We start from the raw sequence: 144,179 nt of genomic DNA, 5'->3' as shown, positions 1-144,179 counted from the left end.
ATATGCAATGGAAGACATTTAAAGACTGCATGGATGAACTACAAAAATTGTTCATCCCAGTTTGGCAAAAGAATAAATCAGGGAAGGTAGTACATCCGTGGATAACAAGGGAAATCGGGGATAGTATCAAAGCGAAGGATGATGCGTACAAATTAGCCAGAAAAAGCAGCATACCGGAGGACTGGGAGAAATTCAGGGACCAGCAGAGGAGGACAAAGTGCTTAATTAGGAAAGGAAAATAGATTATGAAAGAAAACTGGCAGGGAACATAAAAACTGACTGCAAAAGTTTTTATAGATATGTGCAAAGAAAGAGATTAGTTAAAACAAATGTAGGTCCCTTGCAGTCAGAAACAGGTGAGTTGATCATGGGGAACAAGGATATGGTGGACCAATTGAATAACTACTTTGGTTCCATCTTCACTAAGGAAGACATAAATAATTTGCCGGAAATAGCAGGGGACCGCGGGTCAAAGGAGTTGGAAGAATTGAGTGAAATCCAGGTTAGCCGGGAAGTGGTGTTGGGTAAATTGAATGGATTAAAGGCCGATAAATCCCCAGGGCCAGATAGGCTGCATCCCAGAGTACTTAAGGAAGTAACTCCAGAAATAGTGGATGCATTAGTAATAATCTTTCAAAACTCTTTAGATTCTGGAGTAGTTCCTGAGGATTGGCGGGTAGCAAACGTAACCCCACTTTTTAAGAAGGGAGGGAGAGAGAAAACAGGAAATTACAGACCAGTTAGTCTAACATCGGTAGTGGGGAAACTGCTAGAGTCAGTTATTAAAGATGGGATAGCAGCACATTTGGAAAGTGGTGAAATCATTGAACAAAGTCAGCATGGATTTACGAAAGGTAAATCATGTCTGACGAATCTTATAGAATTTTTCGAGGATGTAACTAGTAGCGTGGATAGGGGAGAACCAGTGGATGTGGTGTATCTGGACTTCCAGAAGGCTTTTGACAAGGTCCCACATAAGAGATTAGTATACAAACTTAAAGTACATGGCATTGGGGGTTCAGTATTGATGTGGATAGAGAACTGGCTGGCAAACAGGAAGCAAAGAGTAGGTGTAAACGGGTCCTTTTCACAATGGCAGGCAGTGACTAGTGGGGTACTGCAAGGCTCAGTGCTGGGACCCCAGCTATTTACAATATATATTAATGATCTGGATGAGGGAATTGAAGGCAATATCTCCATGTTTGCGGATGACACTAAGCTGGGGGGCAGTGTTAGCTGTGAGGAGGATGCTAGGAGACTGCAAGGTGACTTGGATAGGCTGGGTGAGTGGGCAAATGTTTGGCAGATGCAGTATAATGTGGATAAATGTGAGGTTATCCATTTTGGTGGCAAAAACAGGAAAGCAGACTATTATCTAAATGGTGGCCGACTAGGAAAAGGGGAGATGCAGCGAGACCTGGGTGTCATGGTACACCAGTCATTGAAAGTAGGCATGCAGGTGCAGCAGGCAGTGAAGAAAGCGAATGGTATGTTAGCTTTCATAGCAAAAGGATTTGAGTATAGGAGCAGGGAGGTTCTACTGCAGTTGTACGGGGTCTTGGTGAGACCACACCTGGAGTATTGCGTACAGTTTTGGTCTCCAAATCTGAGGAAGGACATTATTGCCATAGAGGGAGTACAGAGAAGGTTCACCGGACTGATTCCTGGGATGTCAGGACTGTCTTATGAAGTAAGACTGGATAGACTTGGTTTATACTCTCTAGAATTTAGGAGATTGAGAGGGGATCTTATAGAAACTTACAAAATTCTTAAGGGGTTGGACAGGCTAGATGCAGGAAGATTGCTCCCGGTGTTGGGGAAGTCCAGGACAAGGCGTCACAGCTTAAGGATAAGGGGGAAATCCTTTAAAACCGAGATGAGAAGAACTTTTTTCACACAGAGAGTGGTGAATCTCTGGAACTCTCTGCCGCAGAGGGTAGTCGAAGCCAGTTCATTGGCTATATTTAAGAGGGAGTTAGATGTGGCCCTTGTGGCTAAGGGGATCAGAGGGTATGGAGAGAAGGCAGGTACGGGATACTGAGTTGGATGATCAGCCATGATCATATTGAATGGCGGTGCAGGCTCGAAGGGCCGAATGGCCTACTCCTGCACCTAATTTCTATGTTTCTATCCATGGATAACAAGGGAAATCAGGGATAGTATCAAAACAAAAGGTGAAGCATACAAATTAGCCAGAAAAAGGAGCCCACCAGAGGACTGGGAGAAATTCAGAGAAGGACAAAGGGCTTAATTAGGAAAGGGACAATAGATTATGAAAAAAAACTGGCAGGGAACATAAAAACTGACTGCAAAAGTTTTTATAGATATGTGAAGAGAAAAAGATTAGTTAAAACAAATGTAGGTCCCTTGCAGTCAGAAACAGGTGAATTGATCATGGGGAACAAGGACAAGGGAGACCAATTGAATAACTACTTTGGTTCTTCTAAAGGATCTAAAAATATAGTTTGAAATCTATGTGTATATTTCTTCATAAAGTCACATACCTGTATATATTTAAAAATGAAATAAAGCAATGAATATTAAGGCTGATTCACAAAAATTAATATCATACTTTTATAATAATATATTAAATAGAGAATCACCCTCAACAGAAGCATTAAGGGAAGATTGGGAACAAGAGCTAATGATAAAGATCTCGAAGGATAGATGGGAAAAGTATTTGATGAATACACATAACTGTTCTATTAATGCAAGACATAATTTAATTCAATTCAAATTATTACATAGACTATATTATTCAAAAACGAGGTTGAATAAATTTTATCCAAACGTCTCTCCCAGATGCGATAAATGTTTGTTTCAAAACGCTAATATAACACACTCATTTGTTGGATGTACAAAGTTGAATAAATTTTGGAGTGATATATTTGATATATTTACGAAGATTTTCAAGTCAAGAATAGAACCCAAAACGGAAGGGATTATATTTGGAATAATAGGAGAAGATACCAATTTAAATAAAGATCAAAATGTTTTTTTTAAATTATGGGTTAATAATTGGAAAGAAATTGATACTTAAATTTTGGAAAAATACAACCACACCAACTGTTAAAATGTGGATTAGGAATATGATGGACATAGCACGCCTTGAAGAAATGAGACTCCGACTAATAGATAAATATGACCAATTCTTAAGGAGTTGGTCTCCTTTCATTGACTTTTTGGAATCATGTGATGCAGCGGTACCGTAAGGATTGCTGATTTCAGTTCATGACGCGGATAGAGCTACATCTCCGAATACAGATTTGAAAAATTCTCTTTTAAGGGGCCTTCTCTTCTATTTCTACTTTCCACTTTCTCTCTTCCTTTTTTTTATTTTTTATATACACACTTCACGTTTTTCTACTCTCTATCATCTATTTTTCCACTTTTTCCCCTTTCTATTGTTTTCTTTTTCTTGTCCTGCTTACTTCCTTCTTATAACATAAAACTAGAGGTTGTACATAGAATGGATTACGGTATTACATAGTTGGCACCTAAAATTAGGTGCCACTGTACTGTTTTGTGCTGTATTAACTTCTAATAAAATAAACAAAAAAAAAAAAAAACACACAAAAAGAATAACTACTTTGGTTCTGTCTTCACTATGGAAGATTTAAATAATCTGCCGGAAATAGCAGGGGACCGGGGGTCAAATGAGATGGAGGAACTGAGTGAAATCCAGGTTAGTTGGGAAGTGGTGTTAGGTAAATTGAATGGATTAAAGGCCGATAAATCCCCAGGGCCAGATAAGCTGCATCCCAGAGTACTTAAGGAAGTAGCCCCAGAAATAGTGGATGTGGGAGGTTATGGAGTCTGATAGCCCTCCAGACGTCCACATCTGCACTAGGTGCGTCGAGATGGGCCTCCTAAGGGACCGTATTAGGAACCTGCAGCAGCAGCTAGATGACCTCCGTCTGGTCAGGGAGAGTGAGGAGGTCATAGAGAGGAGTTACAGAGAGGTGGTCACTCCAAGACCCTGGGAGACAAACAAGTGCGTCACGGTTTGGAGGGGCAGAGGCAGGGACTAGAGAGTACCCCAGTGGCTGTACACCTTGGCAATAAGTATTCCTGTTTGAGTACTTTGGGGGGAAGGGTAAGGAAAAGAAGAGGAGGGCAGTAGTATTAGGGGACTCTATAGTTAGGGGGTCAGACAGACGATTCTTTGGATGCAGTCGGGAGACCCGGATGGTAGTTTGCCTCCCTGGTGCCTGGGTCTGGGATGTGTCTGAATGTGTCCAAGATATCCTGAAATGGGAGCAAGAGGAGCCCGAGGTCGTGGTACATATAGGTACCAATGACATAGGTAGAAAAAGAGAAGAGGTCCTGAAAGGAGAATTTAGGGAGTCGGGAAGAGAGTTAAGGAAAAGGACCGCCAAGGTAACAATCTCAGGATTACTGCCTGTGCCACGCGACAGTGAAAGTAGGAATGGAGTGAAGTGGAGGATAAATGCGTGGCTGAAGGCAGAGCCGGCCTTAGGTGGTGCGGGGCCCAATTGGGAACAATGTTGGTGAACCCCAGATTCCCAGCCAAGGTGTGTCAGCCCAGTTATTTAGTATATACTAGACTAAGTGGGACCCATTGGGTCCCATGTTCACACGGGAGGGCTGGTCCCACGACACAATATTCCACTTCACCAATTCCAATATTGGTAGCCAGTGGGGGGGGGGGTTTCTGGAGAACTGGCATGGGTGTTGTTGGCTGCAGGGACTACTGGTCTCCAGAGGGCTAGTATGGACATTGTGGGCCAAATGGATTCTTGGGGTGGCAGCTCAGTCCCTCAAGCCTGATGTGCTCACTCACGGCTGGTGGGCTGGCAGTTGACTCATGATTATTCCTTGAAATTCCATTTCAAGCAGAGTGCAAGGCCACCAAATTCAAATCCATTTTCCTACCATTTCAAGCAGGGTGCAAGGTCAACAAATTCAAGTGCAGTTTCTTACCTCTTTGAGCATGGTGCAAGGCCACAAAATTCAAGTGCAGTTTCCAACCACTTGTAGCAGGGTGCAAGACTACCAAATTCAAGTGCAGTTTCATACCACTTCAAGCAAGGTGCAAGGCCACCAAATTCAGGCTCAGTTTCCTACCACTTCAAGCAGGGCACAAGGCCACCAAATTCAAGTGCAGTTTCCAACCACTTCAAGCAGGGTGCAAAGACTGCATCAAATTCAAGTGCAGTTTCATACCACTTCATGCAGGGTGCAAGGCCACTACATCCAAATGCAGTTTCATACCATTTCAAGCAGGGTGAAACCACCATAAAACCACACAAAACACCACACTCACAGTTCAGTAAACATTCGGCGTGTTCAGTTGATTCATAGCTCAGAGAGAGTTGTGACCTCTCCCTCCCCGTCATGCAGAGACTGAGCCACACCCACACTTCCGGGTTTTATAATCCCTCCCCCTTCCACCGGAAAAGGTGTGGCCTTCATGGCGTGATTGACAGGAGAGATTTCTCAACATTTTTTAAACACTAATAACAGTTTTATTTTTCATTGATGGGAAGAATCCTCTGCACCTGATCAGCGGAGGGGGACTGAGTAAGATGGGCAAAAATCACAGCCGTAAGTGGTAGTATTTTACCTAAAATCAATATAGTGCAAACAGGAAATTGTCAAGTTTAGACAAACAACCCTTTGCAGTGCCTTTTCACTTCAACCCAAAACCCGCCCATTTGCAGGCAGTGCATTTTCACTTCAACCCAAACAACCATTTGCAGTGCATTTTTACTTCAACCCAAACAACCCATTTGTAGTGCATTTTTTACTTCAACCCGAACAACCATTAGCAGTGAATTTGTACTTCAACCCAAACAACCATTTGCAGTGCATTTTTACTTCAACCCAAACAACCATTAGCAGTGCATTTTACTTCAACCCAAACAACCATTAGCAGTGCATTTTACTTCTACCCAAACAACCATTAGCAGTACATTTTTACTTCAACCCAAACAACCATTAGCAGTGTAATTTTTACTTCAACCCAATCAACCATTTGCAGTGCATTTTTACTTCAAACCAACCATATTTTCATTTTCAAAACACATTAAGGGCTCTCACGGTTGAGTAGACATGTGTTCAGTGTTATTCAGAGCTCAGAGAGACGTGACCCTCTGGCTTCCTCCATCTTGCAAAGACTGAGTGAGGCACACCACTTCCTGGTTTTATAGTCCATCCATCTCCCTCCAGCAGGGGCAGCAGAGAGAATGGCTAATTAAAAAAAAACATTAATATCTCTCTGAGTTTTCATCGATGGGAAAAATCCTCTGGTCCTGGAAGGCGGAGGGGGGCTCTGAGCGAGGTGACCAAAAATGATGGCCGTAGGTGGCGACGTTCTCTCAGATATTGCAGCACAGTGAGCCAAAAGCGGTCAAGATCAGACTTTTAGTAATATAGATTATGAAATTGTACATTAGGTGCTATGGATTATACACTGTGTGAATCTCTCCTGCTCTCTCCCGTTTGCCTGTCAGTAGCTCCACTGGCTTCCAACCTTTACCGTAGCTGCTAATTATGTGATTGGACACAATGTCCTTGGAGACAGTGGCTGATTGGACGGGAGGAGACCTATTTGTTGATTGGACGGGAGTTTTAAGGCAAGCTGGTTGGTGATTGGATGCAACCCCCTTAGAGACAGCGTTTGATTGGCCGCCAAATAAAATTGTCAAATCTAACAAAAATCGCTGGTCGGTGCGAACTCAGTGGACTGTCTGGTTGTATCTCCAAACTAATCTGGTTGTATCAACCAGACTACTGGTTGTATCTCCAAACTAAACAGTATAACATGCAGGTACATTCATTTAAAATTAAATTCAGTGATTATTTTACACAGTGAGAAATCATGTGAAGCTCAATATCTGACCAATTTCTGTTTAACACGTTTGGTCTGCGTGAGCATTTTTCTCTCCCAAAACAGTTCATATCTAGCAAACCGATCAATGAACCAGACAGCAGTTGGACGCAGTTCATAGAACCATAGACAATAGGTGCGGGAGTAGAGGCCATTCGATCCTTCGAGCTTGCACAGCCATTCAATATGATCATGGCTGATCGTCCAACTCGGTATCCTGTACCTGCCTTCTCTCCATACCCCCTGATCCCTTTAGCCACAAGGGCCACATCCAACTCCCTCTTAAATATAGCCAATGAACTGGCCTCAACTACCTTCTGTGGCAGAGAATTCCACAGATTCACCACTCTCTGTGTAAAAAACGTTTTTCTCATCTCAGTCCTAAAAGATTTCCCCTTTATCCTTAAACTGTGACCCCTTGTTCTGGACTTCCCCAACATCGGGAACAATCTTACAGCATCTAGCCTGTCCAACCCCTTAAGAATTTTGTAATTTTACTTCGGAGTCACGTGAGTGACTACGTGAAGAACCCTGCTTCCAGCGCATGCGTGTCATATCGCTACACGCATTGCACGAGTCAACAGGAGGGGGAGGATGTCCCCCAGTAACGGGAGAAGACAAAAGGGCCAGCAAAAGGCAGGTAAGGCACTCTGCATTTTTATTCACAGCAAAATGGACAGAGTAAAAAGGAAGCGGTCTGCTAAAAAGCTGCCCGAGAAACGCGTTGAAAACGTGGATGAAGGGCAGAGACAGCAGCCGTCGGCACTAGATGCCTCAGTTGAGGAATCAGCTGTGCCAGAAATCGTTCTGGCACCAATGAAATTTACTTCCCGGCCGGGAGGTAAAGTTCAACAGAAAACTCACCATATAGAAGAGCCCGACTTGGAGCAGCAGCGGGCGACCAGCCCATATCAATATCGGACCAGGGCTGAGCGGGTGCGGGAGACGGAACAAACCCGCTATGAGTGGCTGCATACGGAGCAGCCAGGAGAAACAGCTGACCGGGAACAGACGTGGACCCACAGACAGGACCGGTGTGGCCGGCGGCGGGACGAGGAAAGCCCGCAAACCAGCACCCGTGAGTACCGGGGACGGGAACAGCGGGGATGCAGGAAAGAGCAGCACACTGCTGAAAGGCTGCAGGAATGGGAGCAGCCAAAAATGGCAAGTGCAGCTCAACATAAAGACCGTCTAAAGGAGCTGCTGGAGGAGCTCCTTCACAGTGGCAGTCCCATGAATGTGGAGACTAGCCACAGTGGGCAGGCAAGCCCCATATGGGTACCCCGTGAGGGACCCCCTGAAATCTCAAACTCTTCGGAGGAGAGTGGGCAGGACCCTGATGGGCCAGACCCTGATCACACAGCTTCCCATGATCCTGAATCTGCAGAAAAAGATACACTGCTGGACATGGTGGCAGATTACTTCAAACCAAGTCAAACAGGGACAGACTTGGATTCCAGGATGGCAGCCAGTATTAATTATATGTCTGGCCATCAACTCCAACAACAAATATTCACAGAGACACTGGCCAGACATCTGCCACCTGGTAACTGTGATGCATTACAGGTCTCCAGTGTCAACCAATGCATTTGGAAGCATATGGGGAGGGACATCAGGAACCATGACCTCAAAATCCAGAAAGCCTTAAAGAGGCTTACGGCAGGGATCACAGCTTACACCCGCACCCTGGACAAAACAAAGCTAACTAAAGACCACCAAGACACACTAGCTCTGTTTTGTAATGTACAATATGAGCTGAATAGCATGCGGAAGGCTGCTATTCATCCAGCACTGGATCCCAAATATGCAACAATTTGCAAACAAAGAGCCATTAAAACCCCAACCCTTTTGTTTGGGCAAGACTTGTGCAAACAGGTCAAAAAACTGGACGAAGAAGCCAAGACACAGGGGCTCATCAAAGCCAGCGCAAAGGCTTATTTTGGATCACGGTACCAGCCACGTGGAAGACCGAAAAGTGTGGCTCATACCAGTGGCAGTGCCAGAACCCAATACAACCCGCAGCAGCCTTTTTTAGGGTATGGCCTGGGACGGCCACCCTGGAAGATGCGGAAGCCTCAACCTCCAGTACAACCTCGAATACGATCAATAAAAACAGAACCCCCCTTTTTCAAAAAACAAAGAAAATAATACAACCACCAGTAACCATGGAGGTAGGTGGGTGTGGTGCTTATGTAAAAAAGGGACCCACGACGGTGGGGGTGAGGTTGCAATACTACAGTTACGAATGGTGTAAAATCACTACAGACTCGTATACTCTAAGCAGTATTCAGGGTTATTTGATAGAATTTCTCATCCCAATAACCCCCCAGTACAACATACACCAGAAAGGCATTTCGTCCTTTCAAGAACCGAACAATCTAAAGCCCACATGGAGCTAAAACGATTGTATACAAAAGGTGTGATTGAGCATACTATTCATGAACAATTAGAATTTGTATCAAACATATTTATTAAAAATAAAAAAGATGGGGGTTGCAGGATTATCATTGACCTTTCAACCCTAAACACATTCGTTCAATATGTTCATTTTAAGATGGATACCTTTATCACTGCTAAAGAATTAGTGTCAGCTGGGTTCTATATGGCAAGCATTGACTTAAAAGATGCATACCATACAGTACCCATCAGAGGGGAACACAGACGGTATTTGAAATTTAACTGGATGGGGGAACTTTGACAATATAGAGCCTTACCAAATGGGCTAACATCAGCCCCCAGATTATTTACTAAAATTCTGAAACCAGCTTTGGCATTGTTACGTAAACAAAGCCATAGGGTGATGGCATATTTAAACGACATTTTTTTTGTTGGCACAACTTATGAATTTGCCCATCAAACAGTACTTGCCACAAAACAATTGTTTGAACAACTAGGGTTTATCATCCATCCAGTTAAGTCAATATGTTAGTAACTTTACCAATAGATAAAGCCGTAGCCCTACAGGAGGATTGCAGCGAGCTTCTTAACACCAACAGACCCTCCATTAGACGGGTAGCCCGGATAATTGGGAAGATTGTGGCTACATTCCCGGCCACACAATTTGGGCCATTACATTATCAAAATTTGCAAAGAGCAAAAATGAGAGCACTCAAATTTAACAAGGGTCATTTTGATAGGCCTATGGAGCTGCCTACGGAAGCTATAATTGAACTACAGTGGTGGGAACATAACATTAGGTATTGCTCCAACCCCATCATTATTGACAACCCGTCTATGGTATTGCAAACAGATGCCAGCGCCATTGGTTGGGGAGCCACTAATTCTGTTTCCAGTTGTGGAGGGAGGTGGAAGAAAGAAGAGGCAGTATTACTTAACACACGTGGTATTAATTACCTAGAGATGTTAGGGGCATTTTATGGCCTTAAGTCATATTGCTCAGCAATTAAGCACCAGCATGTACGATTACAAATTGATAATACCACCGCGGTGGCATATATTAATCACATGGGTGGAAATGTATATCGACATCTTGTGATCAATTGGCAAATTTAATTTGGCAATGGTGTATCCAAAGAAACATTTGGATATCGGCAACATACCTACCAGGTAAGCTAAATTCAGTGGCAGACACCAGGTCACGCAAATTTAACGAAAACACGGAATGGATGTTAAATAAAAATGTATTTGCTGAAATTACAGCAAAATATGGTAGACCAGATATTGATCTTTTTGCATCCAGGTTGAATCACCAATTACCAAGGTATGTGTCCTGGGAACCAGACCCTGGGGCAGAAGTTACAGATGCTTTCTCACTGCATTGGGGGAAATGTTTTTTTTATGCATTTCCTCCGTTCTGCCTCATCAATCGGGTACTAAGGAAAATTCAACAAGATTCGGCATCTGGAATTCTCATAGTACCCGATTGGCCTACTCAACCGTGGTATTCGGTCATACAGGGGATGGTGTTAGAACCATGTTCCCTTATTGGACATAGCCCGAATTTATTAATTCATCCAGTGACTGGGGGCAGTCACCCATGCCATAAGACTATGGATTTGTTGATTTGTAGAATCTGAAAGACCCACTACACGGCATGGGGCTGTCAGACAGGACGATGAATCTCATCACATCCGCACAAAGACTGTCAACACGGAAGCAGTACCTCGGACACATCTAGAAATGGGGCATATACTGCTTTGACAACAACCTAGACCAAAGGGCCAAGAACATTCCGGCCGTATTCGAATTTTTAACAAGCCTCAATTGTGATAAATGATTGGGCTACAGTGCCATCAATTGCCTCCAATTACCTATCGCAAGGAATGGAGCGGCACACGGTGGGAACACACCCCCTGGTAACACAACTTATGAGGGGCATATTCAATGCAAATCCCCCTAAAACCAGGTACTCCAAAATCTGGGATGTGGGTGTCGTTTTGAACATGCTGAGGAGCTGGTCTCCCATAACAGCATTATCACTTCGGAAACTGACCATGAAGATGGTTATGCTCATGGCGTTAGTTACCGCACAACGAGTCCAGTCATTAAGCAAACTGAGCCTGGACTCCTTGATCATCTCACCCGAGAAACTGGTGTTTGTCATACATGATTTAATAAAACAAAACAGACCAGGTTCATCGGGTCAAGTGATTGAATTTATGGCATATCCATATGACGAACGCCTGTGTATAGCAAGACATATCCAATTATACATGGAATATACTAAGAGCATTCGAGGTCAGGAAATGGCTTTGTTAATTTCTTACAAGAAACCGCACAAAAGGGTCATGACCCAAACTATCTCAAGGTGGCTCAAATGTGTCCTAAAGATGGCAGGAATAGACACTAATGTTTTTAAATCTCATTCCACCAGGGCTGCAGCAACATCCGCAGCAAAAATTCTGGAGGTGCCCACAGACCAAATCCTCAGAATGGCAGGATGGTCATCGGAAAGGACTTTCCAAAGGTTTTATAACAAACCAGTTTTGGAGCCATCATTGTTTTCGGAAAGCATTTTACGTTCAATAATATAATTTGCCCGAAAGGTTACAGGGCTATGATTTCAATTAATACATTTATTTTTCGTTATATAGATATATAGATATAGATATGCCATTTATTGTCACTATACATGTACAGTGAAACTGAAAGCTGCTCGTACTCAGTGCATACATACAATTTAGCACAAAAAATAAGAAACAGAAAAAAACAAAAAACAGAAGGGAGATGGGGGGGGGGACATATATACATATATCATATATACATATATACAGATGGAAGTCCGTGTTCGGCGGTGTAGTCAGTGCATGTGTGAATTTGAATTTATGGTAGATATAATTCTCGGAAAGCAACTATTCCTGAGTCTGTTTGTCCTGGATTTGATGCACCTATAGCGCCTTCCAGAGGGCAGCAGGTCGAACAGTCCAAACGCAGGATGGGAGCTGTCTTTGATGATCTTCTTTGCCCTGCTAAGGCAGCGGGAGGTGTAGATGTCCATCAGGGAGGGGAGAGGGCAGCCAATGATCCTCTGCGCTGTCCTGGTTACCCTCTGAAGCCTCTCCCTGTCTGCCATGGTGCAGCTGCCATACCATGCTGTAATGCAGTATGTCAGCAGGCTCTCGATGGACGAGCGGTAGAAGGTCAGCAGCATGTTAGAGTCCAGGTTGTGCTTCCTGAGGACCCTCAGGAAGTGCAGCCGCTGCTGAGCCTTCTTGATGAACGCTGTCGTGTTGTCCGTCCAGGAGATGTCAGCAGCGATATGGACACCGAGAAACCGGAAGGTGTTGACCCTCTCCACACACTCGCCGTTGATGTGTAGGGGGGCTAAGTCGGTGCTGTGCCTCCTGAAGTCGACAATGAGCTCTTTTGTTTTCCTGGTGTTCAGAGCCAGATTGTTTTCTGAGCACCAGGTTGTCAACTTCAGGACTTCCTCTCTGTAGGCTGCCTCGTCTCCCTTCGAAATAAGTCCGACCACAGTAGTGTCGTCAGCAAATTTGACGATGCGGTTGTTGTTGTGGGCCGGACTACAGTCGTAGGTGTAGAGACAGTATAAGAGGGGGCTTAGCACACAGCCCTGTGGGGAACCGGTACTCAACCTGCGAGTGGAGGAGAGGTGGGGGCCGAGTCTCACAGTCTGGGGCCGGTTGGTGAGGAAATCCTTTATCCAGGCACATGTGACAGTGGGGAGGCCGAGAGTGACCAGTTTACCTATGAGAATGTCCGGAATGATTGTATTAAAGGCTGAACTAAAATCCACAAAGAGCATCCGGACGTAGCTCTGCCCCTGCTCCAGATGGCTCAGCACAGAGTGGAGAGCTATGGTGATGGCGTCTTCTGTGGATCTGTTTTGGCGATAGGCGAATTGGTGGGGGTCGAGGTCTGGTGGTAGATAGTCCTTGATGTGCTGGAGGACCAACCTCTCGAAGCACTTCATGATTACCGGAGTGAGGGCCACAGGACGGTAGTCATTAAGGCTGGTGATGGTAGACTTCTTCGGCACAGGGACGATTGTGGCTGATTTTAGGCAGGACGGAATAACTGCCTGGGCCAGGGAGAGGTTGAAAATTCTGGTGAAGATGGCAGTGAGCTGGTGGGCGCACGCTTTGAGCACCTTACCAGGTACTCCATCTGGGCCGGTAGCCTTCTTGGGGTTCACTGCCAGGAGCACCCGTCTGACATCGTGCTCCGTTACAGTGAGTGGAGTAGTACAGGAGCTAGGTGAGGGTCGAAACAGGGCTGTAGCAGGTGAGTGCTGCTGTTGTGATGTTTCAAAGCGGGAGAAGAAGCAATTTAGCTTTTCTGCCAGCGGCGCACTCAGGTCTTCTGACTTTGTGGCACAGCCTCTGTAGTTGGTAATGTCTTGTATGAGTGTGAGTCTTGTATGAGTATGAATATCACACGTCTTTGTATGAGTGTGTTCAAAATTGCTAATGATACTCTCTCCCAATACCCAAGGCAGTTGTGAAGCATGGACTCGTTCCACGGCATGAGGTCACAGAGCTTTGAAATCTTCACGTAGTCACTCACGTGACTCCGAAGTAAAATAGTAAGATTAAACGAGAACTTACCAGTTTGAAGTTTGATCTGTATTTTATGAGGAGGAACGTTGAGGGAATACGTGCCCTCCGCTCCCACCCTCCTATGATCATATCAAAAACTGGTATCTCTTTGATAATCTTACTATGTTAGGTCATTATAGTTTCTGTGACCTCACACCGCTGCTTTGAAGAATGACACGCATGCGTTGGAAGCGGGGTTCTTCACGTATTCCCTCAACGTTCCTCCTCATAAAATACAGATCAAACTTCAAACTGGTAAGTTCTCGTTTAATCTTACTAGTTTCTATAAGATCCCCCCTCAATCTTCTATATTCTAGCGAGTACAAGCCGAGTCCATCCAGTCTTTCTTCATATGAAAGTCCTGACATCCCAGGAATCAGTCTGGTGAACCTTCTCTGTATGGCACGATTAGGAGCCCAAAACTGTACCAATACTCCAGGTGTGGTCTCACCAAGACCCTGTACAACTGCAGTAGAACCTCCCTGCTCCTATACTCAAATCCTTTTGTTATAAATGCTAACATACCATTCGCTTTCTTCACTGCCTGCTACACCTGCGTGCCTACTTTCAATGACTGGTGAAACATAGAAAATTAGGTGCAGGAGTAGGCCATTCGGCCTTTCGAGCCTGCACCGCCATTCAATATGATCATGGCTGATCATCCAACTCAGTATCCCGTACCTGCCTTCTCTCCATACCCCCTGATCCCCTTAGCCACAAGGGCCACATCTAACTCCCTCTTAATTATAGCCAATGAACTGGCCTCAACTACCCTCTGTGGCAGAGAGTTCCAGAGATTCACCACTCTCTGTGTGAAAAAAAAGTTCTTCTCATCTCGGTTTTAAAGGATTTCCCCCTTATCCTTAAGCTGTGACCCCTTGTCCTGGAGTTCCCTAACATCGGGAACAACCTTCCTGCATCTAGCCTGTCCAACCCCTTAAAAATTTTGCAAGTTTCTATAAGATCCCCTCTCAATCTCCTAAATTCTAGAGAGTATAAACCAAGTCTATCCAGATTTTCTTTCTTCATAAGACAGTCCTGACATCCCAGGAATCAGTCTGGGTGAACCGTCTCTGCACTCCCTCTATGGCAATAATGTCCTTCCTCAGATTTGGAGACCAAAACTGTACGCAATACTCCAGGTGTGGTCTCACCAAGACCCTGTACAACTGCAGTAGAACTTCCCTGCTCCTATACTCAAATCCTGCTGCACCTGCATGCCTACCTTCAATGACTGGTGTACCATGACGCCCAGGTCTTGTTGCATCTCCCTTTTTCCTAATCGGCCACAATTCAGATAAAAGTCTACTTTCCTGTTTTTGCCACCAAAGTGGATAACCTCACATTTATCCACATTATACTGCATCTGCCATGCAATTGCCCACTCACCCAGCCTATCCAAGTTACCTTGCAGCCTCCTAGTTTAGAGGGGTTTAAACGGTTTAGAGATGTTTAGAGGGCTTCAGATGGGTTCAGGTGTGTTTAGAGGAGAATAGGGGGGCTAGAGGTGTTCAGAGGGTCCCAGAGGGGTTTAGAGACGTTATAAGCCCCCCGTGAGAAATTGTAATTCTCTGAAATTGAAGATAGACATAAAGCTGGAGTAACTCAGCAGGACAGGCAGCGCAGCGACTCTGGAGAGAAGACCTTTCTTCAGACTCCTTCTTCAGACTGAACTGAACTCACGTCAGAGAGAGTACTTATGATTGTCTGAAGAAGGGTCTCGACCAGTAACGCAACCCTCTCCCCAGAGCCGCTGCCGTTCCGCTGAGCCACCTTCAACTTCAGAGCCAAACAAAAAACACAGAGTGCTGGAGGAACTCAGTGGGCAAGGCGGCTGCCTCACCCGCTGGGTTTCTCCAGCATTTTTGTCTACCGCAAAACGTCAATGATTCCGGGAATGCTGAGGTGATAGAGAGGGAGTGGGAGAGCTAGAGAGAGACGAGATGGGGAGCGGGAGAGAGAGCGCGAGAGAAAGAGGGAGGGAGGGAGAGAGCAAAAGGCAGAGAGACACAACGTGGGTCGGTAGGTGAATGACTAACCTGCACACCAGGAAGAAGCCCCTTCTCGCGGTCCGGGGCCCTCACTCATGATGGTGAGTTTAATGAAATTCTCAACGTGTCAGCGATCTACATTCCTCAATAAATGTAATTGTGTTTTAAACAAGTATTAATGACGCCTCGTTAATTTTATTCAAAGGAACACTTAATACTTGTTCAAAACACAATAACATTTACTGAGGAATGCGAATAGATGCAGATTGATGACATTGCATAACAAGGTGTTAACTACTTGCTGTTAAGAAGTGCTAACAGTACTAGTTAACAAATCGTTTGTGCCTGATGGCCGTGCAGCGGTTGTTATACATGTTCGTTTAAAAAAAATCCGGATGGCGAATTAAAAAAAATCTTTATTTAACAAAGAGAATTTGTATTTCCATACGAAATACGGAACATTAGTACAGGGCCCCGCTTAGGCGCGGGGCCCAATTGGGAACAATCGGTCAAATCGGCTTAAGGCCGGCCCTGGCTGAAGGACTGGTGCAGTGGGCAGGGATTCAAGTTTCTGGATCATTGGGACCTCTTTTGGGGAAGGTGTGACCTGTACAAAAAGGACGGGTTGCACTTGAACCTGAGGGGGACCTATATCCAGGCGGGGTGATTTGCAAAGGCTACTGGGGAGACTTTAAACTAGGAACGGTTGCGGGGAGGGACTCAAATAGAGAAAGCTAGTAGACAGTGTGTGAGGCAGAGAAGGGAAGCACTCAGACCCAACATGTAGGGGGGAAAGAAGAAAAAGATAATTAACAGAATAAGAGGTGGTGGGTTTCTTAAATGTTGGAGCAGCGAGACAGAGGGGTGTAAAATGAGGGTAGAAGCAATAGGTAGCAAAGTGAAAAGTAAAAGTGGCAGGCAGACAAATTCAGGGCTAAAATCAAAAAGGGCCACTTTTCAACATAATTGTATAAGGGGTATGAGTGTTGTAAAAACGAGCCTGAAGGCTTTGTGTCTCAATGCAAGGAGCAATCGTAATAAGGTGGATGAGTTGAATGTGCAGATAGCTATTAATGACTATGATATAGTTGGGATCACGGAGACATGGCTCCAGGGTGACCAAGGCTGGGAGCTGAACATCCAGGGATATTCAATATTCAGGAGGGATAGACAGAAAGGAAAAGGAGGTGGGGTAGCGTTGCTGGTTAGAGAGGAGATTAACGCAATAGAAAGGAAGGACATTAGCTTTGAGGATGTGGAATCAATATAGGTAGAACTGCGAAACACTAAGGGGCAGAAAACGCTGGTGGGTGTTGTGTACAGGCCACCTAACAGTAGTAGTGCAGTTGGGGATGGCATCAAACAGGAAATTAGAAATGCGTGCAACAAAAGTAAAACAGTTATAATGGGTGACTTCAATCTACATATAGATTGGGTGAATCAAATTGGCAGGGGTGCTGAGGAAGAGGATTTCTTGAAATGTATGTGGGATAGTTTTCTCAACCAACATGTAGATGAACCAACTAGAGAACAGGCTATTCTAGACTGGGTATTGAATAATGAGGAAGAGTTAGTTAGCAGTCTTGTTGTGCGTGGCCCCTTGGGCAAGAGTGACCATAATATTGTTGAGTTCTTCATTAGGATGGAGAGTGACATAATTAGTTCAGAAACAAGGGTTCTGAACTTAAAGAAAGATAACTTTGAGGGTATGAGACGTAAATTGGCCAAGATAGACTGGCAATTGACTCTTAAAGGGTTGATGGTGGATATGCAATGGAAGGCATTTAAAGGCTGCATGGATGAACTACAACAATTGTTCATCCCAGTTTGGCAAAATAAGAATAAATCAGGGAAGGTAGTGCATCCATGGATAACAAGGGAAATCAGGGATAGTATCAAAACAAACGATGAAGCATACAAATTAGCCAGAAAAAGCAACCTACCAGAGGATTGGGAAAAAATCACTGGGAGAGTCCAGCAGAGGAGGACAAAGGGCTTAATTAGGAAAGGGAAAATAGATTATGAAAGAAAACTAGCAGGGAACATAAAAACTGACTGCAAACATTTTTCTAGATATGTGAAGATAAAAAGATTAGTTAAAACAAATGTAGGTCCCTTGCAGTCAGAAACAGGTGAATTGATCATGGGAAACAAGGACATGGCAGACCAATTGAATAACTACTTTGGTTCTGTCTTCACTAAGGAAGGCTTAAATAATCTGCCGGAAATAGCAGGGGACCGGGGGTCAAATGAGATGCAGGAGTGAAATCCAGGTTAGCCGGGAAGTGGTATTAGGTAAATTGAATGGATTAAAGGCCGATAAATCCCCAGGTCCATCCAGAGTACTTAAGGAAGTAGCCCCAGAAATAGTGGATGCATTAGTGATAATTTTTCAAAACTCTTTAGATTCTGGAGTAGTTCCTGAGGATTCGTGGGTAGCTAATTTAACCCCACTTTTTAAAAAGGGAGGGAGAGAGAAAACGGGAAATTACAGACCAGTTAGTCTAACATCGGTAGTATGGAAACTGCTAGAGTCAGTTATTAAAGATGGGATAGCACCACATTTGGAAAGTGAAATCATAGGACAAAGTCAGCATGGATTTACGAAAGGTAAATCATGTCTGACGAATCTTATAGAATTTTTCGAGGATGTAACTAGTAGAGTGGATAAGGGAGAACCAGTGTTATATCTGGACTTTCAGAAGGCTTTCTACAAGGTCCCACATTAGAGATTTGTATGCAAACTTAAAGCACACGGTATTGGGGGTTTAGTATTAATGTGGATAGAGAACTGGCTAGCAGACAGGAAGCAAAGAGTAGGAGTAAACGGATCCTTTTCACAATGGCAGGCAGTGACTAGTGGGGTACCACAAGGCTCAGTGCTGGGACCCCAGCTGTTTACAATATATATTAATGATTTGGACGAGGGAATTGAATGCAACATCTCCAAGTTTGCGGATGACATGAAGCTGGGGAGCAGTGTTAGCTGTGAGGAGTATGCTAGGAGGCTGCAAGGTGACTTGGATAGGCTGGGTGAGTAGGCAAATGCATGGCAGATGCAGTATAATGTGGATAAATGTGAGGTTATCCACTTTGGTGGCAAAAACAGGAAAGTAGACTATCTGAATGGTGGCCGATTAGGAAAAGGGGAGATGCAATGAGACCTGGGTGTCATGGTAGACCAGTCATTGAAAGTAGGCATGCAGGTGCAGCAGGCAGTGAAGAAGGCAAATGGTATGTTAGCATTCATAGCAAAAGGATTTGAGTATAGGAGCAGGGAGGTTCTACTGCAGTTGTACTGGGTCTTGGTGAGATCACACCTGGAGTATTGCCTCCTAATCTGAGGAAGGACATTCTTGCCATAGAGGGAGTACAGAGAAGATTCACCAGACTGATGCCTGGGATGTCAGGACTTTCATATGAAGAAAGACTGGATAGACTCGGCTTGTACTCGCTAGAATTTAGAAGATTGAGGGGGAATCTTATCGAAACTTACAAAATTCTTAAGGGGTTGGACAGGCTAGATGCAGGAAGATTGTTCCCGATGTTGGGGATGTCCAGAACAAGGGGTCACACTTTAAGGATAAAGGGGAAATCTTTTAGGACTGAGATGAGAAAAACATTTTTTACTCAGTGAGTGGTGAATCTCTGGAATTCTCTGCCATAGAGGGTAGTTGAGGCCAGTTCATTGGCTATATTTAAGAGGGAGTTAGATGTGGCCCTTGCGGCTAAAGGAATCAGGGGGTATGGAGAGAAGGCAGGTACAGGATACTGAGTTGGATAATCAGCCATGATCATATTGAATGGTGGTACAGGCTCGAAGGGCCGAATGGCCTACTCCTGCACCTATTTTCTATGTTTCTATGTTACCCCACTAATCACTGCCTGCCATTCTGAAAGGGACCCGTTAATCCCTACTCTTTGTTTCCTGTCTGCCAACCAATTTTCTATCCATGTCAGCACTCTACCCCCAATACCATGTGCCCTAATTTTGCCCACTAATCTCCTATGTGAGACCTTATCAAATGCTTTCTGAAAGTCCAGGTACACTACATCCACTGGCTCTCCCTTGTACATTTTCCTAGTTACATCCTGAAAAAATTCCAGAAGATTAGTCATGCATGATTTTGTAAATCCATCCTGTTACTGCTATCCAAATGTGCGGCTATTTCATCTTTTATAATTGACTCCAGCATCTTCCCCATCACCGATGTCAGGCTAACTGGTCTATAATTCCCTGTTTTCTCTCTCCCACCTTTCTTAAAAAGTGGGATAACATTAGCTACCCTCCAATCCACAGGAACTGATCCTGAATCTATAGAACATTGGAAAATTATCACCAATGCATCAACGATTTCTAGAGCCACTTCCTTAAGTACCCTGGGATGCAGACCATCAGGCCCTGGGGATTTAGCAGCCTTCAATCCCATCAGTCTACCCAACACCATTTCCTGCCTAATGTAGATTTCCTTCAGTTCCTCTGTCGCCCTGTATCCTCTGGCCACTACTATTTCAGAAAGATTGTGTCCTCCTTAGTAAAGCCGAATCCAAAGTACCTCTTCATCTGCCATTTCCCTGTTCCCCATAATAAATTCACCTTTTTCGATCTTCAATGCCATACAGTGTCACCCAACGCAGCAAGTGAGGCCTTTTCCTGCTCCTGGCTGCAGTTGGAATTTAAAGATTTGCGGGAAGCGGCTGACATGAGCGAGGCTGGCAAGCGGCAGGAGAGAGGTGTTCAGACGGAGTGCACTGCTAGATGTGAGCGGGGAACTGAGGCCAGTTGTCCATTGTTGATTGGCTATTTCCTACTACCCAATTGTAGCGCTTGTTAGTAGTTGCTCTGCCCAATATGCATTTTATATTAGCAAGAGTTTGCCTATGCCATTCAGTATGAGTAGCTGCTAGGAACTGTTATGTCCTGCAGACTGATTCTGTAGGTACATTTAATGAACGAGTTGTATCCTAATTGACTCGACTCATTACATGGTGTCAGAGTGAGTCTTACCTACTCCGTTCACGTTTATTGGGTTTTTGTTAATTTGTTTATGTGCGCATTATCTCTATCATGGAAAACACGTCTCACCGTCCTAGTCCTATGATCTTTGACTTAGACATTGCTGAACGCTGGCGTCTTTTCTAGCGTGACTACACTCACTATGTTAGCATCGTTCATCGCAACGACCCTCCTGATGTGCTTGCTTCGGTATTACTGAGCTGGCCCAGAGGAAATGAATCATGCCGACAATTTCACATTTGAGCCTGCTGTTTTAGATGCAAATGGACAGGTCCTAGTGCCTGCAGAGATGATTGATAACCTTGCCGTCTTACTTGCAAAGTTCAGACAGTTGTGTGACCTGCCCTTGAACTACATTATTGAACGTACCAAGTTTTATGCTCGTATGCAACATATCGATGAACCAATTGAACGTTTTATCAGCGGCTTAAAACACATGACTGTACGCTGCCAGTTTCGTGATCTGTGCAATGAACTCATTCGTGACAAATTGTTGAAGGTATGCTTGATAGCACGTTATGGGATGAACTGCTCCATAACTACGACCTGCCCCTTAATCAAGCCGAGCATGCATGTCGGATTGCTGAGATAACATCTCACACTGGGTCTGTGACCTCCGGTCAGCATTCACAGGATAGTGTCAATCTTACAGACACCTCGTCTCGTAACAGCCGTTCCCAGCCCTCCCCAGCCTGACAGCAAATCTCTGCTGGTGCACGATGTCCTAATTGTAACAGTTTTCATGCTATGGGTCGACAGTTTTGTATTGCTTATGGTAAAACCTGTAATTTCTGCAAGAAATTAAACCACTTTGCGGGATGTTGCCGTTCCTGTGCGACTCAGTCCACCCCAAGGACAAGCCTGCACCTATACAACATGAGCTTGCTGATAAAGAATCCAAGACCCTGACTTGCCATTCCAACGCTCAGCTCTCTGAAAGGACAGATGACAGTTCAGCCATTCACTCTCTCCTCCCCTCGTCTAACGAGCAACTTGACCCTGAGGTAACCATGTTTGAATAACAGACCTGTGATCGCCAAAGTCGACACGGGCACAAAATGCAACGTCATCTCGTTATCAGAGTATTTAAAAGTTCGTAATGCTGAACGTATTGAAAAGGCCTTGGCCAAGCTTCGGGCCTACAGGGGAGATGTTCTACACCCACTTGGACAGACTAATTTTAAATGCACCATAGACAAGCAGCCCCATACCCTAAAGGTTTATATCGTCAAAGGGAATTCAGAGACTTTGCTCGGTATCAATGCATGCCATGATCTAGGCCTGGTATACTTTGGCCATGCTGTCCCATCAACTTTTTCTCGCTGAGGGACCCAATCAGCAAGTACTCAATACAAAAAACTGTTTAACAACGAGCTTGGCAAATTGCCCCTCAGATACCACATTATCGTTGATCCCAACGTCACTCCTGTGGTCCGAGCACCACATAGTGTTCCGCATGCCATGCGTGACAGAGTACACAATGAACTCAAGCGGATGGTCTCCATGGATGTTATTGCTGAAGTTACTGACCCATCTGACTGGGTTTCCACCATGGTGGTTGCAACGAAAAAAAACACGGAGGAGATCCGTATCTGCATAAACCCCAGAGACCTCAACACTGCTATCAAATGTCTGGTATACCCTATGCGAATAGTAGAGGAAGTTGCTGCTCACATAGGCAACGCATCAGTGTTCTCCGTTCTGGATGCCAAAAGCTCGTTTTGGCAGATTCCACTGGACCCAGACTCATCCAATCTTACTACATTCGGTACCCCCTTTGGCCGCTACAAATTCCTGAGAATGCCCTTTGGCATCAGCTCCGCCAGCGAATTTTTTCAGCGCACGATAGAACAATGTATCCATGCACCATCATTGTTGATGACATTCTCGTCTACGGACGCGACCAGGCTGAACATGATGCTAATCTGAAGAAAGTACTAGACCGTGCCAAACACATACAGCTCAAACTCAATCCCCTTAAGTGCAAGTTTCAAGTCCCGGAGGTTACCTACGTCGGACATGTTTTCACAAGTGATGGTCTCAGACCAGTCCCATCAAGGGCAGCTATCAATGAGATGCCGGTTCCTACTGACGTTGCGAGTATACAAAGGTTCCTTGTTTCCTTGGTCAACTATCTGGGGGAATTTATTCCCAACCTCAGCGACATATCTGCCCCCCTGCGGGAACTGACACACAGAGACGCTGCATGGTCCTGGTATCCGCAGCACCAAAGAGCTTTCGACACTCAAGTTGCAGCTGGCTAGCACACCTACCCTCGCCTAATTTGCTTTGGAGTTACCAGTGACACTCACCTGCGATGTGTCCCAGTACGGACTCGGCGCTGCTTGCCTGCAAACCACTACTGATGGCGACTGTAAGCCTGTTTCTTACGCCTCTCGTGCACTAACCGACACTGAACAATGTTACGCCCAGATCGAAAACAAATTGCTCGCAGTGGTTTTCGCCTGCACAAAATTTAAGGACTTTCTTTTTAGGAAGTCGGTGACTATAGAAACTGACCACCAGCCGCTGGTCACTATTTTGAATAAACCTAGTCACGCTGCCCCAGCCCGCCTACAACGGATGATGATGCAGCTGCAGCGGTTTAATTTCAACATTGTCTATAAGTGGCTGGCCGGATAAACAACACAGCACCCCGCTTGCGATCCGCCTATACTTCCTGGTTCGCGACAAACTGGTGTTATAGGACGGGATAATAGTCGAGGGCCACAAGGCAGTTGTCCCAGCCGTCCACAGGGGCCACCCCAGCGTGGAGGCCACCTTACATCGCGCACAGAGCATGTTTTTACTGGCCTGGTATGACCAAGTACATACGTGACAAAACTGAAGTCTGCTCCATCTGCAAAAGCCTGATGCCATACCAGCAGAAGCAGCCCTTACTGCCGCACTCGGTTCCTCCTCTACCGTGGTCCATGGTAGCCACCGACATATTCGAATGTCATGGGAAACACTATCTGGTTCTTGTCGGCTCTTATTTGGTCTGGTTTGACTTCGATCTACTCCAAACCATCACATCTGAAGCAGTTATCCAGAAATTGCAACGCCATTTCTCCGTGCACGGTTCCACTGCACGCCTTCTATCCGACAACGGCAGTCAGTTCACCAGCCAGCTTTTCAAAAACATTGCACAACGATGCGACTTTCAACATATCACCAGCATCCCTGAGTTCCCGCAGTCCAACGGACTCGCCGAACAAGCCGTCTGAAGCGCAAAACAACTAATGGAGCGTCCTTACCTTGCTAAATCTGACGTCTACCTGCACCTGCTCAATTGAAGGAACATTGCCAGGGTTCCCCAGCCCAACGTCTGATGTCTCGCCAAACCCATGCTGCCCTGCCTGTACCCCAGCAGCTTTTGCAGCCAAAGGTTCTCCACCAGCGGTCCAGAAACAATTACAATTTAAGTGCGACGCACAAAAAAGTTTTTTCGACAAATCCAGCAAGCCACTTAAACCTCTCTCCAGTGGACAGGTTGTTTGCCTCCAGACCAACAAGGGCTATGGCCGTCTGGGTCACATCCACAGCCCTGTCAAAGAACCACGCTCCTACCTGGTTAGAGCAGACAGGGCCATTTACAGACGCAACCGTCAACATCTTCCAGTGAAGGAACCGCGTCCTGCGGCTCCGCATCCAGAGGTTTCGCGTTTTGTATACCCTCCCACTACCGGGCCAGCTGCTCCCCTTTCAGAGACTGTGTCTCCCGCGGCCTCCCCACGGCATTCAGCGCCCAGCTCGCCTATTTCACCACCTTCACCCAGCGGGTCCCCTGTCACATCCTCGGTTCCCTCCCTGGTCACTTCACCGGTGAAAGGATGAGATGCGGTTTCGTACCGTACATGTGCCGAAGGGTCAGCAGGCCACCCATTAGATATGGTGATTTTGTGTAACTATACTTCCCCATATGCATTATTAACGTTCCGGCTCCTATATTGTTTAGCCACCATGTTTCCACGTATCTATGCTTTAATTTGTTTCTACAAGGAAAGATGTAGATTGGTTATTTCCTACTAACCAATTGTAGTGCTTGTTAGTAATTGCTCTGCCTATATGCGATTTATATTACCAAGAGCTTGCCTACGTATTTCAGTCAGAGTAGCTGCTAGTTAATGTAATGTCCTGCAGACCAACGCTGTAAGTGAACTTTAATAAACATGTGTTGTATCTTGACGTGTATTCGACTCGATACAACACCCCCCCAATTCCATTGACAGGTCGAATAGAAATGTCCCCAATCTCGTTGTTTTATTAATTGAACACATAGATGAACATCCTCAAGGAGTGGAATCCGATGGAAACTGATACAGATGCGATGTTTAAGAGCTTGTTGAAAGAAGGGGCATATTTTAAAGGAGTGACATAGATACTTTCAGGGGAATGTGTTAGGAGGAATGTATTTGTCTTTAGTTTTAGCTTGAACCAGGACATCTGAAGATTCAAAGTTTGATATAGTCATTGTGACTCCAACCAACCACGTAATGAATATCATCCATTCCGGAGGTTTTATTTTTCTGATACCGTTTTAACTTCACTTGGATTTCAATTACTTCAATGTAAAAGCAATTGGGAATGGGGAGCATTGAAACAAAAAAATACCCTCGGTACATATTAATTGTAATGTAATAATGTATGCATGTTGGTAGTCGCAATCAAAACAAAGATCTTTTTTATCATTGTTGTGTTATGAATATCACAGAAAATATTATGTACTCACAAGATCACATTAAATAGAATATTATTGCTTAAATATGTATTGTTATTTGTTATTGGACTTTTCATTTCGGAAAAGTCCCAGCTGAGAGGAAGACAGCAAAATACTGAAAATATTGGGGGTGAAAATGACTTCAGTTTGTTAGGAAAATGAAGGAAATGGTAACAGAATACTTATACAGCTGAGTGAGTATAATTTTATGGATGAGAAATTGTGTTCAACCAATTGATGACTTATTTGACAAAGTAACTAGCATGTTAGATAACAAGGAAGCCAATAGATCCGTGAAGTGCCCCATAAAAGATTACAGCATTAGATAAGCACCTGTGGAGTTGAACTTTATGTGTGGGCCAGATTTATGTCAGAGCAGAGGGGCTAGGAGCAAGGCCATGTGTGCATCCAGAGTCAAGGTCTGGAATAGTACTAGGTGTGCAGTCAAAGCTGCGACAATGGGAGTGTCCAGCACTGGAAACCTAAACAGGTTAGCTATGTCAGAGAATAGGGGCAGGTGTAGGGACCCGGGGTCAGGAATGGAGAAGGTATGCAACTGCAGTCTGGGTCAGAGTAGTCAAGGTGCAGTGGAATAGGTTGGTCGAGGTGTGCAGTGCAAAGCTGCGACAATGCTGGAGTTGATCAGAGCCAGCACTGGGTAATTTAAACCTAAGCAGGAGATTTTAAATACCAAGTGTCCTAAAAACAGCTATGATCAGGGTAGAATAGGGGGCCAGGTGTAAGACACCTGGACTTTCCCAAATAATAAAAAAAGTTGGGGTCAGGAATGAGAGAAGGTATGCAACAAAAAAGTCTGGGTCAGGAGTCAAAAGTACCCAGGTGTCAGCATAGATTGAGAAACAAATATAAAATAATCTAACTTGGTCTGAAATTAAACATAGGTTACCCCAATTGTGCAATTTACTGATCTATATCCATTTCTTAATAAATGATTAATTTTTTAAATTGTCCATACACAAATAATCACAATAATGATCTCATTTACATCATTTGTAGGCCAAATGGAAGGCAGTGTTCTTGTTGATCAGAGCCTGGTTCTGTGGAACGCGCTGTTTAGAACGTTCAATTGCTAGATTTATGCCCCAAATGCCCAGAAAAAAACCTATAAATTCATGAGCTACTCGCTATAGAAAACTTTATACACAGGGTTATATACATGCCCCATTTAATGTAAAAATAAGGTACATACCTTATTATAAAACCCTGGGGCTGCGAGAGGTGGCGAGTTTAGAGAGTGATTTTTAAATTACTCTAACTATTTTACAAGGCCATAAAAACTAATAATACCTTTTGCGACAGAGTCTTTCAGCGATTTTCCGTTAATGATTTACTAGGCTGAACATTTTCGATTGCAACAGCCTAGTAAAAATCGCGTTTTAAACCCGCCCCCTCTAAACAGCGCCAAAATCACACACAAGGGGTGGGGCAGATGCTCAGCCACGATTCAGGTACGTTTTGTAACATACCTATTCATAGCTAATCCAATTTAAAGCATAAATGTTGCATTCAACTGTAAGTTAAAAGACTCGCTACAGTATGCACCAGATTGCACAATTTCAAGCTGAAAAATGCAAAACCTCCGTACTTTTGCGACCATTATTATTTTCATGCATGCTCTTCAGCGCAACTCTTGACGGGAAGGAAGTGGGAAGAACAGATGTGCCTTTTGTATATCTTTAAAATGATCTGCAGTTGATTACAGGAAGTTATTCCTGTCCTGTATCACCTGGTACTCCCTTGTGGCCACCTGGGTTACCATTTATTGTTTAGATCACCAGGTGTTGCCAATTTTTTTAATGCCAAACTGCCTTTATGCACATCACTGAAATGGGCCCTTCACCCCATGCTCACCTTAAGATACTCATATGTACTAATTCCATTTATGAACACTTGTCTGTTGTATTCTATGCCTTTATGATTCATGTGCTCACCCAAATTCTTTAAATTCGAGTGTCTCTGAAACCTCCACATTCTCAGGGAGTGCACTTCAGATTGCATCTACCCACTGGATAAAAACATGCTTCCAATTCTACCTGAAACACATACCACACCCCAAACCTATGTGGTTTTTGGTTGCATTATCCCTAGACAAAAGATTTTATTTCAGTTTTTTGCTGTTTCTGCCCTCATAATTCTGTGTACCTTTATCAGGTCCTCCCCTGGCTACTGCACTCCAAGAAAAACGAGCCCAGCCGATCCAATCTCTCCTCAACTGAAACATTCCATCCTAGGCACCATCCTGCTAAATCTCCTGCACCTATCCAGTGTAATCGGTCCTTGTACTGTGGTGAAGGAAACTGCGCCCAGTCTTAGAGCTGTGGCCTATTCAGGGTTTTATAAAGCTGTACCATAACCTCTAGCATTACTTGTGCTGCCACCTTCAGGTATCTATGGATTTGTGTATCAAGGTCCCTCTGTTCCTCATTAATCCTTGGGGCTGTACCATTCACGCTGTATGTGCTGATTTCACCATTCAAATTGTGTAAGTTTATATCATTGCCACTGCAGTCTACATTCCACCCAGGCAGATGTTTGGCTAGCTCTTGAGGGACTATACTTCATGGTCAACAAACATCGTGCGGTGTATCCCAATGGCTTATCCATTGGTGCTGAGGCCTTCAACAATGCTAGCTTAAATGTATCACCATCAGCATGTCTCCTGCAGTACCTGAGGATCAAAACACTCAGCTATTCCACCAGGTATGGCCCTCGCTTCATCCCACACCCGCACATTGAAAAGTCGGGCTACCTTGCTATTCTGCTTTTAGGCACCAACTGAGGGGCACAGCTCTGAGGAGGATTGCACAGAGCTGGTTAAGGGAGGCAAATGGAATACAGTGTTGCAAAGTGCGGTCAAGCATTTTGGTTGTAGGAATAAACAGATAGACAATTTTTCAATGGGAAGGAGATTCTGAAATTGGAGGAGCAAAGGGGCTTGGGAGTGCTGTTGAAGGATTCCCAAAATGTTAATTTACAGGTTAAATCGGTAGCAAGGAAGGCAAATGCAATGTTAGCAACCATATCGAGCAGACTAGAGTATAAAAGCAGGGATGTAATTCTGAGGCTTTATAAGGACCACATTTGGAGTATTGAGCAGTTTTTGGTCCGTATCTGACGAGAGATATCCGGTGTTGGAGAAAGTCCAGAGGATGCCCACATGAATGATCCCACCAATGACTGGGTTAACGGACCCGAGGACCCGGGAGCTCGGTACCGTCCTCTTATCGAGGGGGGGGAGTGGACTTGGCGAGCAGGGCGGGCCCGACTTGCTCATTCTTTCTGCGTCTTTTGGAGCGGGGGGCGGGCAGAGTCTTGAATAACGGGGAGTCGGGGTTGGGGGGGCAGATGTCACTCGCAGCACGAGGAAGAAGGGCACGCATTGTGACATCATCAGCGAAAGACAGTCATTTTTAAACTCATAGTTTTGTCAGATTTTTGAACATTTCCAGTAATCTCAAAATAAAGCATGAAATTTGTGGCAACAACACACCCCACATCTTCGTTCACAGTAAACAGTTCACTGAAGTTGGTGGCAGCATGAAAGTTGGGCAGAGGTCTTAAAATCCGAGACCCAAGGCGGGCTCAGGGAAAATATGGGACCATCTACAAGTTGGCAATAATTACACTTGTTTGTACTAATGATAATGATAACATGTGTTTAGTTTATGTGTTGTACGAAAATAGCATTTTCCCTTGATAAGGATGAAAGGGTCCTAGTGGCCTTACAACACACAAATGGATGGGATCTAACCATGTAAAGCTGCACAATGCTAAGGTTCCAAGCACAGCAATTGGGCCAGATTTGTCTTTCAGGGCAGGCTCAGTATTATGGCCAGGAATGGCTTTCGGGACTAGCTTGGAAAATGGGCCAGAATTGTAGCTCGAGCAGGTACCGAATTCACAGGCGTGACCTGTCCATTGTGGAAAAGATGCAGAATGTCGTTTACTTCCCATCATCTGATGCTCCCATCTACAGAGATCATCGGAGACATTTTGAAAATTATCTGGATAAAGCAATAATAAACATTGCAAAATGGGTTACCTTCAGTTCCCAGGTTATTTACCACTTTACTAAAACCAATGTTTGGACTGCTCAGAGCTTAAAAACATTTGTTAGGTATGAAGGATAGCCTAACGCTGTATGTGGTTAAAAACAACTGTTTCAGCCTCAAACTATGTTCAAGAGAATGAAGGTTACACCAATTAGATTTATTCATTATTGGGATTACTCTTAATTATTAATTAGCCTGTGACTCCACCCTGGGGTAAGAGATTGGAATTAATAGGAGCCTCGAACAATCTTGTTGTGATAAAACAGCCTTCAATACATTAAGTATAATTGGACAATATAGTGGCTGTAATTCAGCTGTGCAGAGTGGTACTCTCAAATGTCATGTAGGTCTTGAGACAGACCTTATGCTTTTACCAGCTGAAGCTACCAAGGTCATTATGGTAGACGAACAGTATTCAGCATTGCTCCAGTAATCTGGTCAGTAAAATTTCAGTTATATTATAACTGATGGGGCTCTAAGGTGGAAAATTATGAATGCCATCTAGTTCAGAGGCGGAGGAGACTTGCACCAATTAACAATTATTCAGTTCTTGGTATAAACTACCTATAGACACTGCATTCTAAAGGTTAAAGGGTTATTGAGTGAATATGCATAATCTGCATGTTCAACATCAAGTTGATACACTATGGTGGTGGCATATGTTAGGCACATGAGAGCAATCAAGACAGAATATCCTGTAATCATTTACCTAATAAACATTGGAATATCATCATGTATAATCAATGACAACACAAAATGGGTGTTGGATCACAGAGCATTTAATAAAATTATGGCTCGATGGGAAAACCAAATTGATATGTTTGTTTCCAGGCTCATTTAACGGTTGCAAAATTTGAGGCATAACATAGGCCAAAATACACTCTCGCTACAAGGAGAAAGAAGTTATGTTTGTCTCCCTTCATTATGCCTCATTAGTTGGGTCTTGCAATAAAGTCAGCAAGATCCCGCTCTAGGTTGTCGTTCTGTCTGACTGACCTATGCAGCTATGCTTCCCGCTTTGTCGGGAACAATAATGCAACCTTTCACAGTTATTCCTAACATAAAACTTGCTGGTTTAGCCTGTGGATCGTTTAATCTTACTATCAAACACCGTGGGTCCGATCCTTGTCTCTACTTGTTCAAGACCTTCAGCCTCGTGCAAATAGAACACCTCCAGAAGGTCAGCACGGTCCCAAGTGCTACCCCAAAAAATCGGCACACTCTCATGTTCTCTCACCTCTTTTATACCTTCACGGACCTTTGGCCTGAAACACATTGGGGGAGGGGTGGGGGGGCGCAACCCCTCCAAGCCAATCATCAATAAGAGTTACAAAATACTTCAATTGACAGTTCCCTAACCCAATCAGAAAATCTATATATTACTAAAACTCTCATCTTGACCAATTCCTGTCTGCGGTGTAATTAAAGTTGCGCAAAAATGATCCCCCATAGTGCTATGATTTTTCGCCAACTGACTCGCCATCCTCCTCTGCTGCAAGTCAAATAAGTTTTGTTCCGTTCGGTGAAATAGTACAAACGTTCTGAAGGTTTTGAAGGTTCCCCCTCCCCAACACCCCCGTCCCCTCCCCGCCCACAGCCCCTTCCCCACACCCCTCCTCCCCCACCTCCCCTTCCCCACACATGCCCTCCCCTACACACCTCTTCCCAAGCCCCAGACACTCTGGAGCCAAGATCCTCATGGTCTTTGCAGCCTTTGCAAAGGATGTCAAGCAGGCTCTGCAAAAGCAGAAACCCTCCATTTTATCAGGCACCTAAAATGTCCAATATTATCAATATTCCAGGTCGGGGCCCTTCTGCAGACTGCTGTGTGTGTGTGTGTGGGGTCGGGGGGGGGCTGTCAGGTAATAGGTTGTTATAGATGTGAGGTCTTTGATAGGTTGGACAGAGATGAAAAGAGACTGCATGAGACAAAAAGAATGATGTTGTGAATTGTGACCAACTGGCTAGAGTTGTCGCAGATGTCTTAATCGTGTGTCCATAGTCCGAGATCCCCGCATGTTTTAATATGAAATACATAATACCCTAAACCAGCGCCAAGAAAGACAAGGTGACTCGCTTCAACGACTACCGACTGGTGATATAAGTGCTTCAAGAAGTTGGTTATGACACAAGCACCTGCCTCAGTAGTGACCTGGACCCCACAGTAATTTGCCTATTGCCACAACAAATTGACAGCAGATTTTATCTTGTTGGTGCTCTACTCTCTGCTGTACTACGTGGACAAATAGAATACATATATTGCACTTTGTTCATTGACTGTGTTTAACATCATCATCCGTTCCAAACTCATTGTCAAACTTGGGGGGTGGGAGATTTCAACATTCACGTTGTCCACCCTGTTTCAACGAATGCAATCAACCTGGCATGCACAAACAGAAGATCAAGCAGAACAAGTTGTCTTACAACTTTAGGCTGTGCAAGCCATATGCAAGAAGAAAAAGTCAAACTTGGAACTGAATGTGTCTCTGCTCTGTCCTGGCCACAGCACATTGATGCAATTGCAAAGAAAGCTTAATAATGCATCAACTGCCACAGGAGTTTGAGGATGTTCAGCATATTGCTGAATACTCTTTAGCAAACCTCTACAGGCATATGGTAGAGAACATATTGATTGGTTGCTTCACAGCCTAGTTCAGAAGTTTGAATGCACAAGTATGAAGGAGGCTGCAACAAGTGGTGGATATTGCCCGGTCCATTGTGAATATTGACATTTCCACCATCAAAAGGATCTACAGGAAGCAGTGCCTCAAGAAGGCAGCTAATATCATTGAAGACCCACATCACCCTGGCCCTGCTCTATTCTCATTGCTACCATTGGTAAAAGGTACGAGCCTCATAACTGTTACCTCTAAATTCAAGAACAGATTTTTCTCATCAACCATCAGGCTCTTTAACCACCCTGCCCCTCCCTAACCATAACACTAATTTGGCACAAAACCACGATGAACCATGCACTACTAAACTGCGCTGTTCTTTGGTTGTTCATGGTTGGCTTGCACTTATCATATGATAGATTTTAAAAACATCTCTATCTTCCCCATCTTTATTGTCCACTATACACTGTACATGTGCTAACTATGAAAGCTGCTAAAACCGTCACTTGTGTGCGTACGTGTACTGTTAATGTTAGCAAATTAAAAACGGTACAGGAAACGCTATAAAAACTTAAAAAACAGAAGGGAGATGGGGTTTTGTTGGAATATTGCACAAGTTATTCATTTTGCGGCTTTACAATACCCCACTATGACAAAAATATATCCATCAGATGGCAGTTAGCAGCGTGTTGGGCTCCTTTGTAAACTGTCAGCAGTGCATGTGTGAATTTGAATTTATAGTAGATATAATTCTCGGCAAGCAACTATTCCTGCGTCTGTTTGTCCTGGATTTGAGTGTAGGGGAAAGGATAGGGCCTTCCAGAGGGCAGCTGGGGGTCGAAATGAGTGCACCAAACGCAGTGATGGTGGAAGCTGTCTTTGATGATCTTCTTTGCCCTGCTAAGGCTGATATTGCTTTTTAACATGTTCCATATTTAATCACATTTTAGATTTTAAAAACATAACTTTTCTCTAAAAAAATCCCTCTATTTTAAAACTTCTCTCGTTACGTTCCACTCCAGTGCAATAAGAGATCTGCTACTCACTTTGCCAATGGGCTATCTATCAAATATATGACTAAAACCCTCATCTTGTGTGCGTGCGTGTGATCTGTTAGTGTATACCTGAAATTACGCCAAAACGGTACAGGATAGCGCTATACTTTTTGACCCACCTTACTTAACATTGTCCTGTGGTGTGGTGTATCAAGTTTCGTTCAGATTGATGTTATATTTTACAAGTTATTCACATTTTATACTTTACAAAACCCCACTTTGACAAAAATCTCTTCCATCTGCGCTGGCAGTTAGCAGCATATATGACGTCATAATGTGATCTCCTTTACATAAACTGCCCATCAGCAGTGCTCCATCCCACAATGACATCACAATGGGACCTAATTTACATTTAAAAAACAGCAGCTTCCACCTTACAATGACGTCAAGGGTGGAAGGGAGGGAAGATGGGTTATGTAGGGATGGGGTGACTGAGTGTAGGGGAAAGGAGAGGGAGAGGTGAGAGGGAGGGAGTGCTGGGGGATGAGGGGAAATGAGCTGCACCTGCGCAGTTGTGTTCTATGGGTGAGTGGTGGAAATGTGTTGCATTGGGGGAACGGGTGAGTGGTGGAATATTGCGTTGGGGGAACGGGGGAATATTGCTTTGGGGGAATGAGGCCCAACAGATTGTTGGTATATTTTACTTTATTCACATTTTAAACTTTAAAAAAATTAACTTTTCATTTTAAAAAAATCAAACTTTTAATTTTAAAACTTGCCCTGCCCGTTACAATGTTAACAAATAACAGGACTCCCAGTGCAATAAGAGATTTGCTACATTGTTGCAAGGCCACCTCCATTGCCAGAGAGGAGGGAGGGCAGGAGGAATTTAGGAAAGGCAAACCCCCTCTCCTTTCTCTCTCTCCTCCCAAGGATATTTCTCCCTCCCCAACACATACATTCCTTTTTTTTAATGTTACTTTACAACATTGTGTTTAGTGGGGGAAAATGGGAGAGTCTGGGGAGGAGTGCTGGAGAGCAGAGAGATAGAGCGTTAAGAGCCGATGGGGCCCCCCACTACTTTGGGACTACTTTGGAGGGAGGTTTATTTATCCGTGACTGTACACCATGCTCTGGGTAGTGGAAAGGAGAGGGAAGACCATGGGATGGCTGCAGAGTGTGAGCCTGGGGAAGGGAGTGGGGACACCCTTTAAGGAGGAGAGAAAGTACGGGGAAAGAAGAGGGAGGGTGAAGAGGAGGGGGTGGGAGTGCTGGGGGATGAGTGGAAATGTGCCACATCTGTGCAGTTGGGGGCTATGGGTGAGTGGTGGAATATTGCATTGGGGGAATAGGTTGAGTTCGTAATCACCAGTTGGGGGAATGGGTGAGTGGTGGAATATTGCGTTGGGGGAACTGGGCCCAACGGGTCTCTCACCTTGTTTGTTATTCTGTCTGTCTGTCTGTCTGTCTGTCTGTCTGTCTGTCTGTCTGTCTGTCTGTCTGTCTCTATGTTTGTCACTGTGATTCTGAAATTACAGCAAAATGGTACACGAAAGCACTACAATCTGCACTGGCAGTTAGCAGCGTATGATGTCACAATGGGATCTCATTTACATAAACTGCCCTTCAGTAGTATTCCACCCCACAATGACGTCACAATGGGATCTCATTTGCATAAAAATCTGTTTAAAAAAACCCAGCAGCTTCCACCTCACAATGACGTCAAAGGGGATAGGGAGGGGAGAGGGGTTATGGAGGGAGGAAGGGAGTGACTGAGGGTAGGGGAAATGAGTGGAAGAGAGATGTGAGGGAGGTAGTGGGGAAGGGAAGGAAGGGGAGGGTAAAGAAGAGGGAGGATGAATAGGAGGGTGAGAAAGTTCTGGGGATGAAAGGGAATGGAGGAGGATAGGGGTAGGAAGAGGGATGGCGAGGTGCACGTGGGGAGGGTTGCTGTGACTTGCGTCACAACGAGGATCTCTGGTGTCACAAAGGGAACCCATCAGCCATGCCTGCGCAGTTCGGGGCTATGGGTGAGTGGTGGAATATTGTGTTTGGGGACCAGCCCTCCTGTGTGACAGGGACTCAAACGGATTTTAAGCTGTAAAAAGAGAATTTTCTCATTTTGAGTGACCTTTCCGATCGGTCTGATTTTTCACCCTCCCCCTTCTGATTCCTCCCCTCCCTTTCCTGTCGCTTATTTTCAACTCCATTCTGTATCTATCCACATAATAACACATTGGGGCAGCCCTTACCCTCTCCAAATCTGAATCTATCTGCCCTTCACCTCTCAATTATCACTTTTCTTGCTTATCAAATACTCACATGCACATTCCTCTGACAACTCTCTGCCCTTTCTTGATCTCTATCCATCACAGGAGACAGACTATTGACTGATGTCAACAATAAACCCACGGCGCCCAGTTATCTGGACCACACCTCCTTCCACCCTGACTCTTGGAAAAATGCTATCCCCTAACCATTTACTAACTATTTTAACTCATCTTCCCATTCCCACACTGACCTTTCTGTCCAGGGCCACCTCCATTGCCAGAGTGAGGACACACACTAACTGGAGGACCAGTACCTCGTCTTCTGCTTGGGTAGCTCCAAATTTAGGAAAGTAAGCAAACCCCCTCTCCTTTCTCTCTCTCCTCCCTCCCCCCACCCCCCACACTCACACCTATTTCTCCCTCCCCAACACATACATTCCTTCCTCTATCTTTACAATTTGTAACTCTGCAATCATTTTCCGTGGCCCCCTATCTTTTCATCTCTTGGCTTCGTCCAATGGCTGCCAATCAAAAGCTACCCTCTCCTGTACTTGCCAGGTTTTGTCCCACCCCTAGTTTCCCCCTCCCCCTCACAATCATTGAAAAAGGGTTTCAAATTGAAATCTATATTACTAAAAGTCTGTTCTTGAACGGTTTTGGCCATCTGTGCTGCGATTTCAGAGAGAACGCCGCCACCTATGGCCGTCATTTTTGGCCACCTTGCTTAGAGCCCCCCCCCCCCCCCCCTCCGCCACATGTGTGGCTCCCCCACTAATACTGTACACATTAAAACTTAAATATTAATTTACTTTGAATTTAGGGGAGGTTTATTTATCCGACTGTACGGACTGTACACCATGCTCTGCTGCCTACCGGAAGTCCGAGGATTTCTGCTTCTGTAAAACCTGCTTGTCATCTTTTTTGAAAGCTGCAAAGACCATGAGGATCATGGCTGCAGAGTGTCTGTAGCCTGGGCGAGGTTGAATAAAGGTTGATGTCCAGACACACTTTAATTGTTAATATGTATGAGGTTTTGCAGAAGGAGCTAGGACCTGTTGCAAATGCATGCTTGGGATTGGTTGAGTAATGATGGGTCACAATAATGTTGTGGACTATGTTGCATGGTCTTTGCGCTATTACTTGTGACCATGGCTGACAAGAGAAGTTAGGGATAGAATAAAACTAAAAGAAAAGTTGTATAACACCGCAAAGAGTAGCCGGAAGCCCGAGGATTGGGAAACTTTCATAGGACATCAGAAGGAAACAAAACGGGCAATACGGGCTGAAAAGATGAAATACGAAGGGAAGCTGGCCAGGAATATAAAGAAGGACAGTAAAGGGCCTGTTCCACTTACGTGTCCTTGGCACGCAAATCATGCGACCTAATGGTCGCGTTGAGCCGCGACGATCCCCGGAAGGTAGCACGCAATTTCATACATACGCACAGCCGTCTGGAGTGCGTGATGTCATTTGACACAAAGCTGGAGTAGCTCAGTGGGACCGGCAGCATCTCTGGAGAGAAGCAATGGGTGACGTTTCGTGTCGAGACTTCTTCAGTCTGAAAAGAAGGGTCTTGACCCGACCCGAAATGTCATCCATTGCTTCTCTCCAGAGATGCTGCCGGTCCCGCTGAGTTACTCTTGCATTTTGTGTCCATCTTCAATTTGCTTGGCCCCGCTCTGGCAGTAGAAGTAGGGGTGGATCTGGACCGCAACGGCCGTGAGCCCCAGGCTGAGTTTGGCGATCGTTTGCCTGCTTCTGCTGCTGTTGAAGGAGAGATGTTGCATCGCGCCAGGGTCTTGGGCCTGTCCCACTTTGGCCGTCAGTTATGCGACAGGCCGTTCGCGCGCAAAGATTTTGATCGCTACAAAAATTTCGGAGCCCTGCGCGATGTCGTACAGAACTCCGTACCCCTCCTCGCTTCTCAGTGGGACCGGCCCCTCGTGGCCACACGATGCCCTTGCGCCTCAACGCGACGATGAAGTCGCGTAATTTGTGTGCCAAGGTCACGTAAGTTGGACAGGCCGTTAAAAACTTCTTTAGATATGTTAAGGGAAAAAGAGTAGCAAAGTCAAATGTGGGTCCCCCGAACAGGTACTTCGGATCTGTCTTCACTAAGGAAGACACGAACAATCTCCCAGATGTACTGGAGGACAGAGGATCTAAGGGGGTAGAAGCTGAAAGATAGAAAATGAAAGAAAGAACTGAAAGACATTTTAATTAGGCGAGAAATAGTATTGGGTAGGCTAATGGGACTGAAGGATGATAAATCCCCTGGGCCTGATGGTCTGCATCCCTGGTTCTTCAGGGAGGTGGCTCTAGAAATAGTGGATGGATTGGTGATAATTTTCCAATTTTAGATCGATTCAGGATCAGTTCCTGTGGATTGGAGGATAGCTAATGTTATCCCACTTTTCAAGAAAGGAGCGGGAGAGAAAACGGTGTATTATAGACCAGCCTGTCTTCGGTGGTGGGAAAGATGCTGGAGTCAATTATTAAAGAGGTAATAATGCGGCATTTGGATAGCAGTAAAAGGATTAGTCAAGTCAACATGGATTTATGAAAGGGAAATCGTACTTGATCAAACATTTGGAATTTTTTGAGGATGTGACAAGTAAAATGGATGAAGGGGTGCCAATGGATGTAGTGTATCTAGACTTTCAGAAAGCATTTGATAAGGTCCCGCACGGGAGACTGGTGACGAAAATTAGAGCACATGGTATTGGGGGTAGGGTGTTGACATTGGGAGTAGAAAATTGGTTGACAGACAGGAAGAAAAGAGTAGGAGTGAACGGGTCCTTTTCGGAATCGCAGGTAGTGGCGAGTGGAGTGCCGCAAGGCTCGGTGTTGGGGCCGCAAATGTTTACCATATATATTAATGATTTGGAAGAGGGAATTAGGAGCAACACTAGCGAGTTTGCGGCTAACACAAAGCTGGGTGGCAGTGTGAACTGTGAAGAGGATGTTGGGAGGTTGCAGGGTGACCTGGACAGGTTGAGTGAGTGGGCAGATGCGAGGCAGATGCAGTATAATATAGATTAATGTGAGGCTATCCACAAATAAGGGGGCAGATTATTATCTCAATGGGGTTAGGTTAGGCAAGGGGGAGGTGCAGCGAGACCTGGGCGTCCTTGTACACCAGTCACTGAAAGTTGGCGTGCAGGTACAGCAGTCAGTGAAGAAAGCTAATGGAATGTAGGCCTTCATAACAAGAGAATTTTAGTATAGGAGTGAAGAAGTTCTTCTACAGTTGTATAGGGTTCTGGTGAGACCACATCTGGAGTATTGTGTCCAGTTTTGGTCTCCGAATTTGAGGAAGGACATCCTTGGGATTGAGGCAGTGCAGCGTTGGTTCATGAGTGATCCCTGGGATGACGGGACTGTCATATGAGGAAAGATTGAAAAGACTAGGCTTGTATTCACTAGAGTTTAGAAGGATGAGGGGTTATCTTATAGAAACATATAAAATTATAAAAGGACTGGACAAGCTAGATGCACGAAAAATGTTCCCAATGTTGGGCGAGTCCAGAACCAGGGGCCACAGTGTTAGAATAAAGGGAAAGCCATTTAAGACTGAGGTGAGAAAAAAACGTTTTCACCCAGAGAATTGTGAATTTGTGAATTCCCTGCCACAGAGGTCAGTGAGGCCAAGTCACTGGATGGATTTAAGAGAGAGTTAGATAGAGCTCTAGGGGTGAGTGGAATCAAGGGATATGGGGAGAAGACAGGCACGGGTTAATGATTGGGGACGATCAGCCATGATCACAATCAATGGCGGTGCTGGCTTGAAGGGCTGAATGGCCTCCTCCTGCACCTATTTTCTATGTTTCTATGGTCAAGGAGAGGATGTAGAGGCCATTTGGCTTGGTTTGTGTGTCATTAATGATGGCATGTGTCTTTAAATATTAGACTGCCCGTTATGTTGTGGGTGGCATTTATGACGTATTTTAGGCCGTGTTTGGAGCTACTTTTCTTACGTAGAAGCTTAGTTTTTAGTTTAGTTTTGGACCAGCATGGGGAAGGTTTACCCTTTGACCATGCCGAGTGTAACGGAGACACGAGGAGTTTCCTAGCCTTAAATGCTTGATGAAGATTATAGTGTATGAGTCGGAAGAAATTTGGATGTACCTTATTGTTTTTCTTTTTTCACTTAAGTTTTTATTGATTTTTCACAGAGATATGTACAAAACAGTGCAACACCATCACCACAAATAAAACAAAATAAGAAAAGCAACAATCAAAATAAATAAATGAATAAATAGGGGGAGGGGGGGGACCAAAAAACAAAAAGTAAATAAATAAAAAAATTGAATAAGAGCGTGTGGTACACTTACCAAATTAAAAAAAAATTACATGATTAGTTATCTGGAGATATTTCCATATTCTCACAAACATACCATCTAGTTCTATATACACAATCTTCCCATATCTAGCTTGGCATTTATCTAGTTGGTGTCATGGCTCAAATAAGTGGTCCATTTTCCCCAGATCTTCTCAAATGAATTCTCCTTGACTCTCAAGTGATATGTCAGTTTCTCCATAGTAAAGATGTCTTGCACAATTTCTAGCCACTGTTCTTGTTTTGGAATTTTTTCATTAAGCCACTGCCTGGTTGTTATTGTTTATTGTTTTTTAAACAATAAATGATATAAAATCTTATTGTTTTTCATCAACAAAAATAATCTCTTAATCAAAAGACTAATGTTATGTTATGAAGATTTATCTGTGAAGAAGCTCTGAAGGTCTCTGATGGAGAGCTCGCATGCATATAACGACATTCTCCTTAATCATGTAGTCCACTTAGTGGCTAGGGGGAGTAATCCCTTGAACGATATAAAAATCTGCCACTACATTAAGTCAAAGGATACCTCCGACGGGGGGTGAAAGCCAGTCCCAGAGAGTGGGACAGAAGATTTGGCTAAGATCTTGAAAGAGGTTTTGGCCAGAAGACCGGTTCCAGCCAAAGAACTGAAGACAATAGATCTCGGCCAGAGGTCTACCAAATCAATTAAGAAACGGTAGGAACGAATGGAATCAGTACAGAACGCGATCAAAGAGACTTATCTGAAGATCTGAAGTCATTATCAAGAAATTGTGAGTAGATATCGACTATTATTTCTTTGAATTTTGAAACTGCAAAGCTTTAATTTTAAACTGCTTCTATAAGAAGAGCCAGAAAGCTAGCCACTAGCTTGGAAGATAGCCAAAAAAAAGTGTTTTATAATCTGTCTGGAGAAAGGAGAAGACTGACATTAATTTGTTTTGAAGTCTTGATAACACGCATTCCTTTTGAACTAATGTCAATTTTAAGCCCATGGGTATTGAGAGACGTTGGGAACAATCTCAGTATGTTACTGTTTTGAGAAAATTATTTTCAAAATAGCCACTCGATGTTTACACAATGTTGGAGCAGAATTCAGAGAAGACATTGTTCGTTCAATTTAAAGACGGTAATCTGCCAAGACCTCCTTAAAATCATGGAGCCAGAAGATGAAGAAAGAGCCATGCCTAAGGAACTACAATGTGGCAAAGTCAAGCTTAGTCTAGGACAAGCTGCCTGCCTGAAAGAAACTAAGAAGGAGGAAAACCCGATATGGGAATGAGTCAATTGAAAGCTACAGAAGACTCATGTATTGAGAAGAAACAGATAATACACAAGCTGCCTACCTGAAAGAAACCGAGACGGAGAGAAACAAATTATGGAAACAGGTTACCAAATCAATTAAGAAACGGTAGAAACAAATGGAATCAGTACAGAACGCGATCAAAGTAGAATCTAAACTGGGCCAATTATGGAACCTCTGTCAAGAGGTTGGAAGGAAACAAAATGTGCTGCTGTGTTCACAACCGTATTGGGAAGAATACATAAGACACACCCAGTGGTGGGAAGACAGGGTGAAGATATTCAATGGTTTCATGGATGATGCGGAGGAGTAGTTATCAAAAATGATACCACAACTTACGCGCTTAACAGCTGGAGGTGCGATGCAACAAGGTGCTGGAATGGAAGATGAGATTACACTACAAGATAATATCTCGAAAGTATCTACATGAAGATCAGGACATAAATCTGGTCATACAACCAATTCGGTATCAAGGGTTTCTGCTCGGTTGGGAGTTGAAGCTGATCTAGCCGCTCTCTCAATAGAAGCGGAATGCCTTGCAGAAGAAACATGAGATTGAGCGACAAAAAGAAGAGATGAGAAGAACAGCTGAAATTAGAGACGAAGATGGCGGTAGCCAAAGCAAACAAGGAGATACTGCAAAATAAGAATTCAAGATGTAGTTCTTGAACATCGGAGACGATAAACTCTGATTTGGGAAGAAAGATTGCTCGAAGTGAGTCAGCAGTTAGATCAATTCCACAATCGAGGTCCACTGGATTTCATGGCTTTGAAAAACCATTGGAATAGAGTGAGATGGGTAAAACTTCATCTCAGAAAATGAATGTTAGATTTATTACTTGGGGAGCATCTGAAGATGCTCGGGACAAACCAATAGCGGACCATGCTTTTCTAAGTGCACAGGCTCGAGCAAGCCAGTTTGAGCCAAGGCCTGTCTATCGTTCGTTGGAGCCAAGCCAAGGTTATCAGGATGGATTTTTGGCTTGGGCGAATAGGCCAGCTGAATTCAACCAGATCCTAGCTCGACAAAATACTTCTCACAGCAGAAATTCCTACCTATGATGGAGATCCTTTGTGGTATGAAGCTTACGTAAGGGCATTAGAAGAAGTATTAGAAACAAAAGTTACGGATGAAAAGGAGCACTTATGATTTCTGGTTAAGTACACAAGCGGAGATATTCAGGTAATTGTAGAAAGTTGTCAAATTGAGCCAGGCAGCCATGGCTATAAAAAGGCGAGAAGGTTACTTAAAGAATGTTTTGGTAATGAACAGAGGATTGCTAACGCATGCATGGAGAAGGCCCATGCTTGGAAAGAAATCAAGCCAGAAGATGGGAAGGCATTGAGTAAATATACAATATTTCTGAGAGGTTGTTCCAGCTCGATGAAAAATCTTAGTCACATGAAGGAAATTAATCTTGCAAGCAATACTAGAATCATCATGAGCAAGATCCCCAGAACACTGAGAGAAAGGTGGAGACATGAAGCAGGCGTAATAATGGATGGAAGGAAGCAAGTAGCCAGGCTACTAGATCTGGTGGAATTCTTAGAAAGGAAAGTACCACACCGAGCCACACCGCGGGACTATTGAAGATTATAAACCAATTTACGAACGGGAAATCATGCTTGACTAATCTTCTGGAATTTTTTGAACATATAACTAGGAAAATGGACAAGGGAGAGTCAGTGGATGTAGTGTACTTGGACTTTCAGAAAGCATTTGATAAGGTCCCACATAGGAGATTAGTGGGCAAAAATAGGGCTCATGGTATTAGGGGTAGAGTGCTGACATGGATAGAAAATTGGTTGGCAGACAGGAAACAAAGAGTATGGATTAACGGGTCCATTTCTGAATGGCAGGCAGTGACTAGTGGGGTACCACGAGGCTCGGTGCTGGGACATCAATATACATCAATGATTTGGATGAAGGGATTCAAAGTAACATTAGCAAATTTGCAGATGACACAAAGTTGGGTGGCAGTGTGAACTGTGAGGAGGAAGGATGCTATGAGAATGCAGGGTGACTTGGACAGGTTGGGGGAGGGGGCAGATGCGTGGCAGATGAAGTTTAATGTGGATAAATGTGAGGTTATCCACTTTGGTGTCAAAAAAAGGAAGGCAGATTACTATTTAAATGGCGTCAAGTTGGGAAAAGGGTAAGTACAACGGGATCTGGGGGTCCTTGTTCATCAGTCTATGAAAGTAAGCATGCAGGTACAGCAGGCAGTGAAGAAAGCGAATGGCATGTTGACCTTTATAACAAGAGTAGTCGAGTATAGGAGCAAAGAGGTCCTTCTGCAGTTGTACAGAGCCCTAGTGAGACCATACCTGGAGTATTGTGCAGTTTTGGTCCCCTAATTTGAGGAAGGACGTTCTTGCTATTGAGGGAGTGCAAGGTTAATTCCCGGGATGGCGGGACTATCATACGCTGAGAGAATGGAACGGCTGGGCTTGCACACTCTGGAGTTTAGAAGGATGAGATGGGATCTTATTGAACCATATAAGATTGTTAAGGGTTTGGACACGCTAGAGGCGGGAAACATGTTCCCGATGTTGGGGAGTCCAGAACTATGGGCCACAGTTTAAGAATAAGGGATAAGCCATTTAGAACGGAGACGAGGATACACCTTTTCTCACAGAGAGTTATGAGTCTGTGTCTGTGGAAAGGGGTACTGATTGGGGATGATCAGCCGTAGCCACATTGAATGGTGGTGCTGGCTCGAAGGGCCAAATGGCCTACTCCTGCACCTATTGTCTATTGTAACCCATTCCCCAATGCAATATTCCACCGTGGTGTGGGAGAGGGGGTGGAGGTAGTGTGGGGGAGGGTGGTGTGGGGGGAGGGGCTTACCCGACTCCACACAGCGGCTTTCCCGACCAATCTGCTCATCTCACGATTTTTTATACCTTCATAACTTTTGTAATATTCCACCGATTGGAACAAAACTTGGTGCGTTTGGAGCAGAGGAGAACAGTGAGTAAGATGGTGAAAAAAGTCCTTGCGATATATGGTACTGTTAATGCGCAAATTTAAAAAAAAGCAAACAGGAAGTGGTCAGGATGAGAGTTTTAGTAATAGTATAGATTGATAGAAGATAGATAGAAGAAGATAGAAGATATACTAGTCCAACTGGGACCTGATGGGTCCCTGTCACACGGGAGGCCTGGTCCCCCAACACAACCCGTTCCCCAATGCAATATTCCATCACTCACCCGTTGCCCCATATTTCAGCACTGACCCATTTTAAAATGTGCCCATCTGTGCAAGGGCATATCCCCCAGCACTGCCCCTCCTCTTGCTTTGAGGACATTAAAAAAACATGCAATTGCTTCCTTCCCCCTCCCCTCCTGTTCAGCTAAAAACTTGCTGGAAGGTCTGAATGTTCCTTGATTGTAACTTTGTTGCAAGCTGGGCCAGCAAGGATTTTAGCTGCTAAATTTTTCTTCAACTTGAATTTCTAAAGTAAAAAATTATGTATCACTTGTAAAATATAACATCAATCCGAATGAAATTTGACACAGACTACCACAGGACAATGGTGAGTAAGGTGGTGCAAAAAATGTTTGCGTTATCGTGTCGTTTTGGCATAATTTCACGATCACATGAAATCACATGCATAGATAGATACAATAGATACAATAGATACAATAGATAGATAGATAGATAGATAGATAAGAAAGATAGATAGATAGATAGATAGATAGATAGATAGATAGATAGATAGATAGATAGATAGATAGATACATAGATGGATAGATGGATAGTACACAAAAAAGCTGGAGAAACTCAGCAGGTGCGGCAGCATCTATGGAGCGAAGGAAATAGGCAACGTTTCGGGCCGAAACCCTTCTTCAGACTGATCGGGGGCGGGGGGACGGGGACAAGAAAGGAAAAAGGAGGAGGAGCCCGAAGGCTGGGGGATGGGAGGAGACAGCAGGGGGACTGAGGAAGGGGAGGAGACAGCAAGGACTAACAAAATTGGGAGAATTCGATGTTCATGCCCCCGGGATGCAGACTCCCCAAACGGAATATGAGGTGCTGTTCCTCCAATTTCCGGTGCTGCTTGCTGTGGCCATGGAGGAGACCCAGGACAGAGAGGTCGGAGACGGAGTGGGAGGGGGAGTTGAAGTGCTGAGCCACCGGGAGGTCAGCTTGGTTATTGCGGACCGAGCGGAGGTGTTCGGCAAAACGATCGCCCAACCTCCGCTTGGTCTCACCGATATAGATCTGCTGACATCTAGAGCAGTGGATGCAATAGATAGATGGATAGATAGATAGATAGATTGTATAGATAGATAGAATTGGAGAAAGTGGAAGAAGACAGTGTTGAGGTAGAATGATCGTTAAATAGAGGAGGGGCTGATTGGTCTTCGACTACCTAATTCTTAAGAAGGGGAGTTTGTATCATGAGGTTGGCAGGTGGTGTTTTGCGACGGGAATGCTTGATCGTCTGTGTTTTCATTCATAAATTCTGGGAACAGTCCCATAGAGTCTATCTTAAGTCGACTCCGCCATTCAATCAGGGCTGATCTATCTTCCCCTCTCAACCCCATTCTACTGCCTTTTCCCCACAACCCCTGACACCGTACTAGTGAAGAATGTGTGTAATGCGGGTGAAGGTGGGACTGTGCGCTGTGGCGGCTGGTGCGCTGGCGGGAGGGAGGGTTGCGGGTTCTGTGAATGGGCGACTGGCTTTGTGGGGAATGCCATTCACAACCAAACATCGGGCCCACCCCCGCGCACACACTTCAACCATTCAAGTCCCGGCCACCGCCTCATGGACGTGGGCTTGGACCAATTGCAACGCCGCAAAGTTAGTCTGGGCGCAGGCCGGTGAAAGTTTGCTGGACTGGGCTGGAGCGGGCGGCGGCTGCTGGTGACTCTGGCGGGCGGGCACACGGGCAGATCCACGGCGCCCACAGGCCGCCGCACTCTCTCCCTCACACGGTGGCTCCGTGCCCATGGGTGCGGCCGCGGCCTGTGCGTAGCGCCGGTACTTTGGCCGGTGATGGAGTCGGGCTGAGCCGCGTGTTGTTGCCGTCTTTGTGCCTCTCCCCGCCCGCGGCCCCAGGCCCCCAGGCCCCAGGCCCCAGGCCGGCCTCGCCATGTTCTCGCTCTGCGCCTTGGCCCTCGCTCTGCTCTGCCAGCCCGCTCGGCCCGACCTCCAGCCTCGCAACTGCTCCGAGTTGGCCAAACTTCTCAGCCCCCGAAAGCACGATGGCCCCAGGCCCTCAAGGGACCTTGCGGCGGGTAAGTGGCGGGGACGGGGTAGCGACTCTCGCCGACAGGAGCGGCCGGCGAGCGGGAGGGCGGAGGGATGGACAGTGCCTGAGTTTCTGTGTCGAGGAACTTGTTGGTTGTCGGCCCGAAGCTTCAGAAGGGAGGAGCAGCGATATACTCGGGGCCAGGACAAGAGAGGCTCGGTGGGGTGTGGGGGGCACATTGCAGGCAGCCTGCTGGAAGGTACCGTGTATTCAAGTTGTGAAACAGTTTAACTTCAACATCGTTACCGTTAACGTTAACTTCCCAGGTCGTTTCTTTCTCCCAGTGTGATACGCAGCTTCCCCTTTCACCCCATCCCAGCTGAGTGCTGTAACTACAGATCGATCGTCAGTCAGTTAGTGAAAAAGAATATTGTAATATTTTGATTGTTTAAATCCTGAATTCCAATGGGTGTTTCCAGTTGTTGAACTTTTGGTTATTGCGCTGACGCACAGGATGATTGCGCAAAGATTTTAGAATTCTAGTTAGATTTAATCAATTTTGAAGTTGACTTCACCACAAGGAACATGGAGGAATTTGTTTGCAGTGAATACTTGCAACTGGGTTCTGAGGAGTGTGAGTTGGGAGTCTGAAGAAGGGCCCCGACTCGAAACATCGTCTATCCATTCTTTCCGGAGATGGAGCCAGATTCGTAAGGTTCCTTCCAGCACTTTGTGTTTTCTGCCATTTCTTGTGTGTTTCAGTATATTCATTCTGCTTAATTTTTGAGTATGTGCTTTACTCCGTCTGCTTGTGTATGTCTTTTTGTGTGATTAGGGCATCAAACATTAGGGAATAGGGCACAAAGTGCTGGAATAACTAAGCAGGTCAGGCAACATCTCTCTGAAAATGGATAGGTGATATTTTGTGTTGGGCCCTTCTTCAGATTGATTGTGTGGGATACTGGAAACATAAAACCCCAGGACAAATCAGGGCCTGCAACAGATGACCTCAGGCAGGGAGGATCCCTGAGAGGCTGATTGTGGGGAAGAGCGAGGGGAGGGGGCTATTTGTAGAAGTTACCTAAATTTTGAGAATTCAACGTTCATACATCTGGGTTGTAAGCCACCCAAGTGAAGTATGAGGTGCTGTTGCTCCAATTTGTGTGTGGCCTCTGTGGCAATGGAGTAGGCTCAGGACATAATGGTCCGAATGGGAAGAGGAGTTGAACTGGTTCGCCACTGGGAGATCCAGCAAGCCCTGGCAGACCGAGCGCAAGTGTTCAGTGAAACATGTCGCCAATTTATGGTTGGGTTTGCCGATGTCAGGGCTCTCACTTAACCTTTTTTTCTCTGTTTCCAGCCAGGCAACCTAGGCAGCTTTTTAGTTTGCCAAATGACAGTTTAGGTGGTCATTTCAGATGGCTTGCATGACGTGTGCAATAATGTGCTTGGACTAAGTGTGTAGTTGCCAGTTGGAATAATTCTGAATGAAGCATTCACATATTGTTTCTGCTTCAAATAAAGTCACGAACTAAACATATTCACCAATCAAGACATGATATATACCACAATGACATGCAGCAAAATTACAATACAGAATCTCAACTCTTTTTACACGTAGCAATGAATGCAATTTCTATTATTTCTTTCCACTTCCAAACAAAGGTGTGGTTGGATTATTCAACGTATGATCAACCTCGGTGAGATCAAGCGCAGGCTTGGCGATTGCTTCGCACAACATCTCCACTCAATTCGCAGTAACTTACCTGATCTCCCGGTGGCTCAGCACTTCAACTCCCCCTCCCATTCCGAATCTGACCTTTCTGTCCTGGGCCTCCTCCATGGCCAGAGTGACCCCCCCCCCCCGACAACAGTCTGAAGAAGGGTCTCGACCCGAAACGTCGCCTATTCCTTCGCACCATAGATGCTGCCTCACCCGCTGATTTTCTCCAGCTTTTTTGTCTACCAACGGGATCCCACCACTGGCCACATCTTTCCATCTCCTCCCCTGTCGGCTTTCCGCAGAGACCGCTCCCTCCGTAACTCCCTGGTCAATTCGTCCCTTCTCACCCAAACTACCCCCTCTCCTGGCACTTTCCCTTGCAACCGCAGGAAATGCTACACTTGTCGCTTTACCTCCCTCTTTGACTCCATTCAAGGACCCAAGCAGTCTTTCCAGGTGCGGCAGAAGTTCACCTGCATCTCCTACAACCTCATCTATTGCATCCGCTGCTCTAGGTGTCAGCTGCTTTACATCGGTGAGACCAAGCATAGGCTTGGCGATCGCTTCGCCCAACATCCGCTCGGTTTGCAATAACCAACCTGATCTCCCGGTGGCTCAGCACTTTAACTGCCCCTCCCATTCTGAATCTGAACTTTCTGTCCTGGGCCTCCTCCATGGCCAGAGTGAGGCCCACTGTAAATTGGAGGAGCAGCACCTCATATTTCGCATGGGCAGTTTCCACCCCAGCGGTATGACCATTGACCTTCAATTTCAGGTAGTCCCTGCTTTCTCCTCCCCTTCCCAGCTCTCCCTCAGCCCACTGTCTCCGCCTCTTCCTTTCTTCTTCTCGCCTCCCCCCCCCACCCTCACATCAGTCTGAAGAAGGGCCTCGACCAGAAACGTCACCCATTTCCTTCGCTCCACACGATTACAGGGAGAATGTGCAAATTCAACACAGACAGTGCCCGAGGACAGGATCGAACACAGATCCCTGACGTGTGAGGTAGCAAGTCCACCAGCTGTGCCACTATATTTTGATTTCCAACACACAATATAATACATTGATAACTTTGGTTACTTAAAAAAAAGAAACTATCCATTTTCAGTCTTAAATCTCTAAGTGATGCGATGTCCCCCTTTACAGTTACTGTATGTTTTAATTCAGTTCAAGACTATTGGGCAGTACATTGGTCATAAAGTTGCTGCCTAAAAGTGCCAGAGACCCGGAATTGATCCTGAATATGGGTGCTGTCTGAATGGAGTTTGCTCCTTTTCTCTTTGATCGCATGGGTTTTCTCCGGATGCTCTTGTTTCCTTCCACATTCCAAAGGAACCTTTTTCAGACCCAACCCAAAACGTAATATTTTCCTTTTGTCCAGAGATTCTGTCCGACCTGTTGAGTTACTCCAGCTTTTTGTGTCTATCTTCAGTAAAAACCATCATCTGCAGTTCCTTCCTACACACACAATACTATACGATAGAACTTTATTAATCCCAGGAGGGAAATTGTGTGTGTGTGCGCGTCGGTATATATAACACACACGCACACTCATATAGTTATATATATATAAATATATATATGTGTGTGTGTGTGTGTGTATTGTGTGTGTGTGTGTGTGTGTATATATATATGTATATATGTAAATGTATGTATGTATATATATATATATATATATATATATATATATATATGCTTCTACCACATAACCGCCCTATCCACTAGCCCCCAACTCGCAGGTGTATCTAGAGAGGGAGGGGGGGGAAGAGCGGGGAGGAAGGGGGGGGGGGTGGCGAGATGGGTAGGGGTAGAGAGAGAGAGAGAGATGGAGAGGGGGAAGAGGGGTGGGGAGGGGGAGTGGGTGGAGAGTGAGGGGGGAAGGGGTGGGAGATGATGGGGAGGGGGGAGGGGGAGAGGGCGGACAAACTCAGCGAGCGTGGGCGTCTCCGACGGGGGACGACTGCGAAAGGGCAGCGAGGCTCGGCAGCTCGGGCGGACCTCGGGTGGGGGGAGTAGAGGCCGTACCTACAAAGGTCGTAGAGCCGGCCTCCTCACCAGGCGCCGGGCCTGAGCTCGGCTGCAGCAGGCATGGACCAGAGCGAGGCCCGGAGCGATCTGAGGACGGTGAAAAGCAGCGGGGGGCCGGCCGATCGTGGCTGCTGCAAGGGGAAGCGCACCCGCCAGTGTGACAGAGCTGGGCTGGGGGGGGGGGGGGGGGGGGGGACAGAGGGGGACACAGAGAGGGGCACTTTTGACTCTTGACTTGCGTCGCTAATGTGTGAGATAGAACTAGTGTGCGGGTGATCGGTGGTCGGCGTGGACTCGGTGGGCTGAAGGGCCTGTCTGCATGCTGTATCTTTAAATTGAACTAAAAACACTAAAACCAGAGGAAATCTAAAGAAGGGTCTCGACCCGAAACATCACCCAATTTCTTCTATCCAGAGATGCTGGCTGATCCGTGGCGTTCCTCAGCACAATCAAAGCATGGAATAGTAGGAACCTACTATAGTTACCCAACCAGACGCAACTAAATTTAAGGTAGCTCTTTTTTCCCCAAGAACCCTTTTTTGCTCAAGAGAGTTTTATTCTCATGTGTCCCAGATAGGACAATGAAATTCTTGTTTGCTGCAGCACAACAGGATATGTAAACATAATACAGAACAGGAGATAAACGTTCAGTATGTCTATATACCATAGACCATATATATACACAATAAATAAGCAGATAAAGTGCAAGCGGCTGATATTTTTTGGAGTTTGGCGGTGGAGGGTCCACTCCAGTTTAAATTCCATTTGGAATATTTTTGGAGGACCAGGAAACCAAGAAGCAAGAGTTACTCCAGGAAGTTACTCCAGCTTCAGCGAATGATTCTGCGTTGGTTTTCAGTGGTCACGGCGAGGCGGAGACCAGACAGCAATGGCGGCCAGATCTCCCACAATGCAATGGTAGGTAGAAAGTGCCTGGCGCCGACCAGTTGCCGTGGCAATGCGCATGTGCAGGGTGGCCGATGATGTGCTGGCCATGGTTGTGCACATGTGCAGGGGGAGGATGTGCAGACCGTGGCAGTGCGCATGTGCAAGGCTTCCGACTGCCAGCAGATGAGGAGCGGGCGGAGGGCGGAGAACCGGCGGCCCGGATACGGATGGCGGGCGGAGACGGTGAGTGACAGAGAGAGAGAGAGAGAGAGATAGATAGAGGGGGGGCCCCGCTCAGAGTTGAACAATAGGTGTCCCGGGTGTTTGCTAAGCCGGGCAAAATGGCACGGCTTTTAGGTTGCCTGGCGGGACTGTAGGTGGCCATTGGCACCCGGGCAACCATTAATTTTGAGCCCTGCGATGTACAGAAGCCTACATCAGGACCACCGTATGCAGTAGATGAGTTTAGAGGAGGTGCAAGTGAACCTCTGTCTCTCCTGGACTGTCGGGGTTCCTGAATGGAGTTGAAGGACAGGTGCATCTCCTGCACTTGCAGAGGAAACTATGTAGGGATGGGGTGGTTTGTGTGGGAAGGGGTGAGTGAATCAAGGAACTACGGAGGGTGTGGTTTTGCGGAAGATGTGGGGTCACATTGAAGGTGACAGAAATGTCAGAAGATGATGTGTTGGATGCAGTGGCTGGTGGGGTGTAAGGTGAGGACCAGGAGAACTCTATTCTTGTTGCATCTGGGGGGAGGAGGAGCTAGTGCAGAACTGGGGCACACGGAGGAGACATGTCTGAAGGACCCATCTATATGAAGGGGGGAAACCATGTTCGCTAAAGAGTGAGGACACCTTGGATGTCCCTGAATGGAAAACTGATCTTGGGAGCAGATGAGACGAAGACAGAGGAATTCACAGTAGGGGGTAGCATCTTTGCAAGAGGCAGGCTGTGATAACTGTAGGAGTTGGTAGGTTTGTAGTAGATGTCAGTTGATTGTCTCCTGTGATCGAGACGGCGGGATCAAGAAATGGGCGAGAGGTGTCAGAGATAGTCCATGTGGATTTGAAGGCAGGGTCTATGCTAATGGTGAAGATAATGAAGTCCATGAGTTCTGAACGGGTGCAGGAGTTGGCTCTGATGCAGTGATCGATGTAGCGGAGAAAGAGTTGGGTGATAGGGCCAGTGTATGCCTGGGACAAGGACTGTTTGACGTGACCAACAAAAGGCAGGCATAGACACAAAATTGTGTTTGTGGCGCAGGGGTAAAGTTGCTGCCTTACTGTGATTGCAGGTCCGGAGACCCACGTTCTTTCCGGACTACGGGTGCTGTCTGTACGAAGTTTGTACGTTCTCCCTGTGACCGTGTAGGTTTTCTCCGAGGTCTTGGGTTTCCTCCCACAATCCAAAGACGTCCAAGTTTGTAGGTTGTATAAGAAAGAAATGCAGATGCTGGTTTAAATCGAAGGAGGACACAAAATGCTGGAGTAACTCAGCGGGTGAGGCAGCATCTCTGGAGAGAAGGAATGGGCGACGTTTCGGGTCGAGACCCTTCTTCAGACTGATGTCCGGGGAGGGGGCTGAGTTACTCCAGCATTTTGTGTCCACCTCGGGTTTGTAGGTTAATTGGCTTGGTGTAAGTGTAAATTGTCCCTTGTGTGTGTAGGATAGTGTTAATGTGTGGGGATCACTGGTCGGTGCAGAATCGGTGGGCAGGAGGGCCTTTTTCTGCGCTGTATCTGTAAACTAAAGAAGCTGGAGTAACTCAGCGGGTCAGGCAGCATCTCTGGAGAAAGGTCTGAAGAAGTGTCTCGACCCAAAACGTCGCCTATTCCTTTTATCCAGAGATGCTGCTTGACCCGCTTACTCCAGCTTTTTGTGTCTAATTGCGGTTGAAACCTGCATCTGCAGTTCCTCCCTACACAAAAGGCAGGCATTGCTGGGGCTCATGCGAGTGCCCATGGCTACACCGTTAACTTGAATAAAGTGAAAGGAGTAAAAAGAGGTTATTGAGGGTGAAGACAAGAGCCTTTTTGTCCTCCCCCACCTCTTTCAACATTCTTACAGCCTTCCACTGCTCCACAATCAGGCTAAAGAAGTATACCAGTATCGGCAATTCCTTGTTTTTACATTTTAAAGCAGTTAGATGAGCCTTGAGCCATGTCTCTCTGGACAATTTACCTGTCCTGTGTGACGTCTAGTGAATTAGTACAACATGTCAGCATGTAGTGCTTCACACATGGTGTATGTGAATCTAGCCAGTGGAGTATTTGTTAGGGCATAAATGTTTTTCAAATTCTGAGAATGTTTAGCAAAGAAAAATAACCTTTTAATGATTACAAATATTGTAGGGTTTTGTTTTGAAAACAATTTTTTGGAATTTGCTGAGGTAATATTCATGGACAGATCTGCTTTGCAGTTTTGTAAATGCCCAGATGAGTTCAAACATGCTTAATCAGAACTTTCCATCTTAACATTCACCAACTTAACAAATTGTTTATCCGTTGCTGGCTAAATGAAATGCTGGCAAATGTAATTAAACCACAGCTATTTTCTCCTTTCTGTTTCATCTTTTTTCTGTTGTGCCTCTTTTTAGGCCTGTTGCTTTTATTTCTTGTTTTGAATGGGTTACATTCTCCCCATGGACAAAGGACCTGGCTATTTTGCTCGAGTTCTTGAGGGGCCACCAAAGCCTTCTTTATTTGCAGTGTATTTCTGCAGTGCTTTCAACAATATCAAAAATGCATGACTGAATAGCAGAAAATTGCAGAGTGTTGAGAGCATTAATAATAAATTTATTTGTATAGCACATTTAAAAACAACTCGCGTTGACCAAAGTGCTTTACATCAGTGCAGGTACTAATTTGATACATACAATATTAGACAGACGTAACAATACATACATAAACTGCATTGAATTGTGTCTCAGCACCTCGGGGCTGTGTGCTTATCCCTCTGCTCTACTCTCCATGATTGTGTGGCGAAGCACAGTTCCAATGCCATCTACAAATTTGCTGACAACACCATTGCTGTTGGCTGAATCAGAGAGGTGATGAGTTAGCGCACAGGAGAGAGACAAAACACCTGTAAATGTAAATTATAAATCTAAATTGTCCTTAGTGTGTGTGGGATAGTGTGAATGTGCGGGGATGGCCGGTTGGTGCGGTCTCGGTCAGGCCGAAGGGCCTGTTTCTGAGCTGTATCTCTAACCTAAACTAAACCTGGTTGAGTGGCGCTGCAACAACAACCTCTTGTTCAGCGCCAACAAAATCAATGAACTGATCGTTGACTTCCGCAAAGGAGGTTGGGAGAGCACATGCCGGTTGTCATTGATGGGTCAGCGAGCAGTTTATTTGTAGACCTAACCATGGTAATATTTTTCACATTTGGGAGTTATGCTTTTCCTCTGCTATTGGTTGGTTAATAGGTGATCACAACTTGAACATTCGCATGCTATTTGATTAAATATTTGAAACAAATTTTGTTTGCGTTATCCTATTTGCCTTTGAGAACAGACTGAACTAAATGACTGAGTTGGGTTTGGCAAAGGACTCGAGTTGACTTTGGTTTACCTTCCCACCAGATTTTTCTCCCCACTCTTTCTCCCCACTTCCTACTGATGATTTTGTGATGGAGACATCATGTGCTAGATCAAGATCCATGGCAGGCACGGGTTATTGATAGGGGATGATCAGCCATGATCACAATGAATGGTGGCACTGGCTCGAAGAGCCGAATGGCCTCCTCTTGCACCTATTTTCTATGTTTCTATGGTGCTCACAAAGGATTGCATCTTAGTTCTGGACACGTAACTTTTTTTGCAGATGAAGCATGCCCAACGTTGCCCTCATCCTGATGGCCACCTTTGTGAGTGGCTGCATCAGGCTGTGTGTAGAGCCAATGCATGTGGCCACTAAGTGTCACTACATGCTCTCATTCACTTAATCATCAGAGTGTGGAAGAGACAATGTGACTATTCAGTCCATGCTTGCTTTATGCAATAATATTCCAGACAGTCCCACATTCTCACTCTCTTTCACCTCGGCTCTGTAAATTCTTTACTTTTGAATATCACAGTTAAATATGCCGCTACTTCTATCCTGGCAATGCATTCCAAATCGTAACCATTCATTGTGTCTTGATCCCTTTATTACTGCAAGCAGTTTCTCCTTATTTGCTATCTGTACCATCATGCCTTTAAATACCTCTTTGCTCTGATTGAACCAACCAGCTTTGCGGGACTATTTACAAGGATGCGTTCACAGCCCCTTACCATTCTCCGAACATTGTCGTGACTGCAGCCACATTCTGCTCTAACTCCATTTACAGGTTTGAAATAACATGACCCTAGTGGGCAGAATCTCAAAGATAATGAGATGGAGTATACAAAGGAGATGGAGAGCTTTAGTAAAGTGCTATCGAGATGATACCCACTCCTTCAATTCCAGCAAGATGGAGGAGTAAATCAATGCATTCAGAAAATGAGGCGGTGTACACCCCAATCGGCAGCAATGGTGCCAAAATGCAGATGTTTGAGAGCTTCCCGGCGTAAATATCGCCGACAATGTGTCCTAGCCCAACATTGAAGCAATGCCAAGAAACCACCAACTTCCTCAGAGACAAAGGAAGTTTGGCAGGTCTCCAACATCTGAGAAGGAATAGGTGATGATTCGGGTTGAGACCTTTCTGTCTGAAGGGCGGCACGGTGGCGCAGTGGTAGGGTTGCTGCCTTACAGTGCTGGAGACCCAGGTTCTCCTGACTACAAGTGCTGTCTGTACGGAGTTTATATGTTCTCCCACACTACAAAGACGTACAAGTTTGTAGGTTAATTGGCTTTATATAAGTGTAAGTTGTCCCTAATGTAATGTTAATGTGCAGGGATCGCTGGTCGGTGCGGACTCGGTGGGCCGAAGGGTCTGTTTCCAGGCTGTATCTCGAAACTATATTAAAGCACACCAAGCCCACAAATATGGCCTTTATCTTTTTTTTGCCCGGACGCTTTTCAAATGAATCTGATTTTAATCTTTGGTTACAGACAGTGCTCAGCACTATGGAAAGACTTTATATTTCTTCCTGTTTACACAAAGCTTTGAATTTAGAACTCCTAAACAGGAGGCAAAAACAGGAAAGTAGACTATTATCTGAATGGTGGCCGATTAGGAAAAGGGGAGATGCAATGAGACCTGGGTGTCATGGTACACCAGTCATTGAAAGTAGGCATGCAGGTGCAGCAGGCAGTGAAGAAAGCAAATGGTATGTTAGTATTCATAGCAAAAGGATTTGAGTATACGAGCAGGGAGGTTCTACTGCAGTTGTACAGGGTCTTGGTGAGACCACACCTGGAGTATTGCATACAGTTTTGGTCTCCTAATCTGAGGAAAGACATTCTTGCCATAGAGGGAGTACAGAGAAGGTTCACCAGACTGGTTCCTGGGATGGCAGCACTTTCATATGAAGAAAGACTGGATAGACTCGGCTTGCACACGCTAGAATTTAGAAGATTGAAGAGGGATCTTATAGAAACGTACAAAATTCTTAAGGGGTTGGACAGGCTAGATACAGGAAGATTGTTCCCGATGTTGAGGAAGTCCAGAACTAGGGGTCACAGTTTAAGGATAAGAGGGAAGTCTTTTAGGACCGAGATGAGAAAAACATTTTTTACACAGAGAGTGGTGAATCTGTGGAATTCTCTGCCACAGAAGATAGTTGAGGCCAGTTCATTGGCTATATTTAAAAGGGAGTTAGATGTGGTCCTTGAGGCTAAAGGGATCAAATAGGGGGTATGGAGAGAAGGCAGGTACAGGATACCGAGTTGGATGATCAGCCATGATCATATTGAATGGCGGTGCAGGCTCGAAGGGCCGAATGGCCTACTCCTGCACCTATTTTCTATGTTTCTATCCTTGTTATAAAATTGGAATACAGCAGCAATAGATCAAGCCCTGCGTCCCACAATGTCTATGCCGAATGTGATGCCAAGACTAGTTGTTAACTGCCTGCATAGAATCCATGTCCATAATGAGAGTAAACAAGCAAGGAACATGTGTCATGTTACAAGTAGGTGTAATATAAAATATTTTCAATATGGCTTGAATGTAAACAAGCAAGGAGTTGGTGTCATTTTAAGGTATGCTTATCACAAATTTTCTATGTAAATTAAGAAGTGACAAGCAAGTAAAATGTGTTATTTTAAGCAACGATAAAAAAATTACAGTATAAATTAAGGGTAAGCATGCAAGAAAATTGTGTCATTTCAAGGTACAATGATCAAAAATTTGCTCCTTGGAACCCTACCAGGGGGCAATGCCCCCCAGACCCCATCTCTCTTCCTCTTATTTTCAGTTGTTTCCCGTCTCAAGCCTGATGACTACAGAGCTCACTGCGACAGGCCTGTAGTCATTGAGACTAGCAATCCTTGCCTTTTTGGGTACAGGGACAATAGTGGAGACTTTGAAGCAGGCAGGGTTGGCAGGGACTGGTTGAAAAGCAGTTTTCCATTATCATGGTTTAAGATTGAACAACAAAAATATGAGAAAATGGACAATCAGCGCTCTATTGAAGTACGAATATAGATACGTTAACCATCTTGTGTGTAATTATTATGTAGTTTAGTGATGTTCTGTGCATCCTGGACTAATGGATCACCTTCTCAGATTTCCCTGAAAATCAGTGTCTGTACATTAGACCACACAAGTAACACAACAGAAAACAAGGTCTCAACTCTAAATTCCAATGGGCATTTGGCAATTCGAGCTATATTAATGGTTCATAACTTCGAAGGAACTTTCAGTTGAAAGTTGATTTTTCTGCTGTGTTCTTTGTACCAGAGGTGTGCAAAACATGATTTTCAATCAAATCTGAGATGGTGACCAGCCAACCTTCTTACTTTTATTTGGTACAGAATCAAATAATCCAATACCAAGCAATTTATCTCCGATAAACCATCAATATTTGCTGGATTTTGGTTCTTGAAAATTGAATTTTTGGTCCATGAAAGTCCTTGAAAAGTCATTGAATTTATAGCTGTTCCTAGTGTACGAACCCTGTGTATACCTATATAAGATCTACCCACATCCTCCCGCGCTCCATGGAATAGAGTCCCAGCCTCTCCCTATAGCTCACATCCTCTAGTCCTGGCAACATCCTTGTAAATCTTTTCTGAACCCTTTCAAGCTTGACAATATATTTCCTATAACATGGTGCCCAGAACTGAACACAATATTCTAAAAGCCGTCTTACTAACGTCTTATAAACTGCAACATGACCTCCCAATTTCTGTACTCAATACTCTGACTGATGGCGGCCAAAGAGCCAAAAGCTTTTTTGACCACCTTATCTACCTGCGACTTGACCTTCAAGAAACCATGCACTTGTACTGCTAGATCCCTCTGCTCTACAACACTACCCAGAGGCCTGTTAATGTGTAGGTCCTGCCCAATATTGAAAATTGATTTTGTAAGATTTTGTTTCCTCTTATCCATTTCCTCCACAGCCCCAAAGGGAGATTGATAGTTCCAAGGATCCCATTTAACAGTCTGGAATGTGTATTCTGAACATTTTTGGCCCATAGCCATGTTCTCGAGTTCTTAAACTTTGAAAAAGGTTCACTACTTAATAAACAGACAACTCACAAAAACGTTAGGTAGACCAACTCAAGCTCTACTGATCATCGGCCGGGAAGTGACAGGGATACACAGTCAAGTAAGCAACGCAGACACTTGACTTCCCCCGCGCCACCACTTCAATGAACAAAGAACATGGTATTTTATACTGTGTTTTTGTCACTTAAGCACATTCCAAAGATGTTGGTGTTCAAGAAGGAACTGCAGATGCTGGAAAATCGAAGGTACACAAAAATGCTGGAGAAGCTCAGCGGGTGCAGCTATGGAGTGAAGGAAATAGGTGACGTTTCATGCCGAAACCCTTCTTCAGACTGATGTTAGTCATCCAACGATGTTAGTCATGGTCGGAGATACAGTCAATACACATTACTACAGGATGCGTCTTGAGTTTGTCTCTTGTCAATCAGCAGTCGAATATCAAAGGCATCCTATCAGTTGTTACTTTCAAGACAAGACATTTCAAAGGCATCGGTCATTGTCTCAATATACCTCACTGGGACAAGTCTGGGCTTTCTCTCTCATCAATTGGGAGACGCATTTCAAAGGCATCGGTCATTGTCTCAATACACAGCAACCTGGGGCAATAAACTGGACCATATGCATTCTATGATCTTTGGTTTAATCAGTGTTGTGGGGGAACGGTATGTGTGTGATTCTGTGTGTGAGAGGCAAGATAGAGATAATATATTTCAATGTTCCTCATGGATCAGAAGCAACTTTGATTTAAAGCAACTCATGAACTCATGATGCACATGAGCCATAAAGGCAATTATATTTGCCTTTATTTTTTTGCCTATAAGATATAAGGAACATCAGCCATAAGCCAATATATTTGCATATATTTATATATTATAAACATGTATATATGTTATATATATATGTTACACACATATATATAAATGTGATATTGATGTATATAATTATATAACACACATACATATTTCTCTAGTTTCTTATATATATATATATATATATATATACTCACACTCACACACGCATATATATATTCATTATATATATATATATAGATATATATGATGCGTATATATGTGTGATATATATGTGTATAAATATATAACACACACATATGCATATTTCTCTAGTTTCTTGTGATCTCTAATTTTGTTGAACTTTTTTGCTTTCATTCAACCTCTCTCTGAAATCCTAATATTGTGAATAAAATACAAATGAACACATGCCAAGATATTTTTTCATTCTATATTAGTGTAAAGAAATATAGTGTATACATACCTACAATGATGCCGAAGTGTGAGCTTTAGACATGAATACTGTGCATTGCTACCATAGTTTAATTTTTAATTTAACATATATTTGAGGAAAATCTAACATATATTTGAAGGAAATGAGTTACCGTATTTCCCGGCAATGAAGACGCACCACCATTTGAGTTGCTAAATTTGTAAAAAGGATGGCGGGACAGGATCAAGGGTTTGGTTTAGTCCAGGGGTCCGCAGCCTTTTTTGCATAGGGGCCAAGACCCTCTGGGACTAGCTGCAGTTCCCAGGTCACCTGCGAGCCCCGGATCTAGCTGCGGTTCCTGCTGTCCGGTCCCAGCGGCCGCTCACAGCCACCCGAGCTACTGAGTGAGTTTTTAAATGTGAATATCCCATAACTAAACATTTGTGGGTTAGCAGTATATTGCATCAATCCACTCAATTTTAAATAATTCTACATCAAAATTCATAAACAAGGATAACACTTTTTATTCCCGTCATTTATGGTAAGATTTACATAATTTATTGTTTTATGTATGAGATATACAGGGTGCTTTGAACAAAGATGGCAGTTCTTTAACAAGTACTCCGTAGTTCGGTGTAGGATATCTTGTTAACGAGTATTCTGGACCCACTGTCGACATCTGAAATTACAGTAAAATATCATATAGAATTAACTTATAAGAACAAATTTGATTATAACTACATACCTGCAGAATGGATGATATGTCACTTAAATGCAATTGTTTTCAGGGGTGGCAAGAGACATGCATATTGAAGATGCATTTTTCCTCTAATAGGTCCATTTATCTTAAATATAGAAGGGCTTACAAAACCATGCATGCCTTACAACAAGAACAAAACCAAAAATGTACAGCAGTGTAAAAATTGATACCTTTATTATTGTTTAAGAAGGAACTGCAGATGCTGGAAAATCGAAGGTAGACAAAAATGCTGGAGAAATTCTCCAACATTTATATCTACCTTTATTATTGTGGTAAGTCTAGATCTATAAAAGAAGACTTTCTAATAACTTGCTCACGTACAAATAAATGTCTTGTATAATATAATACATTGTTGGGATCATAAGAATAGAATTGTATATGTTACAGTCATCATACATTGGGAAGGAAATTAAGGCTTTAATGTGTGCTCCTCGTGGCATGTCGTTGTTCCATATAACACCATTTATCATGTATTTTGAACACCACTGATCCGTGTACATTGTGTATATTTAACACCATTGATCCCGTATTTTAAACACTATTTCAAACCGGCTTAAATGCAAGCTGATTCGGGATCGCCGCGGCTTGGAGGTCCCGAATCGGCGGCCTCCTACCGGAGACCGGGGCATCATGATGTTATAGGCCGCGGGCCGGCAGTCGGAGCTCTCCTCCTGCGAGGATTCCCAGACTCCATGACGGAAAGTGCACGCTGCCCCCCGCGACTAGAAGCTCCGCGCACACCGCGGCTTCAGGATGTTGTAGTCGGCGATCAGAACAATTCTTCTGGCGAACCCCGGCTCCGTGATCTGAGCTATAGGAAGAGATCGGGCAGGCCACACGACAGAAAGTTATAATTTTTTCCTTACCATTCGTCTTTAGTGGGGAACCTGAGGAAAGACTGCTATAAAGTGCTCGAATCGCTTACATTGACCATTCGAGCACTTTATAGCAGAACAACTCGCTACGCTTGTAGATGTGAACGCCATGACAGAAGCTTATTTAAAAAAAAAAAAACCCTCATATATTTGATTCCCAAAATGGCGCGAAAAAAATTGCCCATGACCGTACTATGGCTTTTTCGTCAAGTGGTCTAACTTGCTCCTCTAGCATCTTTGATTCCACATATTCTGGTTACACTGGAGTATGTTTTTCTCCACATGGATAATGAGAGGTGTGGTTCAGTTTTCATTGGCACTTGGTACTGTGATGTGGGTGTACTGACATTGATTACCTCCCTTTCAGTTATGTTTTCAGGAGAGGGCTGGCGGTGGTAAGGGATATGAATGTTATGTTGATACTTCCCAGAAGTCAGCGACTTGGCTACACTTTGGTTCTCAATCAATATTCAAGGTGGAAATGGAAAAGTCCCAAAAATTGCATCAAGGCTATACACAGTAGTGGTTGGTAACTAAACCCACAGATGTGTTTGAATTGGCGGTTGATTAGTTTAGTTAGAGGGTGTGCCCACATGGAAATGCAGAAATCAGACTGCAATGGTGATATAGTATTATTTTCAACAGGAAGATGCTGCAAAAAATAGTGTTTTCCTTTAACTTAGTATAATGTAATAACTAAAATTCCCAAATTAATGAGAGCCTCTGCTGCATACATATACATACAAGGAATGTGAATGTGAACAACGGGGTCAACACTAATAACAAAGTGAAGGCGAGAATCTTGGGTTGACATGGGGAGTTCACACTAGGATATTGTTTTGGATCAGGCATTTGGCAGAGAGTGAATTTCCATGTTCATTCAGTTTCTGGTTAAGGTTAGGATAGACTCTATAGAGGCATTGAACATATCCAGTCCCAGACACGGGCAGTCCTGAAGTTGACCCTCGGCATCACGGGACAACTGCTGTTTTACTCTGTGTTTAAGAAGGAACTGCAGATGCTGGAGAATCGAAGGTACACGAAGGTCTGAAGAAGGGTTTCGGCCCGAAACGTTGCCTATTTCCTTCGCTCCATAGATGCTGCTGCACTCGCTGAGTTTCTTCAGCTTTTTTGTGTACCTGCTGTTTTACTCTCTTTGTTGCTGCCTCGTGCTTCCATCCCTATAGGAGTAGCACTGTTGGGTTGACCAGACCAGACTAGGTCAGAGCAACAAGTTTGAGCTCAGACCGCCACACCTGTGCAGTGTTGATCCCCTTATCTGAGGATTCCGTTCATCCGTGTAATAAATGGAGGAGATCTCAGGCTGTCCAGAAGAGTCATTGTTCAGTGAAAAGCAGAACACCATGGCCCACAACACGTCCCAGCTGCACTAGTTCCATCTGCCTATGTTTGGCCCATATCCTTCTAAACCTGTCGTATCCATGTACCTGTCTAATTGTTTTTTAAATGTTGTGATAGTCCCTGCCTCGACTCTCAGCTCGTTCCATACACCCACCACCCTTTGTATAAAAAGATTACCCCAAGATTTCTATTAAATCTTTTGACCACATTGAACCCATGTATTCTGGTCCTTCGATTTCCCCCTACTCTGGGCAAGAGATTCTGTGCATCTACCCAATTTATCCTCTCATGATTTTATGCACCTCTATAAGATCACCCCTCATCCTCCTGCGCTCCAAAGAATAGAATTCCAGCCTACTCAATCTCTCCCAATAGCTCAGACCCTCGAGTCCTGGCGACATCCTCGTAAATCTTCACTGTACCCTTTCCAGCTTAATAACATCTTTACAATAACATGGTGCCCAGAACTGAACACAATACTCCAAATCCGGCCTCACCAACGACTTAAATAACTACAATATGGACTCCCAACTTCTATACTCAGATTTAAACTGACTTTGAAGTGACAGCTTTATGGTTTGTGGCTTGAGAGTGTGGTTTGTGCACAAAGATCATCAAAGGAAGTTGTTTGTTTTTATGCGCCTGCATAGCTTTGAAATATTTTATGCACACAGTTGTAAATCAGAATAATCTTTTCACCACGTAGACCTCGGAAACAGCAACAACTTCGATTTAGCAGAAAGTTTCCCAGGAATGTAATCAGACAAAAGCTAACAACTGACAATTGCTCTATTCAAGAGAGAGTACGATAGAGCTCTTAAAGATAGCGGAGTCAAGGGATGTGTGGAGAAGGCAAGAACGGGGTGCTGATTGTGGATGATCAGCCATGATTACAGTGAATGGCGGTGCTGGTTCAAAGAGCCGAATGGCCTAATCCTGCACCTATTATCTATTGTCTATTGAACGAAAGACCTGTGTGTTAGGACAGGAACTAAAAGCATGTTAAGAGGCAGATGTTCAAGAAAAGTCTTGAAGTAGACAGGTTTTGGAAGTGACTTTCAGAGCTGTACTGGTATGATGTTGAATTTGTCTGAAGTCGGCAAAGGGTAAAAATAATGAAGTTACTACTGTAAGTGATATTTACAACATACTTTTCTGACATTTAGTTGCCATTTAGTCATATTCTCGAGTTCTTTTGTGGTCTAATGTTTGTAGTGATGAATTCGCAATATTGTGCCGTGGTTTGTTTAGAATATGCAGCTTTTATGTTCCAGTATTTTAAAGCACCTAAAAATGTTTGAGGATGCAACAAGTAGAATGGATAAAGGAGAGCCAGTGGATGTGGTGTATCTGGACTTTTGAAAAGCTTTTGACAAGGTCCCACACAAGAGGTTAGGGGGCAAAATTAGAGCACATGATATTGGGGGTAGGGAATTGACATGGATAAAGAACTAGTTGGCAGACCGGAAGCAAAGAGCAGGACTTAATGTGTCCTTTTCAGAATGGCAACCAGTGACTAGTAGGGTACAGCAAGGCTCGGTGCTGGAACCCCAGTTATTTACAATATATATTAACGATTTAGACAAGGGAATTAAACGTGACATCTCCAAGTTTGCGGATGACACAAAGCTGGGTGGCAGTGTGAGCTGCGATGAGGATGTTATGAGGCTGCAGGGTGACTTGGATAGGTTGGGTGAGTGGGCAGATGCATGGCAGATGCAGTATAATGTGGATAAATGTGAGGTTATCCACTTTGGTGGCAAGAACAAGAAGGCAGATTATTATCCGAGTGGTGTCAGTTTGGGAAAAGGGGAGGTGCAACGAGACCTGAGTGTCCTTGTACGTCAGTCACTGAAAGTAAGCATGCAGATACAGCAGGCAATGAAGAAAGCTAATGGCATGTTGGCCTTCATTGTGAGAGGATTGAGTTTAGGAGCAAGGAGGTCCTACTGCAGTTGTACAGGGACCTGGTTAGACCGCACCTAGAGTATTGTGCGCAATTCTAGTCTTCTAATTTGAGGAAGGACATTATTGTTATTGAGGGAGTGCAGTGTAGGTTCACCAGATTAATTCCCGGGTTGGTGGGACAGACATATGATGAAAGAATGGGTCGACTGGGCTTGTATTCACTGGTATTTAGAAGGATGAGAGGGAATTTTATAGAAACATATCAAATTCTTAAAGGATTTCAGGCTAAATGCAAGAAAAATGTTCCTGATGTTGGGGGACTCCAGAACCAGGGGTCACAGTCTAAGAATAAGGGGTAGTCCAGTTAGGACTGAGATGAGGAAAATAAATTTCACCCCAAGAATTGTGAATCTGTGGCATTCTCTGCCGCAGAAGGCAGTGGAGGCCAATTCACTGGATGTTTTCAAGAGAGAATTAGACTTAGTTCTGAGGGCTAAAGGAATCAAAGGATATGGGGAAAATCAGGAACGGGTTACTAATTTTAGATCAGCCTTGATCATATTGAATGACGGTGCAAGCTTGGAGGGCCGAATGGCCTACTCCTGCACCTATTTTTCTATGTTTCTAAGTTTTCTATTTTTTTATCTAAAAGCACTGTCTTTGGTACAAGAATGGTATATACAAGGCTTTTTAATTCCTCTTAAATTGCAGCTCACTGCATACAAGGGTGGTGCAGTGGTATAGTTATTCCCTTACTGTGCCAGACACCTGGGTTCGATCCTGACTATGGGTGCTGTCTGCACGGATTTTGTAAGTTCTCCTTGTGACCTGCGTAGGTTTTCCCGGGAGCTCCGGTTTCCTCCCACACTCCAAAGACGTATAGGTCTGTAGGTTAATTGGCTTGGTAAAATTGTTAATTGTCCCTGGTACGTGTAGGATATTGTTAGTGTTTGGGGAACTCTAGTCAGCATGGACTCGGAGAGCCGAAGGGCCTGTTCCCACGGTGTATCTTGAAACTATCTCAACTGCAATAAATAATTTAAAACCTGCATTATCATTATCCCGTTCCTTGTTCATTCATCAGCTATGAACATAGAACAGTACAGCACAGCAGCTGGCAAATTGGCTCACAAAGTCTGTGCTCAACACGATGCCGTTACACTAATTTCCTCTGCTTGCCCATGATCCATATCCCTCCATTTACTGCATTTTCATGTACTGATCCCAAAGTCTCCGAGATACCACTATTGTATCTGCCTCCATCACTACCCCTGCAAGGCGTTCCAGGAACCCACCACTTCCTGTGGCGCTGCGTACTCTACACTTGCAGGCAAAGACACTAATCGCGAAGCCGGTTCCGAAGATGGCGCAAAAAATCACCCATGACCTACTACGGCTTTTTAGCCGAATGGACCATCTTGCTCGGCTCTATGATCTTTGGTTGACACAGGCGAGGGGAGAAATTTTGATGGGCAGATGGTTTAACAAAGTTGAAAAACCTACCTGAATCGTCTTTGAGAATCTGCCCCAGGCCGTGTGCGCGATTTTGGCGCTGTTTAGAGGGGGCGGGTTTAAAACGCGATTTTTACTAGGCTGTTGCAATCGAAAATGTTCAGCCTAGTAAATCATTAACGAAAAATCGCTGAAAGACCCCGTCGCAAAAGGTATTATTAGTTTTTATGGCCTTGTATAATAGTAGTTTAAAAATCACTCTCTAAACCTGCGACCTCTCGCAGCCCCAGGGTTTTATAAAGCAAACAATTTAAGGTATGTACCTTATTTTTACATTAAAAGGGGCTTCTTAAGAACCCTGTATATAAAGTTTTCTATAGCGAGTAGCTCATTTTGGGCTCTTTATATCCCGCAGTATTTTTCTGGGCATTTGAGGGCACAAATCCAGCGCAATGTGAACGTTCTAAAACAGCGCGTTCACAGGAACTCACTAGAAAGCCGATTTAAAATGGACTTTAATTTACAGCAATTGAACACTAAATTCCTTCCATTTGGCCTATAAATTGATGTAAATGAGATTTAAAAATCATGTTTTATTGTGAATTATTTGTGAATATTATTTGGACACTTAGGCTATTTAAAAATGTTAATCATTTATTAAGAAATGGATAGATGTTTAGATCTAGTAATTGAAGTTTGAAATTAGGTACAATTGGGTAACTAACTAATTATATGCATTAATTTCAGGTCATCCAAGTAAGATTATTTTATATTTGTTTCAGAATGGTTCAATCTATGATAACTGAAAATTTCATTCAGTTCTCTTAATTTTTAAGAAGGTTATGGGCTTTTGACTGTCCATGATCACAGCTTTTTTGTTATGTCCATAGAAAATCAATAGGGAACAAGATGTTAATTTCCGAGTATGAAAATGGCCATAACCTTTTTAATTACTTGAGATATGAAAGTGAATTAGGTGTCAAATTAAACTTATTTTTATGCTTTATCTGATGGGATAAATTGCAGACTTGATTTTTTAAATCTCAAAATTTTGTAACATTGCTAAACAAAGGCCAGAGATGAAAAGATAGAAGGTGTGAGGGATGTGCTAGTTGTCAAATTAGAGGAAGGAGTGCTGGTGGAAGGGGAGAAATATGACAAACATTATTGGAGCTTGCTTGTTTATAGGGGTATCCATAAGTGGAGCATTTGGAACACAGGAATGGCCTGCAAATGGAATACAACAGGTGATTTGAATGCAATCAAAAGTAATAATTTTGTGTTGGGATTAGTCAGAAAAGCTGAATTTATATTGTATTCTAACATGGAACCTGAACAAATAGCAAGCAGGATAATGATGTTTCTGAACTGTTTATGGTTCTAAAGAAGGGTCTTGACTCAAAACATCACCTATTCCTTTTCTCTAGAAATGCTGACTGACCCGCTGAGTTACGCCAGCTTTTTGTGTCTATCTTCGATTTAAACCAGCATCTGCAGTTCCTTCTTATACAGATGATGTTTCTGTGGACAGGTGGAAGAAGGAGCGAGATGGGGGGTGGGGTGAATGAGTGTTTGAGGAACATTGGTACTGGTCAAAATATTTTAAATCATCTTGCTATTCTATCATTCAGTAAATCATAACTGATCCAGCAGAGGAGGACAAATGGCTTAATTAGGAAAGGGAAAATAGATTATGAAAGAAAACTGGCAGGGAACATAAAAACAGACTGCAAACGTTTTTTTATATGTGAAGAGAAAAAGATTAGTTAAAACAAATGTAGGTCCCTTGCAGTCAGAAACAGGTGAATTGATCATGGGGAACAAGGACATGGCAGACCAATTGAATAACTACTTTGGTTCTGTCTTCACTAAGGAAGACATAAATAATTTGCTGGAAATAGCAGGGGACCGGGGGTCAAATGAGATGGAGGAACTGTGTGAAATCCAGGTTAGCTGGGAAGTGGTGTTAGATAAATTGAATGGATTAAAGGTTGATAAATCTCCAGGGCCAGATAGGCTGCATCCCAGAGTACCTAAGGAAGTAGCCCCAGAAATAGTGGATGCATTAGTGATAATTTTTCAAAACTCTTTAGATTCTGGAGTAGTTCCTGAGGATTGGAGGGTAGCTAATGTAACCCCACTTTTTAAAAAGGGAGGGAGAGAGAAAACAGGGAATTACAGATCAGTTAGTCTAACATCGGTAGTGGGCAAACTGCTAGAGTCAGTTATTAAAGATGGGATAGCAGCATATTTGGAAAGTGGTGAAATCATTGGACAAAGTCAGCATGGATTTATGAAAGGTAAATCATGTCTGACGAATCTTATAGAATTTTTCGAGGATGTAACTAGTAGAGTGGATAAGGGAGAACCAGTGGATGTGGTGTATCTGGACTTTCAGAAGGCTTTTGACAAGGTCACACATAAGAGATTAGTATACAAACTTAAAGCACACGGCATTGGGGGTTCAGTATTGATCTGAGTAGAGAACTGGCTGGCAGACAGAAGCAAAGAGTAGGAGTAAACGGGTCCTTTTCAGAATGGCAGGCAGTGACTAGTGGGGTACCGCAAGGCTCAGTGGTGGGACCCCAGCTATTACAATATATATTAATGATTTGGACGAGGGAATTGAATGCAACATCTCCAAGTTTGCGGATGACACGAAGCTAGGGGGGCAGTGTTAGCTGTGAGGAGGATGCTAGGAGGCTGCAAGGTGACTTGGATAGGCTGGGTGAGTGGGAAAATGCATGGCAGATGCAGTATAATTTGGATAAATGTGAGGTTATCCACTTTGGTGGCAAAAACAGGAAAGTAGACTATTATCTGAATGGTGGCTGATTAGGAAAAGGGGAGATGCATCGAGACCTGGGTGTCATGGTACACCAGTCATTGAAAGTAGGCATGCAGGTGCAGCAGGCAGTGAAGAAAGCAAATGGTATGTTAGCATTCATAGCAAAAGGATTTGAGTATAGGAGCAGGGAGGTTCTACTGCAGTTGTACAGGGTCTTGGTGAGACCACACCTGGAGTATTGCGTACAGTTTTGGTCTTCTAATCTGAGGAAAGACATTCTTGCCATAGAGGGAGTACAGAGAAGGTTCACCAGACTGATTCCTGGGATGTCAGGACTTTCATATGAAGAAGGACTGGATAGACTCGGCTTGTACTCACTAGAATTTAGAAGATTGAGGGGGCATCTTATAGAAACTTACAAAATTCTTAAGGGGTTGGACAGGCTAGATGCAGGAAGATTGTTCCCGATGTTGGGGAAGTCCAGAACAAGGGGTCCCAGTTTAAGGATAAAGGGGAAATCTTTTAGGACCGAGCTGAGAAAAACATTTTTCACACAGAGAGTGGTGAATCTGTGGAATTCTCTGCCACAGAAGGTAGTTGAGGCCAGTTCATTGGCTATATTTAAGAGGGAGTTAGATGTGGCCCTTGTGGCTAAAGGGATCGGGGGGTATGGAGAGAAGGCAGGTACAGGATACTGAGTTGGATGATCAGCCGTGATCATATTGAATGGCGGTGCAGGCTCGAAGGGCCGAATGGCCTACTCCTGCACCTATTCTCTATGTTTCAATGATCTGTTTTAAGCTCCAAACATCATGGATCCTCCCTCAGTTCAATGTCAAGGTCGTGTTGCAGGTGTGGTTCTGGTAGAACTCATATTCAGTGTCTTGAGATGAAGCCAATGTTCACTTGCTTTTAATGATTTCTATACATTGACCTTTATTTTATTATTCAACCGTGGTTCCAACTCATCATATTTTTGAAAATATTCTTCAATAATCTTGGATACAAACTGAATGATCTCATACTTCGCACTCTATCAGTGATTAGCAGCTTTCTATTGCCAACTCTGTTGCCAACTAGATTATTGGCAATAAATCTACAGGCCTCACCTCTTTCATCCAAGTTATGTTTGAATTTCATTTAAAAAAGTAGACTAGGTGGCCATGTAAAACTGCCCAAATATTCAATTATATAATGGCTAATGCTGTAGCCGACTCATTTATTTCAGCCGAGCTTCGTATTGCCCTTTCACTGTCCATTATATCGATCTCCTCCATCATAACAGGTTCCCTATCCAGGCTGTTTCATTGTCTGTAATTCCATTTGTTTCAATTTGTTTTTGTCCTTTTAGGATTGGTGTTGGGGTTTTAGCTCAGATTGTGATGTATGAAAGATAGATCCTTCACAGATACACAAAAATGCTGTGGGCTCAGTGGGAATAGACATCAAAGTAAGAATGATCCAATCTCTTTCACTTGCTGCCAGGAGATCACTTGAAGGTGTGTCCTCAACTCCACACATGCTGTACCTCTGAAATGGAAGAGAAGCTCAGCCAACAAAGCCAGCAAGAGTTCAGCAAAGAAGTGTTGGAGACGAGCAATGCGCTGCACTCAACCTTTGCTTCCAGATATAAGAAATTTGATGGTAAGTCTAAGGGAGAAATATAATTTAATGGGAATTTAATAATTGCTCGTGTATGCGATGTAAATAGTGGAGGGATTGATATATAATTGTTGTTTGCCACATTAATATTTATATTGTTTTTGCCAATGGTATTTGGATTGTTACAAGCTCTAAATGATAAAATAACATTTGTTTACACGTACACCATGTATGGGAATTGTTCATGCTTAAGATCTGATAGCAGTTGTGGAGACATGGTTGCAAGGTGACAAATGCATGCAGTGAATGGTCTTGGGATATTTGACAGTTCAGGTGGTTTGGTGGAAGGCAAAAGGAGCTGGGAAAGCTGTTAATAAAGGATGACATCAGTGCAATGGTGATGAGTCATATTGGCTCAGGAGCTCACTAAGGGAGTCGGTTTAAGAGGAGATGGGAAATGTTATGTTTAAGTTGTGTAATGGGCCCATTATAGAAATGGAAGACAGTATAAATAGAGAGTTAATGCAGATATGTCAGAAACGCACTGAACGTTAATTTGGATTGGGTCTATTAAGGTAAGGGTTGGTAAGGGCAGCCGTGAGGATAACTTCATGGATTATATTTGAGAGATTTCTTTGAGCTGTGCATTGAGGAAGCTACCAAGGACTAGGCTGCTTTAGATTGTGTACTATGTAATGAAAGAGAATTAATATTTGCACGGTAAAGTATGCCTTGGGAAAGAATGACCGAATATGGTAGAATTTCAAGGTTGAAGGTGAGAAACTTGGGTATGAACTTCGTGCCATGGGAGAAGAAATTGAAGTTCTGGATGGGCTAAAAGCTATTGAGGAATTGCAAGTAGGGGTCAAAGTGAATAGAGGACATGGTTCTGATGAGATGCATTTTTTTGTCATATCTGGACTTGGGGTAAAGTTTTAACGTGACTTTGTTGGAATATTGAGTGTTTCGGAGGCAGATGAGGTGAAGACAAATTTCTAGGTGATTTTCAATTGCAAATTTTTCGCCATCATAGATTTAACCAATATTGGTTAAATATTCTCCAATTCCATGGAGAAAAAGTGTGAAGAGTAGTTATGATCCGGTGAAGAGCTGATGGAGAGGTTAAGGCTAAGTGGATTCCAGTATTGCAACTATTCAATGTTTTTAAAATAACCTGAAAAAGGGAACGCGTGTCATTGTTTACAAATTCTGATAAATCTAACTACTTAACTGTTTAACCTACTTAAGTCTACCTACTTTTGTTATAATGGTCGTGAATGTTAAGACTTGAAGTGCTTGCTTTAATCAATAATCATCAAATAATAGATGCTAACAAAACGAATTCATTCATTTCCACAGAATTTTTCAAGGAATTAGTAAATAATGCTGAAAAATCCTTAAATGATATGTTTGTACATACTTACGGCATGGTTTATAAGAAAAACGCAGACGTGTTCCAGGACTTATTTAAAGAGTTGAAGAAATACTACATGGCTGGAAATCTAAACTTGGAAGACATGTTGAATGACTTCTGGGCTCGTCTTCTGGAGCGGATGTTTCGGTTGATAAACCCTCAATACCATTTCACGGAAGAGTATCTGGATTGCATTAGCAAATATACAGAGCAGCTGAAGCCATTTGGAGACGTGCCACGCAAGCTGAAACTCCAAGTGACAAGGGCATTTATTGCTGCTCGAACATTTGCACAAGGCCTTAGAGTTGCAAGAGAGGTTGTGGGCAAAGTATCCACAGTAAGTAAATTGTTTCTTTATCCAAAATCTCTTCATTTTGGTATTGTTTATGAAGTAAGAATCACATCCAGACTTTGATATTTATCACTTCACACTCAAACCGCATTACAGGTTCACTTTCTATGGACATGCAAATTTCCCCACAAAACTGCATTTTCAACGTTCATGTTTTCAAACTATAGTTTAACAGTTCAACAATTGACGCAGTCTATTTTACATTGCTTCGCTTCATTTACCAGTACTGCATCGCGTGGTTGTTTTACTGTTTAAAAAATTGTTTCAATGCCAGGTATGGTGATAGTGGTATTAATACAGGCCAGAGACAGTGGTGTGACTGAATGGAATAGGGATGTTATTGCAGGATGCAACTTGGCTGGTTGAGAACCTTTTGGCAAAATAACTTAGACCACAAATAACCCATTCTTCCACTATGTCTGCCCCCTTGCTTTCTCAAAACAAAATTAACTAATCGTCCTTACAACTGAATATTTTTGCATACTCACTTGAGATGCAACCATGCCATGATGAAACATTCGACATACTCTTACATTTTTATTTGCAAAGATGAATATTTAGATTTGTAAGCAGCTGTGTATTTGAATGAATGCAAGATCTGTGGTTGAGTAAAGCTACTACTCAGTGGGTCAGGCAGCATCTCCGGAGAAAAGGAATAGGTGATGTTTCAGGTCGAGACCCTTCTTCAGACTGAGAGTCAGGAGAAAGGGAAACAAGAGATATAAACAGTGCTAAAGAGATATGACAAATTAAAGAAAGATAAGCAAAAAGTAACAATGATCATGAAAAAGTGGAGCCAACAATGGTCCATTGTTGGCTGTGGGATTCGTGATAACGTGTTATACAGACTGAAACATGGGTTGTGATGCATCGGTGATAATTTTCCAATATTCTATAGACTCAGGATCAGTTCCTGTGGATTGGAGGGTAGCTAATGTTATCCCACTTTTTAAGAAAGAGGGAAAACAGGGAATTATAGACCAGTTAGCCTGACATCGGTGGTGGGGAAGATGCTGCAATTATAAAAGATGAAACAGCCAGACATTTGGATAGCAATAACAGGATCGGTCTGAGTCAGCATGGATTTACGAAGGGGAAATCATGCTTGACTAATCTGGAATTTTTTGAAGATGTAACTAGGAAAATGGACAAGGGAGAGCCAGTGGATGTAGTGTATCTGGACTTTCAGAAAGCATTTGATGAGGTCCCACATAGGAGATTAGTGGGCAAAATTAGGGCACATGGTATTGGGGGTAGAGTGCTGACATGGATAGAGAAGTGGTTGGCAGACAAGAAACAAAGAGTAGGGATTAACGGGTCCCTTTCAGAATGGCAGGCAGTGACTAGTGGGGTACCACAAGGCTCGGTGCTGGGACCGCAGATATTTACAATATACATCAATGATTTGGATGAAGGGATTCAAAGTAACATTAGCAAATTTGCGGATGACACAAAGCTGGATGTCAGTGTGAACTGTGAGGAGGATGCTATGAGAATGCAGGGTGACTTGGACAGGTTGGGGGAGTGGGCAGATGCATGGCAGATGAAGTTTAATGCAGATAAATGTGATGTTATCCACTTTGGTAGCAAAAACAGGAAGGCAGATTACTATCTAAATGGCGTCAAGTTGGGAAAAGGGGAAGTACAACGTGATCTGGGGGTCCTTGTACATCAGTCTATGAAAGTAAACATGCAGGTACAGTAGGCAGTGAAGGAAGTGAATGGCATGTTGGCCTTTATAACAAGAGGAATCGAATATAGGAGCAAAGAAGTCCTTCTGCAGTAGTACACAGCCATAGTGAGACCACACCTGGAGTATTGTGTGCAGTTTTGGTCCCCTAATTTGAGGAAGGACACTCTTGATATTGAGGGAGTGCAGCGTAGGTTTACAAGGTTAATTCCCGGGATGGCGGGACTATCATATGCTGAGAGAATGGAGCAGCTGGGCTTGCACACTCTGGAGTTTAGATGGATGAGAGGGGATCTCATTGAAACGTATAAGATTGTTAAGGGATTGGACACACTAGAGGCAGGAAACATGTTCCAGATGTTGGGGGAGTCCAGAACCAGGGGCCACAGTTTAAGAATAAGGAGTAAGCCATTTAGAACGGAGACGAGGAAACACTTTTTCTCACAGACAGTGGAGGCAGGTTCTTTGGACGCTTTCAAGAGAAAGCTAGATAGGGCTCTAAAAAATAGCGGAGTCAGGGGATATGGGGAGAAGGCAGGAACGGGGTAATGTCAAACGGGCCAAATGTCCTACTCCTGCACCTATTGTCTATTGACTTTGTCATGGCTACTCGTATGGGTGTTGCACTTAATAATGGCCAGGTGGACTGGGAGGGCTGAGGCTTGTAGTGTGGTTAGTGTAGCAGCAGCAGTCGTGAAAGTCGTCTTCTTGTTGGAGTGAGAGAATTAAAATGAAAATGTTTAACCAATCCCCGAAAAGCCCTCATCTGCTAGGAATGGGCAGGCTGGTATGATTCACAATGGGATGGTCCAATTCCCTGTCAGTCAGGATCCTGGGCGCTGTGATTGCACAGTGATCCAGATTGTGACTGGTCAGACTCCCTGTCATTTAGAGTCTTGCCACACCCCACACCCGTCGGGTCACTCGCCAACTCCTCTCTGTCTCTCCAGCAGAGGGAGCTGTGTGCCAAAAGTTATTAAAGATTCGAAGGCAAGTTTGTTTTAAACGGTACAGACTGTTGGCTGCGATTTAAAGTTCTTGAGCAGCCTCGATTCTCATGCTTTTTTTCCTTTTCCCATCTTCTGTTATTTATCTGCTTTTTCTCTCTGGTACTCTGAAAGGAAACCTCTGGAGACTTTGTGCCCCACCCAAGGTTTCCGTGCGGTTCCCGTAGGTTTTTGTCAGTCTCCCTACTTGCTTCCACTACCTGCAACCTCCGGCAACCACCTGCAACCTCCGGAAACCGCACGGAAACCTTGGGTGGGTCGCAAAGTCTCCAGAGGTTTCCGTTCAGGTTTCCTAAATGGGACAGGGGCATAACTCGCTGCTGGATTCAACTGCTGCTCCTTCTTCCTCTTCTGCCTTAGCCCTTTCCCTATAGGGATGTTGGAGCCTCCCCCCTCCCTGCGGGATCTTATATGGAGGAGGTGGTCTAAACTATTCCCGACTTTGTTCCTTCATCCCCCTCCTCTATAAACAGGGTCGCCATGCCATGTCTCTAGAGGACTTGCCGGTACCAGGTTTGTTCTAAACCACTATTTACTTGTTTTCTGAACTCTTCTTATCAGTGCTTTCTCTCTCTACCTTGGCCCTTTTCACTTGATCCTCTGCCCACTGGCATATTACTTTTAAGATTCAAATAACACGTGTTGCACAGGCGTTCCCCCGTCACTTGGTTGTCCAAATTGTTACCCATTATTACCGTGTCTTTTAACACTTGCGAACAACAGGCTTTCTACCTGCGGAGCTAATCACCAATTACTTTCCTAGTAGCAAAATACGGGTGTTTCCCCCGTCACTTTTATCCAGATTATTCCCTATAGCCGCGAGTCTCTCTCAGCCCGGTCACTTTGTGAACGACAAACTTTTTTAGTTTGCGGAGCCAATTGCCGACTACTTTCCTTGTAGCAAAATACCTTACCAACTAGTCCTAGTAACAAAATCTCTTACCAACACATTTCCTAGTAGTAAATTACAAATTTGCGACAAACTTTTTTAGTTTGCCATGCCCACTCGCCGACTACTCTCGAGGTAGCAAAAACATATTAATTTATGACAACCCATTTTAGTCTCCATCTAATTGCCAACTACTTTCCCAGTAGCAATAATCTCAATACAGTTGGTATTACCTTTGTTGTCGGCAGGGACACCAGATCAACCTTCTGACGGGGACCTAAGTTTTTCCGGAAGCTTCTTCGGGAAGTCAAGGGGTCCGTCTAGTGCATTATTATTTCCCCCCATCCGATTCCGGTCCAACTATGGCATCTTACTCAATTGTTCGTTGATGGTCTCAGCGAAATCCTGCCGACTACGCTAATGTTATGGTTCATTTCTTAAAATGCACAACTCACAATGGGTTAGGTAAACCAACACAAGTTATACTGATCATCAGCTGGCGTGAGTGTCAGGGATACAAAGTCAAGTATGCAACAGACACTTAACTCCCCGAGCCACCACTCTAATGAATGAAAACATACAGCATTTTTTATAGTATTTTGGAAACGTTTTGCTGAACACCTTCGCTCAGTCTGTCTGGACCTACCTGAATTCCCAGTTGCTAAACATTTTATTTCCCCTTCCCATTCCCACACTGACCTTTCAGTCCTAGGCCTCCTCCATTGTCAGAGTGAGGCTAATCACAAAGTGGAGGAACAACATCTCAGATTTCGCTTGGGCAGCTTACAACAGAGTGGTATGAATTATGATTTCTCTAACTTCACGTAACCCCTGACACCCCCACCTAAGTCGCACTAGGTTCTAGTTCTTGCCTAGCAAACCGCTGACAATGGCCTGTTTCCTTTATCGACGTTATTTTTTTGCATATCTTTCTATTTAAATATCTCGGTTCCATTTCTCCAGGCTCAGTCTGAAGAAGGGTCCCAACCATTCCTTCTCTCCAGAGATGTTGCCCGACCCGCTGAGTTACTCCAGCATTTTGGTAAAGAAGTCTTTCAGTACAGTAGCCTTCATCAGTAAGTATTGAGTCTGGAAATTGAGGTGTAGGAAAGAACTGTAGATGCTGGTATAAATCGAAGGTAGACACAAAATGCTGGAGTACCTCAGGCCGCATCTCTGGAGAGAAGGAATGGGGACATTTCGGGTCGAGACCCTTCTTCAGACTGAGATACGATACGATTTAACTTTGTCAGAGCAAGTCTGAAATTTGTTTTGCATCGCATCAGCTCCATTTACAGCATCACAGAAAAGACAAAAGAGACGAGAGAAGACGAGCATTAAGACATCAAGACAGGACCCAAAAAGACATACATTCAACATAACATTACAATAACAGAAGACAAGACTTACGGCCCATCAGCGTGCATTTGATCTGGGATTAAGCGCCGTATTTAGTTCGAGGATTGACTGGTGCACAAAATAGTGTTCCAGTCTAACCTTATTAAATTTTGGAACCCTATATCTCAGGTTTGACAAATTGTACTCACTGTTCTGAACGTGGTTGGGGTCAGAAGAAATGTTGTTGGCCATCCTTAGTATGTTTTTATGGTAGAATGATTCATACATTTCTGAAGTGGTTGACCTACAATCTTTGAGCAGATTTTTAATTGTTGTGGCGGTCCCTGGGGGTTAGGCCACTCCTAGGGTCATCCCCCTCGGCTATTGAGGGACAGGGGCTTTGGTCTGCCACGGGGTTTCCCGAGGTCCCTCTTGGGGATGTGTGTGTGTTCTCGCTGTGTCATTAAAAACTACTGTTTGAACCTGCCTGACGTCTGGCCGTTTCCTGACCTCATCCAGGCCACTACAACTGGTGACCCCGTTGTTCATCGCACGTCGTGATGGGTAACAACGCCGTCGCGCTTAAACTACCTACTCTGTTGACCGAAGAGCCTGGCATCTGGTTCCAGCAGGCAGAGGCACAATTTGCCGTGCGAGGGGTAACTTGACTAAACAAAATACTTTTACGTGGTCAGCGCGCTTGACCAAACGACTGCGAGGCCTTACCTCAGAGCCCCCCCGTTAACTAACAAATATACGGGCCGTGAGAAATTCCTTATCAGGAGGGTTGGCCTTGGTGAATCTGAGCGGGCAGCTCGGATTCTCCGAATGGATGGCCTGGGCGACTGCCGTCCGTCTGTCATCCTGGAGGACATGCTCACCCTAATGGCGGACCACGAACCTTGTTTCTAATTAAATTCACTTACCTGCAGCAGCTCCCGCCCGACATCCGTCTGCAGCTCGCCAGGGATCCCTTCACTGACACGCAGGTGCTGGCCAAGCACGCCGACCAGCTGTGGATGTCCAGCCAGCGGGACCTGGAAGTGCTGGCCGTCATCACCCACCTTTCCCAGCCGCTGCTGGGCGCCAACTTCCTTCGAGCCCATTCACTCCTCGTGGATGTCCAGCGGCGGTGCCTGGTGCACTCCGTCATGCTGGAGCCGGTCTTCCTCCGCGTTGGTGATCCCGTATCACGCCCTGATGGCCCCCTGTCATCCGTGGATGCGACCGTCGCGCACATCCTGGCGGATTTTCCGGACATCCTTGAACCCCACTTCCACTCCTCCGCCGCCAAGCATGGGGTGAAGCATCATTTTCATACTTCCGGCCCACCTGTGCACGCCCAGGCGCGTCGTCTTGCGCCAGACAAGCTTCGCCTGGCTCGGAATGAGTTCCGCCTGATGGAGACCATGGGCATCGTGCGTCCCTCCGATAGCCCATGGGTGTCACCGCTCCACATGGTCCCTAAAGCGGGAGGGGGCTGGCGCCCGTGTGGGGATTACCGTCACCTGAATGATGCGACTGTCTCCAACAGGTACGCGGTCCCGCACATTCAGGACTTCAATGCCCATCTGGCCAGAGCATCGGTGTTTTCCAAGGTGGACCTCATGCAAGGGTACAACCAAATTCCGGTCCACCCCGACTATATCCCCAAGATAGCCATTATAACGCCATTTGGACTGTTTGTATTTGTACGGATGCCGTTTGGTATGAAGAACGCTGCGCAGGCCTTTCAGCGGCTAATGGACTGTGTGTGCCGCGGTCTGGACTTCGTATTCGTGTACTTGGATGACATATTCGTGGCCAGTCACTCGCGGCAGGAGCACTGCATTCACCTCCGTCAGCTGTGTCAGTGCCTCAGCGATTTTTGTTTGTCCAACACTCGTCCAAGTGCCGTTTTGGTGTGACGGCTATCAACTTCCTCGGCCACCGCGTAACTCCACAGGGGGTGGTGCCTCTGCCGGGCAGGGTGGACGCAGTCTGCCGGTTCCCCCGTCCGACCACAGTTAAGGGCCGACAGGAATTCGTGGGGATGGTCACCTTTTATCACCGTTTCTTGCCGGCGGCGGCCGCAATCATGCGTCCACTTTTCCACCTGATCGCTGGTCATCGCAGGGAGGTTGAGTGGTCCGATTAAGCAACAGCGGCATTCGAGAGGGCTAAGGAGGCACTGGCTGGGGCCACGATGCACGTCCACCCACGAGAGGATGCCCCGACCGCCCTGACGGTGGACGCTTCTGAGGTTGCGGTTGGGGCAGTGTTGGTGCAGCTCATTGACGGATGCTGGCAGCCACTCGCCTTCTTCAGCAGGCATCTCAGTGGTGCTCAGCGCTGTTACAGCGCTTTCGACCGTGAGCTCCTTGCCCTGTATGTGGCCATACGCCACTTTCGCTACTTCCTGGAGGGGAGGCCTTTTACTGCATTTACCGATCACAAGCCGCCAACCTTCGCGTTCGCCAAGGTTTCAGACCCGTGGTCCGCCCGGCAGCAGAGGCAGTTGGCGTATGTGTCCGAGTACACCACCTCCATCCGTTTCGTTGAGGGCAAATACAACAGGGTGGCCGACCCCTTATCGAGACCTGCAGTCCACGCCGTTCTCCAAGTCGCTGACGGTATTAATTATTCCGCCCTTGCAGCCGCACAGTTGGTCGACGAGGAAATGGCCGCCTATTGCACAGCGATATCAGGCTTGCAGTTGGAGGACGTTGTCTGTGGTCCTGGGGGCGCAACGCTGCTGTGCGATGTCTCCACTGGACTTCCGCGACCCATCGTCCCCATCGCCTGGCGGCGCAGGGTGTTTGAGGTGCTCCATGGGCTTGCTCATCCCTCCATCCGGGCATCGACGACGGCCCTGGTAGACCTCTCCAGAGAAGGTTACCAGGGCTGTACAAGGGTCCCTTCGGAGTCCTAGAGCATGGCTCATCTACATTCGTCCTGGACATGGGGGGTCGGCATGAGACTGTTTTGGTTGCGCGGCTGAAGCCGGTGCATATTGACGTTGATCAGCCGGTGCTGGTAGCGCGGCCCCGTAAGCGAGGGCGCCCTCCGTCTAGAGTACCTCCTCCACTGGCTATATGTGGTCTCACCCCAACCATGGACTGTTTACCCTCCTACCATCCGGGAGGCGCTACAGGTCTCTCCGTTGCCGAACCAGCAGGTCGAGGAACAGCTTCTTTCCGGCCACTGTCACTCTACTAAACAACGTACCTCGGCGACTGCCAATCCCCCCCCTCCCCCCCCGGACACTTATTATTTATTTTTTTTATTCAAATCGTTTGCTATGTCGCTCTTCAAGGGAGATGCTAAATGCATTTCGTTGTCTCTGTACTGTACACTGACAATGACAATTAAAATTGAATCTGAATCCATGATAACTGATGGTCTATCGTTACCCCGAAGTATTTAAATGAAAATACCTGCTTTGATTTTTTCATAATGGATAACAAGAGAAACTTTATGAGAGTCAGATGGTGAGCCAAATACAATCACATCTGTTTTCTTTGTGTTAATCTCAAGAGCATTATCATCAGTCCACTCGACCAGTTTGTTCACACCGAGTTGGTGTAGCCCAGGGTTGGCTGAGTTATTTTACAGAGATAATAGAACTGTGTCATCTGAGTACTTTAGAATATATTGATTCGGTGTATATGTGTAAGTAAGTTTATTGGCCAAGTATTCACATACAAGGAATTTTTTTGTTGTGTTATCAATTGAATGCTGTGTTAACAAACCTGCTATTGCTGCTGCTGGAAGTAAGTGTTCAGTTTTGGGATACATGACAATAAAACACTCCTGACTCTTTTCATTGCCGTAGTCTGAAGTCCAAGAACTTCCAACCCAACAGTACTGTGGAAGTACTTTAAGCGGACAGTGGTTCCATAAGTGCAATTTACCACCATCCTCTCTTGGGCAGTCTTCCTATTAACACGCTGTCTATTAATTATTGAGAACTATTTAAAAGAAACCTAAATATGAAGGTTGTAAACTGGCATTACATTGAAATTTGTGATATTGTATTTGTATTGTATAATTTTTCTAATGTAAAAATAGGTCAATCCAACAACGGAGTGTGCTGATGCACTGCTGAAGATGACGTATTGTCCTCACTGTCGTGGGATATTTGCATTTAAACCGTGCAACAACTACTGTCTCAATGTCATGAAGGGATGCTTGGCCAATCTGGCAGATCTGGACATAGAATGGAACAACTTTATTGGTGAGTTCTCTCTTTTCTTGCCCCCCCCCCCCCTACAACAACTGACCATAGTGATGTGGAAATGTGGGGAGATGGGGTTTGTAGTGGGAGGAGAGGAGGACCCATTAACAAAGAGTGCTGGTTTGTGGATAATCGATAGAATTATGGCCCGGAAGGATTCCATTAGCTACTTGTGTCCGTGACGCTACATTGAAATTGGGTATACTTTTATTTTAGCCCTTGATCCACCTTTTTCACACAGAGTTGTGAGTCTGTGGAATTCTCTGCCTCACAGGAGGCCGGTTCTCTGGATACTTTCAAGAGAGAGCTAGATAAATAGCAAAGTCAGGGGATATGGGGAGAAGGCAGGAACGGGGTACTGATTTGGGATGATCAGATCACATTGAATGGCGGTGCTGGCTCGAAGGGCCGAATGGCCTACTCCTGCACCTATTGTCTATTGTCTATGTATGATTTTAAAGGTAATGAATCTGGTTAGTGAAGGGGAACTTAAATGAATGCATTTTTTAATCAATATATCAATTGAATGCACTGGTGAAAAACAAGTTCTATAAAGTAAATACAAGATGGATATAGCGAGGATATTTCTTGACATGCAGCAATTTAGAACAAGTGGTCACGATTTTAAAATATGTGATCTCCCTTTTAGCACAGATGAGGAATGCCGTGAGTCTTTGAAGTTCCAAGGGCGGTGGAAGGTTGAGACTACATAGGGTGACCTGCATGGGTGACCACAGGACAGGAGGATGGCTGGTGTGGTCCTTATTTAAGAAAGCCTGCAAGGACAAGCCAGGCAAAATTATTTTCTGGGCAGTGGTGGGGAAGTTACTGCAGAGGATTCTGAGAGTCAAGCTCAGATCAGATCAGATTCAACTTTAATTGTCATTGTCGGTGTGCAGTACAGAGCCAACAAAATGCAATTCTATCTATATTTGGAAAGGCAAGGACTTATTAGGAATAGTCAACATGGCTTTGTGTCTCACATATTTGGGTTTTTGGAGATGACAAAGAGCTAGTGTTTAAGAAGGAACTGCAGATGCTGGAAAATCGAAGGTACACAAAAATGCTGGAGAAACTCAGCAGCATCTATGGAGCGATGGAAATAGGCGACGTTTCGGCCCGAAGGGTTTCAGCCTGAAACGTTTCCTATTTCCTCCGCTCCATAGATGCTGCTGCACCCGCTGAGTTTCTCCGGCATTTTGGTGTACCCATAACAAAGAGCTAGGTCATTTACATAGAACCCACATGGTAGGCTGGTCTGAAAGGTTAGATCACACAGGATCCAGGGTGAGTGAGTCAAATTGTTTATAAAATTATCTTGGTGGAAGCAGAGAGAGGGTTGTAGTGGTGTTATTTTTTTTAAAGATTTCAGGCCTGTGGCCAGAAGTGGATCAGTAATGGATCACCTGTTGTTTATCACATATATTAATGAATGAGTGCAATTGTAGGTATTGTGTATGTTTGTGGTTGACACTGACACTGAAATTGATGGTGTGGTGCAAAGAAGAGGTCAAAAGTTACCACAGGATCAAGTGAGGAAGGGAATGGCAAATGCGATTTAACTACAATAAGTGCACAAGATGTGAAGTGAAGAACATACCCAGTGAATGACACGGCCTGAGGAGTGTTAAAGAACGGAGAAACCTCTATCTCCATTAACAGAAGGATCTGCAGATGCTCATTTACAAATACAATGTACAGGAGTAACTCAGACACCATCTCTGGAGAACATAAATAAATGATCTTTTGTTTCAAGGTCAGTGTATTGTTACATGTACCAATTAAGGTACAGTGAAATTCGTATTACCATACAGCCATACCAAAAAGAAAGTAACAAGGCACACATAAAAGTTAACATAAACATCCACGGATTCTCCATGTTCCTCACTGTGATGGAAGGCAATAAAGTCCAATCTTCTTACTCTTTTATTCTCCCGCGGCCGGGGCAGTCGAGCCATCCGTAGTCGGGGCGGTCGAAGCCCCCGCATCAGGGCGATCGAAACTCCCGCGTCGGGGCGGTCGAAACTCCTGCGGAGTTCCCAAAGTCAGTCTCTGACCAGAGACTGCGAGCTCTGTGATGTTAATGTCCTGCAGACTCCTGTGGTAGAGCTCAGAGGTTGATCCCTGGCAAAGGGATCGCAAGCTCTGTGATGTTAAAGTCCGCAGGCACCTGTGGTGGAGTCTCGAAATCGGTCTCAACCAAAGGCTGCCAACTCCTCGATGTTAGGCAGCAGTGCAGACGGAGATACAATACGATAGGGGGTGAGAAGAGGAGAGTGGGAGAAGGACCCGACCCGAGAGCTCGTTCTTCAGCGCGTGGAACACATTGTGACGTCATCAGCGAAAGACGCCGTTTTGTTTTTTTCAACGTATTTTCAGATTTGTGAACATGTTCATTAATAACTCGAGAAATAAAGCATTAATTTTTCAGATACGGTGTTTTCAGACACCATGGGTTAAATCACTACCGGAATATGTAAAAATGTTACTGTTAGCGCGTCGTTATTTCAAGAAGATGTGATTTTATATACACACACACACAATAGAGATGGATATAGAAATATATGATATATAGATTAAGGGAAAAAAGGGCAATCAGAGAGTGAGAGTGGGACCCCTCGAATCAAAGTGTGCAACTCTCTGGGGCCTCAGGAAATGGGCAAGGTACTCAATGAGTATTTCACCTCTGTATTTACGAAGGAGAAAGACAGGAGGATGGAGGAACTTGGGGCAGTTAATGGAAGTCTCTTGAGAGCAGTCAGCGTTACGTTCGAAGAAATGCTGAATGTAGACAAATCTTCCAGGCTGGATTAGATATATCCAAGGACACTTTGAAGTTGGAGACAAAATTGCAGATGCCCTGGCTGAGATTTATGAGCTAAATGCAGGTGAGGTGCTGGAAGACTGGAGGGTGGCAAATGTGTTTCTATTCAAGAAGGACTAATGAAAGGCTGCAAACCAAATGCCTGTGAGCTTAACATCTGTGGTCGGAAAGTTATTCAAGAGTATTCTGAGGGATAGGATATACATGCATTAAGATGGAAAAGGGCTGATTAGGAATAGTCAGCATGGTTTTGTAGGTGGGAAGTCGTGTCTCACAAATCATTTTTGAAGATGTGACGAAAATGGTTGAAGAGTACAGAGCTGTAGTCGTTGTATACATGGATTTCAATAAGCCATTCGACAAGGTTCTTCCATATGGTAGGCTGCTCTGGTGGGTAAGATCCCATGGGATCCAAGCAGCTGAATGGATAAAAACTGGCTTTGTGGAAGAAAGCAGAGGGTGATGGTGGAAGGTTGCTTTTTGTAATGGAGGCCTATGACTAGTGGTGCACCTCAGGGTTTGCTGCTGGAGTAATTGCTGTTTGTCATCTATGTCAATGATTTGGATGAAAACGTACATGGCAAGTTTGCAGATGACACAAAGGTGGGTGGTATTGTAGATAGTGAAGATGGTCAAAAATTGCAGCAGGATCTTGATTGGTTAATCAGGTAGGCTAAGGCATGGTTGATGGAATTGAATACTGAGAAATGTGAGGTGTTGCATTTTGGGAAGACTAACATGGGCAGGACCAACACAGTGAATGTTGTGGAGAAGAATAATCTGGGATTGCAGGTATTGAAAGTGGCACTACAGACAGATAGGGTGGTCGAAAAGGCTTTTGGCATTTTGGCCTTCATCAGTCAGAGTATTGAGTATAGAAGTTGCAGCTATATAAGACATTGGCGAGGCTACTTTTAGAGAACTGTGTTCAATTTTGGGCACCATGCTATAGAAAAGATATTAAGCTGGAAGAGGTGCAGAGAAGATTTACTAGGATTTTGCCAGGACTCAAAGGCCTGCGCTTTCGGTTGAGGTTGAGGAGGAGGAGGTTGGAACGCAGGAGGATTAAGGATGACCTTATAGAGGTGGACAAAATCATGAGAGGAATAAAGCGGGTGGATGCACAGATTCTCTTGCATTGGGGAATCAAGAACCAGAGGGCATAGGTTTAAGGTGAGGGGGGAAGGATTTAATAGGAACCAGCGGGGTAACTTTTTCACGCAAAGGGTGGTAGGTGTATGGAAAGAACTGCCAGAGGAGGTAGTTGAGGCAGGTACTATTGCAATGTTTAAGCAACATTTAGATGGGTACATGGATAGCACAGGTTTGGAACGATATGGGCCAAACATAGGCAGGTGGGACTAGTATAGATGGGACATGTTGGCCAGTATGGCCAAGTTGGGCCAAAGGGCCTGTTTCCACACTGAGATGCTATGACATTATGAAGGACTAGATAGGCTGGAGTGAAGGAGAATGAGAGGTGACGTTTTAAAATCATGAGGGGCATAAATAATGTGAATGGCCACATTCTTTTTCTCTGGGTTAGGAAATCTAAGGCAAGAGGCTCAAATTTTAAGATGAGAGTGGAAAGCTTTGAGGGGGACATGAGTGAAGTTTTTCACAGGTAGGATGGTAAATATATGGAAATAGCTGTAACGGGATGTACAATTATGATATTTTAAATACATTTAGAAAGGGTACATGGATAGGAGTTGAGGGATATGAGCTAAATGCCAGCACATAGGACTAGTGCAGGTTCGGATGGTATGGACAAGTTAGGCCCAAGGGCCTATATCTAATGCTGATGCTGCTTGCCGCTGAATTACACCAGCACTTAGGGCTGTACATTTCCAATCTGTATAATTCTTCAACTGTACTCTGACAAATCTTGGAATATTGCAGAACATATTGAACAGTTAACAAACTGTAAAGAAGTGATTCTCACACACTTGTAACTTTACTTAAAGGTATCAAAGGTATTTTGTTAGTCACATACACACTAGGTGTAGTGAAATGCTTATTGCCATTTTGCAGCCCATAAAGAACAGACATAACATTAATAAGAGTTTTAGAACATAAAAAACATCCCCCCACAATGGTTCCCATTATGAGGGAAGGCACAATGTCCAGTACCCAACCCCAGTTCACCCATAGTCGGGCCTATTGAGGCCTCCACAGTTGCCTCTACGGAGGCCTGATGTTCCAGACCGTTCTCGCCGGATAGAGAGTCCTCTCCGCGGCTTGGGAACCCTGGAACAGCCGCTTCCGTACTGGAGGCCGCGGCTTCTGAAGCCAACAAGGCCGCGCCGGTTGGAGCTCCACTACTGGTGATCTCGTCGCGAGATCCCAGGCTTCCGGTGCAAAGTTCGGCACCGCCGCCTGCAGCTAGTCGCTCCATAGACCCGCAGCTCCGCGATGTTGTTCCCGGCAGTTCTTCAGCTCACCGGAGCTCTAGCACGGCGACCCGGGCAAGGCATCGCCGGCTCCACGATAGCGCTCCAGCGCTGTGCCCCCACCAAAGCCAAGGTTCTGGGCGGTCCCCGACAGGAAACGCCGCTCCAGGCCCGCTGGTAGGCCGCGAGGACGGGTCGAAGCTGCAGCCGCCCGGAGAAAAGCTGCCTCTCTGACCAGGTAGGGACCCTGAAAGGCAGTTTCCCCCTTCTCCCTCACCCCCCACATGAAAAAGTCTAGACCTCCAAACAAAACACTTTAACTAACTAAAAATAAAAATAAAACGATGAAAAGACAAGACAGCTGCTGGCTGGGCAGCCATACACAGGACAGCGCCACCTCTAGCTTAACTCTAATAAACACACAGATTAAACATGGTCCAGCACTAACTGCACGCAGTCTGTCACCGTGCTGGAGAGAGAGCGAGAGATGGGGAGAGAGAGTGTTATTATACTTGATAACTAAGGCGTGGTTAGTGGTACTGAGGTAGCTACATTATTGGTTGCATGCATAAACCATCTGCATCCTTCCCCTTAGAAATCAGAATTGAAATAGAGCCATGGCAGTGTGATTACATAAAATATACAAATCTAAACAAAGTCGCCATAGCGAACAGGCGGCTTAACAATGCGACCCGAACGCGTGCATACAAACCCCCCCCCCCCCCCCCCCCCCCCCCCCCCCATCGGAAAGAAGAGAAGGCGCAGCAGAAGTAGGCGAGAACCAGGAGGAGACGCATCTGTAGCAGGAGCTAAAGCAGGAGGAGACGCAGCCGGAGCAGGAGACACGGGAGGGGAGGCAAACAGGCCAAAACCAGGCGGCAGCGGTGGAGGAGAACGCAACAAGTGAGGGGTCTGGGGCTTGCTGCGATCAGCAGGAAAGCCGGCAGAAGCAGGCTGGGACAGCAGAGGTGGAGCATAAGGACCCGCAGGTGGAGGCTTCGGCTCGTTCACAGCCAACAGGTGTTGACGGCTTCAACGATAGACAGTCCCTTCATAGTCCACCAGGTAAGAACGAGGCGAATCAGCCACACCAACCACGGTCGCGAGACAGGAATAGCCGGTGCTAGTTTGCATCCGAACGACTTGCCCGGGCAGTAGGGACGTCAGCGGCCGGCAGGACCTGTCGTAGGAACGCCGTTGAACCTCATGCTTCTGTTCATCCGCTGCTGGACCTCGCCCCCGTAAGCATGTAAAGTCGAACGGTCAGCACTTAGTTGCTCATTGTGCCTAATCTTTCTGAACAGGCTTGTTGACATAACATTGACCTTCGCCCCCGTGTCGAGCTTAGCAGAGAAGGTCAAATTGTTGACAGTAACGAGGACCGAAGGATCCGTGAGTCGAGCAGGTGCGTGTAGGAGTGTGAAAACACTAGCATCTCCTTGAGAACTAATTGGCTCAGAGTCGTGGGCAGTGTCGAGAGAGGACTGGGAACCAAACTCGCTATCAACTTGCACCAAGTTGTTTAGGACTTGTCTAGAAGCTGGGGGAAGTTTCCCACGGGAGCGGCAGACAGCCGAGAAATGATTAAATTTCTTGCAGAAATTGCAGGATTTTCCGTAAGCCGGGCACTGCGACTGCATTGAATGCACATAACCGCAATTAGGGCATTTTTTAACGCCTTGGCCGCCGGGGACGTAGATGGTCCGCGACATGGGTCTGGTGTTGACTATGTTAGGACGTTGAGACCAGTTAAATTAATCGATTTATTATCAGACCCCCACTGTCCAAACAGCAGGTCAACGACTTCAGCCAACCTGCATGCGTGCATGGCTTCGGTTAGAGTGAGATCTGGTTTCCTTAATAGCTCCGATCGTAATTTCTGATCAAGCATCCCTGTCACTAGAATGTCTCTAGTAAGCTGTTCAGTCATAGTATCAAATCGGCACCTCTGAGCGAGGTAACGCGGATCAGCAATAAAACATTCAACAGGCTCATCATGCTGCTGCTTTCTCATAAAAAACTTTGCTCTCTCTAAAATGCGGTTAGAGGGCAGGTCAGCGAATTTTCGCAACAGACATACCGGGTCGTCGGCAGACTCTGCAGGTACCTGGACCTGATCATGTTGATCCCGGACCGCGGGACTGTAGGTGAAGGCTTGTGCTCTCCACATGGCATCAGGACCAGCAAGATTTAGAAGATGGGAAGCTTTAACGGCATCAGGATTGTTGCGATGAGCAATGTTCATGTAGTGGGTAAAATCCATCTCAAAAGTCGCCCAGCGCTCCGCAATGTCTGCATCAAAGACCAGGGGCGCGGGTTTGCGGCATGAGGATGCCATGGTGACACAAGGAGAGTAAAACTGCGAAAAAGAAACAAAGTCAAGAAATAAAACCTGATAAACAGGAGGCGCGAGATTTAACTTGCCGACACCATGTAAAGAAGTGATTCTCACACACTTGTAACTTTACTTAACTCTTTAATAAACACACAGATTAAACATGGTCCAGCACTAACTGCACGCAGTCTGTCACCGTGCTGGAGAGAGAGCGAGAGATAGGGAGAGAGAGTGTTATTATACTTGATAACTAAGGCGTGGTTAGTGGTACTGAGGTAGCTACATTATTGGTTGCATGCATAAACCATCTACACAAACCATATGAGATATTTTGTTTCTCAGTGAGTGCAGAAGTAGGGATGTTAGGCTGAACCTCTTAAACTCGTGGGCAAATCTTGGACAGTCTTCAGTTCTGTTCATTATGATTTAGAAAGAGGTTGAGCAGGCATTGTGTAATTTTGCAAGATGGAACTACAAAGTTAGTTGGAGAAGTTAAGATTCTTCTCAGAGCAAAGGAGTTTCGCATTAATGTACCACCATAAAATAAATTTAACATAAATGTGAAAGATCAGGTTCTGGTGATAACGCATTGACTTGACATTGAGTTAAACCAAATGTATTATTTCTTCCTTTTCAAAGTGGTGTGATTTTTCATGGAACCTGCATGAATCTAGGAATATTTTCCCACAGATGCTGCCTAAGAATTAATTTTAGCATTTTCTGTTTTGTTTTCAATTTCTAGCATCTACAATATTTTTCCTCAAACTATTGAGGTTTAACATAAGACAGACAACGCATTTCTGTTTCTGTTAGTCAGAAGTGCAGGGATTAGGGGCTCGGGGGGGAAATTATTATTTTTATGACCTGGAACTCTGCCAGTGAGTTGTGATGGAAGTAACGATAATCAATGATTTCAAAATAAAACTGGAGACTATTTAAGAAATACAGATAGAGAGTTACAGTGATATAGTTGTACTCGACTGAGAGCTTGCATAGAATCAGTGGTTGTATAGTCACCTCCTCTGCTTATAATGATTCTATGACCCAATACGAAAATGTTGTACATATCCACTTTTTTACAGATGCAATGCTGATGGTTGCAGAGAGATTGGAGGGACCATTCAACATTGAATCAGTTATGGATCCCATTGATGTTAAGATTTCTGAGGCAATTATGACCATGCAGGAGAACAGTATGCAGATCTCTCAAAAGGTATGAGTGTGTTTTTGTGCCTCCTATTGCTCTGATATCAATTTATCTTCAAATAGATATTTCCAATCCTCTTTTGCAAAATTGTATTAAAGGATGAAACTGTCTAGTCTGGCAATCTGTCGTCTGGCAACTCACATAGTCAGTCATATTTTGAATCTGTAGTACAGGTCTATATTAACTACCGTATTTCCCAACAATGAAGATGATATTTTTTAACCTAAAATAAGGCCCGAAAATTTAACTGCGTCTTGGGGGCCGAAGATTAGATTGTTAGCCAAGAAAGATAGACTGGGGCCAAATCGCTTTTAAAACGGGGTGGGGGGGTTTGCGACCTGGGAACTGTAGCCAGACCTGGGGCAAGCGAGCCGACCTGGGTTCTACAGCCAGACCTGCCAGCCGACCTGGGCCCTACAGCCAGTCCCGGGGCAGGCGAGCCAACCTGGGCGTGCAGGCGACCTGTAGGTCCTTTGGACAGCGGAACCAGCCGCCACCTGAGCTCCTTCTGCCAGTCAGCTAGCCAGCCACGGTGTCCTTCGGCGCAGGCACAACCGGTGGAGGTGATAGTTGGCAAGTGGCTACTGGGCGGAAGGCTAGCTGCTCCGTCTCGGTCTCTCTCTCTCTCTCTCTCTCTCTCTCTCTTCAGAATTTCGCAACTCAACATGTTCTGTTTACATATTCTGTTGTGGTGCAGCAAGTAAGGATTTCATGGTTCTATCTGGGACACATGACGATAAAACACCCTTGACTCTTGATCATTCACATAAATCTCCTCTGGATCTTCTCCAATGCCAGCATATCCCTCCTCGGATATGGGGCCCAAAAAGCTCAATCTTCGAAATGTGGCCTCACCAGTGTCTTATAAAGCTTCAGCATCCTTGCTTTTATATTCCAGTCCCCTCAAAATAAATGTTACCATTGCATTTGCCTTCCTAACCAAGGACTCAACCTGCAAATTAACCTGTGTTTAAGAGGGAACTGCAGATGCTGGAGAATCGAAGGTTACACAAAAAAGCTGGAGAAACTCAGCGGGTGCAGCAGCATCTATGGAGCGAAGGAAATAGGCAACGTTGCCTATTTCCTTCGCTCCATAGATGCTGCTGCACCCGCTGAGTTTCTCCAGCTTTTTTGTGTAACCTGCAAATTAACCTGTTGGCAATCCTGCACCAGCTCTACCAAATCCCTTTGCACCTCCGATTTCTGAATGTTCATCACATTTAGAAATAGTGTATGCCTTTATTCCTTCTACCAAAGTGCATGATCGCACATTTTGCTGCGCTGCATTCCATTTGCCACTTCTTGGCCCACTCTCCCAACCTGTCCAAACCTTCTGCAGTTTCCTGGTTTGCTCAACATTACCTGCCTGTCCTCATACCTTCGTATCGTCTGCACATTTGGCCACATCCATCAATACCATCATCCAAATCAATATATAATGTGAAAAGTAGTGGACCCTTGTGGAACACCACTAGTCACCAACTGGCAGCCAACCAGAAAAAGCCCCCTGTACTTATCCTGTTCTTTGCCTTTTACCAGTCAGCCAATCTTGCTTCTAATACCATGCGCTCTCATCTTGTTTAGCATCCTAGCGTGTGGCACCTTATCAAAGGCCACCTGAAAATCCAAGTAAACAACATCACGTCCTCTCCTTTGTCTATCCTGCATGTTACCTCTTTGAAAAATGGCAACAGATTTGTCAGGCAAGATTTCACAGTAACAAAACCATACTAACTTTGATATATTTTATCATGTGGTTCCAAGTACCCTGAAACCTCATCCTTAATAATGGTCTCTAAAATCTCAATAACTACAGAAGTCAGGCTATCAGGTCTATAACAGGGCTCGAAATTAATGGTTGCCCGGGTGCCAATGGCGACCTAAAATCCCGCCGGGCAACCTAGGAGCCATGCCATTTTGCCCGGCTTGGCAAGCAACCGGGACACCTATCGTTCAACTTTGAGCGGGCCCCCCTCTCTATCTCTCGCTCTGTCACTCTCCATCTCCGCACGCCATCCGTATCCATGTCCAGGCCGCCGGCTCTCCGCTCGCTCCTCATCCGCCAGCACATCATCGGCCGCCCTGCACATGTGCATTGCCATGGCAACTGGTTGGCGTCGGGCACTTCCTCCCTTCCTTTGCATTGTGGGAGATCTGGCCGCCATTGCTATGTGGTCGCCGCGACCGCTGAAAACCAGCGCAGAATCACTCCCTGGAGCTGGATCGTTTTTTTTTTAGTAACCAAAGTTATCAACGTATAATTTTTTGTGTGTTGGAAAATAAAATATAGTGGCACAGCTGATGAACTTGCTGCCTCACACAACAGAGATCTGTGTTCGATCCTGTCCTCGGGCACTATCTGTGTTGAATTTACTCATTCTCCCTGCAATCGTGTGGGTTTCCTCCCACATCCCAAAGACCCATTGGCTTTGTAGGTTAACTTGCCTCTGTAAAATTGCCCCTAATGTGTAGGGACTGGGTGAGGAAAGTGGGATAACAGAACTTGTGTGAATGAGTAGACAAAAATGCTGGAGAAACTTAGCAGGTGAGGCAGCATCTATGGAGTGAAGGAAATAGGCGACATTTCGGGTCGATACCCTTCTTCAGACTGTGAGGGTGGGGGGGAAGAAGAAAGAAAGGCGGAGACAGTGGGCTGCGGGAGAGCTGGGAAGGAAGGAGAAAGCAGGGACTACCTGAAATTGGAGGTCAATGTTCATACAACTGGGGTGTAAACTGCCCAAGCAAAATATGAGGTGCTGCTTCTCCAATTTACGGTGGTCCTCACTCTGGCCATGGAGGAGGTCCAGGACAGAAAGGTCGGATTCGGAATGAAAGGGGGAGTTGAAGTGCTGAGCTACCGGGAGATCAGGTTGGTTATTGCAAACCGAGCAGAGGTGTTGGGCGAAGCGATCGCCAAGCCTACGCTTGGTCTCACCGATGTACAGCAGCTGACACCTAGAGCAGCGGATGTAATAGATGAGGTTGGAGGAGGTGCAGGTGAACCTCTGCTGCACCTGGAAAGACTGCTTGGGTCCTTGAATGGAGTCAAGGGGGGAGGTAAAACGACAAGTGTAGCATTTCCTGCAGTTGCAAGGGAAAGTGCCAGGAGAGGGGGTGGTTTGAGTGGGAAGGGACGAATTGACCAGAGAGTTATGGAGGGAGCGGTCCCTGCGGAAAGCCGACAGGGGAGGAGATGGGAAGATGTGGCCAGTGGAGGGAATTAAATGTACATCTCCAAGTTTGCGGATGACACAAAGCTGGGTTGGCAGTGTGATTTGCGAGGAGGATGCTATGAGGCTACAGGGTGACTTGGATAGGTTGGGTGAGTGGGCAGATGCATGGCATATGCAGTATAATGTGGATAAATGTGAGGTTATCCACTTTGGCGGCAAGAACAAGAAGGCAGATTATTATCTGAATGGTGTCAGATTAGGAAAAGAGGAGGTGCAATGAGACCTGGGTGTCCTTGTCAATTAGTCACTGAAAGTAAGCATGCAGGTTCAGCAGGCGGTGAAGAAAGCAAATGGCATGTTGGCCTTCATAGCGAGAGTATTTGAGTATAGAAGCAAGGAGGTCCTTCTGCAGTTGTACAGGGCCCTGGTGAGACCACACCTGGAGTATTGCGTGCAGTTTTGGTCTCAAAATTTGAGGAAGGACATTATTGCGATTGTGGGAGTGCAGCGTAGGTTCACCAGGTTAATTCCCAAGACGACGGGACTGACGTATGATGAAAGAATGGATCAACTGGGCTTGTTTCATTGGAATTTAGAAGAATAAGAAGGGATCTTATAGAAACATATAAAATTCTTAAACAATTCTAGATGCAGGAAATATGTTCCCGATGTTGGGGAATCCAGTTTAAGAATAAGGGGTACAACAATACAATACAATACAATACAATACGGTAGGCCATTTAGGACTGAGATGAGGAAAAACGTTTTCATCCAGTGATGTGAATCTGTGGAATTTTCTGCCACAGAAGGCATTGGAGGCCAATTCACTGGATGTATTCCAGAGAGAGTTAAATTTTGATTTTAGGGCTAACAGAATCAAGGGATATGGGGAGAAAGCAGGAACGGGGTACTTATTTTGGATGATCAGCCATGATCATATTGAATGGCGGTGCTGGCTATTTTTCTATGTTTCAGTTGTTTCAATACTCCCTATGGCCTTAACATTCTCTATATTCCCTGCCCTTGGTTTTACTAAGGTTTTATACATTTAGAGCTTTTAAAGTTGTAAATGTTATTTCCGTTGGCTTTGTTGTCACCTTCTCCTAGACCCATTTTACTTCTACGATCTATTCTACAAATGATCTATTCTACATTTTCCCTGATATCATCTCCTTTGATGTCTTGTTTCCACACCTTCCTTATATCTGTGTCTCCCTCTCCCCTGACTCTCAGTCTGAAGAAAGGTCTCGACCTGAAACATCACCCGTTTCTTCTCTTCAGAGATGCTGCCTGTCCTGCTGAGTTACTCCAGCATTTTGTGGCTATTTTCGGTGTAAATCAGCATCTGCAGTTCCTTCCAACATCCCAGCTAATGTATAAATAGTAACAGTTTATTATTTAGACTGGTCTCATCCTTAATGAACTTTTTAGGCTATGCAATCCAATTCAAAGACAGTGATACCAAATTATAATGACATTATGGTATATGTAATAAATGATTTATTTGATTCACTCTAGGTATTTCAGGGCTGTGGGAAGCCAAAGTCTCTATCTGGGAGCCGTTTAACTCGATCTATATCGGATGGGTTTAATCCAAGGTTTAGACCCTATAGTCCTGAGGAGCGTCCAACAACAGCAGCTGGCACAAGCCTTGACAGACTGGTAAGTGCCCCAATGTTGATTAGATGCTATTGACCTTACACTCAACAGGTGTCTAATCATCATGCCGTTCCAAGGGAGAGTTTCATTTTGAGTTCCACATGGCTGTTTTCACACAGTGAACTCATCTTGAAGCAAGATGTGAGTTCACTTCTATTTGGTGCATCAAAAATTAGAAAATAAAACATCCAAATGAGCTATTCAACTCCTCTGAAGGTGGACAAAAATGCTGGAGAAACTCAGTGGGCGAGGCAGCATCTATGGAGAGAAGGAATAGGCAACGTTTTGGGTCAAGACCCTTCTTCAGGCTGATGTCATGGGGGCGGGGGCGGGAAAAAGAAAGGAAGAGGCGGAGACAATAGGCTTGTGGGAGAGCTAGGAAGGGGGAAGGGAAGGAGGGAGAAAGCAAGGACTACCTGAAATTGGAGAAGTCAATGTTTATACCGCTGGGGTGTAAATTACCCAAGCAAAATATGAGGTGCTGTTCCTCCAATTTGCGCTGGGCCTCACTCTGGCCATGGAGGAGGCCCAGGACAGGACGGTTGGATTCGGAATTGGAGGGGGGAGTTGAAGTGCTGATCAGGTTGGTTAATGCGAAATGAGCGGAGGTGTTGGGCGATGCGATCGCCAAGCCTGCACTTGGTCTCGCCAATGTTGAGAAGTTGGCACCTGGAACAGCGGAGGCAGTAGATGAGGTTGGAGGAGGTGCAGGTGAACCTCTGCCTTACCTGGAAAGACTGATTGGGTCCTTGGATGGTCAAGGGGGGAGGTAAAGCGACAAGTGTAGCATTTCCTGCGGTTGCAGGGGAGAGTACCAGGGGAGGGGGTGGTTTGGGTGGGAAGGGACAAATTGATCAGGAAGTTACGGAGGAAGCGGTCTCTGCGAAAAGCAGAAAGGTGAGGAGATGGGAAGATGTGGCCAGTGGTGGGATCCCATTGGAGGTGGCGAAAATGTTGGAGGATTATATGTTGCATGCGACGGCTGATAGGGTGGAAGGTGAGGACAAGGGGGACTCTGTCTTTGTTACGAGTGGGGGGGTGGGGAGTGTAAGAGGAGCTGTGGGATATAGAGGAAACCCTGGTGAGAGCCTCATCTGTAATAGTAGCGGGGAACCCCCGTTCCCTAAAGAATGAGGACATCTCCGATGCCCTGGTCTGGAACACCTCATCCTGGGTGCAGATGCGGCGTAGACGGAGGATTTGGGAGTGGGGGATAGAGTACTTACAGGAAGCAGGGTGGGAAGAAGTGTAGTCCAGATAGCCATGGGAGTCGATGTGTTTGTAGTGGATGTCGATCAGTAGTCTGTTACCTGCGATGGAGATGGTGAGGTCTAGAAACGTTTGGGAGATGTCGGAAATGCTCCAGGTGAATTTGAGTGACGGATGGAAATTAGTGGTGAAATGGATGAAGCCAGTTTGTTCTGCATGGCTGCAGGAGGTAACACCAGGGCAGTCGTCAATGTAACGGAGGAAGAGTTCGGGGATAGGGCCACAGTACGCCTCGAACAAGGGTTGTTCGATGTACCCTACAAAGAGGCAGGTGTAGCTGGGGCCCATGCGCGTGCCCATAGCTACGCCTTCGATTTGGAGGAAATGAGTGGAGTCAAAGGAAAAGTTGTCATGGGTAAGGACCAGCTCTGCTAGGCAGAGGAGAGTATTAGTAGACGGGGATTGGTTGGTTCTGCGGTCGAGGAATAAATGGAGGGCTTGCTAGTGGGGATGGAGGTGTAGAGTGACTGGACATCCATGGGGAAGATGAGGGAATGGGGGCCTGGAAAACGGAAGTCATGAAGGAGACGAAGAGCGTGTGAGGTGTCTTGAACATAGCTAGGGAGGGATTTGACCAGGAGGGATAGTATGGAGTCGAGGTATGTGGAAATAAGTTCAATGGGACACGAACAGGCAGAAACAATGGGTCTGCCAGGACAGTCAGGCTTGTGGATTTTGGGGAGAAGATAAAATCGGGCCGTGCGGGGCTGGGAATGATGAGGTTGGAGGCTTGCGAGGGCGGGGAGCCGGAAGCAATGAAACCAGTGATGGTGCTAGAGATAGTGGCCTGGTGCTCGTCTGTGGGGTCATGGCCCAGGGATAAGTAGGAGGAGGTGTCTGAGTGTTGGCGTGTGGCCTCAGCCTTGTAAAGGTCAGCACACCAGACTATCACGGCACCTCCCTTGTCGGCAGGTTTGATCACCCAGTCTGGGTTGTTGCAGAGTGAGTGGAGGGCTGTACATTCAGGGGGCAAGAGGTTAGAGTGAGAAAGGGGAGTGGAGAGGTTGAGGCGGTTGATGACCTGCCGGCAGCTTAAATTAAAAGGTCTAAAGCAGGTAGGTGGCCATGAGGGGGGGACCCAGAGGAGGGGGTCCGTTGGAGAAGGGGGGCGAGGACTCCTTCCCATGGAAGAACGCTTCGAAGCGGAGGTGACGGAAGAAGAGCTCCACATTGTGCTTGGCACGGAACTCATTGAGGTGGGGATGGAGGGGGACAAAGGTAAGACCTCTGCTGAGGACAGACCGTTCGGTATCAGAGAGGGGGAGGTCAGGGGGGGATGGTGAACACATGGCAAGGATGAGGGTTGGGGCTGGAGGAAGGCAGGTGAGTGGACTGAGGTTGAGGCGATGTCTGGTGGGGGGGTGGTGGGTGGTGGGTGTTCAGGGACGAGGGTGGTATGAGGACTAGTGTGAGTTGGGAGTAGCTGGGATCACATGGTTTTAGGGGGAAGGGGAAGACCCAGTGGAACCCTCACTGACGTTACCTGAGGGGGGGGGGGTGGGGGATGCATTAGGACCCAGCGCAATCAGACACGGGGTGTGAGAGTCTGCAGCGTGGAGACTTCAGGCCCGGTGCTGAGCTTAGGACTCTGGCAAGGTGACGGCTGCGGCCTGCTGGTGGATGCTGGAGTGGCCAAGGTCGGTAGAGTTACTAGTGGAGGCCCGCGGGAAGTGGAGCCCGGGTCAGTGGGCGTGGCATCGGAAGTCCCGGTCAGCGGATCGCCGGGGAGGCGGCGAGGATTGGCGGTTCCTGTGAGGCAGCAAGGGTCGGCGGTTCCTGTGAGGCACCGAGGGTCGGCGTCATTGGTAAGTTGGCGAAGGTCGGCGGCAGCGGCCACGTGGCGGTCGACGATGGCGGCGTCTACGTTGGTCCGGGCCTGAGATCGGTCAGGTAGGCGGTGAACGTTGGTGCTGCTCCTCGTGGCAGCAATGGCGTCGCAGGACTGCGTCTGGTGGTGTCGGCGCAGGCCAGCGGTGGAACTCAGCGCCTGCAGGCTGTTGAGCCGAGGAGTCTTTTTCTTTTCATTTGAATTCTGGAATTTTTTGAGGATGTGACAAGTAAAATGGATGAAGGGGAGCCAGTGGATGTAGTGCATCTAGACTTTCAGAAAGCCTTTGATAAGGTCCAGCATGGTAGACTCGTGTCTAAAATTAGAGCACATGGTATTGGGGGTAGGGTATTGACATGGAAGAAAATTGGTTGACAGACCGGAAGCAAAGAGTAGGAGTGAATGGGTCCTTTTCAGAGTGGCAGGCATTGGCGAGTGGAGTGCCGCAAGGCTCGGTGTTGGGGCCGCAACTGTTTACCATGTATATTAATGATTTGGAAGAGGGAATTAGGAGCAACACTAGCAAGTTTGTGGATGATACAAAGCTTGGTGGCATTGTGAACTGTGAAGAGGATGCTAGGAGGTTGCAGGGTGACCTGGACAGGTTGAGTGAGTGGGCAGATGCAGTATAATATAGATAAATGTGAGGTTATCCACTTTGGTGGCAAAAACAAGGGGGCAGATTATTATCTCATTGGGGATAGGTTAGGTAAGGGGGAGGTGCAGCGAGACCTGGGTGTCCTTGTACACCAGTCACTGAAAGTTGGCGTGCAGGTACAGCAGGCAGTGAAGAAAGCTAATAGTAAGATTAAACGAGAACTTACCAGTTCAAAGTTTGATCGTTATTTTATGAGGAGTACGTTGAGGGAATACGTGAAGAACCCCACCAGGACGCATGTGTGTCATTCTTCAAAGCAGCGGTGTGAAATCACTGATAACAGTAATGACTGAACATAGTAAGATTAGAGAAGAAATACCAGTTGAGTATATGACAAGGGTGGGAGCGGAGGGCACGTATTCCCTCAACGTACTCCTCATAAAATAACGATCAAACTTCGAACTGGTAAGTTCTCGTTTAATCTTACTATTTTACTTCGGAGTCATGTGAGTGACTGACTACGTGAAGATTTCAAAGCTCTGTGATTTCATGCCGTGGAAACGAGTCCATGCCTCACATCTGCCTTAATTGACTGTGGGAGGAATTGTGTTAGCATGTTTAGACATGAATCCAACATTGAAATCCATGATAAATTGTTAGCAACAAATTATAGCCCCTATTAATGGGGTGAAATTATATTACAGAACTTAAAATTGGCTCTGCAAAGTTCCAGTTTAACTACTGGTTTGTGGTAGAATAGTTGGAACATTTTCCCCTGATCCATCCTGCTGTCTCGAGGATTTGGTTCATTGGTACATCCAACTCCATAGCTGCCGATGTAGTTGCAGCCCTGGTGGAATAAGATTTGAATATGTTAGTATCCTCCCCAGCTGTTGTTAAAACCTGTTTCAGCCATCTGAAAATAGTTTGACCCGACACTTTTTTGTGGGTTTGTTTGTGGCTGATTAGTAGTGCCATCTCATAGCCTCAGATGTTTTTGGTGTTCTCCATATAGAACAATAATTGTCTTATTATACAGAGACGATATCTGTAGGGTAATCCCTAAATTCTATTTTGAGGCCTGATGACCCCGGTCTGTTCTGTTTGACTAATTCGTAATATGAAACGTGATATTCCTGTTGAAGAAGTCATATAGTCCAGCCTTAACTTATGTACGACTGTACCCTTATTGTCGCGACCAAAGCTATCAGCATGACTGTTTTGTGCGTCAGTCTTATGCAGGGACAGAGCTGTTGCTGGAGACCAATTCCTTAGCAACGTTAGGGCAATACTCATATCCCATTTAGAGAGTACCTGGTTCTTGGGGGATAGATATTAAAATTTCCCCTCATAAATTTGGTTACCAGGGGTGAGTCCCAACAGAATGATGCTCTGATCCTCGCCGTAGATATGTTGATAGGGCACTTCTGGCGCAGTTAATGGCACTGTAACTGAGCCCCTCATCATAATGTAGGCCTGCCAGGAATTCGAGAACAGACGTTATGTTCATCAACTGTAGGCGATGTTGTTTCTGTGACAATATATCTCCCATTTCCTGATGTATACCAGCTATAGTTTTTGGTGGACTGTCTGTGGCCCGCTGAGATAATGTTTGATGTTCGGTCCGCCAGTCCCAGTTGCAGTAGAGGTTTCTTTAGACTCTACAAATTGATAGGTTTGTTGTTTTGACATGGATGGGTTCCCCTGTTACACGACGAACCAATAATTTGGTTGTTTCAGGATGGTGATGCATGGTTAAACCCCATGTTGAGTATCACCGGGAACCATGGTTAAGTAGGCCAATTGGCACTACCGATTAACAGACACTGAGTCTTGTTGTATTTTTCGTAATACCCGACTGATGATGCAGAAAAGGAGGGAATGCATAGATAAACAATTGCCCCCTCAATGCAGTGAAAAGCATCTGTCCCTGCTGTCCCAGGGTCTGGTTCCCAAGAAACACAGTTTGGTAACTGGTGATTAAGTCTTATTTTATTGAATTTGCGTGACCTGATGTCTGTCACTGAATTTTGGGTTACCTGGTAGGTAAGTAGCTGATATTCCAATATTTCTCTGGATACACCGTTACCAAATTGTATTTGTCAGATTGTCACTCTGTAGTCTAACACGCTGATGATTTATCCCAGAGCAGTATGACTTTAGGCCATAGAACGCACCCCACATTTCCAGGTAGTTTATGCCCAGTGTCTGTGATAATGATGCCTCCTGTGCCTTTCATCTACCTCCACAGATGGAGATGGAAATTGGTAGTACCCCAACCAAGCGCACTGGCATCAGTTTGTAGCACCACTAAGGGTTTGCTGATAACGATAGGGTTGGAACAATGCCGAATGTTATCCCTCCACCATTTCAATTCCATAAGCTTTGATTGGTGGCTTATTGGTCTGTCGAAATGACCAGTATTAACTTTGAGTGTTTATATTTTGCTCTTTGTAGATTTTCGGTAATACAGAGGTCCAAATTCTGTGGCTGGAAAGGCAGACACTGTATGCCAATTATACTTGCTACCAATCTGATAGACGGTTTACTGATGTCAGTGGGGTTGTTGCAGGCCTCAGTTAGGACTGTAGCCTTGCCCTTTGGTAAAGTCACCGACATGTGAGCTGTCAATAGTGAACCCCAAATAATCCATTATGTTGGTAGGCGTTAGTTTAGATTTAACTGGATGGATGATAACCCCAGTTTTCACCCAATTGTATGATGGCTGTTACAGCTAGTTAGGCCAACTCCAAAGTTATGCCCACAATTAGTATAATCATATGATTATGTATTTGGTAGAGCTCTATACTGCCAGAGCTGCCCCATCAGTCCATGTAGGCACTGAATAGTAAGCATCTTTTAGGTCGATGTTAGCCATGGAGTAGCCTTTGGAAATCAGTCCTTTAGCAGTTACCAGTACCCATTTTGTACTGAATATATAGTACAATGTATTCCAGCCAATCGTGTTGGGTTTATCCATTACCCCTTTCGCACAATTCAATGGTATATCCCTGGATACTGCTTAGGATATAAGTGTCTGTAGTTAATATACACCATATCCAAAAGAGTGTAATCTCCCACCAATGTGTGTATTATCCACTCTTCCTATAATTTGTAAGGGACCAGACCCACCTACCTCCATTGTTACCAGTGGAAGTTTGCTTCTTCTGTGTGGTCTTTGTGGAGGTTGACGCGCCGGTGTCTGGGTTTGTTTTTGGGTTGGGGGTTTGCGCATCTTCCAGAAAGGCCGGTCTGGGCTATGGTCTAAAAGACCGCTGTCCTGTATGCCCAGCCTTTGAGCTTTCACCAGCTTCTCTTGTTCTGCTGGTGGGTCTTTGGCTGTAGGAGATCCTTAAAGTTGTCGCCTTTATGAGCCCCAGGGCTTTCCTAAGTCCTGCTCCGGCATGTTTCCAGATGTTATTTCCATGACTGGAACATTCAGGGATGCGCAGTTTCCTGGTCCCAAGTATTTTTGCAGTGGTGTCCATCGTGGTCTGGCTGTATGTATTTGGACACCATGATCAGTAGATTTTACCTTCCTGCACCCCCTGCACACTTGTAGTTTTGTTCGTCAAAACCCATTTTCAGGGTCAGCCCAGAATTGACCCCCAGTACTCCCCTCTGACGAGGGAGATGCACTGTGCAGCCCTACAAGAGGTGCTGCTGTGGGTTTTACATAGTGCCCACAGTGACTAGACTCCATCTCCCGGAGCCTGTCATGTTGGAGCTCGGCTCCATAAGCCGCTCCAACTTTCTTTTCATGTTGGAGCTCGGCTCCATAAGCCGCTCCAACGGGCTCCAGCGCTCACGGTCGCTGGCCGCCCAAAGTCGGACTCATCAGTCAACGACTCTTTTGGTTTTCTTCTTGCCTTCCCGCCCAGATGCAGTGTTTAATCTGGCCGGTGCGGGGGCGAAGTCGGGCACAGCTGTTCCCTTACGGGTGATTCCTGTGCCGCCGGCCGCTGCTGGCGTCCGCAACTCCGCGGTCTTCCCCCGCCAGCTTTGTCGCAGCTCTGGTCGACTTCTTTGCCTTGTGCATGTTTCCCCCACCTGTAGAACAGTATGGGAACAATAAAGACCGCAGTATCACTTACCTGCAGGTCCAGGCTTAAAACTTGCCGTTAAGGGGGAACATCTTCCACCCCTCCTCCTGCCGTTTTGACTTGTCAAAGCCAACGGCTCCGTTCTCTATAGTCTCCCGCCCAGCCATGGTGTTTAATCTGGCCGTGCGGGAGCAAAGTCGGGCACAGCTGTTCCCTTACGGGTGATTCCTGTGCCGCCTGCCGTTGTTTCCACAGCTCTCCATGTTTCACCACCTGTGAAACAGTATGGGGAGAATAAAGACCGCAGTTTCACTTACCTGCAGGTCCAGGTTTAAACTCGCTACGGGGGAACGTCGTTCCACCCCGCCTCCTGCCGTTTCGATTTGTCAAAGTCGACGGCCCCATTCTGAATAGTCTCCCGCCCGGCCGTGGTGTTCTGGCCGGCGCGGGACCAAAAGTCGGCACAGCTGATCCCAGTTACGGGGCTTGTGCCTTCAGCTGCTGCTGGCTGCCGCAACTTCGCGGTCCTCCCCAGCCAGCTTCACTCGCAGCACTTGTGGACACTATTTTGTCCAGCTTCCCCCCCCCCTGTGTAAAACAGCGCGGGGACAAACACTACCGCAGAGTAAATCACTTACCTGCAAGTCGCGGTTTCAAACTTACCGCTGCGGGGGAACGCTCCACCCCGCCTGTCGTTTCGCAAGCGTGAAAGCGCACGCATGCGTCCTGGCGGGGTTCTTCACGTAATCACGCACGTGACTCCGAAGTAAAATGGAATGTTGGCCTTCATAATAAGAGGATTTCTTTTTTTTTTGTTGTCAATTACACTTCCAGTTCCAGATTCAAGATAATCTCTTTAAATCTTTTAATTGTACATTTTTTTTGTTTAGTTTAGAGACACAGCGCGGAAATGAGCCCTTGGGCCCACCGAGTTCGCACCGATCAGCGATCCCCGCACATTTAACACTATCTACACACACTAGGGACAATTATAATTGGTATTTGGATAAACACTTGAATTGACACAAAGTGGTGGATTATGTGCCATGACCCCAGAAATGGGATTAATTTAATGTTAATTATTGGTTTACAGGAACACAATGGGCGGAACAACAATGTATGTGCCTTCAATATCGAGGTTCGCGTATGTTTATGCTATAAAGGATCTGCTCGCATCAAACTGACACATTTAGTCAGTTTCAGAAAATGAGATAAAAATAATAGTTATAAGTGATCAATCTTATTATTAATGAGGGAACTTCTATCCCTTTCAGGTGACAGATGTTAAAGAAAAACTTAAGAATGCAAAGAAGTTCTGGTCAACTCTCCCATACAACATGTGCAGCAACAGCAGCTCAGCCGCTGAGCTTGAGGAGGATGGATGTTGGAATGGAAGTAACAGTAGCAGGTGAGAATTGACGGTTGACCAAGCTGTTGGTCATTGATCTTACAATTGCCACATGGCTTGGTGTAAAAATGAGTTTGATAACAATACTATCCAGCATGGTGGCGCAGCGGTAGAGTTTACAGTGCCAGGAAACCGGGTTCTATCCTGACTACGTGTGCTGTCTGTTCAGAGTTTGTACGCTTTCCCTGTGATCGAGTGGGTTTTCTCCGAGATCTTCGGTTTCCCCGCACACTCCAATGACGTTCAGGTTTGGACCTGAAGGGCCTGTTTCCGCGCTGTATTTCTAAACTAAACTAATAAGCACCTTTTAGTACTTATAGGTTCCACATAGACCCAATGTTTGAATGCATGCAACTACAGGATACAGGATTTGAAAGTGCTAGAGACTATCAAAGTCAGAAAAGAGGACAACGTACAGTCTGCTCTTGTGTGTGCGTGTCTTGTTATTTGTTTTTATTCCGCTTGGTTCAGTTGCCGTGGTGATGACAGGTAAGTTAGTGCAATGCTTCTACAGGATGTGGGAAGTCGGGGAAACTACTGGTGACCCTGATGACTACACCTGTGGGAATTGTCTGATGCAGCTCCTTAAAGACTGAGTTAGGGAACAGGAGCTGCAGCTGGATGACCTCAGGACCATTGAGAGACTGAGAGCTTCTTGGACAAGATGTGTGGCGAGGTTGTCATGCCCAAGGTCAAGGAAGAGAGAAGGTGGATTACTAGGAGGAAGGGAAATAGACAGGGAGAGCAGGTGACCACTGTGGCCATCCCACTTCAAAACAGATACTTGGGTATCTCTTGGGTGCTGTCAGGGGATGACATATCAAAGTTGAGCAACAGTACCAGGTACGGCTGTGGCACCGAGCCTGACTCTGAGGCTCAGCAGGGAAGGAGAATGTCAGGCAGAGCCATAGTGGTGGACAGAGCTGCCTAGTTGTGTCAGAGCATTTCAGTATTCTAGTGGCTGAAAATCAGTATTTTGCTGAGGAAATCAGTATTTTTACGCGGTGCCATTTTGCTGATTTAAAAATTTTTTTTTTATGAGCAGTCATACCCATGTAAGAGTACAAGAATGCATGGGCAGGTTTAGGTGAGATCAAGTGTATCCGTGGAAGCGTTTCGGGAACTGAGGAGCCTGCTAAAGGAGAAAATCAGGAGGGCAAATTGGGGGCAGGAGATAAATCTGGCTGATAATATAAAGGACTAGACTAAGTGAGACCTGATGGGTCCCTGTCACACAGGAGGCTTGGTCCCCCAACGCAATATTCCACCACTCACCCATAGCCCCCAACTGCACAGACACAGCTCATTTCCCCTCATCCCTGGCACTCTCTTCCCCTCCTCCACCCTCCCTCTTCTTTCCCGTCTCCTCCTCCCCTCCCCCTTCTTTCCCCTCTCCTAATCCCTCCCTCACCTCTCTCCCTCTACTTTCCCCTACCCTCAGACGCTCCCTCCCTCCATAACTCCTCTCACATCCCCCTATCCCCCACTATCCCTCCTCACCTTCCCCACTGCCCTCCTCCCCTCTATTCCCCACTACCTACTGCCCCCACTCCCCCATCCACTATTCCGCCCTCCTCTCCCTCTAATCCCCCTCCTCCCCCACTCTCCCTCCTCACCTCCTCCTTGTTCTTTCCCTCTCCTACCCTCCCCCAATCCCCCACCTCTCCTTTCCCCTACCCTCAGTCACTCCCTCTCTCCATAACTCCTCTCCCCTCCCTACTCCCCTCCTCTCCCTCGATCCCCTCTCCTCCCCCACTCCCTCCTCACCTTCCCAGGATCTCGGGGGAAGAGCCATGAGGGAGAGGGGGATATCACAGGGGAAGGGGGCAGGAGCCAGTGAGGGGAACCAAAGGGGAAGGGGGCTGGAGCTGCGGGGCGTTGCGATGGTGGTGCAGTGAAGACTCACAACGGGCGCTGGTGGCTCCCCTCCATCGGGATCAGATTCACCGCTTTCCATTTGGCCGATATCTCCAACGCCGCGCCGCTTCCGGTCCCTCAGCTCCAGTAAAGACGTGATAGCGCAGGAAGAGGCAGTCCGTCTCGGGTAGTGACGGGAGAGGAGACTAATCTGCCCGGCGCTGACTGGCAGGAGAGGAGATCGATCTGCGCAAGCGTGATTTTTAAGATTTTAATTCCATCAATCAGAACAAAACTTGTTGCACTCGTAGCACAGGAGAATGGTGAGGGAGCTGACAAAAATCATAGTGCTATCGCGTACTGTTTTTGCGCAAATAGGAAAACCGCACAAACCACAAGAGCACAAGATCAGAGCTTTAGTTATGTATAGATAATCCAAGCAGATTTTTGAAGTACATTAAGGGGAAGAAGGCAACCTGAAAGAGAATAGGGCCCTCAGGCATCAAAGTGGTCATTTCTGTGTGGAGCCACAGGAGATGGACAAGGTCCTCAATGAGTATTTCTCCTCTGTTTCTACCATGGAGGAAATTCACAAGGAACAGGGAACTTGGGACAGTCACTGGAAATGTCTTGTGGGCAGTCAGTATTATGGTCGAGGAGGTCCTGGACATCCTCATGCATATGAAGGTAGACATATCTCCCGGGTCTGATCAGATATATCTAAGGACACTGGGAACCTGGAGATGAAATTGCTGGTGCCCAGGCTGAGATTTATGAGTCATCATTACATTCGGGCAAGGAGTCAGAAGACTCGAGGGTGGCAAATGTTGTGCCTCAATTTAAGAAAGGCTGCAAGGAAAAGCCTGGGAACTAAATGCCAGCGAGTCTAACATCTGTAATCAGAAAGTTACTGGAGAGTATTTTGAGGGATGAGATATACGTGCATTTAGAAAGAGAAAATCTGATTAGGGATAGTCAGCATGGTTTTGTATTTAGTCTCCTCTCCTGTCACTACCCGAGACGGACTGCCTCTTCCTGCGCTATCGCGTCTGTACTGTCTCACCAATCTAAGTTTTTTGAAGATGTGACCAAAAAAGTTGATTGGGGCTGAGCTGTAGACATTGCACACATGGATTTCAGTAAGGCATTTGACAAGGTTCCGCATGGTAGGCTGCTCCGGAAGGACCGATCGCATGGGATCCAAGGTATGATAGCTGACCGGATAGAAAATTAGTTTCATGCCAGGAAGCAGTGGGTGATGATGGGAAGTTGTTTTTCCGACTGATAGTCTGTGACTAGAGGTGTGCGTCAAGGATTGGTGCTGGCTCATTGCTGTTTGTGGTCTATATCAATGATTTGGATGACAACGTGCAAGGCTTGATTAGTAAGTTTGCAGATGACACTAAAGTGGGTGGTATTGTCGTTAGCGAGGATGGTTATCATTTATAGCAGCATCTTGATCAGTCGGGCAAGTGGGCAGAAGATTGGTCCATGGTGTTTAATGTAGAGCAGAGGGATCTAGGTGTGTAGGTATATCATTCATTGACAGTGGCAACACAGGTAGTTAAAGTGGTCAAGAAGGCTGTTGGCACATTGATCTTCATCCGTCCAGATTTTGAGTACGGAGGTTGGGATGTTATGTGACAGCTGTACAATGCATAGGTGAGGCTACAGTTGGAGTATTGTGTTCAGTCTTGGTGATCCTCCTATAGAAAAGATGTTGTCAAGCTGGAAACACATTGTCAAGGGAAATGTGTTGGAAGGAACTGCAGATGCTGGTTTACACCAAAGATAGACATAAAATGCTGGAGCAACTCAGTGGGACAGGCAGATAGATAGGAGAGATATTTTGGGTCAAGACCCTTCTTCACACAAGTCAGAGATGCTGCCTGTCCCGCTGAGTTACTCCAGCTTTTTGTGCCTATCTAAGAATGCAGAAAAGATTTACGAGGATGTTGCCAGGACTTAAAGGCATAAGCTATAGGATAAGTTTGTGCAGGCTAGGACTCTATTTCGTGAAGACTAGGAGAATGAGAGGTGATCTTGTAGAGGTGTATAAGATCATGTGGATAATAGTTAGGGTAGATGCATGGTGTTTGAACTAGAGTAGTGGAATCAAGAATCATAGGTTTAAGGTGAGAGGGGAAAGATTTAATAGGAATCTAAGGGGCAACCTTTCCACACAGAGGGTGGTTGATATATGGAACAAGCTGCTAGAGGAGGTAGTTGAGGCAAAAACTATAATTACATTTAAAATATCGTAATTCATTTTTAAATGAGTAGGAAAGGAAAGATTTAGAGTGATAAATGGGCCACATTCTGGAGTAGAGGGGGCATCTTTGTTAGCATGGGCAAGCTGAGCCGAAGGTCTTCATTCTGTGCTTCATGACTATGAAAGGGTGCAGATTAGATCCAGAGAGAGATTTCTGTGACTGGAGGACACAATAAGGATGTTGGTCTTTTCCATGGAGCATAGGAGGTTGAGGGATGACATTATAGAGGAATATAAAAACATGAGGGACTTGGGTACTGTGGATGATCACAGACTTTTCTCTAGAATAGGGTGTCTCAAATTAGAAGGCATAGATATAAGATAAGCAGGAAAGCTATGAAAGGGAGGTGAGGGGCAATGTTTTTACACAGGGTGGCTGGTGTATAGAACAAGCTGCCAGAGCAAGTGGTAGAGATGGGTACAACTACAATGCTTCAAAGATGTCCATACAGGTACATTGGTAAGGAAGGGTTAGGTTAGGAAGATATGGGCTAATCACGGGCAAATGGCGCTACCTCAGATAGACATTCCACATACCCCTAGTCGCAACAGAGACAGAGTCCCCCTAGTCCTTACCTTCCACAGCTGTCGCATACAACTTATAATCCTCCGACATTTCCGCCAACTCCATAGGGATCCCACCACTAGCAACATTTTCCCACCTCGACCCCTTTCTGCCTTCCACACAGACCGTTCTCTCTGCAACTCCCTGGTAAACTCATGCCTTCCCACCTAAAATACTGCCTCTCCAGGTACCTTCCCCAGCAACCGCAAAAGATACAACACCTGACACTATACCTCCTCCCTCGACTCTGTCCAAGGACCCCAATAGTCCTTTCAGGTGAGGCAGAGGTTCACTTGCACCTCCTCCAACCTCATCTACTGTACCCGTTGTTCAAGATGTGGACTTTTATACATCGGCAAGACCAAACGCAGACTGGGCGATCGTTTCGCGGAACACCTTCGCTCAGCCTGCGTGAACCGACCTGATCTCCTGGTTGCCGGACACTTTTAATTGTCCTTCCCATTCCTACACAGACCTTTCTGTCCTCGGTCTCATTGTCAGACTGAGGCTAAACGCAAATTGGAGGAACAACATCTCATATTATACAGTTTACAGCCCAGTGGTATGAATATTGATTTCTCTCACTCTCTATCCCTCCCTCACCCAAGTTGCACGAGCTTCTCATTTTCAACCTACAAACAGCTAACAATGGTCTGAAGGGTTTCGGCCCGAAACGTTGCCTATTTCCTTCGCTCCATAGATGCTGCGGCACCCGCTGAGTTTCTCCAGCTTTTTTGTGTAACAGCTAACAATGGACTGGTTCCTTTATCATTGTTACTTTTTTGCATATCTTTCATTCATTGTTCTTTATCTCTCCACATCACCATCTATATCTCTCGTTTCCCTTATCCCTGACTAGTCTGAAGAAGGGTCTCGACCCGAAATGTCACCCGTTCGTTCTCTCCAGAGATGCTGCCTGTCCCGCTGAGTTACTCCAGCTTTTTGTGTCTATCTTGTGATAGACATTATGTTACAATAGGTAGGTCAGGCCAAGGTGTTCGTTTCGTCTGCCTGTCAAGACACTATCAGGAATCCTGGAAAACAAGAAGGTACACAAAGCTCTGGGAACATTTTATAATCCCGCAAGGGACGATTGTTGACAAAGTGCAGGCAAGGTTTGCAATTAACATAGTTCAAAAGGGTGGAGAAGTGCAGTTTTCTCAGATCAGAAATGGTTACAGCTGGATTTGTCGGTGCGGCTCTGGCTGCAGCGGCTCACCGGCAGTCCCGTTTGTTTTGTGTTTTTTGTGTTGTTTATTTTTGTTTTGGTTAGTCTAGTTTTTGGTTTTTAGTTCGTGTTTTGGGGGGGTTTGAAACGGGGTTTGCAGTCTCTCCCTGCGGGGGAATGCAACCTTTTTGTCGTATTCCCCTTCTCTGCCTCCGTCTGCGCTGAGGCCTAATGGAGCTGACGACCTCGAGGCTCCGGAGGCAGAGCCCGTCAGGACTCGCCCTGAGCTCGCTCCCGTGAGGGTGGTCCGGCTCAGGGCTGGAAGAGGTTGGGACGCTCCCGTGAGGGCGGCCAGCCCGAGGGTGGAACGAGGCTCCCGTCGGAGCGGCCGAGCTCGGGGAGGTGCGGCGCTTGCAGCCCGAGGGAGGTTCGGCGCCCATGTCGGGGCGGCCCGGCCCGAGGGAGAAGCGACGCCCAAGTCGGGGCGGCCCGGCCCGGGGAGAAGCGACGCCCATGTCGGGGCGGCCCAGCCCGAGGCTGAAGACGGTGCGGTACTCACGTGAGGGTGGCTGGGACGGTGTTCTGGCGGTGGTGGCCTGAGTCCGGGGTTCGGCCGCGGGCCAGCGGCTGCGTCTGCAGGACTGGTGGGCGGCAGCTTCAACCACCCCGGGCCGCGGTGTTTGAGCCGCGGGACTGATTTATAACATCGCCCGGGGGGTATCGCCTCAGCGCAGAGGGAGAAGAGGAGGGAAGAGACTGCAGACCTAAGACTTTTGCCTCCATCACAGTGAGGAGATGTTGGGTGGACTCACTGTGGTGGATGTTAATATGTGTTTATTGTTGTTTTTATTGTATTATATGTATGACTGCTGCAATTTCGTTCAGACTTCGGTCTGAATGACAATAAAGGCTATCTAATCTAATCTAATTTGATAAAAGTGTTGAAGAATCAAGGGTTTTCGTAGAGTATATAAGCACAAGCAAGGACCTATCAAGGATAAGGTTCAAAGGTTGGCAAAATTACTTGATTGTTCGGTTTTGTTCTCTACAACATGCCGTGATTTAATACACATAATAAGAGTATAAAAATCAGATTCAGTGTTTTATTTTAATGGAGAAACAATTCTAGGGTTCTGGCGAAAATGTGCTGTAGGCTGGATAGTCTCCCTCTAGGGTGGATATTTTATGATTTTGGTGCAGAATGCAAATCATTTTGCAAGACGTAAACAAGTTGCGGGCCTCTGTGTAACCTAGCTTTTATTTTCAAATTCTGACAGCTCTCAATATGATAGAAAGGAATTGTTCATTGTTTTTCCCAGGTACAATTTTGCAGTGACGGGCAATGGCCTTGCAAACCAGCTCAACAACCCAGCTGTTCAAGTGGATATTACCAAACCAGACATGGTGATTCGTAGGCAGATAATGGTGCTGCAAATAATGACCAATAAAATAAAGAATGCTTATCATGGAAACGATGTAACATTTCATGATGCAAGTAAGTAACTTTTTCCAAGAAAAACATCAGCTGACATTAATGTTCTTTAAATAGGCAAACGATTGTTCAGGAAGTGAAAAAGTAGTCAAATGGGTATTTTTGGTCTTTCAAGTGAGCGAATGTTGCATCTTTATGACTTGAGAACAGTAACGCAGGAATAACATGCTATTATCAATAAAGTAACTGTATAATTATTGAATTGTCAAAAACCAATGGCCATAAGAGCCACACAGCACAGAAACAGGCTTTCATTCCATCAAGTCCACGCCTATACTCATCCCATTGACCAGCACTTGGTGCATGAGATTTTATACCTTGGTAATTCAGGTTCTCATGTTATGAGAGCACCTTCCTGCACCGCCACTTTGTACAGTATTGTCCACACTGCAACACCCTCTGGATGAAAATAAAATCACTCCAATCTCCTCAAACTCCACATGGGGTCAAAGAGTCACACAACATGGACACGGGCTTTTTGGCCCAACAGGTCCATGCCGACCCATTTGGCCCATTTCACTCTAAACCTCTCCTTTCCATATATCCATCCAAATGTCTTTAAAATTGTGTTATTGTACCTGCCTAAACTACTGGCAATTCCTTCCATACACCCACCACCGTGAGCACAGAACAGTTCTGCTCCCTCTGTGTGAAGAATTTACCCCCCAGACTCCAATTATTTGTTTTTCCTCTCACTTTAAAGCTATGCCTTCCCCCTATCCTGGAAAAAAACTGTCCATTCACCCCATCTATCCTCTTCAATTCAATTCAATATATAAAATATCACCCTCAGCCTCCTGTGATCCAAGAGATAATGTCCGAGCCTGCCCACCCTTTCCCTGTAGCCCAAGTACTCAAGTCCTAGCAACATTCCTGTACATCCTCTTTCCAGCTTAAAGGGCCCGTCCCACTATGTGCTCGCCACAAACTCGCAGCATGTTCAACACGTAGTCCTAGGAGGTCACTGTAACTCTCCTTCATGCTCGAGAGAAGTTCCAGCATACTCACGGCCTCAGTTTAGTGATTTGGACTGAATATAGAGCGCGGTGATTGGAGGAGGGAGACGTGCCCAGGCCATAGGGTCACAACGGCAGCCCTAGACACAGACCTGCCCCTCATCCGCAGCCAGGCTCGATCCCGTCCGGCTCTCCGGCGCTGCAATCGCTGCCGAACCACCACTGGACCATCCGAGTGCCCCCCCCCCAACGCCTGGGGGTTGCCAGAGACATCAGGAGTTGGACGGGCATGGTGCCCCCAGGCCCACAGCCAACGCAGAGAAGCAGCGCTAAACCCAGCTCAACTATGCCTGGTCCGCCAGGTTAACCTACAGCCCTGCCTGGACTTAAGGGAAATATGGCCCAGGCTTACAACCAGTGCGGAGAAGCAGCGCTAGCTCCACGGCTCCGGATTGGTATTCCGTCAGTCCAGGCAGGGCTGTGGGTTAATCCGGCGAGACAGGCAGAGTTGAGCTGCATTTAGCGCTGGATTGAGCTGAAATTACAGTTCGCAGGGCCCACGGATGAAGCCTCCGAAACCTTGCGTGTGTGCGCATGCGCGCGCGGCTGCCAAGAAATTGTGTCCCCCAGTCCCCTCCGTACTTTGATAGCGATTTCCGTCATTGCTCCTGACAAATAAATAAACTAAAGTCTAGAAAATCCTGATTGTCCCCCAAGCCTACGCAAGTCTTCCAGTGATCTTTTCCCACCATAGCATCCTAGAATCTCACAGTGGAAACAGGACCTTCTGCCCAACTTGCCCACACTGGCCAACATGTCCCATCTACACTAGTTCCACCAGCCTGCTTTTGGACCCTCTAAACCTGCCCCATCCATGTACCTGTCTAAATGTTTCTGAAATGTTGCGATAGTACCTGCCTCACCTACCACCTCCGGCAGCTCGTTCCATACACCCACTACCCTCTGTGTGAAAAAGTTACCCCTCAGGTCTCTATTAAATCTTCACCCCCCTCTCCATTAACCTATGTCCTCGGGTTCTTGATTCCCCTACTCTGGGCAAGAGACTCTGCATTTATTCAATCTATTCCTCTCATGATTTTGTACACCTGTACAAGATCATAACCCATCTTCCTGCGCTCTGATGAATAGAGGCCTAGCCTGCTCAACCTCTCCCCATTGCTCAGGCCCTCGAGTCCTGGCAACATCGTGGTAAATCTTCTCTGCACGCTTTCCAGCTTGACAACATCTTTCCTATATCATGGTGCCGTAAACTGAACATGTAATACTATAGATTTGGCCTCACCAATGTCTTACAACTGCACCATGACCTCCCCACTTCTATACTCAACACTATGACTGATGATGGCCAATGTGCCAAAGTCTTTTTGGCACACTGCCTCTTCGCCCCCCTATTTGCGGCCTACCATCGGACTGGAGCGGCGTTTCCTGGCGGGATTGGCCGGAACCCCAGCTTCGGAGCGGGCGATGCCCTACCCGGGACACCGTGCGGTAAATTTCGGAGTGCTGTGACCGCCGACTCCAACACTGAGGAGCTGTGACTGCGGGCTTTCAGCCGCGGGCGGTGCTGGATTTTAAACACTGCGGAGCCTGGGATCCGATATAGCCAGAGTCGGAGCTCCAACCAGCGCGACCTGAGGACTTCGGGAGTCGCGGTCTCCGGGGAGGAAGCGGCCGCTCCAGACATTCCAGTGTTCACCCGACGCCGGAGTTCCATCTTCCCGGACAAGAGGGCCTAAAGCATGGGGTTGCCATAGTGGCAACTGCGGAGGCCACAATAGGCCCGACTATGGGTGAACAGGGGATGGGACTGGACTTTGCTGCCTTCCCCCACAGTGGGAACATTGTGGGGGGATGTTTTTATGTTTATTGTTACATTCTTTAATGTTGTGTCTTATCTTTAGCCGTATGCTACAATGGCAAGTCAAATTTCACTACACCAATTGGTGTATGTGATAATAAATGTCCTTTGTATCCTTGTATCCTTTTTGACCACTCTAGGTACCTGTAATAAGAACTGTGAACCTATACTCCTAGATCATTCTGCTCTACATCATTCCAGTTTAGGTTCTGCTCATGTTAGTGCTCCCAAAATGGAACACCTCACATTGCTCAGTATTACATTTCATCAACCATTCCTCAGCCCAACTGATCAAGATCCTGCTGCAATTTTTGACAACCATCTTCACTATCCGCAATGCCACCCACTTTTATGTCATCTCCAAACTTGCTAACCATGCCATGTACGTTCTCATCCAAATCATTAATGTAGATGACAAACAGCAATGGGCCCAGCACTGTGGCACACCACGTTACAGGCCTCCAGGTCGAGAAGCAGCCTTCCACCATCACTCTCTGCTTCCTTCCACAAAGCCAATTTTCTATCCCCTCAGCTATCTTTCATTGAATCCCATGGGATCTAACCTTCCAGAGCAGCCTACCATGTAGATCCTTGTCGAATGCCCCAGTGAAATCCATGTTCACAACATCTACAGCTTGACCCTCATTGACCTTTTTGGTCACGTCTTCAATAAGCTCAACCAGACCTGTGAGACAGGCCTTCCACATACAAAACCATGTTGACTATCCCTAATCAGCCCATGTCCATCCAAGTACATGTATATCTTATTCCTCAGAATACTCTCTAGCAACATTCGGACCACAGATGTTAAACTCACTGACGGTGCCCCCCCTCACTGTTTACAACTCCAAACTTCAGTTTGTCTGAAGATTATCTGTATCCAAGTCACTAATATAAATCTAAAAGTACAGTACTGTCCTCTGGAGAATATCACTTCTTGCTCCTTTAGTCCAAACACCAGTACTTTATTGTAACTCTTTGTTTTCTGTCGGTAAGTCTTTGTATCTATTTTGCCAGTGTCTCCTAGTTCCATGTTTTAAATTTTGGTGATTTTTACTACTCTACATTCATATGGCATTGTCAAAGAAATTAAATTTTAATTCTATTTTGACTTTTAGGTGATGAAGGCAGCGGTGGAGAAAGTGGCAGTGGCTGTATTGGACTTGACTGCCACCTGGAGTTCACGTTCACCATCACTGATTCTCCTCTGCTCCTTGCTCCCTTGGAGCCCAAGATAATTAAACCTAATAACTCTGCTTGCCGTAGCAATCTCTCACAGCTAATTCTACTCGTTAGCTGCCTTATTATAGCCTTACATCTGAGCTTAAGATAATCACCCAAGATGCAAAAGAGTCTTCACAAATGGCTTTAAAAAAAAAACTTATTTTCAATTATACCAGCTGATGACTTCACATTAAATTGCAAACTTTTCTTAACGTCTCATCAATGATGTATAGTTGTTGCTTCAAATGTATTGAGATTGCCGTTGTCACCTATGTATCTACTTAATCATAATCCACGAGTGAAAACATGCCATCCACACCATCATTATGTGGACTCCAAGGTAAATACATTACTTGCTAAATTTTTTAAGCATTTTTAATAAAATTTGCAATTGGCCTATTTAAAGAAACAGGTTGCGTGCAAGCAAATCCAAGCCAATTTTCATTATATAATATGGTGAATATCTGTACAGAAGCAAACTTATTTATCTTGAATTGACGGGATAATGATGCACCTTTTGATGCACAAATGTATCTGTTATGTAGTCACGCTAATATCTGATATATGCCTGGTTTAATTTTAGGTAGGTAGTCTAGTTATAAACAGTTGCACAGTGATTAGAACTGTGATCGTTGAGCCCTTCCATCAGGGGACATGTTCCACAGCTCTCTAATTTGTTTAAAGATCAAATTTGGAGAAAGTGTAGTGCAGACACCAGAACAAAATCCAGTGTTAACATTGCTTGATGTTTGAGCAATCTGGGTTTAGTTTCTGGGAGTTAATGTTTGAAGTTGCTGATGAGGTAACTGTCCCTGTGGCGGATTCCTAATGCCCGTGCAGCTTCCTGCATTCGAGTCGGGAGCATCATCATACTGGAATGCTTTTCTAATAATAAAGTTTGAATGCAATATTTGTCCTGTATGCATTTCAGTTTTCATTGTAATGTTAATTATATTTTTATATCAAAATTTTAACTACTTGTAATTGCTAGCTCAGGGTCAGTACACTATTTTAGACATTTCTGTTCTATTATATTTTCAATTAGCAGAAAACTGAATTAAATGCTGTTATTTGCTGTTTGTAAATCATAGGGGTTCTTGCTTAAGTACTGATTTACCGTGACAGTAGATTGTATAAAGCCGTGCCATTGTTGAGCTAGCTGCCGGTGTTATAAGGTTTGTTATTCCATTTTAGATCACATAGTACTTGGTTTTGGCTTTCTGTAAGGGAAAGGGAATTGCCTGAAATATCCATTCATTAGCTGAAATTCAGCTGGAATACCAGCAATGGTGTGGTTCTGATTAGCAGATAGCTCTGCACTCTTTCTTTCATGACAAACTTGTATATTATCTTTAGTCATTTTATAAAAGCTTGTTATAATCCCAGGAATATGTTTTAAAATACACATTGCTGTACTGATCATCATTTTCATTTCAAATGCAAAGTACAAACTGCTTGATGTAAGTTAAAAAACAATGCAAAGATTGCTGCTCTATTCATGGTGCAGCACCTGTGGGAAATATCATGGAATGCGATTGATGCTGAAGTAAACTTGTGGACATCAAACTTGAGTATTTGAGTTATTGTACTGAAGCTAAAACACTTTTTGAACACAGTTGTAATCTGCAATTTATTTTTGTTAGTATTAGACAATAGACAATAGGTGCAGGAGTAGGCCATTCGGCTCTTCGAGCAAGCACCGCCATTCACTGTGATCCACAATCAGTTCCCCGTTCCTGCCTTCTCTCCATATCCCTTGACTCGGCTATCTTTAAGAACTCTATCTAACCCTCTTTTGAAAGCATCCGGAGAATTCCTGTGGAATTCTCTGAGGCAGAGAATTCCACAGATTCACAACTTTCTGGGTGAAAAGGTTTTCCTCATCTCCGTCCTACCCCTTATTCTTAAACTGTGGCCCCCCCAACATCAGGAACATGTTTCCTGCTCCTAGCTTGTCCAATCCCTTAATAATCTTATGTTTCAATACTTCTAAATTCCAGAGTATACAAGCCCAGTCCCTCCATTCTTTCAACTTATGACAGTCCCGCCCTCCCGGAAATTAACTTTGTAAACCTATGCTGCACTCCCTCAATAGCAAGAATGTCCTTCCTCAAATTTGGAGGCCTAAACTGCACATAATACTCCAGGTGTGGTCTCACTAGGGCCGTGTACAGCTGCAGAAGGACCTCTTTGCTCTTATACTCAATTCCTCTGGTTATGAAGGCCAGCATGCCATTTGCTTTCATCACTGCCTGCTGTATCTGCATGCTTACTTTCATTGACTGATGAACAAGGACCCCCAAATCCCATTGTACTTCCCCTTTTCCCAACTTGACATAATTTAGATAATAATCTGCCTTGTAATCCCTTCATCTAAATCATTAATATATATTGTAAATAGTTGCGGTCCCAGCACCGAGCCGTGCGGTACCCCACTAGTCGCTGCCTGCCATTCTCAAAGGGACCCGTTAATCCCTACTCTTTGTTTCCTGTCTGCCAACCAATTTTCTATCCATGTCAGCACTCTACCACCAATACCATGTGCCCTAATTTTGCCCACTAATCTCCTATATGAGACCTTATCGTATGTTTTCTGAAAGTCCAGGTACACTACATCCCCTTGTCCATTTTCCTAGTTACATCTTCAAAACATTCCACGAGATTAGTCAAGCATGATTTCCCCATCGTAAATCCATGCTGACTCGGACCAATCCTGTTACTGCTATCGAAATGTGCCGCTATTTCATCTTTTATAATTGACTCCAGCATCTTCCCCACCACCGATGTCAGGCTAACTGGTCTATAATTCCCTATTTTCTCTCTCCCACCTTTCTTAAAAAGTGGGATAACATTAGCTACCCTCCAATCCACAGGAACTGATCCTGAATCTATAGAACATTGGAAGATGCATCCACGATATCTCGAGCCACTTTCTTAAGTACCCTGGGAGGCAGACAATCAGGCCCTGGGGATTTATCAGCCTTCAGTCCCATCAGTCTACCCAACACCATTTCCTGCCTAATGTGGATTTCCTTCAGTTCCTCCGTCAGCCCAGATCCTCTGCCCATCGGGGACATTATTTGTGTCCTCCTTAGAGAAGACGGATCCAAAGTACCTGTTCAACTCATCTGCCATTTCCTTGTTCCCCATAATAAAGTCACCCTTTTCAGTCTTCAAGGGTCCAACTTTGGTCTTAACTAATTTTTTCCACTTCTCGTACCTAAATAAGCTTTTACTATCCTGCATTATATTCTTGGCTAGCCTATCTCATCTTTTCTACCCGTATTGCCTTTTTAGTTATCTTCTGTTGCTCTTTAGACGTTACCCAATCCTCTGGCTTTGCTAAGTTGTACTTCTCTTATTTTTGTACTGTTCCTGACTTCCCTTGTCAGCCACGGTCACCCCTTACTCCCCTTGGAATCTTTCTTCCTCTTTAGAATGAACTGATCCTGCACCTTGTGTATTATTCTCAGAAATACCTGCCATTGTTGTTCCACTGTCAACACTGCTAGGGTAGGTATACTTCCAGTCAACTTTGGCCAGCTCCACCCTCATGGCTCCATAGTCCCCTTTGCTCAACAGTAATACTGATACCTCTGATTTACCCTTCTCCCTCTCAAATTGTAGATTAAAATTTATCATATTGTGGCCACTACCTCCTAATGGCTCCTTAAACTTGTTCCTTTATCTAATCCGGTTCGTTACACAACACCAAATCCAGAATTGCCTTCTCCCTGGTAGGCTCCAGTACAAGCTGCCCTTAGAATCCATCACAGAGGCATTCCACAAACTCCCTTCCTTGGAGTTCAGCACCAACCTGATTTTCCCCAGTCTACCTGCATGTTGAAATCCCCCATAACAATCGTAGTATTACCTTTACGACATGCCAATTTTAACTCTTGATTCAACTTGCACCCTATATCCAGGCTACTGTTTGGTGGCCTGTAGATATGTCCCATCAGGGTCTTTTTACCCTTACAATTCCTCAGTTCTATCCATCCTGACTCTACATCTCCTGATTCTATGTCACCCCTCTCAAGGGACTGCATTTCATTCCTCGCCAACAGAGCTACCCCATCCCCTCTGCCCACCTGTCTGTCTTTTCAAAAGGACGTATACCCTTGAATATTCAGTTCCCAGCCCAGGTCCTCTTGCAGCCATGTCTCTGTAATTCCCACAACATCATACTTGCCAATTTCCACTATATTTCTTATACTTCACGCTTTCATATACAACACTTTGACTTTTCTATTCACCTCCCCTCTCACACCGGTCACTATTGGCCATGACCGTACTCTCTTATTCCTTCTCGAACTGCCCTTCCCATTACTTTGGGAGTCTTTTGTAACTTTTCCTGTACTCGCTTTCCCTTTAACTCAATTTTTATACTCTCAATTTATCCATCCCCCCCCCCCCCCCCACTGTTTAGTTTAAAAGTTTAAACCTACACGTGTAGCACTAGCAAACCTGCCTGGCAGAACGTTGGTCCCCCTCCAGTTAAAGTGTAACCCGTCCCTATTGTACATGTCACCCCAACCCCAGAAGAGATCCCAGTGGTCTATAAAGCTAAATCCTTTCTCCCTGCCCCACCAGCCCCCCAGCCACCCATTCAGGTCCCCTATCTCCCTATTTCTGCCCACAATGTACCGGAAGCAATCCAGAAATAACCACCCTGGAAGTCCTGCTTTTCAGTCTTCTTCTTAACTCTCTAAACTCACGTCGCAGAACCTCCTTCCTCTTCTTCCCAATGTCGTTTGTGCCCACGTGCAGAACTACTGCCAGTTGTTCACTTTCCCTCTCATTGGCTAACCTTGATTGATGGCTACATGTTTTGTTTTGAATTTCTTACATTTGTTTTACTTAAGTTCTTTTTTGAGTTCATTAAAGTTATAAAACTGACATTGTCTTATTTTTTTTCTACGGCCCGCAAAAATGTGCCAAATATATAATATGGCCCTCATGCTGAAAAGTTTGGAAGCCCCTATTGTAAGGTATAATTTAAAAAAAATACAGTATAAGTTAAGGGTAAACCAGCAAGGAAATGTATAATTATCAAAAAATATTTCTGTGTAAAGAACACCTTTCTAATTAGAGTAAACAAGCAAGGTTATGTTACAAGTAGGTGTAGGTGTAATATTAAATATTTTCAATATGACAAGTGTAAACTCGCAAGGAGTTAGTGTCATTTTAAGGTATGTTCATCACAAATTTTCTGTAAATTAAGAAGTGACAAGCAAGTAAAATGTGTTATTTTAAGGTACAATTAAAAAAATTACAGTATAAATTAAGCGTAAACAGGCAAGAAAACTGTTATTTCAAGGTATGGCCTACTCCTGCACCTATTGTCTATTTTCCCAGGTTGTACAAACAATTTAAACAAGGCTTCACACTTTAACCAATCATCAAATAGTAGCACAAACACTCTGCAACATAATTAACAATACCTTTTTACACCCCCCCCCCCTCTATAAGCAATCCTAACCTTGCATTTACAGACTTATCTCTTTCTGCAAACCCTCATACATTTTCACAAAGTAAGAACATCTGGACTTGTCCTTATCCTCAACTTCCAGCCAGGGTCCAGACTCTTTGGAGTCATGTCACTCATCTAGCAACTTCCACAGAAAGAGGTCAAGCAGGCCCTGCAAATACAAAGATCCTCCATTTTGTGACCTCTTTAATTTAGCCAATATTAACATTCCTCCATTTTATCATTTATGATAACCCTCATCATTAATGATAACCAAACACAATAATGACTACTTGACTGTACAGATATTCTAACAAGAAGATGATGATGTGTTTTCCCAGAATTTCATCAAGCTTCCCGTGTTTATGTGGGCGTAACTTAGTGATTTCTGAGGAGTCTTCAACTCCCGAGTTTTCGTGGGCGTAAATCTCCTCCACCATCCTGATAACTTCATCTCTGTTGATTCATCGCAGAGTATGAAGTTTTAAGAGAATCTGTAATAAAACAGCCTACAACCCTACTGATACACTTGTAGTGGTGGAGATGCATCCATGCATTCTTGCCCTCTACTTTCACTGAGCTATGTCGAATAGGGATGTCAAATCTAGGGACAATTTCTTTCATTAACACCTTGACAACAGTAGCCACTTGATTATCAAGGGTTGTACAGGCTTCATTCCATCGGCTGAATGCATTGACTATAACAAGTACATATCTATAACCCTGGCACCTTTCCAATTTGATATAATCCATCTGCAATGTCTCAAACGGACCCATAGGCAATGGGTTTTTCCCTCTTTACATCCTACTCCTTTTCCTGGATTATACTTCTGACAGATTAGGCAACTGCTACTTACTTTTTGAGCTAATGATTGTAACCTTGGATGCCACCAAGTTGCCAAAATAGTGTCTCCTACTGCTCTTGCACTGCAACGAGTTGCATTAACTAGCAACTCTATGTTGCTAGTGAATCTGTCATACAAGTCTGCCTGCTGGTGTGGTCCAAAGTCCTGTCATACAATCCAGTGTACACCCAAGTTGCTTCCATCGTTCTTTATCACTTTCAGTAGCCTCCTCCTGCAACTGAACAATCTCTTGGATGGTTGGCATTAGCTTCCCCGAGGGGGACATTATTCAAACTTTTAGTCTGCCTCATCATCCTTGGCACAACCATCTACGTTCCGTCTGGAGATGGCGCTGGAGATGAAGCTAGAGCTGGAGATGGAGTTGAAGATGGAGCTAGAGCTGTAGCTGGAGGTGGAGCTTGAGCAGGAGATGGATCTGGAGCTGGAGATAGGTAAGTAAGTAAGTTTATTGGCCAAGTATTCACATACAAGGAATTTGCTTTGGTGCTCCGCCCACAAAGAACAACATGACACACAGTGACAGTTACGAATGACTCAGAAAACACTAAATATTAATAATAATAATAATAATAAAACATCAACGATAAAACACCATTGATCAAGCATGTGAACCAACAAAATACCAGATCAAAGGGAGGCTACAGATTTTTGGCTGTTGAGTAGAGCAACTACTTGTGGATAAAAACTGTTTTGATGTCTGGCTGTGGCAGCTTTGACAATCTGGAGTCGCCTTCCAGAGGGAAGTGATTCAAAGAGTTTGTGGCCAGGGTGAGAGGGGTCAGAGATGATCTTGCCTGCTCGCTTCCTGGCCCTTGCAGTCAATCTTCTCTGCTGATCATACGATTTGCTCCAGCCTCCTGGTGTCGTGCTTGGTGGCTGAGCCAAACCAGACCATGATTGAGAAGGTGAGAACAGACTCTACGATAGCCGTGTAGAATTAGACCATCATTGCCTGTGGCAGATTGTGCTTCCTCAGCTGCCATAGGAAGTACATCCTCTGTTGTGCATTTTTGACTGTGGAGTCGATGGTAGACCCCCCCCCCCCCCCACCCCCCCCCCCCCCCCCCCCCCCCCCCCCCCCCCCCCCCCCCAACTTAAGGTCCTTGGAGATGATGGTTCCCAGGAAATTAAAAGACTCCGCAGATAGAGTTGGACTTGGAGCTGGAGATGGAGATGGAGCTAGAGCTGAATATGGAACTAGTTGGAACTGGAACTGGAGCTGGAGATTGAGCTAGAACTAGAGCTGCAGGTGAAGCTGAAGATGGAGCTAGAGATGGAGCAGGAGACTGAGCTGGAGATGGAGTAGAGCTAGAGCTGGAGGGAGCTGGAACTGGAGATGGAGCTAGAGCTGGAGATGGAACTGGAGATGGAGTTGGAACTGGAGATGGAGTTGGAACTGGAGATGGCGCTGGAGATGGAGCTAGAGCATGAGCTGGAGATGGAGATGGAGTTGGAACTGGAGATGGAGCTGGAGATGGAGCTATACTTAGCGATAGAGATAGAGCTGGAAATGCTGGAGCTAGACCTGGAGATGGAGCAAGAGCATGAGCTGGAGATGGAGCTAGGAGCCAGAAATGAGTTGAAACTGGAAATTGATCCTGAGCAAGAGCTAGAAATGGAGCTGTAGATTGAGCTAGAACTAGAGCTAGCGCTGGAGATGGAGTTAGAGTTACAGCTGGAAATGGAGCTGGTGATGCAGCTAGAGTTGGAGATGGAGCAGGTGCTGGAGATGGAGCAGGTGCTGGAGATGGAGCTGGAGCTGGAGCTGGTGCTGGAAACGTAGCTGAAACTGGAAAAGGAGATGGAGCTAGAGTTGGAGATGGAGCTGGGGTTGGACCTGGAGCTGGAGATAGATGTGGACAGGGAGCTGGAGCTGGACATCGTGCTGGAGATGGAGCTGGAGCTGGTGATCGAGCTGGAGATTGAGCCAGAGCTAGAACTGGCAATTGAGCTGGAGCTGGAGCTGGAGATGGAGCTAAAGGTATATCTGGAGATGGAGCCAGAGATGGAGCTGCAGCTAGTACAGCTAGTAGAGCTAGAGCTGGAGATTGAGATAGAGCTTGAGCTGGAGATGGAACGGGGGATGGAGCTAGAGCTGGATACTCATGTGGAGCAGGAAATGGACCAGGAGATTGAGCTAGAGCTGGAGGTGGAGCTGGAACTAGAGATAGAGCTAGAGATGGAGATTGAGCTGCTGGAGATGAAGCTTGCGCTGGAGATGGAGTAGAGCTAGAGCTGGAGGGAGCTGGAACTGGAGATGGAGCTGAAATTGGAGATGATGACGGAGCTGTAGCTGGAGATGGAGCTGTAGATTGAGCTAGAAATGGAGCTAGAGCTGGAGCTGGAGGGAGCTGGGGATGCAGCTAGACTTAGAGATAGAGCTGGAAATGGAGCTAGAACTAGTGTTTTAGTAGGAGCTAGAGCTGAATATGGAGCTGAGGTTGGAGCTAAAGCTGATGATGGAGGTAAAGCTAGAGCTACAGCTGGAGATGGAGATGGAGCTGGGGATGGACCTAGTGATGGAGATGGAGGTGGAGCGGCAGATGGAGGTGGAGCTGCGGATGGAGGTGGAGCTGCAGGTGGAGGTGGAGCTGAAGGTGGAGCTGGAGCAGGAGCTGGAGCTGGAGATGGAGCCGGAGGGAGCTGGAGCTGAATATAGAGCTGGGGATGTTGAATATGGAGCTGGGGAAGTGGACTGTTGAGTTTGAATGGGAGTGTCTGATGCTTGAAATGTTATCCAGAATCAGTTGTCTCTTTGGATTGCATTGAGCCGGTTCTTGTTTTAATTCCACAAATGGAGTTAAAACATCTACATCGGATGGAAATATATATATATTTTTCCTCTCATTAATGTGTTCTGTTTCCCTCTACTAATGAAAAAAAACAGTTTTAGAATAAAGGTTTGGCGTACAATTTGTATTCCATTTTGTAGCATTTGTACATAGCAAATCCAAAGTGGGGGAGGGGGGTGAGCACTAATGTTTTAAGCTTTGTTTCACTAGATCTTTATGCGTGGTACGTTGCCAGCTAGGCAACATGGAGTCCATGGCTAATGGCAATTGGAAAGTTAGTTGTGATCTGCCATTTGAACCACAGCTGTCCTTCCGGTAAATGTACTCTCACAAATGCTGTCAGGTGGGGAGTTTATAGACATTAGGTGCAGGAGTAGGCCATTCGGACCTTCGAGCCAGCACCGCCATTCAATGTGATCATGGCTGATCATCCACAATCAGTACCCCGTTCCTGCCTTCTCCCCATATCCCCTGACTCCGTTATCTTTAAGAGCCCTATCTAGCTCTCTCTTCAAAGTATCCAAAGAACCAGCCTCCACTGCCCTCTGAGGCAGAGAATTCCACAGACTCACAACTCTGTGTGAAAAGGTGTTTCCTCATCTCCTTTCTAAATGGGTTACCCCTTATTCTTAAACTGTGGCCCCTGGTTCTGGACTCGCTCAACATCTAGAATATGTTTCTTGCCTCTAGTGTGTCCAGATAAGATAAGTTTCAATAATATCCTCTTTCATCCTTCTAAACTCCAGAGTGTACAAGCCCAACGGCTCCATTCTCTCAGCATATGGTAGTCCCGCCATCCCGGGAATTAACCTTGAAAACCTACGCTGCAGTCCCTCAATAGCAAGAATGTCCTTCCTCAAATTGGGAGACCAAAACTGCACACAATACTCCAGGTGTGGTCTCACTAGGGCCCTGTACAACTGCAGAAGGACCTCTTTGCTCCTATACGCAACTCCTCTTGTTATAAAGGCCAACATGCCATTCGCTTTCTTCACTGCCTGCTGTACCTGCATGCTTACTTTCATTGACTGATGAACAAGGACCCCCAGATCCCACGGTCCTTTTCCCAACCTGACACCATTTAGATAATAGTCTGCCACCCTGTTTTTGCCACCAAAGTGGATAACCTCACATTTATCCACATTAAACTGCATCTGCCATGCATCTGCCCACTCATCCAACCTGTCCAAGTCACCCTGCAACCTTGTTTGTTTGCACAGGGTCTAAAGCCTTGAAGTAAAGATAGACAAAAAGCTGGAGTAATTCAGTAGGACAGGCAGGAAGGACTAAGGAAAATCCATTTTGTTGTCTCTTATGAGACAATGACAATAAATTGAATCCAATCCAATCCAATCCAGAGCATCTCTGGAGAGAGGGAATGGGTGACTTTTTGGGTCAAGACCCTTCAGACTAGTTGGGGATAAGGAAAATGAGATCTAGACGATGGTGTAGAGAGATAAAGAACAATGAATGAAAGATATGCAAAAAAGTAATGATGATAAAGGAAACAAGCCATTGTTAGCTGTTTTTTGTGTGAAATCGAGAAGCTGGTTCTTTGAAATCTTTGAAGTCATAGCATAATGTTTCCAGGTTAGGGTGGTATGTGACCAACACAAGTCGATGTGTTTCCACTTGTCAGGTAGAGGTCGTGGGTTTGGAAGTACAGTTAGTTAACTAGAATGCATTTTACAGATGGGAATGGTTTAACCTGTTCAGTGGCGAGTACATTCGGGTCATGGCCAATAGTGAAAAAACACTTGGCAGTGAACAGGTTAAGGGAGGTTATCATCCAGGAAGATGTTGAGTAATCCACCCTGATGATGTGCCTGGTATAGGTGGTGGACCAGGCACAGGGAAGCTGTTACTTGCTGCAATTAGTCTTTTAAATAATCTTCATGAATAATGGAAATAACATGACTTCATATTGCTCCCAATGAGTAATGCCAGATTTCAGCATCCTATTTTCAATTCCACAATTTCATGTAACTTCTGCAAGTGTCTGCAATTCAAAAACGGTTTAGTTTAGAGATACGGTATGGAAACGGGGCCCTTCGGCCCACAGAGTCCATGTGGACCGTAATTCACCCAAACACTAGTTCTGTTATCCCACTTTCACATCCACTCTGTATGCCCCGGGGGCAATTTATTCAGGCCAATCAACCTGCAAACCCACACATCTTTGGGATGTAGGAGGAAACCAGAGCATGTCGAGGAAACCCACTGTCACGGAGAACATGCAAACTCCACACAAACAGCACCCAAGGTCTGAATTGAGCCTGGATCTCTGGAGCTGGGAAGCAGCAGCTCTCTGATTTACCCACCCATTTGGCTGCTCATGATATATTTTTATCACTCATCACAAAAATTGGGTCCTGAATATCTTGTAATACTTATTTTACCTTTATTGAACATGTTTTGTAACTCCAAATTCACAAAGTTGATTTGATGGGGTTTCTAAATATATACTGGCAGTTCTCTGCATCCCAGTTGTTTTGAAGAAGGACCTGGATTAAAGATCTGGTTTCAGGGCCTATATTTCCTTTTGGTATTTATCACAATTTCTGACTTGAAATATTCCTGTGTTCATCTGTTCTGCCTTCACTTTGAAGAAAATAACCTGCTGATGGTCCAGTCGTAATCCTGTGTGTTTGTAATATGGACACATGAAAGTTTATGCACATCTTTTTCACACAGGAACTCTTCACAAATGCTTGATTCAATCCTGTTCTGGTCTTGCCTCCTATTACATATTATTGTTGTCCTCCTTTTATTATTTTTGAGGTTTTGCAGGTTTGGTTGCATGCTATTTCTAAGCAAGTGCCTTGCACCATCTGGTGTTGTTCTTTGGTATTGCATCTCGATCAGAAGTCAAACTGATTTCCTTTGGCATTTCATTTCTGCTGGTTGATGGTAGCTTCCAACAAATGGTTATTTGAAACTAACCAGAGATAGACACAAAAAGCTGGAGTGGCTTGGCGGGTCAGGCAGCATCTCCGGAGGAAAGGAATAGGTGCTGTTTTGGGTCGACACTAACCACCCTGGCAACTCTAGCCTTGATGTGAAAATGCCTGGTGGCAGTGCAAAATGCAGATTACATTTCATACAGTGGATCTAAGTGGGGTGAATCAGATATTCAGATGTTTGTCCCAAAACACATCTGCTTGAAGGATATCGAGCATGTCCTCTGAAAGGAAGGTGGAAACAATGTTGGAGTTTAGTAAATGATAAAAATTGTTTTAATGTTTTAGATTTTTGCTATTTTGCTTTTAATGCTCAGTTGTTGAAGGCTAAGAACTGAGTTTTGGGTGAACATGGTAGAGGATCAGGCTGGGGCATCATGGAGCAGTGGTTGGTGGTCCTTCCACAACTCTCGGGTTCAGCCTTAGCCTCCAGCACTGTCTGTGTGGAGTCTGCATGTTCTCCTGACCATTTGGGTTCACCCCCCAAGTGTGCTGAGACATCCTAAGGACATGCTGGGTTGTAGGTTAATTGGTTCCTGTAGATTTCCCTACGGTAGATAGGCGACAGAGTAGGGATGGGGAACATATGTGAGAAAAGATTACCAGGAATTTGAGAATGGGATCGATGGGCCTGAGCTACTATAGACTCAATGGGCTGAATGGCCTATTGCATTGTGAGAAATATGGAATGATATTTCTTAAATGGCAAAGCAGGCCTTGATTTAGTTCTGCTGCTCTTGACTTTAAGGCTATCCCTTTTTTAACCACTTATTTTACACAAAAGTACGGCTGGTCCAAGCACCAGAAAGAATATCCACACACTTCATGCTTTGGCCTACAAGAATGTTATCACTGGCAGCCAGTACAATGGAGCAGGAGAGGCAACGCCCATCTCCAAAGTGACCCAGGGCCGTGGGTATGTTTTAAACCAAACCAAAACTAAATTATTTAATAACTACATTGTTTGCTTTGTGGTATGGTTGTGGGTTGGAACAAAAATGTTTGGGAAAGGTTAATATTTGAGCTATTGTATCACATACTAAGTGGATGTGCTGCTGTTGCATGCTGGGATCTAGTCAATGAGGCAAATGTCGATAACAATCATATTGTCCGATTTGAGTGTGGTATTGATTTAGACTTTAGAGATACAGCATGGAAACAAGTCTGTGGGGCCCACTGAGTCCATACCAAACTGTGATCCCTACACATTAACACTATCCTGCACATTAACACTATCCTGCACACACTGGGGACAATTAAAGGGCCTGTACCACTGTCACGGCCTAATTCACGACCTTTTTTACCCGTGGACATTTTTCATCATGCTAGAAAAAACGCCCCTACCTACTTGATGCCACAAGTACCTACGGCCTCACGGCCTGCTACGACCTACCTACGACCATGCTGCGAGTACGAGTCAAGGGCAAACTTTTTTTTTGAAGTAATACATTACTTGTCTGAAAAAGCCACTTTGGTTGTGCACAAGCAGAGGTTTTCAGGCATGCTTTTCTTATACATGCTTGCTGTCAAATTCTGTAGCCTAATGAAAGATTGTCTTCCTTCAGTTAAATGACTTGTTGGGTAAAGAAAATATTGATGTTGATCATAGCTATAGTTTTACAGCATGGAAATAACTTGCCCACACCAACCAACATGTACACTAGTCCCACCTGCCAGCGTTTAGCCTATATCCCCCCCCTAAGCCTTCCTATCCATGTACCTGTCTAAATGTTTCTTAACTTACCTCTTCTGGCAGCTCGTTGCATGCACCCACCACTCAATAGACAATAGGAGCAGGAGAAGGCCATTCGGCCCTTCAAGCCAGCACCGTCAGTCAATATGATCATGGCTGATCATCCACAACCAGTACCCCGTTCCTGCCTTCTCCCCATATCCCCTGACTCCCCTGACTCCATTATCTTCAAGAGCTCTATCTAGCTCGCTCTTGAAAGTATCCAGAGAACCGGCCTCCACCGCCCTCTGAGGCAGAGAATTCCACAGACTCACAACTCTGTGTGAAAGTGTTTCTTCGTCTCTGTACTAAATGGCTTACCCCTTATTCTTAAACTGTGACCCCTGGTTCTGGACATGTTTCCTGCCTCTAGCGTGTCCAAACCCTTAATAATCTTATGTTTCAATAAGATCCCTTCTCATCCTAAATTCTGCTCCATTCTCTCAGCATATGACAGTCCCGCCATCCCGGGAATTAACCTTGTGAACCTATGTTGCACTCTCTCAATAGCAAGAATGTCCTTCCACAAATTTGGAGACCAAAACTGCACACAATACTCCAGCTGTGGTCTCACTAGGGCCCTGTACAAATGCAGAAGGACCTATTTGCTCACATACTCAATTCCTCTTGTTATGAATGCCAACATGCCATTTGCTTTCTTCACTGCCTGCTGTACCTGCATGCTTACTTTCAGTGACTGATGAACAAGGACACCCTAGATCCTGTTGCACTTCCCCTTTTCCCAACTTGACACTATTTAGATAATAATTTGCCTTCCTGTTTTTGCTACCAAAGTGGATAATCTACCCCACCACTGATGTCAGGCTAACGGGTCTATAATTCCCTGTTTTCTCTCCTGCCTTTCTTAAAAAGTTGGATAACATTACCTACCCTCCAATCCACAGGAACTGATCCTGAATCTATAGACCATTTGAAAGTGATCACCAACTTGTTCACGATTTCTAGAGCCACGTCCTTAAGTACCCTGGGATGCAGACCATCAGGCCCTGGGGATTTATCAGCGTTCAGTCCCATCAGTCTACCCAACACCATTTCCTGCCTAATGTGGATTTCCTTCAGTTCCTCCGTCACCCTCTGGCCACTACTATATCAGGAATATTGTTTGTGTTCTCCTTAGTGAAGACAGATCCAAAGTACCTGTTCAACTCATCTGCCATATCCTTGTTCCCCATAATAAATTCACCTTCAGTCTTCAAGGGTCCAACTTTGATCTTAACTAATTTTTTCCTCTTCACATACCTAAAGAAGCTTTTACTATCCTCCTTTATATTCTTGGCTAGCTTACCTTTGTACCTTATCTTTTCTCCCCATATTGCTTTTTTAGTTGTCTTGTGTTCTTTAAACGTTACCCAATCCTCTCGCTTCCCGCTCATCTTTGTTATGTTGTACTTGTACTTTTACACTGCCCCTGACGTCCCTTGTCAGCCACGGTCGCCCCTTACTCCCCTTGGAATATTTCTTCCTCCTTGGAATGAACTGATCCTGCACCTTCTGTATTTTGGATGGTTAATAGTGGTGTGCATTAATATCCTACTTGTTTTGAATTAACATTACCCATAATATGCATCTGTGAATGATTCTCAGAATTATCAGCTAACTACAAGTTTAGTTTTCAACCATAACCTCAGCATTGGTTCTCCAAACCTGCAGTGTTGGTTAACGTAATATATTCACATGGAAAGACTTAATGTGCCATCTGTCTGTGGTAGTTGTATATGTGAATGTCCAACTAAGGACTCGCTGCAGTCAGATTAATGTTACAACGTGCAAATGCCTTGATTCAACTTGTTTCCTGTGACTGGTTTTTAAATGTTTACATTGTTTATGCACGATGTGTTTACAAAACTTATAAACAAATAAAAATATATGAATCACTAATCAACTCGTTCATGAAGGTAACTTGCTTCATTTTTTTGGGCATGATTTGTCAGTCCATCCCTTTGGTCACAGATGGCAGGTGAGTGAGTGAGTTGAGTTTTGGCATTTTCATTGACTCAAAGGTAAAGAAAGTAAAGAAACTGGGTCATTGGCTCACCGAGTCTACGCTGTCCATTGATCACCCGTTCACACTAATTCTCTTATCAAAGTCAAAAGTCAAAACCAATTTTATTTGTCACATGCACCCAAAGGTGCAGTGAAATGAATTTGCCAGCAGTGATACACTTAAAAAGAACCCGCAATACACCATAAGATTTAACGCAAACATCCACCGCAGCATTCTTCACTGTTCATCAAAGTTCATCCAATCCTCCTCCCTTGTTCACCCGTGGTCGGGGCCATGAACTATCTGTAGTCGCCGCTACGGATGGCCCGATGTACAGGCCCTCTCGTCGTCATGATCCAAACTCCGACATCGGGACGGTCGAACACACTCTGCGGCTTGGAGTACCCGAGTTTTCTTTTTCCTTTTCTTCCTCCATTTCCTTACCGGAGACCGCGGCTTTACGATGTTATAGGCCGGCGGTCGGAGCTCTTCACCGGCGATCCCCGGCAAGGGATCCCAGGCTCCGGATGGTGAGTCCACAGCTGTGGCTAGAAGCTCCGCGGACCACAGCCCCATGATGCTAAAGTCATCAGACCAGCGATCGGAGCACCCTTCATTGGCGACCCCCAGCAAGGGTCACCCGCTCTACGATGGAACAGTCCACGCTGCACCTGCTGCCGATGCTCCGGGCCGGACTCCAGGAAAGGCCGCTCCAATCCATGCTGTTAGGCCGCGAGGGAGGTGACATGGAAAAAGTCGCCTCTCCGCCGAGGAGGCGACCAAAAGCGGTTCCTCCCCTTTTTTCACCCCCACCCACACAAGGCACACCAAGAGACATTAAAACAAACAATTGGACACACTAAAAAAAACAAAAAGTCGATATAACGAACACGCTGCTGGCAGGGCAGCCGACTCTCAGCGCCTCCACCGACCAAAGATCCTACTTTCCCACCAAGCTACTTTCTCATCCACTCCCTGCAAAGGAGCAGTACGGTGGCACAGCGGTACAGTTGCTGTCTTGCAACGCCAGAGAACAGGGTTTGACTCTGACTACGGGTACTGTCTGTATAGATTTTGTACGTTCTCTCCGTGACTGCGTGGGTTTTCGCCGAGGTCTTCGGTTTCCTCCCATACCCCAAAGACATTCAGGTTTGTAGGTTAATTGGTATTGTAAAATTGTAAGTATTCCCTAGTGTGTGAAGGGCAGTTGTGTAGGATAGTGTTAATGTGCGGGGATCGCTGGTCTGCGGACGATGGGCTGAAGGGCCTGTTTCTGTGCTGTATCTAAACTAAACTAAGGGCAATTTGGAAGCCAATTAATCTACAAACCTGCACGTCTTAGATGTGAGATGAAACCAGAGCACTGTTGGAAACCAGAGCACATTTTTACAGGGAGAACATGCAAACTCCATATAGACAACATCCAAGGTTGGAATTGAACCTGGGTCTCTGGCACTGAGGCAGCGGCACTACCAGCTGCACCACCTGTTCTCCATTGGATTTTTTTTAATAATTGTAGTACAACTTAGTAACATCTTGTAATCAGATCATGGCCTCGAATTTTCAGACCATTTTGTGATTAGTACTATTCCCTTGCCTACAATTCCCAGTTTGTGTTATTTTTTAAAATATTTTTACAAAATATGTCAGAAGAAGGGTCTCGACCCGAAACGTTGCCTATTTCCTTCGCTCCATAGATGCTGCCTCACCCGCTGAGTTTCTCCAGCATTTTTGTCTACTTACAAAATATAACTGGAGGTTTTTGAGTTAGCTTGAATTGAATTCCTGCCAAATCACAACATGTATAAACCTGTATTAAGAAGAAAACATGGCCAAAAGATGGATCTCTGGTGAAATTAAGCAATTTTGTTTAAAACCATCTGTTCAAGGTGTAGTTGAATATAATGTGAATGTTGGAACTGGTGGACTCAAGTGTTTGTCTCTATACCTCTTCACTACTCCTCCAGCATTCCTACAGGCAGTGCCCTCCAGATTCCAACCACAATCTGGGTATCAACATTCACCAAGTAATTCACAAATATACTGCTGTCGTGATGATATTCTAATCAACTGTCTTGCATTGCGTATAATTCCTTAAAGAAGACTGGGACTTTATTCCTGAAAGCACTGCATGAGGATAAAGGGCAATCTTCTGGAGGTGTACAAAATCATGAGAGGAATAGATTGGGTAAATGCACAGAGTCTTTTGCACAGAGTAGAACAATCGAGATCCAGAGGACATAGGTTTAAGGTGAAGGGGGGGAGGGGGGAAGGTTTAATGGTTACCTGAGGGGTAACTTTTTTTGACACGGGGTTTTGGGTATGTGGAACAAGCTGCTGGAGGAGGTAGTTGAGGCAGGTACTATCGTACTGTAACATTGAAGAGACATTGGGATAGGTACATAGATAGGATAGTTGTAGAGGGATATGTGCCAGGCTCGGGCAAGTGAGACTAGTGAAGATGGGGTGTGTTGCTCGGCATAGGCAGGTTTTGCTGATGTGCCTGTTTCCACGCTGTATGACTATGACTCTTAAATAGTTTATTTGCTGAACAGCAATGGAGCCAAGCATGGCAGAAGCAGGCCATCCAGTAGCAACAGCAAACACGGCTACAACAGAGTGTTCGTGTTCAGGAACAAATAGGCACAATTATGAAACTCCTTGGCATGAGCAATTCTTAAACATATTCATCGGAGCAATGGGAAAGCAAATGTTAAATAGGTGTTGAGTGTTTAGTTTGGCTTTGGTGCCGAGCCCTATGGATGGTACCTCTCCTTTTGGTCTCAGTGACACTAAACTAAATAAAAGGGCCAGGTGAAACAAACTTGGAAAAGAACTGCAGTTTTTATGGAGGAGAAAAGGTGGCAGGGCTGGAGCTGATTCTTTTTTTTACGTTTTATTTTTAAAAGAGAATATCATTTTAAGATAGACGGGAGAGTGATGTAAAAGATAGCACTAAGTTAGGACTATTATAAAATGGGTGCATCAGGAAGCCTAGCGTAGCATGAAAAACCCATAATAGCATTAAAAAGTGGGTTCAATGGTTCATTTTATTGCCACATGTATCAAAGGTACAGTGAGATTTATATATTGGCAGTGAAGGAGTGGTTAGATAGCTAGAGTTGGATAAATAAACGGGGTTATCAGTAGATATAGAAGAATTATTAATCAGAGGATGAGGGAAGATTAGACTTTATAGCCTTCCATCACAGTGAGGAATGTGGGGAATCCACTGTGGTGGAAGTTTATGTTAACTTTTATGTAGTTGTGAGTCTTGTTGCCTTTTATTAGTATGGCTGCATGGTAATACGAAAATCACTGGACCTTAATTGGTGCACATGACAATAAAAGACCTTTGAAATCTTTGAAACCCTTGAAAGAAAACATTGACTCTACAAGAATGATCTCGGGATGATTGGGTTAACATATGATGAGCGTTTGACGCCGCAGGGCCGGGACTCGCTGTAGTTTAGAAGGAAGAAGGGAAGCTAACTGAAACTTAGCAAATAGTGAAAGGCCTGGATGGAGTGGATGTGAAGTGAATGATTCCAGTTGTGGGAGAGTCTGGGACATAGCCTCAGAATAAAAGGACGTATCTTTAGAACAGAGATGAGGAGGGATTTCTTTAGTCAGATGGTGGCGAATCTGTGGAATTATTTGCCACAGCAAGTTGTGGAGGCCAGGTCAATGGATATTTTTGTGGCAGAGATAGATTCTTGATTAATCAGGTGTCAGAGGTTATGGGGAGAAGGCAGGAGAATGGGGTTGAGAGGGAAAGGTAGATTAGCCATGATTGAATGGCGGAGTAGATGTGATGGGCTGAATGGCCTAATCCTAAAACTTATGAACTTATAACCTTATGGGCCATCAGGAGCTACCGAAGCACTTTATGCTAATTGAGTACAGGCAACCATGCATTATGAGGAAGGGTTGCATTCCCAGATAATGGCCCGATTCACGATTTTTCATATTGCATAGCTGCATTATTTGCGCATGCGTCAGGAAATGCGAGTTGGACAAAAATTAATTTTGAGTTACTTTAGCACTTTGTACTTATTACGTGATCTGAGTGGTTAGACCGATCAGAACATAGCAACAAATCTTAAAGCGATAGCTTGATGAGTTGCGTTTGTCAGAGCTTAATTCTCCAATGGAATTAATCAAAGGTTATTGAGTAGTAATTTAACCCAGTACCTCAGGCTGACTAAACCAACAGATCCCAACACAGTAACCATCCAACCAATTACACTTGGCATGTGAATGACCTGCGTACATCGTCCTAATAACACATTTCCAAAAACATTAACCGTATCATTAAACCAAATTAAGAGCTTCATTTAATAGAACAAATTAAGTTTCCAGTGACAAACTGATGGATCAATGAATCTTTCTGCAACATCTATTAGTGAGAGGTCAAAGGTTGTAGATTATTTTTATAGCTGAATATTGTGCAGAAAATACTTTTTGTTCCAGCCTTTTCTTATCCTGTTGACTTAATTTTGTTTCCATCTTCCTCTCCTTGCCCAGACTTTTCCTCACAGATATTCCCCCTCCCCCCCCCCTCTCATCTGTATCCACCTATCACTTGTCTGGTTTTGTTCTGCCCCCATCTACAATCAGTCTGAAGAAGGGCTCCAATCCCAAACATCACCTAGTCATATCCTTCAGAGATGCTGCCCGATCCAATGAGTTACCCCAGCACTTTGTGTGTGTGTGTGTTTTCCCATTGTTTCCAAGAGTGCAAGGCTGTTCCGGGCATTTTTAAAGTGTGATGTGTCTCTCTGCCTCTATCTCTGTCAGACAGTGAACTGCAGATGCCTTTGATGCATTATCTTAAATCTGTGCACCGTAGTTATTTTTTTAATGAGATTAAGCCTTTGCTGTGCCACCATTATTAATATTAAAATTATTAGTTAGTTTACTTATTATACAATACAACATTACTTTATTAGCCAAGTATGTTTTGCAATATATGAGGAATTTCATTTGCCAAGTCATTCATACAAATAAATAGCAACAGAACACACAAAATACAATTTAACATAAACATCCACCACAGTGACTCCTCCACATTCCTCACTGTGATGGAAGGCGTAAAAAAGGTTCAATCTCTTCCCTTCTTTGCTCTCCTGTGGTCGGGGGGCCTCGAGCCTTGCGTTGATGGGGCAATCTTACCTCCATAGCCAGTGATCAGGGTGATCAGCTCCTGCATTGGGGGGGAATCTCACCTCCCCTGCGCCGGCGATCGGACTCTGGGTCGGGGCTGGTCAAATCTCTACGTCATTGGGGCTTCCCGACTCGGTCTCTCCCGAGACTGCGAGCCCTTGATGGTCGCGGCTGGAGCGATCCCAGGCAAGGGATCGGTCCCGATGGTAAGTCCACGCCCCGCGCACGGTGGGGCCCAAAGTCAGTCCCGAGCAAACGACCTGAAAACCGATCGCAACTCCGGCAAGGTAAGAGACTGAAAAAAAGGTTTCATCCGACTCACATAAAACAAACCAGAGAACATTTACACAAACTTTTAAAACACACCAAATATAACAAAAAAAGAGGAAAAAACAGACAGACTGTTGGTGAGGCTGCCAATCGTACGTTGCCCCTGGTGGTAAGAGATACATAGAATTGCTTGTTCTGCATGCTACTCAATCAAATCAAACCATACATGAATACAATAGATCCTCTTCTGGAACAGCGCGTAGAGTGTCACCACATTCCATGCCATCTTGCAACTTCCAGCTCCCTGAAAAGTCTAATGTTGGACCAAAGAGATGCGCAATTTCTTATTTTCTCACTTTAAGGCTAGTATCCTAGCAGCTAACCATAAAACACTTGTAGAATTGCGAAGGGCATGGATTTAAAGTAAGGAGGGCAAAAGTTAAAGGAACGTTTGTTTATATAGAAAGTGGTGGGTGCCAGGGTGATGTTGGAGGCAGATATGATAATCATATTTAAGAAGCTTTTAGATGGATATGCACTTGGATGGAGGGAGGGATATGGATCACGTGCAGGCTGAGGAGATTAGTTAAAAACTTGGCATCAAGTTTGGCCTGGACAATGTGGGCTGAAGGACCTGTTCTTGTGCAACACTGTGGCATGATAGTGCAGCAGCAGAGTTGCTGCCCTACAGCGCTTACAGCACCGGGGACCCGGGTTCGATCCCGACTACGGCTGGTTGTCTGCACGCAGTTTGTACATGTCCCCGTTACTGCATTGGGTTTTCTCCGAGGTGTTCGGTTTCCTCCAACACTCCAATGACGGTGTGTCGAAGGGCCTGTTTCCGTGCTGTGTATATATCTAAACTAAACTAAATTGTTCTATGAAAGGGAATGGGAATAGCCAGTAATATCTCATCAGGAAAGTACATTTCCTGAACTGACGTTCACACCACAGAACATTTTTGCATTTTATGCTTGTTTCATCCTGTTAATGCTATTATCACCCTGATATCAGCAAGCAATTAAGGTATGTTTAATGTCCTGTGAAATTATTTTTGAAAGGTACTGGATCAGAGAAGGATTTTAACTACCAGGATGTGCAGTGCAGGTGGTTAATGATCTAATTTCCGTAATGACAACACCGGACTGCCACATATTCAATGTGTTTATCAATTGGCTCAGGTAATTTTACATGAAAAATAAGGCAGCATCTAATTGGCCAGCAAGAAATCTCAGGAATATAAAATTTGTCCGAATATGTGTCTTCTGCACATCTCGCTCATGGACATTTGAGTTAGACAATAGACAATAGACAATAGGTGCAGGAGTAGGCCATTCGGCCCTTCGAGCCAGCACCGCCATTCAATGGGATCATGGTTGATCATCCCCAATCAGTACCCCGTTCCTGCCTTCTCCCCATATCTCCTGACCGCTATTTTTAAGAGCCCTATCTAGCTCTCTCTTGAAAGCATCCAGAAAACCGGCCTCCACCGCCCTCTGAGGCAGAGAATTCCACAGACTCACAACACTCTGTGAGAAAAGGTGTTTCCTCCATTCTAAATGGCTTAGTCTTAAACTGTGGCCCCTGGTTCTGGACTCCCCCAACATCGGGAACATGTTTCTTGCCTCTAGCGTGTCCAAGCCCTTAACATAAAAGTTAAAGTTAAGTTAAAATATTTACCCCCATCTCTTCCCCACCTTGATACAATGATATTAATCTCATCTTCATGAAATGCTGAAGATTCAGAGAAAGGAAAGGGGTGAATGGGAACGTATCCCAGAGTGAACGGTGCCTTGAAAAGAAGATTCACTCTGTTTGCTGGATAGACAATGGCTGTCAGGGGTAAAGACAGGAAATGCTGGAAACATTCAGCCAGTCAGACAGCATCTGTGGAAGCAAGAAACAGAATTGATGTTTCAAATCCTTAGGTCCATAACACCCTTGCCAAACAAGACACCATGAACACCTCTTACCAGCCTGCACATAATCCATATCCCTATATTCCCCAGCCTGTGCCTGGTGAAAATGCAAAGACATTTGTCAAGGCTCCCGCAATCTACTCTCTTAATAACCTGGATATTTATCCACCTTAATGATCTTCCTGAACCCCAACACCACCTCCTCCTTTATTTCAAACTGCAGTTGCATATTAGTATTCCCCACGCCGATCCCACTGTCCTCATGTACTCATCCGTGGTGAAAACAGATGCAAAAGGTACACACATAGTACATCCCAGAATCCTTTATCCTTGAGCGCTCCAACCTTCTCCTGGTTTCCCTCTTGTTTTATAGATGTGAAAATCCTTGGGATTTTCTTTAATCTGACTCATCAAGGCCATTTCAAGGGTCGAAGCCCCTTAGACCCTTCGAATCGCCCGCTTGAGTTCTTTCCACAACGTTTCTCAAACGCCCTGTCTGATTTAATTTTCGTAAACCTGGCATGTGTTTCCTTTATTTTTCCGACTAAATATACAATCTCTTTGGTCATCCAAAGGTTTCCTTACTTTGCTCTCCTATCCCTCCTTTATACTGGAACTTGCAGGCCTGAACCCTGACCGACTTGCTTGTAAACAACTTCCACATGTCAGACGTGGACTTACTCAATAATAATTACCCCGAGTGCCCCCTTCCAAAGCTCCTGTCTAATAAGTTTGCTATTTTCCTTACTCCAATTTTGTAACATCTCCCAAGATTCAGCCTTATACCTATTCAAAACAATTTTCAGTCTGAAGAAGGGTCTCGACCCGAAACATCACCCATTCCTTCTCTCCAGAGATGCTGCCTGCCCCGCTGAGTTACTCCAGCATTTTGTGTCTATCTTCAATCTTAAAACTTATGTTGATACTGTGATCACTATCTCCAAAATTTTGTATTGTACTTCCAGTGGCGCTGGTGTCAGCAGCCTCCACCTTCAGCCCGGTATCTTTTTGTTTTTTTTGTTTCTTTAGTTACGTCAATGTGTGTTTTTTATGATTTTTTTAATGTCTTTATGTGGGGGAAGAGGGCACGGTGCGGGGATACCGTCCTTCAGCCACTTCCTGGTGAGGACGCGACTATTATTCGAGTCGCGTCCTCGCCCCCGCCCCCCTCCCCCCCCAGCGGCCTACCTACCTGGATTGGCGCGGCCTTTCCTGCCGGGATCGACCAGAGCTCCAGCAGCGGCGGGACAGCGCTGAAACATCGCGGGGCTGGCGATGCCTTACCGGGGGGTCGCCGTCTGGAGCCCGGAGTGCTGGACCTGCTGCACCGACATCCTGGAGCTGCGGTTTGCGGAGCTCCCAACGCGGGCGGCGCTGACTAACAACGCGGGGTCCTGTGACTCTGCCCGGCACGGCCTGCGGACTCGGGAGCTGCAGACTCCGGCAGCGGGAGGCGGCTGATCAGAAGGTCCGGGCCGCTGAGGAGGAGGATGCTCACCGTCGGGGATCGGCGTCGGCGTTCCACCAGCCCGGCGCGAGGGCCTGAACATCGGGCCACCCGGGGCGGCGACTGCGGGTGCTCGGAAGGCCCCGACCACGGATTAACATCTGGGAAGATCGGAGGGGAGGCTGGCTGGACTATGGTGCCTTCCTCACCTTGGTGCCACTGTGTTGTGTTGTGTTGTGTCGTGGACTTTCTGTGTTTGTGCTTTTTTATTAAATTTCTATTTTATTTTTTTAATATGTTTTAATATTTATTATTTATTTATTTTTATGATACTGACTGTAAAGGGAAATTCATTTCGTTGTCTCTAATTGAGACAATGACAATAAATTTGAATACAATACAATGCAAAATGCTCTTCCACTGAAACATAGGTCTCCTGGGCAGGCTCATTATCCAACACAATGACTCTTGGGCACACCTAACTAATTTTGACCCATCTAAGTCTTTGGCACTGAGTCAATATTGGAGAAGTTCAGGTCACCCACTAAGACAACTTTGTGCTTTGACATCTTGCAGCAATCTGTCTACATATCTCCATCTTACTATTGGGGGGGGGGGGGGGGGGGGGGGGAGGGTCACTTGACTGTCCCTCTCACAACCATGTTCCTGCAATGGCCAAAACATCATAGCCCCAAGCAGTGGTCCAGGCTCTACATTCATCCGCTTTCCTCACAGTGCTCCTTGCAATGAAATAAACATATTTCAGACCATCAATTTCACCATATTCCTTCTCCTCTTCCTGTCAGTCCTTCCTTCGAGACTAACTAGTTTTAAACTCTGCCTTCCCATCACTCCTTCCAATTTCTGTCCTACTTCTCTGGTTCTCACCCCATTGCTTCTCTAGCTTAAACCCTCCCAAATAGCGCTGGTAAACCTCCCTGCAAGGATATTCGGAAGTTTAATCTTTCCTTCTCCAACTATACATATATACTTGACCACTATATCTATCTGATTCACTCTAATAGTAGGTTTTCCAAACTACTGGATATTATTCCTCTTAATACCCTGACATACTTTAAAGGGCGGACCAGACTTTGGACTTTGGAAATGGCATCAAAACATGTCCAACAGTTGCACACGTGACAATTGAAGCACCATTGATATTAGTTATATTTCCTGCACCAAAAAGATACTCAATAGTACTGAACGAGTTTTTTGTTTATGTTTTCATGTGGACCATTGATTTTTGTTTGCTTGGATTTGACACCAGCATCAATAAGGAATCCTGTACATCACAACATATTGTCACAATAACATTGTACACAAAACCTTCATACGACAAATCTAATTCTCAAGCATCTCCTAAAGTCTCACTGAGTGGCAGTGGCAGATGCAGCATAAATTATAGCAGCTTTTTGTTTAACAGTTCCAAAAAAAACAAAGATGAGTTCCTCTTGACACATGTTCAGCAGACATTGTGGGAGGAAAGCCCTGTTCCTCTGCTGTACTGTTCTATCTGTTTTGGGTAGTATTTTATGTGGGAAATATTCCCCATCGGGACTGTTAAATATGTTATCCAGCAAGGGCTGGTGAGCACACAAGCAAGGACAATTTGGTCACTCATTCAGTCATTATAAATAGGTCGCACTCTTGCCTCCTAAGTTAAATCTATGGCAGACTTCAGCACATCATTTTTACAGTGCGTAGGGAAGGCTGTACTGTTGGAATTCCTGTCTTGCAGATGTGATGTTAAATGTTCTCTTGGATAGGCATTGCTAGTTGATCCCAATCCCCCTGCCCTGAAGCTCTGCATTCACAAATTATGACCAGATTAGGATGACAATTTTTTCTCCCTGAAGGGCAATGGCTGTGTTTACAAATGTTGGGTCATCTCATGTGTATGAAGGAACAGCAGATGCTGGTTTAAACCAAAGATGGTGGAGTAACTCATGTATATCAGATATCTTTGGTCATATCATGGTCCCTATCATGCTTTTAAAAACCAAGTCCTAGGTTTATTTAATTGTTTAAATCATTTAAAATAACTCTTTGATTGACACGGTGGGATTGGAATTCATGCATCTGAATCAAGAGTCTAGATTGAACTACTAACAACGTAATCACAATGCCACTACGCACAAAAAATGCATAATAGAAGAACAAACCTCAATGCTCAGACCAGCAGTTATCCCCTAACCAACAGCACTAGAAAATGGCTTCCAGTTCCTCACTCTACTGTGGAAGCTCCCATGCTGAATCCCGGAGTTCATATAACCTGATGGAGAGAATTAATAGATTGTGCAAAAGGAAAAGTGCGTAAATGCAACTTTAAGTGAAAGTGTCTAATTGATATTATGTGTCACAAAGGATAGGCACAAAAACCTGGTGTAACTCAGCAGGTCAGACAGCATCTCTGAAGAAAAGGATAGGTGACGTTTCAGGTCGAGACTCTTAAAGGGTCTTGACCTGAAACGTCACGTATTCCTTTTCTCCAGAGATGCTGCCTGACCCGCTGAGTTACTCCAGCGTTTTGTTTCTATCTTCGGTTTAAACCAGTATCTGCAGTTCCTTCACACACATTTGTCACAAAGGGTGTGTTTCAAGGTACAAGCTCATTGCACCTTGCACTCAAAATCCATAATCCTCACCTAAGTCATTCTGTCCAATGAACCCACAAGTGTAAAATTCTTTCACATCGTCCTTCACTCTAGTTAAAAAAAAGGTTTTTAAGTCTTCAATGCAAAACAGTAGCTGATTCTCTGAACAAAGGTATGACCTGACTTACTGAGTATATCAAGCATATTCTGCTTTTATTTCAGATTTCATGTATCTGCAGCCTTTTTAATTTTCACTTTTTAAACATAGAGAGAACTTAGTTTCACAATGTGTTGATTTATCTTTTTATTTTCTTTCATTCTTACGGGTATTAGACACTTAATGACAATGCAATTTGAATGATTGATAAACTTTTAAATTCACAATTTATTTCCGAAAACCTTTAGTCAGATGACTAATGAATATCATACAAACAAATCTGGAGATTAAGATCGTTAATTTGTCATTTGCACTGGACATGAACCGGAACAAACATGCTATGATTCTATCTATCTATCTATCTATCTATCTATCTATCTATATCTATCTATCTATCTATCTATCTATAAAACTCTGTGCCTGACGACTGGCTGCCTTTCTGCCTTTTGATTCGTGCCCAATACTCGCAGATGTCCAATCGGAATGGCCGATGCTCGCAGATGTCCAATCGGAATGGCCGATGCACGCAGATGTCCAATCGGAATGGATCCTTTTACTTTCTTCCTTTGATTCACTGCCACGCCGAATCCAGACGCTCAATCTCTTAGGTCTTTTCCATTTCGGTGGAGATTTCGCTTTTCTTTCTAAGTATCCGCTCCTCATTACATTTCGTCACCTTTAAGTACACGTTTTTAATCAAATCCTTCTCCCCCCCCCCCCCCCCCCCCCCCCCCCCCCCCCCCCCCCCGGCCTCCTCCTGGCCAGCGACCATAACGGCTGCTGGCGCCCGCATTTCAACCTCAAGAGACACCATTTAATTTGGCCTTTCAAGAACGGCTTCAGTTCGAGGACCACGTCTCCCGTGGGGGCTGCGGGTAGGGAACGGCTGCGTTGGGGGAGCAGACCCAATGGGTCTGCCATTGGTCTAGTAATCATTAAACCTGGAGGGTACATCACTACCGTCAATATACAGGCAGTCGCACCTTATAACCTTGTGTATAAATAACAAGCCAATGCCATGTGGGAGGGAGAATGAAAAATGCAACAAAAAAAAACCAGGAGGAAATGTTCCCTAAAATGTTCCCCTGAAAGGTAAGAATTCACCAAAAATTCCACAAAGTTGGAATGATATATGTAGGTATGTTGCAAAGCG

The 144,179-nt window shown here is 45.1% G+C and overlaps 1 protein-coding gene and 1 pseudogene across 1 annotated transcript; both read left to right on the top strand.

Moving 5' to 3' along the window:
• Positions 1-29,288: 29,288 nt before the first annotated feature.
• LOC129702449 (U6atac minor spliceosomal RNA) lies at positions 29,289-29,429 on the top strand (annotated as a pseudogene).
• Positions 29,430-46,014: 16,585 nt separating this feature from the next.
• Positions 46,015-117,211, top strand: gpc4 (glypican 4). Its single transcript, XM_055644088.1, has 9 exons — positions 46,015-46,428; positions 70,473-70,631; positions 71,949-72,340; positions 81,330-81,495; positions 90,130-90,260; positions 94,946-95,089; positions 104,099-104,232; positions 111,414-111,589; positions 115,540-117,211. The coding sequence occupies exons 1-9, from the start codon at positions 46,284-46,286 to the stop codon at positions 115,752-115,754; spliced, it is 1,662 nt and encodes a 553-aa protein (XP_055500063.1). The 5' UTR covers positions 46,015-46,283; the 3' UTR covers positions 115,755-117,211.
• Positions 117,212-144,179: the final 26,968 nt, after the last annotated feature.

Source organism: Leucoraja erinacea, chromosome 12 (assembly GCF_028641065.1).
Source record: "Leucoraja erinacea ecotype New England chromosome 12, Leri_hhj_1, whole genome shotgun sequence".
Taxonomy (NCBI): Eukaryota; Metazoa; Chordata; class Chondrichthyes; order Rajiformes; family Rajidae; genus Leucoraja; species Leucoraja erinaceus.
The sequence above is the reverse complement of the archived record's forward strand: the minus strand, read 5'-3'. Positions and strand labels throughout refer to the sequence as shown.

Bases quoted from the DNA above. Each gene is read 5' to 3' on its own strand.
- gpc4 (XM_055644088.1), top strand. From the start codon at position 46,284: ATGTTCTCGCTCTGCGCCTTGGCCCTCGCTCTGCTCTGCCAGCCCGCT. The intron at 70,632-71,948 runs GTAAGTCTAAGG...TCATTTCCACAG, and splicing joins CAGATATAAGAAATTTGATG to AATTTTTCAAGGAATTAGTA. The intron at 81,496-90,129 runs GTGAGTTCTCTC...ACTTTTTTACAG, and splicing joins AGAATGGAACAACTTTATTG to ATGCAATGCTGATGGTTGCA.